Source organism: Oncorhynchus mykiss, chromosome 4 (genome assembly GCF_057628025.1).
Source record: "Oncorhynchus mykiss isolate SJ-2025 chromosome 4, ASM5762802v1, whole genome shotgun sequence".
NCBI classification, from domain to species: domain Eukaryota; kingdom Metazoa; phylum Chordata; class Actinopteri; order Salmoniformes; family Salmonidae; genus Oncorhynchus; species Oncorhynchus mykiss.
The window spans coordinates 95,804,827-95,929,951 of NC_143025.1; the positions used below are offsets into that span (position 1 = coordinate 95,804,827).

Below are 125,125 nucleotides of genomic sequence, written 5' to 3' on the forward strand. Positions count from 1 at the left end.
TGGATCCCCATTAGTTCCTGCCAAGGCAGCAGCTACTCTTCCTGGGGTTTATTATGGATCCCCATTAGTTCCTGCCAAGTCAGCAGCTACTCTTCCTGGGGTTTATTATAGATCCCCATTAGTTCCTGCCAAGGCAGCAGCTACTCTTCCTGGGGTTTATTATGGATCCCCATTAGTTCTTGCCAAGGCAGCAGCTACTCTTCCTGGGGTTTATTATAGATCCCCATTAGTTCCTGCCAAGGCAGCAGCTACTCTTCCTGGGGTTTATTATGGATCCCCATTAGTTCCTGCCAAGGCAGCAGCTATTCTTCCTGGGGTTTATTATGGATCCCCATTAGTTCCTGCCAAGGCAGCAGCTACTCTTCCTGGGGTTTATTATGGATCCCCATTAGTTCTTGCCAAGGCAGCAGCTACTCTTCCTGGGGTTTATTATGGATCCCCATTAGTTCCTGCCAAGGCAGCAGTTACTCTTCCTGGGGTTTATTATGGATTCCCATTAGTTCCTGCCAAGGCAGCAGCTACTCTTCCTGGGGTTTATTATGGATCCCCATTAGTTCCTGTCAAGGCAGCAGCTACTCTTCCTGGGGTTTATTATGGATCCCCATTAGTTCCTGCCAAGGCAGCAGCTACTCTTCCTGGGGTGTATTATGGATCCCCATTAGTTCCTGCCAAGGCAGCAGCTACTCTTCCTGGGGTTTATTATGGATCCCCATTAGTTCCTGTCAATGCAGCAGCTACTCTTCCTGGGGTTTATTATGGATCCCCATTAGTTCCTGCCAAGGCAGCAGCTACTCTTCCTGGGGTTTATTATGGATCCCCATTAGTTCCTGCCAAGGCAGCAGCTACTCTTCCTGGGGTTTATTATGGATCCCCATTAGTTCCTGTCAATGCAGCAGCTACTCTTCCTGGGGTTTATTATGGATCCCCATTAGTTCCTGCCAAGGCAGCAGCTACTCTTCCTGGGGTTTATTATGGATCCCCATTAGTTCCTGCCAAGGCAGCAGCTACTCTTCCTGGGGTTTATTATGGATCCCCATTAGTTCCTCCCAAGGCAGCAGCTACTCTTCCTGGGGTTTATTATGGATCCCCATTAGTTCCTGCCAAGGCAGCAGCTACTCTTCCTGGGGTTTATTATGGATCCCCATTAGTTCCTGCCAAGGCAGCAGCTACTCTTCCTGGGGTTTATTATTGATCCCCATTAGTTCTTGCCAAGGCAGCAGCTACTCTTCCTGGGGTTTATTATGGATCCCCATTAGTTCCTGCCAAGGCAGCAGTTACTCTTACTGGGGTTTATTATGGATTCCCATTAGTTCCTGTCAAGGCAGCAGCTACTCTTCCTGGGATTTATTATGGATCCCCATTAGTTCCTGCCAAGGCAGCAGCTTCTCTTCCTGTGGTTTATTATGGATCCCCATTAGTTCCTGCCAAGGCAGCAGCTACTCTTCCTGGGGTTTATTATGGATCCCCATTAGTTCCTGCCAAGGCAGCAGCTACTCCTCCTGGGGTTTATTATGGATCCCCATTAGTTCCTGCCAAGGCAGCAGCTACTCCTCCTGGGGTTTATTATGGATCCCCATTAGTTCCTGGGTTATATTATGGATCCCCATTAGTTCCTGCCAAGTCAGCAGCTACTCCTCCTGGGGTTTATTATGGATCCCCATTAGTTCCTGCCAAGTCAGCAGCTACTCCTCCTGGGGTTTATTATGGATCCCCATTAGTTCCTTCCCAGGAAGCAGCTACTCTTCCTGGGGTTTATTATGGATCTCCATTAGTTCCTGCCAAGTCAGCAGCTACTCCTCCTGGGGTTTATTATGGATCCCCATTAGTGCCTGCCAAGGCAGCAGCTACTATTCCTGGGGTTTATTATGGATCCCCATTAGTTCCTGCCAAGGCAGCAGCTACTCTTCCTGGGGTTTATTATGGATCCCCATTAGTTCCTGCCAAGGCAGCAGCTACTCTTCCTGGGGTTTATTATGGATCCCCATTAGTTCCTGTCAAGGCAGCAGCTACTCTTCCTGGGGTTTATTATGGATCCCCATTAGTTCCTGCCAAGGCAGCAGCTACTCCTCCTGGGGTTTATTATGGATCCCCATTAGTTCCTGCCAAGGCAGCAGCTACTCTTCCTGGGGTGTATTATGGATCCCCATTAGTTCCTGCCAAGGCAGCAGCTACTCTTCCTGGGGTTTATTATGGATCCCCATTAGTTCCTGTCAATGCAGCAGCTACTCTTCCTGGGGTTTATTATGGATCCCCATTAGTTCCTGCCAAGGCAGCAGCTACTCTTCCTGGAGTTTATTATGGATCCCCATTAGTTCCTGCCAAGGCAGCAGCTACTCTTCCTGGGGTTTATTATGGATCCCCATTAGTTCCTCCCAAGGCAGCAGCTACTCTTCCTGGGGTTTATTATGGATCCCCATTAGTTCCTGCCAAGGCAGCAGCTACTCTTCCTGGGGTTTATTATGGATCCCCATTAGTTCCTGCCAAGGCAGCAGCTACTCTTCCTGGGGTTTATTATGGATCTCCATTAGTTCCTGCCAAGGCAGCAGCTACTCTTCCTGGGGTTTATTATAGATCCCCATTAGTTCCTGCCAAGGCAGCAGCTACTCTTCCTGGGGTTTATTATGGATCTCCATTAGTTCCTGCCAAGGCAGCAGCTACTCTTCCTGGGGTTTATTATGGATCTCCATTAGTTCCTGCCAAGGCAGCAGCTACTCTTCCTGGGGTTTATTATAGATCCCCATTAGTTCCTGCCAAGGCAGCAGCTACTCCTCCTGGGTTTATTATGGATCCCCATTAGTTCCTGCCAAGGCAGCAGCTACTCTTCCTGGGGTTTATTATGGATCCCCATTAGTTCCTGCCAAGGCAGCAGCTACTCTTCCTGGGGTTTATTATTGATCCCCATTAGTTCTTGCCAAGGCAGCAGCTACTCTTCCTGGGGTTTATTATGGATCCCCATTAGTTCCTGCCAAGGCAGCAGTTACTCTTCCTGGGGTTTATTATGGATTCCCATTAGTTCCTGTCAAGGCAGCAGCTACTCTTCCTGGGATTTATTATGGATCCCCATTAGTTCCTGCCAAGGCAGCAGCTACTCTTCCTGTGGTTTATTATGGATCCCCATTAGTTCCTGCCAAGGCAGCAGCTACTCTTCCTGGGGTTTATTATGGATCCCCATTAGTTCCTTCCAAGGCAGCAGCTACTCTTCCTGGGGTTTATTATGGATCCCCATTAATTCCTGCCAAGGCAGCAGCTACTCTTCCTGGGGTTTATTATGGATCCCCATTAGTTCCTGCCAAGGCAGCAGCTACTCTTCCTGTGGTTTATTATGGATCCCCATTAGTTCCTGCCAAGGCAGCAGCTACTCTTCCTGGGGTTTATTATGGATCCCCATTAGTTCCTCCCAAGGCAGCAGCTACTCTTCCTGGGGTTTATTATGGATCCCCATTAGTTCCTGCCAAGGCAGCAGCTACTCTTCCTGGGGTTTATTATAGATCCCCATTAGTTCCTGCCAAGGCAGCAGCTACTCTTCCTGGGGTTTATTATGGATCTCCATTAGTTCCTGCCAAGGCAGCAGCTACTCTTCCTGGGGTTTATTATGGATCTCCATTAGTTCCTGCCAAGGCAGCAGCTACTCTTCCTGGGGTTTATTATGGATCCCCATTAGTTCCTGCCAAGGCAGCAGCTACTCCTCCTGGGTTTATTATGGATCCCCATTAGTTCCTGCCAAGGCAGCAGCTACTCTTCCTGGGGTTTATTATGGATCCCCATTAGTTCCTGCCAAGGCAGCAGCTACTCTTCCTGGGGTTTATTATTGATCCCCATTAGTTCTTGCCAAGGCAGCAGCTACTCTTCCTGGGGTTTATTATGGATCCCCATTAGTTCCTGTCAAGGCAGCAGCTACTCTTCCTGGGGTTTATTATTGATCCCCATTAGTTCCTGCCAAGGCAGCAGCTTCTCTTCCTGGGGTTTATTATGGATCCCCATTAGTTCCTACCAAGGCAGCAGCTACTCTTCCTGGGGTTTATTATGGATCCCCATTAGTTCCTGCCAAGGCAGCAGCTACTCTTCCTGGGGTTTATTATGGATCCCCATTAGTTCCTGCCAAGGCAGCAGCTACTCTTACTGGGGTTTATTATGGATCCCCATTAGTTCTGGCCAAGGCAGCAGCTACTCTTCCAGGGGTTCATTATGGATCCCCATTAGTTCCTGCCAAAGCAGCAGCTACTCTTCCTGGGGTTTATTATTGTTCCCCATTAGTTCCTGCCAAGGCAGCAGCTTCTCTTCCTGGGGTTTATTATGGATCCCCATTAGTTCCTGCCAAGGCAGCAGCTACTCTTCCTGGGGTTTATTATGGATCCCCATTAGTTCCTGCCAAGGCAGCAGCTACTCTTCCTGGGGTTTATTATGGATCCCCATTAGTTCCTGCCAAGGCAGCAGCTACTCCTCCTGGGGTTTATTATGGATCCCCATTAGTTCCTGCCAAGGCAGCAGCTACTCCTCCTGGGGTTTATTATGGATCCCCATTAGTTCCTGGGTTATATTATGGATCCCCATTAGTTCCTGCCAAGTCAGCAGCTACTCCTCCTGGGGTTTATTATGGATCCCCATTAGTTCCTGCCAAGGCAGCAGCTACTCTTCCTGGGGTTTATTATGGATCTCCATTAGTTCCTGCCAAGTCAGCAGCTACTCCTCCTGGGGTTTATTATGGATCCCCATTAGTTCCTTCCCAGGAAGCAGCTACTATTCCTGGGGTTTATTATGGATCCCCATTAGTTCCTTCCCAGGAAGCAGCTACTCTTCCTGGGGTTTATTATTGATCTCCATTAGTTCCTGCCAAGGCAGCAGTTATATGCAATATAAAAAATTACTTGACATTACATTAACACTTTCCCGAATACATTTGTGTTCCCTCAGGCCACTACTCCACTATCACACATTTACAATACAACATCCATGTGTACGTGCCTGTTTGTGTTGCTTCACAGTCCCTGCTGTTCCATAAGGTGTATTTTTGTCTTTCATCAGTTACCTGATGTAGAATAGAGTTCCATGTTGTCATGGCTCTATGTAGTACTGTGCACCTCCCATAGTCTGTTCTGGACTTGGGGACTGTGAAGAGACCTCTGGTGGCATGTCTTGTGGAGTATGCATGGGTGTCCAAGCTGTGTGCCAGTAGTTTAGACAGACAGCTCAGTGCATTCAACATGTCAACACTTCTCATAAATAAAAGTAGTGATGAAGTCATTCTCTCCTCCATTTTGAGACAGGAGAGATTGATATGCATATTATTAATATTAGATCTGTGTACATCAAAGGGCCAGCCGTGCTGCCCTGTACTGCCTTGTTGATAGTGTTAAGAAGGTAGAAACTAGGACCTGCCTTGTTGATAGTGTTGTTAAGAAGGTAGAAACTAGGACCTGCCTTGTTGATAGTGTTAAGAAGGTAGAAACTAGGGCCTCTAGGACCTGCCTTGTTGATAGTGTTGTTAAGAAGGTAGAAACTAGGGCCTCTAGGACCTGCCTTGTTGATAGTGTTAAGAAGGTAGAAACTAGGGCCTTTAGGACTGCCTTGTTGACGGACAAGACTAGTGAGGTGTGGCTAGAAGCAATGAGTGTATTTCATATTTAAAGGGCAGTGGCCATGCTGACAGCGTTCCCCAACCCCTCTGTTTAAAGGGCAGTGGCCATGCTGACAGCGTTCCCCAACCTCTCTGTTTAAAGGGCCATGCTGACAGCGTTCCCCAACCCCTCTGTTTAAAGGGCCATGCTGACAGCGTTCCCCAACCCCTCTGTTTAAAGGGCAGTGGCCATGCTGACAGTGTTCCCCAACCTCTCTGTTTAAAGGGCCATGCTGACAGCGTTCCCCAACCTCTCTGTTTAAAGGGCCATGCTGACAGTGTTCCCCAACCCCTCTGTTTAAAGGGCCATGCTGACAGCATTCCCCAACCCCTCTGTTTAAAGGGCCATGCTGACAGCGTTCCCCAACCTCTCTGTTTAAAGGGCCATGCTGACAGCGTTCCCCAACCTCTCTGTTTAAAGGGCCATGCTGACAGCGTTCCCCAACCCCTCTGTTTAAAGGGCAGTGGCCATGCTGACAGCGTTCCCCAACCTCTGTTTAAAGGGCCATGCTGACAGCGTTCCCCAACCCCTCTGTTTAAAGGGCAGTGGCCATGCTGACAGCGTTCCCCAACCCCTCTGTTTAAAGGGCAGTGGCCATGCTGACAGCGTTCCCCAACCCCTCTGTTTAAAGGGCCATGCTGACAGCGTTCCCCAACCCCTCTGTTTAAAGGGCAGTGGCCATGCTGACAGCGTTCCCCAACCCCTCTGTTTAAAGGGCCATGCTGACAGCGTTCCCCAACCTCTCTGTTTAAAGGGCCATGCTGACAGTGTTCCCCAACCCCTCTGTTTAAAGGGCCATGCTGACAGCGTTCCCCAACCCCTCTGTTTAAAGGGCAGTGGCCATGCTGACAGCGTTCCCCAACCTCTCTGTTTAAAGGGCAGTGGCCATGCTGACAGCGTTCCCCAACCTCTCTGTTTAAAGGGCCATGCTGACAGCGTTCCCCAACCTCTCTGTTTAAAGGGCCATGCTGACAGCGTTCCCCAACCTCTCTGTTTAAAGGGCCATGCTGACAGCGTTCCCCATCCCCTCTGTTTAAAGGGCCATGCTGACAGCGTTCCCCATCCCCTCTGTTTAAAGGGCAGTGGCCATGCTGACAGCGTTCCCCAACCTCTCTGTTTAAAGGGCCATGCTGACAGCGTTCCCCAACCTCTCTGTTTAAAGGGCCATGCTGACAGCGTTCCCCAACCCCTCTGTTTAAAGGGCCATGCTGACAGTGTTTCCCAACCCCTCTGTTTAAAGGGCCATGCTGACAGCGTTCCCCATCCCCTCTGTTTAAAGGGCCATGCTGACAGCGTTCCCCATCCCCTCTGTTTAAAGGGCCATGCTGACAGCGTTCCCCAACCCCTCTGTTTAAAGGGCCATGCTGACAGCGTTCCCCAACCCCTCTGTTTAAAGGGCAGTGGCCATGCTGACAGCGTTCCCCAACCTCTCTGTTTAAAGGGCCATGCTGACAGCGTTCCCCAACCCCTCTGTTTAAAGGGCCATGCTGACAGCGTTCCCCAACCCCTCTGTTTAAAGGGCAGTGGCCATGCTGACAGTGTTCCCCAACCCCTCTGTTTAAAGGGCCATGCTGACAGTGTTCCCCAACCCCTCTGTTTAAAGGGCCATGCTGACAGCGTTCCCCAACCTCTCTGTTTAAAGGGCCATGCTGACAGTGTTCCCCAACCCCTCTGTTTAAAGGGCCATGCTGACAGCGTTCCCCAACCCCTCTGTTTAAAGGGCCATGCTGACAGCGTTCCCCAACCCCTCTGTTTAAAGGGCAGTGGCCATGCTGACAGCGTTCCCCAACCCCTCTGTTTAAAGGGCCATGCTGACAGCGTTCCCCATCCCCTCTGTTTAAAGGGCCATGTTGACAGCGTTCCCCAACCCCTCTGTTTAAAGGGCCATGCTGACAGCGTTCCCCAACCCCTCTGTTTAAAGGGCCATGCTGACAGCGTTCCCCAACCCCTCTGTTTAAAGGGCCATGCTGACAGCGTTCCCCAACCCCTCTGTTTAAAGGGCCATGCTGACAGCGTTCCCCAACCCCTCTGTTTAAAGGGCCATGCTGACAGCGTTCCCCAACCCCTCTGTTTAAAGGGCCATGCTGACAGCGTTCCCCAACCTCTCTGTTTAAAGGGCCATGCTGACAGCGTTCCCCAACCCCTCTGTTTAAAGGGCAGTGGCCATGCTGACAGCGTTCCCCAACCTCTCTGTTTAAAGGGCCATGCTGACAGTGTTCCCCAACCCCTCTGTTTAAAGGGCCATGCTGACAGCGTTCCCCAACCCCTCTGTTTAAAGGGCAGTGGCCATGCTGACAGCGTTCCCCATCCCCTCTGTTTAAAGGGCCATGCTGACAGCGTTCCCCATCCCCTCTGTTTAAAGGGCCATGCTGACAGCGTTCCCCATTCCCTCTGTTTAAAGGGCCATGCTGACAGCGTTCCCCAACCCCTCTGTTTAAAGGGCAGTGGCCATGCTGACAGCGTTCCCCAACCCCTCTGTTTAAAGGGCAGTGGCCATGCTGACAGCGTTCCCCAACCTCTCTGTTTAAAGGGCAGTGGCCATGCTGACAGCGTTCCCCAACCTCTCTGTTTAAAGGGCCATGCTGACAGCGTTCCCCAACCTCTCTGTTTAAAGGGCCATGCTGACAGCGTTCCCCAACCCCTCTGTTTAAAGGGCCATGCTGACAGCGTTCCCCAACCCCTCTGTTTAAAGGGCAGTGGCCATGCTGACAGTGTTCCCCAACCTCTCTGTTTAAAGGGCCATGCTGACAGCGTTCCCCAACCTCTCTGTTTAAAGGGCCATGCTGACAGTGTTCCCCAACCCCTCTGTTTAAAGGGCCATGCTGACAGTGTTCCCCAACCCCTCTGTTTAAAGGGCCATGCTGACAGCGTTCCCCAACCTCTCTGTTTAAAGGGCCATGCTGACAGTGTTCCCCAACCCCTCTGTTTAAAGGGCCATGCTGACAGCGTTCCCCAACCCCTCTGTTTAAAGGGCCATGCTGACAGCGTTCCCCAACCCCTCTGTTTAAAGGGCAGTGGCCATGCTGACAGCGTTCCCCAACCCCTCTGTTTAAAGGGCCATGCTGACAGCGTTCCCCATCCCCTCTGTTTAAAGGGCCATGTTGACAGCGTTCCCATCCCCTCTGTTTAAAGGGCCATGCTGACAGCGTTCCCCAACCCCTCTGTTTAAAGGGCAGTGGCCATGCTGACAGCGTTCCCCAACCCCTCTGTTTAAAGGGCAGTGGCCATGCTGACAGCGTTCCCCAACCTCTCTGTTTAAAGGGCAGTGGCCATGCTGACAGCGTTCCCCAACCTCTCTGTTTAAAGGGCCATGCTGACAGCGTTCCCCAACCTCTCTGTTTAAAGGGCCATGCTGACAGCGTTCCCCAACCCCTCTGTTTAAAGGGCCATGCTGACAGCGTTCCCCAACCCCTCTGTTTAAAGGGCCATGCTGACAGCGTTCCCCAACCTCTCTGTTTAAAGGGCCATGCTGACAGTGTTCCCCAACCCCTCTGTTTAAAGGGCCATGCTGACAGTGTTCCCCAACCCCTCTGTTTAAAGGGCCATGCTGACAGCGTTCCCCAACCTCTCTGTTTAAAGGGCCATGCTGACAGTGTTCCCCAACCCCTCTGTTTAAAGGGCCATGCTGACAGCGTTCCCCAACCCCTCTGTTTAAAGGGCCATGCTGACAGCGTTCCCCAACCCCTCTGTTTAAAGGGCAGTGGCCATGCTGACAGCGTTCCCCAACCCCTCTGTTTAAAGGGCCATGCTGACAGCGTTCCCCATCCCCTCTGTTTAAAGGGCCATGTTGACAGCGTTCCCCAACCCCTCTGTTTAAAGGGCCATGCTGACAGCGTTCCCCAACCCCTCTGTTTAAAGGGCCATGCTGACAGCGTTCCCCAACCCCTCTGTTTAAAGGGCCATGCTGACAGCGTTCCCCAACCCCTCTGTTTAAAGGGCCATGCTGACAGCGTTCCCCAACCCCTCTGTTTAAAGGGCCATGCTGACAGCGTTCCCCAACCCCTCTGTTTAAAGGGCCATGCTGACAGCGTTCCCCAACCTCTCTGTTTAAAGGGCCATGCTGACAGCGTTCCCCAACCCCTCTGTTTAAAGGGCAGTGGCCATGCTGATAGCGTTCCCCAACCTCTCTGTTTAAAGGGCCATGCTGACAGTGTTCCCCAACCCCTCTGTTTAAAGGGCCATGCTGACAGCGTTCCCCAACCCCTCTGTTTAAAGGGCAGTGGCCATGCTGACAGCGTTCCCCATCCCCTCTGTTTAAAGGGCCATGCTGACAGCGTTCCCCATCCCCTCTGTTTAAAGGGCCATGCTGACAGCGTTCCCCATCCCCTCTGTTTAAAGGGCCATGCTGACAGCGTTCCCCAACCCCTCTGTTTAAAGGGCAGTGGCCATGCTGACAGCGTTCCCCAACCCCTCTGTTTAAAGGGCAGTGGCCATGCTGACAGCGTTCCCCAACCTCTCTGTTTAAAGGGCAGTGGCCATGCTGACAGCGTTCCCCAACCCCTCTGTTTAAAGGGCCATGCTGACAGCGTTCCCCAACCCCTCTGTTTAAAGGGCAGTGGCCATGCTGACAGCGTTCCCCAACCCCTCTGTTTAAAGGGCCATGCTGACAGCGTTCCCCAACCCCTCTGTTTAAAGGGCCATGCTGACAGCGTTCCCCAACCTCTCTGTTTAAAGGGCCATGCTGACAGCGTTCCCCAACCTCTCTGTTTAAAGGGCCATGCTGACAGCGTTCCCCAACCTCTCTGTTTAAAGGGCCATGCTGACAGCGTTCCCCAACCCCTCTGTTTAAAGGGCCATGCTGACAGCGTTCCCCAACCTCTCTGTTTAAAGGGCCATGCTGACAGCGTTCCCCAACCTCTCTGTTTAAAGGGCCATGCTGACAGCGTTCCCCAACCTCTCTGTTTAAAGGGCCATGCTGACAGCGTTCCCCATCCTCTCTGTTTAAAGGGCAGAGGTTATACTGTGAATGTGGTGTCCGATTGAGCCAACACAGGGTTATACTGTGAATGTGGTGTCCGATTGAGCCAACACAGGGTTATACTGTGAATGTGGTGTCTGATTGAGCCAACACAGGGTTATACTGTGAATGTGGTGTCCGATTGAGCCAACACAGGGTTATACTGTGAATGTGGTGTCTGATTGAGCCAACACAGGGTTATACTGTGAATGTGGTTTCCGCGAACGCAAGTACATTGTCTTTAAATTTCAATCACGCTATAAGTGATACGGACTGAATCAATGCCTAGGCCTGTGTGTGTCAGACGTAAGGTGTGTGTGTGTGCACTCCTACAGTAAGAGTCGACCAGTCGTGTTCCTTCTGGTTTTGAACCCACTGTTTATTCAGCCTCTGTAATAAAACTCTAACGATGCATGTCAGTCACAGGTCTGCCATGACAACCCTGATAGCTATTTAAGCCCCGCCTCTAACAAGAAGAAACTCAATCATAAACAGCTGCTAAAAAAAACACTTCAAATAAATTAATATTCACCCATTAGTATATACAGTGGAGTAGTGTTGCTCATATACATTTTATTCAACTTTCTCAGGGTAATAGATTCACGCTAACCTGTTAGCCACTCCAAGCTAACATTAAATAACTCATTCAAAACAAAAATGGAAATTGAGGTTAAAACCTGCAGAATGTATGGTTCTATCTGAATGTCCTGGGATGTTGCTCCCTACTGAACAGAAGCAGTTCTCTGCTTCCTACTGGCCTCAGCTAATCACACTGCATTGTTGGCTTCTTGATCATTCTGATTGTTTTTGCTGAGTCCTAATGGACTCGGATGGTTCTGGTCAACTGGTCCATATTGTTAATGCAGGGACTGATATGTCATATGCAACAAGCTCTGTCTCACTGCAGAACTAATCGTTTATCCAAATGTCAAATTTCAGTGTTTCTGACACTGCTGTGGTGTCCCATTGCGCCAAACGTCAACATGTTTAAATGAAGGGTTACACTTAGTTAGTTAACCACCCCTGTCCTCAAGGTAAAACCAAGTCTACTGGATGGTAATAGCGCTCACTGTTGCCCCAGTGGCCGGTTCTGAAGGCATTTCCCAACATCCAATTCCGCAACGATCTCCCTGGTCATATGTACATGGTAGGTACTGAACTGGACCAGTGAGTCTGTGGAGGGAGTTTCGTCTCCCCTCATCCGAGACAATCATGACAGAATTTTATGGGTTCAGAGATTAGTGAGTTTGTGTTACCTGCCTCGATCTGTAGAGGGAGCTATAGATTCTTGCTCTGTGCTACCCTGTTAACTAATTTACATTAGCCATTAGCCTAGCATCCTGCTAACACCAACCATACCGATTCAGTGTACAGCGTTAGCCTGACATGTCTGGGGGGTTGGAGGGGAGTAGGGAGTAGGAGGGAGAGAGGAGGGGGTAGGAGGGGGACAGGAGGAAGAGGGAAGAGGTTGAGAGTAATAAAATAGAGGTAGGATCTTGAAGCGCTGATCCGGGGAGAGAGCGGAGGAATGTTCCACGTGGCGCCGCCTCATCCGCTGCCTCCACAAAGTGATATAACGCCTCCTAAAACAGAGGTCAGACAGAGGTCAGGGGATAGCTGGGGATGTAGAAGTGTGACTGGTGTGTGTAGTTATTCATTCTATTCACCTTTATTTATCAGGTAAGTTGGCTGAGAAGGTCAACCTCGCCCTGGGGAAGAGTTACAGGTAGAGGAGAGGGGGAGAGGAGATTTGGAAAGTGAGCCATGGTTAGGGCTGTTACGGTGACAGTATTACCAACACACCGGTGGACAGTCAAATTCCACAAGATCATTTAGTCACAGTAATTAGGCTCCTCCAAGCTCTGCTGGTCATTAATAGTCTACCAAACTTGCTACGTGCCTGGTACTCAGCACTCTATTGTCCATCTAATCACACACTTCATGAGCTCATGTTGTACAACATTTCTATATGCAATTGTGTGAGAGAACCAAGTGATGGCCTCTATTAAAAAGAGGAGGATCCCATCAGCTTTCTATAGGCTAGGCCTACTATATTTATTAGTAGGCCTAGTATTAATATTAAGCATATTGCTTATCTTTACAACAGGAGTATAGCCTACCTGGCTGGCAGGAAAATGAACCAGGGGAAAAGTGTCCTCCATTTACGTGTATAGATGACATTATGTATTTTTTCCCTGTTTCGATACAGGTGCATGATAATGCTCCATTCTAAATCAAAACTAATATCACATTATTTAGTATATGTAAAGACTAGATTAAATCAAGAATATTTACACACGCATATATATATATACACTTACTTAATTAGTGGTTTTGGCTTCCAGTCACACAAAATCGAGCACATCTACATGCAATCTCCACAGACAAACATTGACAGTAGAATGGCCTTACTGAAGAGCTCAGTGACTTTCAATGTGGCACCTAAATTAGGATGCCACCTTTGCAACAAGTCAGTTTGTCAAATGTCTGCCCTGCTTTAGCTGCCCTTGTCAACTGTAAGTCATGTTATTGTGAAGTGGAAACGTCTAGGAGCAACAACGGCTCAGCCACGAAGTGGTAAGCCACACAAATTCACAGAACGTGACTGCTGAGTGTTGAAGCGCGTAGCTATTCAAAATCATCTGTTCTCGGTTGCAACACTCACTACCAAGTTCCAAACTGCCTCTGGAAGCAACGTCAGCACAAGAACTGTTCGTCGGGAGCTCCGTGAAATGCCACGGCTGGAGTGGTGTACAGCTCATCGCCATTGGACTCTGGAGCAGTGGAAATGCTTTCTCTGGAGTTATAATCACGCTTCACCACCTGGCAGTCCAATGGACGAATCTGGGTTTGGCGGATGCCAGGAGAAAGCTACCTGCCCCAATGGAGAGTGCCAACTAAAGTTTGGTGGAGGAGGAATAATTGTCTGGGGCTGTTTTTCATGGTTCGGGCTAGGCCCCTCAGTGAAGGGACATCGTAATGCTACAGCATACAATGACAGACTATTCTGTGCTTCCAACAGTTTGGGGAAGGCCCTTTCCTGTTTCAGCATGACAATGCCCCTGTGCACTAAGCGAGGTCCAACAGAAATTGTTTGTTGAAATCGGTGTGGAAGATTGACTGGCTTGGCTTGCACAGAGCTCTGTCCTCAACCCCACTGAACACCTTTGGGTTGAATTAGAATGCCAACTGCGAGCCAGGCCTAATCGCCCAACATCAGTGCTCATTTTAGTAATTTAGCAGATGCTCTTAACCCTCTTCTTCCCACCTTCTGGATAAGTGCCTTACTCGACCTCACTAATGCTTGTGGCTGGATGAAAGCAAGTCCCAGCAGCAATTTTTATTTTTTTATTTTTTGTTTTTTATTTTACCTTTATTTAACCAGGCAAGTCAGTTAAGAACAAATTCTTATTTTCAATGACGGCCTGGGAACAGTGGGTTAACTGCCTGTTCAGGGGCAGAACGACAGATTTGTACCTTGTCAGCTCGGGGGTTTGAACTCACAACCTTCCGGTTACTAGTCCAACGCTCTAACCACTAGGCTACCCTGCCGCCCCAATGTTCCAACATCTAGTGGAAAGCCTTCCCAGAAGAGTGGAGGCTGTTGTAGCAGCAATGTTCCAACATCTAGTGGAAAGCCTTCCCAGAAGAGTGGAGGCTGTTATAGCAGAAATGTTCCTACATCTAGTGGAAAGTCTTCCCAGAAGAGTGGAGGCTGTTATAGCAGCAATGTTCCAACATCTAGTGGAAAGCCTTCCCAGAAGAGTGGAGGCTGTTATAGCAGCAATGTTCCAACATCTAGTGGAAAGCCTTCCCAGAAGAGTGGAGGCTGTTATAGCAGCAATGTTCCTACATCTAGTGGAAAGCCTTCCCAGAAGAGTGGAGGCTGTTATAGCAGCAATGTTCCAACATCTAGTGGAAAGCCTTCCCAGGAGAGTGGAGGCTGTTATAGCAGCAATGTTCCAACATCTAGTGGAAAGCCTTCCCAGGAGAGTGGAGGCTGTTATAGCAGCAATGTTCCAACATCTAGTGGAAAGCCTTCCCAGAAGAGTGGAGGCTGTTATAGCAGCAATGTTCCAACATCTAGTGGAAAGCCTTCCCAGAAGAGTGGAGGCTGTTATAGCAGCAATGTTCCAACATCTAGTGGAAAGCCTTCCCAGAAGAGTGGAGGCTGTTATAGCAGCAATGTTCCAACATCTAGTGGAAAGCCTTCCCAGAAGAGTGGAGGCTGTTATAGCAGCAATGTTCCAACATCTAGTGGAAAGCCTTCCCAGAAGAGTGGAGGCTGTTATAGCAGCAATGTTCCTACAACTAAATCAGTCGCACACCTCATGTAGCCTGGCCTATTTGTTTTAGTAAGGTTGGTATCACAACTAATGTGGCCAAATAACCTCAGAACCTACCTGGCATACTTGAGTTAAGTTTGGGGAAGATAATTTTCCCCATTAAAAATGACCCTTTGCCACACCCTGGGCTTAGTATTTTGTGTTTTTATTATTTTGGTCAGGCCAGGGTGTAACATGGGTTTATTATGTGGTGTGTTTTGTCTTGGGGTTTTCGTAGGTATTGGGATTGTGGGGTTTTCTAGGAAAGTCTATGGCTGTCTGGAGTGGTTCTCAATCAGAGGCAGGTGTTTATCGTTGTCTCTGATTGGGAACCATATTTAGGCAGCCATATTCTGAGTGTTTCGTGGGTGATTGTTCCTGTCTCTGTTTGTTTGCACCAGATAGGCTGTCTAGGTTTTCACGTTATGTTTATTGTTTTGCATTGTTCGTGTTTATTATTTTATTAAACATGTATCAAAATAACCACGCTACATTTTGGTCCTCCTCTTTCACCACAATAAAGCATTACATGCATGATCGCATTTGCGCTCACTTTTGAGAGTGGTGTTTTTCCTGCTTATTTATTGCATTTTGGTATATTCGCGCTTATCGCCTACTGCCATGTGTGCATTGCTGCTCGTATATGAAGAAATTGTGAAGGTGTAGACTATATTACATGGATTTATTGTGATGGTGTAGGTAGACTATATTACATGGATTTATTGTGATGGTGTTGGTAGACTATATTACATGGATTTATTGTGATGGTGTAGGTAGGCTATATTACATGGATTTATTGTGATGGTGTAGACTATATTACATGGATTTATTGTGATGGTGTAGACTATTACATGGATTTATTGTGATGGTGTAGGGAGACTATATTACATGGATTTATTGTGATGGTGTAGACTATATTACATGGATTTATTGTGATGGTGTAGACTATATTACATGGATTTATTGTGATGGTGTAGGTAGACTATATTACATGGATTTATTGTGATGGTGTAGGTAGACTATATTACATGGATTTATTGTGATGGTGTAGGTAGACTATATTACATGGATTTATTGTGATGGTGTAGGTAGACTATATTACATGGATTTATTGTGATGGTGTAGGTAGACTATATTACATGGATTTATTGTGATGGTGTTGGTAGACTATATTACATGGATTTATTGTGATGGTGTAGGTAGACTATATTACATGGATTTATTGTGATGGTGTAGGTAGACTATTACATGGATTTATTGTGATGGTGTAGGGAGACTATATTACATGGATTTATTGTGATGGTGTAGGTAGACTATATTACATGGATTTATTGTGATGGTGTAGGTAGGCTATATTACATGGATTTATTGTGATGGTGTAGGTAGACTATATAACATGGATTTATTGTGATGGTGTAGGTAGACTATATTACATGGATTTATTGTGATGGTGTAGACTATATTACATGGATTTATTGTGAAGGTGTAGGTAGACTATATTACATGGATTTATTGTGATGGTGTAGGTAGACTATATTACATGGATTTATTGTGATGGTGTAGACTATTACATGGATTTATTGTGATGGTGTAGGGAGACTATATTACATGGATTTATTGTTATGGTGTAGGTAGACTATTACATGGATTTATTGTGATGGTGTAGACTATTACATGGATTTATTGTTATGGTGTAGGTAGACTATTACATGGATTTATTGTGATGGTGTAGACTATTACATGGATTTATTGTGATGGTGTAGGTAGGCTATATTACATGGATTTATTGTGATGGTGTAGGTAGACTATTACATGGATTTATTGTGATGGTGTAGGTAGACTATATTACATGGATTTATTGTGATGGTGTAGGTAGACTATATTACATGGATTTATTGTGATGGTGTAGGGAGACTATATTACATGGATTTATTGTGATGGTGTAGGTAGACTATATTACATGGATTTATTGTGATGGTGTAGGTAGACTATATTACATGGATTTATTGTGATGGTGTAGGTAGGCTATATTACATGGATTTATTGTGATGGTGTTGGTAGGCTATATTACATGGATTTATTGTGATGGTGTAGGTAGACTATATTACATGGATTTATTGTGATGGTGTAGGTAGGCTATATTACATGGATTTATTGTGATGGTGTTGGTAGACTATATTACATGGATTTATTGTGATGGTGTAGGTAGACTATATTATATGGATTTATTGTGATGGTGTAGGGAGACTATATTACATGGATTTATTGTGATGGTGTAGGTAGACTATATTACATGGATTTATTGTGATGGTGTAGGTAGGCTATATTACATGGATTTATTGTGATGGTGTTGGTAGACTATATTACATGGATTTATTGTGATGGTGTAGGTAGGCTATATTACATGGATTTATTGTGATGGTGTAGACTATATTACATGGATTTATTGTGATGGTGTAGACTATTACATGGATTTATTGTGATGGTGTAGGGAGACTATATTACATGGATTTATTGTTATGGTGTAGGTAGACTATTACATGGATTTATTGTGATGGTGTAGACTATTACATGGATTTATTGTTATGGTGTAGGTAGACTATTACATGGATTTATTGTGATGGTGTAGACTATTACATGGATTTATTGTGATGGTGTAGGTAGGCTATATTACATGGATTTATTGTGATGGTGTAGGTAGACTATTACATGGATTTATTGTGATGGTGTAGGTAGACTATATTACATGGATTTATTGTGATGGTGTAGGTAGACTATATTACATGGATTTATTGTGATGGTGTAGGGAGACTATATTACATGGATTTATTGTGATGGTGTAGGTAGACTATATTACATGGATTTATTGTGATGGTGTAGGTAGACTATATTACATGGATTTATTGTGATGGTGTAGGTAGACTATATTACATGGATTTATTGTGATGGTGTAGGTAGACTATTACATGGATTTATTGTGATGGTGTAGGGAGACTATATTACATGGATTTATTGTGATGGTGTAGGTAGACTATATTACATGGATTTATTGTGATGGTGTAGGTAGGCTATATTACATGGATTTATTGTGATGGTGTAGGTAGACTATATAACATGGATTTATTGTGATGGTGTAGGTAGACTATATTACATGGATTTATTGTGATGGTGTAGACTATATTACATGGATTTATTGTGAAGGTGTAGGTAGACTATATTACATGGATTTATTGTGATGGTGTAGGTAGACTATATTACATGGATTTATTGTGATGGTGTAGACTATTACATGGATTTATTGTGATGGTGTAGGGAGACTATATTACATGGATTTATTGTTATGGTGTAGGTAGACTATTACATGGATTTATTGTGATGGTGTAGACTATTACATGGATTTATTGTTATGGTGTAGGTAGACTATTACATGGATTTATTGTGATGGTGTAGACTATTACATGGATTTATTGTGATGGTGTAGGTAGGCTATATTACATGGATTTATTGTGATGGTGTAGGTAGACTATTACATGGATTTATTGTGATGGTGTAGGTAGACTATATTACATGGATTTATTGTGATGGTGTAGGTAGACTATATTACATGGATTTATTGTGATGGTGTAGGGAGACTATATTACATGGATTTATTGTGATGGTGTAGGTAGACTATATTACATGGATTTATTGTGATGGTGTAGGTAGACTATATTACATGGATTTATTGTGATGGTGTAGGTAGGCTATATTACATGGATTTATTGTGATGGTGTTGGTAGGCTATATTACATGGATTTATTGTGATGGTGTAGGTAGACTATATTACATGGATTTATTGTGATGGTGTAGGTAGGCTATATTACATGGATTTATTGTGATGGTGTTGGTAGACTATATTACATGGATTTATTGTGATGGTGTAGGTAGACTATATTATATGGATTTATTGTGATGGTGTAGGGAGACTATATTACATGGATTTATTGTGATGGTGTAGGTAGACTATATTACATGGATTTATTGTGATGGTGTAGGTAGGCTATATTACATGGATTTATTGTGATGGTGTTGGTAGACTATATTACATGGATTTATTGTGATGGTGTAGGTAGGCTATATTACATGGATTTATTGTGATGGTGTAGACTATATTACATGGATTTATTGTGATGTGTAGGTAGACTATATTACATGGATTTATTGTGATGGTGTAGGTAGACTATATTACATGGATTTATTGTGATGGTGTAGGTAGACTATATTACATGGATTTATTGTGATGTGTAGGTAGACTATATTACATGGATTTATTGTGATGGTGTAGGTAGACTATATTACATGGATTTATTGTGATGGTGTTGGTAGACTATATTACATGGATTTATTGTGATGGTGTAGGTAGACTATATTATATGGATTTATTGTGATGGTGTAGGGAGACTATATTACATGGATTTATTGTGATGGTGTAGACTATATTACATGGATTTATTGTGATGGTGTAGGTAGACTATATTACATTAATTTATTGTGATGGTGTAGGTAGGCTATATTACATGGATGTATTGTGATGGTGTAGGTAGACTATATTACATGGATGTATTGTGATGGTGTAGGTAGGCTATATTACATGGATTTATTGTGATGGTGTAGGTAGACTATATTACATGGATTTATTGTGATGGTGTAGGTAGACTATATTACATGGATGTATTGTGATGGTGTAGGTAGACTATATTACATGGATTTATTGTGATGGTGTAGGTAGACTATATTACATGGATTTATTGTGATGGTGTAGACTATATTACATGGATTTATTGTGATGGTGTAGGTAGGCTATATTACATGGATTTATTGTGATGGTGTAGGTAGACTATATTACATGGATTTATTGTGATGGTGTAGGTAGACTATATTACATGGATGTATTGTGATGGTGTAGGTAGACTATATTACATGGATTTATTGTGATGGTGTAGGTAGACTATATTACATGGATTTATTGTGATGGTGTAGGTAGACTATATTACATGGATTTGTTGTGATGGTGTAGACTATATTACATGGATTTATTGTGATGGTGTAGGTAGACTATATTACATGGAATTATTGTGATGGTGTAGGTAGACTATATTACATGGATTTATTGTGATGGTGTAGGTAGACTATATTACATGGATTTATTGTGATGGTGTAGACTATATTACATGGATTTATTGTGATGGTGTAGACTATATTACATGGATTTATTGTGATGGTGTTGGTAGACTATATTACATGGATTTATTGTGATGTTGTAGGTAGACTATATTACATGGATTTATTGTGATGGTGTAGACTATATTACATGGATTTATTGTGATGGTGTAGGTAGACTATATTACATGGATTTATTGTGATGGTGTTGGTAGACTATATTACATGGATTTATTGTGATGGTGTAGGTAGACTATATTACATGGATTTATTGTGATGGTGTAGGTAGACTATATTACATGGATTTATTGTGATGGTGTAGACTATATTACATGGATTTATTGTGATGGTGTAGACTATATTACATGGATTTATTGTGATGGTGTAGACTATATAACATGGATTTATTGTGATGGTGTAGGTAGACTATATTACATGGATTTATTGTGATGGTGTAGGTAGACTATATTACATGGATTTATTGTGATGGTGTAGGTAGACTATATTACATGGATTTATTGTGATGGTGTAGACTATATAACATGGATTTATTGTGATGGTGTAGGTAGACTATATTACATGGATTTATTGTGTTGGTGTAGACTATATTACATGGATTTATTGTGATGGTGTAGGTGTAGACTATATTACATGGATTTATTGTGACGGTGTAGGTAGACTATATTACATGGATTTGTGATGGTGTAGGTAGACTATATTACATGGATTTATTGTGACGGTGTAGGTAGACTATATTACATGGATTTATTGTGATGGTGTAGGTAGACTATATTACATGGATTTATTGTGATGGTGTAGGTAGACTATATTACATGGATTTATTGTGATGGTGTAGGTAGACTATATTACATGGATTTATTAGACTTTTTAAAGTGTAGATGTTCCAACGGTCTGCATCAGTGTCTTGTAGGATATGTGGAAGCCAGGAAATGCTGAATGTGTTAATGGTCAATTACCATGAAGACGCCAGTTACTTGCTTGACAATCACCGGTTGACCAAATGTCATGACCACCACAGCCATGGTTGTAATGGTTTGGGGTGGGAGTTTAGCCATAGCCCCAGGGTTAAGACCTAGTCAATGCCCTGGGATGTCTGGTGACTACGGGAAGTCTCAGCTGAAGGACAGCTGGTACCGAGCTGGTAACCTAGCAAGCATCATACACTTAAAGGGGAAGTATACTATTTTGCAACTTGATGTTCAATGGTTCCTAATATACTGATCTTCCCCTTTAATAACAAACAATCACTATTAAAGTTAATAAATTATGATTAATTCTCCTTCTATTGATTAGAAGATTAATAATAGTTGTGTGATGGAACAGGACAGACTGCAATCACAGGTACACTGCCCTCTACTGGCCCTCCAATGCCACTACCACCAGCATATAGTCTGTATGCGTCTGTCCTACCTCAGTAGCGTACAGTATATCCATGATCTTGGAGAGTGTTGGGCTGGTGTTGGTCTCATTCTCCTGACAGATCAGCTCGATATCTCTCAGCTTACTGAAGTAGAAATCTCTCTCCTTCTCAAGACCATCCACTGTCAGTTTCAGGTCCAACATCTATACACACACACACATATGATGAGAAAAAGGGAGAGGCAGGTAGGTGGAGGGAGAGGCAGGTAGGTGGAGGGAGAGGCAGGTAGGTGGAGGGAGGGGCAGGTAGGTGGAGGGAGAGGCAGGTAGGCGGAGAGAGGGGTAGGAGAGGTGGAGAGAGGGGTAGGAGGGGTAGGAGAGGTGGAGAGAGGGGTAGGAAGGGTAGGAGAGGTGGAGAGAGGGGTAGGAGAGGTGGAGAGGGAGTTAGGTGGAGAGAGAGGTAGGTGGAGAGGGGTAGGAGAGGTAGGTAGGTGGAGGGAGAGGCAGGTAGGTAGGTGGAGGGAGAGGCAGGTAGGTAGGTGGAGGGAGAGGCAGGTAGGTGGAGAGAGGGGTAGGAGAGGTAGGTAGGTGGAGAGAGGGATAGGAGAGGTAGGGAGGGGTGGGGGAGGGGTAGGAGGTAGGTAGGTGGAGAGAGGGGTAGGAGGTTTGGAGAGAGGGGTAGGAGGTTTGGAGAGAGGGGTAGGAGGTTTGGAGAGGGGGGTAGGAGGTTTGGAGAGGGGTAGGAGGTTTGGAGAGAGGGGTAGGAGGGTTTGGAGAGAGGGGTAGGAGGTTTGGAGAGAGGGGTAGGAGGTTTGGAGAGAGGGGTAGGAGGTTTGGAGAGAGGGGTAGGAGGTTTGGAGAGAGGGGTAGGAGGTTTGGAGAGAGGGGTAGGAGGTTTGGAGAGAGGGGTAGGAGGTTTGGAGAGAGGGGTAGGAGGTTTGGAGAGAGGGGTAGGAGGTTTGGAGAGAGGGGTAGGAGGTTTGGAGAGAGGGGTAGGAGGTTTGGAGAGCGGGGTAGGAGGGTTGGAGAGAGGGGTAGGAGGGTTGGAGAGAGGGGTAGGAGGGTTGGAGAGAGGGGTAGGAGGGTTGGAGAGAGGGGTAGGAGGGTTGGAGAGAGGGGTAGGAGGGTTGGAGAGAGGGGTAGGAGGTCGGTAGGTGGAGATTGGGGTAAGAGAGGGGTAGGAGGTAGGTAGGTAGAGTAAATATCACAGTTACATAAATATTCAGACCCTTTACTCAGCAATTTGTTGAAGCACCTTCGACAGCGATTACAGAATCGAGTCTTCTTGGGTATGATGCTACAAGTTTGGCACATCTGTATTTGGGGAGTTTCTCCCATTCTTCTCTGCAAATCCTCTCAAACTGTCATGTTGGATGGGGAACTTTGCTGCACAGCTATTTTCAGGTCTCTCCAGAGAGGTTCGATTGGGTTCAACTCCGGGTCTGTGCCTTTCCAAATCATGTCCAATCAATTGAATTTACCTCAGGTGGACTCCAACAAAGTTGTAGAAACCTCTCAAGGATGATCAATGGGAAACAGGATGCACCTGAGATCAATTTCAAGTCTCATAGTAAAGGGTCTGAATATTTATGTAAATAAGGTATTTCTGTTTTGTATTTTTAATACATTTTCTAAAAAACAGTTTTCGCTTTGCCATTATGGAGTATTGTGTGTAGATTGAGGATTTTTTTTATTTTTAAAATACATTTTAGAATAAGGATGTAACAAAACACTTTCCCGAAGGCACTGTATATCAAACATTTAGAAATAAAAATATATAGAGAATAAATTAGGTACTTCTTTGATAAGAATTCTTATTTTCATGTTTGTATTTCAGTATTACACTGTGTGTGTGTGTGTGTGTGTGTGTGTACCTGCTGGTTCAGTTCTAGTATCTCAGCGTCTGACGCTCTGGTGGGCTTCGCCCTGCGGATGGGGGCGGACTGTATCGGCCTCGGGGAGGCGTGGAATGTCTTGGTCGCCGTGGGAGACGTCCTCTGGGGGCCTGGACACACAACCAATCTTAATTGGTTAATGATTTATACCGTAGAGGGAGAAAACCAAGTCAAAGCACATGAACACAGGCAGGATGGATCACTTTTACATGGGGTAGAGGAAGAGGAGGGTCATTTGGGTTTGTGGAAATGAGATGACCTGGTGAGGAGCAGTTTGAGGAGCGGTGAGGACATGATGATGTAGGAAAGGAGGTGTGTACCTGGGTTGGGTGAGGACATGATGATGTAGCAGAGGAGGTGTGTACCTGGGTTGGGTGAGGACATGATGATGTAGCAGAGGAGGTGTGTACCTGGGTTGGGTGAGGACATGATGATGTAGCAGAGGAGGTGTGTACCTGGGTTGGGTGAGGACATGATGATGTAGCAGAGGAGGTGTGTACCTGGGTTGGGTGAGGACATGATGATGTAGCAGAGGAGGTGTGTACCTGGGTTGGGTGAGGACATGATGATGTAGCAGAGGAGGTGTGTACCTGGGTTGGGTGAGGACATGATGATGTAGCAGAGGAGGTGTATACCTGGGTTGGGTGAGGACATGATGATGTAGCAGAGGAGGTGTGTACCTGGGTTGGGTGAGGACATGATGATGTAGCAGAGGAGGTGTGTACCTGGGTTGGGTGAGGACATGATGATGTAGCAGAGGAGGTGTGTACCTGGGTTGGGTGAGGACATGATGATGTAGCAGAGGAGGTGTATACCTGGGTTAGGTGAGGACATGATGATGTAGCAGAGGAGGTGTGTACCTGGGTTGGGTGAGGACATGATGATGTAGCAGAGGAGGTGTGTACCTGGGCTGGTTGAGGGGATGATGATGTAGCAGAGGAGGTGATATGATAAGAGGGTGTGTTTGTACCTGGGTTGGGTGAGGGGGCGCCCTCCTGCCCCTGGCGTGTGGCCACAGGGTCATACTCCTTCCCATCGTAGTTGGCATCAAAAAACTTCTTAAACCACTGGATGAACTCAAAGTTATCCTGAAACCTCCCCTTCACCAGCCTCTCTACTGGGATGATCTGAGACAGAGAGATACTTTATTAACCCTTCACCATGCTCTCTACTGGAATGATCTGAGACAGAGAGATATTAGACCCAATCAAATCATAAGAAAACAAAAAGATAATTACTTGACACATTGGAAAGAATTAACAAAAAAACCGAGCAAACTAGAATGCTATTTGGCCCTACACAGAGAGTACACAGCGGCAGAATACCTGACCCAAAATTAAGGAAAGCTTTGACTATGTACAGACTCAGTGAGCATAGCCTTGCTATTGAGAAAGCCATGTCTGCCTACGGCGGCCTATGTGCTCACTGCCCACAAAATGAGGTGGAAACTGAGCTGCACTTCCTAACCTCCTGCCCAATGTATGACCATATTAGAGAGACATATTTCCCTCAGATTACACAGATCCACAAAGAATTCGAAAACAAATCCAATTTTGATAAACTCCCATATCTACTGGGTGAAATTCCACAGTGTGCCATTACAGCAGCAAGATTTGTGACCTGTTGCCACAGGAAAAGGGCAACCAGTGAAGAACACACACCATTGTAAATACAACCCATATTTATGCTTATTTATTTTATCTTGTGTCCTTTAACCATTTGTACATTGTTAAAACACTATATATATATATATATATATATGACATTTGTAATGTCTTTATTGTTTTGAAACTTCTGTATGTGTAATGTTTACTGTTAACTTTTATTGTTTATTTCACTTTATATATTCACTTTATATATTATCTACCTCACTTGCTTTGGCAATGTTAACACATGTTTCACATGCCAATAAAGCCCTTGAATTGAATTGAGATACTTTATTAACCGCTGCACAGATATTTCCAGGTCTCTCCAGAGATGTTCGATCAAGTTTAAGTCCGGACATTCAGAGACTTGTCCCGAAGCCACTCCTGTGTTGTTTTGGCTGTGTGCTTAGGGTCGTTGTCCTGTTGGAAGGTGAACCTTCACCTCCAGTCTGAGATCCTGAGCGCTCTGGAGCAGGTTTTCATCAAGGATCTCTGTACTATGCTCTGCCAGTCCCTGCCGCTGAACAACATCCCCACAGCATGATGCTGCCACCACCATGCTTCACTAGTCTCCCAGTCCCTGAACAACATCCCCACAGCATGATGCTGCCACCACCATGCTTCACTAGTCTCCCAGTCCCTGCCGCTGAACAACATCCCCACAGCATGATGCTGCCACCACCATGCTTCACTAGTCTCCCAGTCCCTGAACAACATCCATACAGCATGATGCTGCCACCACCATGCTTCACTAGTCTCCCAGTCCCTGCCGCTGAACAACATCCATACAGCATGATGATGCCACCACCATGCTTCACTAGTCTCCCAGTCCCTGAACAACATCCCCACAGCATGATGCTGCCACCACCATGCTTCACTAGTCTCCCAGACCCTGCCGCTGAACAACATCCCCACAGCATGATGCTGCCACCACCATGCTTCACTAGTCTCCCAGACCCTGCCGCTGAACAACATCCATAGAGCATGATGCTGCTTCACCGTAGGGATGGTGCCAGGTTTCCTCCAGACATGACGCTTGGCATTCAGGCCAAAGAGTTCAATCTTGTTTCTGAGAGTCGTTTAGGTGCCTTTAGGCAAACTCCAAGCGGGCTGTCTTGTGCCTTTTCCTGAGGAGTGGATTCCGTCTGGCCACTCTACCTTAAAGGCCTGATTGGTGGAGTGCTGCAGAGATGGTTGTCCTTCTGGAAGGTTCTCCCATCTCCACAGAGGAACTTTAGGACTCTGTCAGTGTCCATCGGGTTCTTGGTCAGGGAGGTCCCCAAGCCCTTCTCCCCCGATTGCTCAGTGTGGCCGGGCGGCCAGCTCTATGAAGAGTCTTGGTGGTTCCAAACTTCTTCCATTTAAGAATGATGGAGGCCACTGTGTTCTTGGGGACCTTCAACGCTGCAGAAATGTTTCAGTACCATTCCCCAGATCTGTGCCTCAATCCTGTCTCGGAGCTCTACAGACAATTCCTTCGACATCAAGGCTTGATTTTTGCTCTGACATGCACTGTCAACTGTGAGACCTAATATTGACAGGTGTGTGCCTTTCCAAATCATGTCCAATCAATTGATTGTAGAAACATCTCAAGGATGATCAATGGAAACAGGATGCACCTGAGCTCAATTTCGAGTCTCATAGGAAAGGGTCTGAATACTTACATAAATAAGGTATTTTTCTTTTTATTTTTTGCAAACATTTCTCAAAAACGTGTTTTTGCTTTGTCATTCTGGGGTATTGTGTAGATTGAGGAGAAAAAAATATTTTATCCATTTTAGAAAAAGGTTGTAACGTAACAAAATGTGGAAAATGGAAAGGGGTCTGAAAACATTCCAAACTGTACATTGTGTTTTGGCTACACGGATACAGTCTGGCCACGATTCAAACTGTTTAAGCCCCTCCCTCTCCCTCCACCGTATGGCCGCACCAATCAGCATCCTCTGATAATCTGTGGGGGTAGTTGAGTTGATGACGACAACGAGAAGCGCCTATACTTGGCGCTGAAGTTGAAAATCATAACAACAATTGCTGCTGGACTTCCTGACGGGCCGCCCACCGGTGGTAAGGGTAGGTAACAACACATCCGCCCGCCACTGATCCTCAACACGGGGAACCTCGGGTGCGTGCTCAGTCCCCTCTTGTACACTCTGTTCACTCATGACTGCAAGGCCAGGCACGACTCCAACACCATCATTAAGTTTGCCGATGACACGACAGTGATCAACGACAAGACAGCATATAGGGAGGAGGTCAGAGACCTGGCCGTGTGGTGCCAGAACAAGAACCTCTCCCTCAACGTGATCAAGACAAAGGAGATGATTGACTACAGATTTTATTTTACATACTAACATAGTCCCTATTCATTTGAGCTGGAATACACTGAAGAGGAGTTGAGACAATCAGAGATGATTGTGGACTACAGGAAAAAGAGGACAGAACACGCCCCCATTCTCATCGACGGGGCTGCAGCGGAGCAGGTTGAGAGCTTCAAGTTCCTTGGTGTCCACATCACCAACAAACTAACATGGTCCAAGCACAGCAAGACAGTCATGAAGAGGGCATGACAAAACCTATTCCCCCTCAGGAGACTGAAAAGATTTGGCATGGGTTTTCAGATCCTCACAAGGTTCTACAGCTGCACCATCAAGAGCATCCTGACGGGTTCCATCACTGCCTGGTATGGCAACTGCTCAGTCTCCATCTGCAAGGCACTACAGAGGGTAGCGCGTACGGCCCAGTACATCACTGGGGCCAAGCTTCCTGCCATCCAGGACCTCTATACCAGGCAGTGTCAGAGGAAGGCCCTAAAAATTGTCAGTCTCCAGCCACCCCAGTAATAGACTGTTCTCTCTACTACTGCACGGCAAGCAGTGCCGGAGTGCCTAGACTTGGTCCAAGAGGCTTCTTAACAGCTTCTACCCCCCAAGCCATAAGACTCCTGAACACCTAAACAAATGGCTACCTAGACTATTTGCATTGCTAGTGGTGATGGCTGGGGTAGAATGGAGGAGGACAGACTAGCTGTAATGGCTGGGGTAGAATGGAGGAGGACAGACTAGTGGTGATGGCTGGGGTAGATTGGAGGAGGACAGACTAGTGGTAATGGCTGGGGTAGAATGGAGGAGGACAGACTAGTGGTAATGGCTGGGGTAGAATGGAGGAGGACAGACTAGTGGTAATGGCTGGGTAGAATGGAGGAGGACAGACTAGTGGTGATTGGCTGGGTAGAATGGAGGAGGACAGACTAGTGGTAATGGCTGGGTAGAATGGAGGAGGACAGACTGGTGGTAATGGCTGGGATAGAATGGAAGAGGACAGACTAGTGGTAATGGCTGGGATAAAATGGTATCAAACACGAGTTCCATTCTATTAACTCCTATCCAGACATTATTATGAGCTGTCGTCCCCTCAGTAGCACCCTGGGGGGGGGTTGTTAGTGTACCTTGTCTACACCCATTCTCTTGAAGGAAGCCTGTAGGACCTTGAAGTTTTTGATGAACTCATGTTCCAGCATTGCTGAGAACTTCACCTTCTTCAGCAGGACACAGCCAGGGAACAACATGTCCATGAACTGACAATACGCTGCACCTACACACACAGCATTTACAAGTTAGCATATCAATTATTAGGACTAGGTTGTGATTAATTTATACAGTTGTATCAACATGAGGCATTTATAAGTTAGCATATATTGTTAATGAATATATGAATTTAAATGTATGTGCGTGTTACCTGAACACAGTTGTTCTACCTTGGTGTAGGTGAGCCGTAGAGAGTCGTTGACCCAGGACAGCATCTCATGACGACTCAGGTTCTCCAGAGCCGAAGAGATGGAGAATACATTCACCGCCATCAACCTGCAACACACACGTTTTACATTATATAATTACAACGTATACGCCTCTAGTCAGTCTATAGAGAGGTAGATCAGTGACACCTCTAGTCAGTCTATAGAGAGGTAGATCAGTGATACCTCTAGTCAGTCTATAGAGAGGTAGATCAGTGATACCTCTAGTCAGTCTATAGAGAGGTAGATCAGTGACGCCTCTAGTCAGTCTATAGAGAGGTAGATCAGTGACACCTCTAGTCAGTCTATAGAGAGGTAGATCAGTGACACCTCTAGTCAGTCTATAGAGAGGTAGATCAGTGACGCCTCTAGTCAGTCTATAGAGAGGTAGATCAGTGACACCTCTAGTCAGTCTATAGAGAGGTAGATCAGTGACACCTCTAGTCAGTCTATAGAGAGGTAGATCAGTGACACCTCTAGTCAGTCTATAGAGAGGTAGATCAGTGATACCTCTAGTCAGTCTATAGAGAGGTAGATCAGTGATACCTCTAGTCAGTCTATAGAGAGGTAGATCAGTGACACCTCTAGTCAGTCTATAGAGAGGTAGATCAGTGACACCTCTAGTCAGTCTATAGAGAGGTAGATCAGTGACGCCTCTAGTCAGTCTATAGAGAGGTAGATCAGTGACGCCTCTAGTCAGTCTATAGAGAGGTAGATCAGTGACACCTCTAGTCAGTCTATAGAGAGGTAGATCAGTGATACCTCTAGTCAGTCTATAGAGAGGTAGATCAGTGATACCTCTAGTCAGTCTATAGAGAGGTAGATCAGTGACGCCTCTAGTCAGTCTATAGAGAGGTAGATCAGTGACACCTCTAGTCAGTCTATAGAGAGGTAGATCAGTGACGCCTCTAGTCAGTCTATAGAGAGGTAGATCAGTGACACCTCTAGTCAGTCTATAGAGAGGTAGATCAGTGACACCTCTAGTCAGTCTATAGAGAGGTAGATCAGTGACGCCTCTAGTCAGTCTATAGAGAGGTAGATCAGTGACGCCTCTAGTCAGTCTATAGAGAGGTAGATCAGTGACGCCTCTAGTCAGTCTATAGAGAGGTAGATCAGTGATACCTCTAGTCAGTCTATAGAGAGGTAGATCAGTGACGCCTCTAGTCAGTCTATAGAGAGGTAGATCAGTGACGCCTCTAGTCAGTCTATAGAGAGGTAGATCAGTGATACCTCTAGTCAGTCTATAGAGAGGTAGATCAGTGACGCCTCTAGTCAGTCTATAGAGAGGTAGATCAGTGATACCTCTAGTCAGTCTATAGAGAGGTAGATCAGTGACGCCTCTAGTCAGTCTATAGAGAGGTAGATCAGTGACGCCTCTAGTCAGTCTATAGAGAGGTAGATCAGTGATACCTCTAGTCAGTCTATAGAGAGGTAGATCAGTGACACCTCTAGTCAGTCTATAGAGAGGTAGATCAGTGACACCTCTAGTCAGTCTATAGAGAGGTAGATCAGTGATACCTCTAGTCAGAATGTTAGGACTGCACTTCTCAGTCTAAATAAGTGACCCAGCTAAATGCCTTCTATGCTTCGAGGCAAGCAAAAATGAACCATGCATTAGAGCACCAGCTGTTACGGACAACTGTGTGATCAGTAGCCAATGTGAGTAAACCCTTTAAACAGGTTAACATTCACAAGGCCACAGGGCCAGATGGATTACCAGGACGCATATTCATGCGCTGACCAGCTGGCAAGTGTCTTCACTGACATTTTCAATCTCTCTTGGACCCAGTCTGTAATACCTACATGTTTCAAGCATTCCAGCATTTTTTTTTTTACACCTTTATTTAACTAGGCAAGTCAGTTAAGAACACATTCTTTTTTCAATGACTGCCTAGAAATGTTGGGTTAACTGCCTCTTTCAGGGGCAGAGAGACAGATTTTCACCTTGTCAGCTCGGGGGATCCAATCTTGCAACCTTACAGTTAACTAGTCCAACGCAATAACGAACTGCCTCTCTCTCGTTACACTTCACAAGGAGACTGCCTGTTACGCAAATGCAGTAAACCAAGGTAAGTTGCTAGCTAGCATTAAACTTATCTTATAAAAAACAATCAATCATAATCACTAGTTAACTACACATGGTTGATGATATTATCTAGCGTGTCCTGTGTTACATATAATCTGACTGAGCGGTGGTAGGCACCAGCAGGCGCGTAAACATTCATTCAAACAGCACTTTCGTGCGTTTTGCCAGCAGCTCTTTGTTGTGCGTCAAGCATTGCGCTGTTTGACTTCAAGCCTATCAACTCCCGAGATGAGGCTGGTGTAACCGAAGTGAAATGGCTGGCTAGTTAGCGCGCGCTAATAGCGTTTCAAACTTCACTCGCTCTGAGCCTTGGGGTGGTTGTTTCCCTTGCTCTGCATGGGTAACGCTGCTTCGATGTGGTGGCTGTGGTCATTGTGTTGCTGGTTCGAGCCCAGGGAGGAGCGAGGAGAGGGACGGAAGCTATACTGTTACACTGGCAATACTAAAGTACCTATAAGAACATCCAATAGTCAAAGGTTAATATAATACAAATGATATAGAGGGAAATAGTCCTATAATAACTACAACCTAAAACTTCTTACCTTGGAATATTGAAGACTCATGTTAAAAGGAACCACCAGCTTTCATTAGTTCTTAGCAAGGAACTTAAATGATAGCTTTCTTACATAGCACATATTGCACTTTTACGTTCTTCTCCAACACTTTGTTTTTGCATTATTTAAACCAAATTGAACATGTTTCATTATCTACTTGAGGATAAATTGATTTTATTGATGTATTATATTAAGTTAAAATAAGTGTTCATTCAGCACTGTTGTAATTGTCATTATTACAAATTTAAAAAAAAAAATTGTCTGATTTAATCGGTATCAGCTTTTTTGATCCTCCAATAATCGGTATCGGCGTTGAAAAATCATAATCGGTCGACCTCTATCGCTCACATCTGTAGCCATGAAATGCTTTGAAAGGCTGGTCAAGGTTCACATCAACACCATCATCCCAGACACCCTGGACCCACTCCAATACAAAACCGTCCCAACAGATCCACAGATGACACAACCTCTATTGCACTGCACACTGCCCTCTCCCACCTGGACAAAAGGAACAGCTACATGAGAATGATGTTTTTCTGACTACAGCTCAGCGTTCAACACCTTAGTGCCCTGAAAGCTCATCACTAAGCTAAGGACCCAGGGACTGAACACCTCCCTGCGACTGGATCCTGGACTTCCTGACGGGAGCTCCTAAGGGGTGCATGCTTGGTCCCCTCCTGTACTCCCTGTTCACCCATGATTGTGTGGCCACAACCACATGTCTCAAAGCCACTCCTGTGTTGTCTTGGCTGTGTGCTTAGGGTCATTGTCCTGTTGGAAGGTGAACCTTCACCCCAGTCTGTGGTAATGAGTGCTCTGGAGGTTTTCATCAAGGATCTCTCTTCACTTTGCTCTGTTCATCTTTCCCTCATTCCTGACTAGTCTCCCAGTCCCTGTTGATAAAAAACATCCCACAGCATGGTGGCAGACTTCCTCCAGATGTGACACTTGGCATTCAGGCCAAAGAGTTCAATCTTGGTTTCATCAGACCAGAGAATCTTGTTTCTCATGGTCAGAGTCCTTTAGGTGCCAGTTTACCATAAAGGCCTGATTGGTGGAGTGCTGCAGAGATGGTTGTCCTTCTGGAAGGTTCTCCCATCTCCAGAGGAACTCTGGAGCTCTGTCAGAGTGACCATCGGTTCTTGGTCACCACCCTGACCAAGGCCCTTCTCCCCCGATTGATCAGTATGGCTGGGCGGCAAGCTCTAGGAAGAGTTGAATTCACTGTACACAAAATACCCCATAATGACGAAGTGCAAACAGATTTTTTGAAATTTTTGCTAATTTCTGAGAAATTCTAAACAGAAATACTTTATTTACTTATTCAAGTATTCAGCCTGTTTGCTATGAGGCTCGAAATTGAGCTCAGCTGCATCCTGTTTCCATTGATCATCCTTATGATGTTTCTACAACTTGGTTGGAGTCCACTTGTGGTAAATTCAATTGATGGGATTTGTCTATATAAGGTCCCACAGTTGACAGTACATGTCAGAGCAAAAACCAAGCCATGAGGTCGAAGGAATTGTCCCTAGAGCTCAGAGACAGGATTGTGTCGAGGCACAGATCTGGGGAAGGGTGCCAATAACATTTCTGCTGCATTGAAGTTCCCCAAGAACACAGTGGCCTCCATCATTCTTAAAAACCAAGACTCTTCCTAGAGATACCTGCCCGGCCAAACTGAGCAATCGGGGGAGAAGGGTCTGATCCATTTTAAAACAAGGTTGTAATGTAACAAAATGTCAAAAATGTCAAATGGTCTGAAAACTTTCTGAATGAACAGCATCTATTCTATCACTCCGGTATCCCTGTCCCCTAACCCCTATACATATCTACCTCCATCACTCCAGTATCCCTGTCCCCTTCGCCCTATACATATCTACCTCCATCACTCCAGTATCCCTGTACATGTTAATATGGTACTGACCCTGTATATAGTCCCCTTACCCCTATACATATCTACCTCCATCACTCCAGTATCCCTGTCTCCTTCCCCCTATACATATCTACCTCCATCACTCCAGTATCCCTGTCCCCTTCGCCCTATACATATCTACCTCCATCACTCCAGTATCCCTGTCCCCTTCCCCCTATACATATCTACCTCCATCACTCCAGTATCCCTGTCCCCTTCCCCCTATACATATCTACCTCCATCACTCCGGTATCCCTGTACATGTTAATATGGTACTGACCCTGTATATAGTCCCCTTCCCCCTATACAAATCTACCTCCATCACTCCAGTATCCCTGTCTCCTTCCCCCTATACATATCTACCTCCATCACTCCAGTATCCCTGTACATGTTAATATGGTACTGACCCTGTATATAGTCCCCTTCCCCCTATACATACAGTATCTTCCTCCATCACTCCAGTATCACTGTCCCCTATACATATCTACCTCCATCACTCCAGTATCCCTGTCCCCTTCGTCCTATACATATCTACCTCCATCACTCCAGTATCCCTGTCTCCTTCCCCCTAGACATATCTACCTCCATCACTCCAGTATCCCTGTCACCTTACCCCTAGACATATCTACCTCCATCACTCCAGTATCCCTGTCTCCTTCCCCCTATACATATCGACCTCCATCACTCCAGTATCCCTGTCTCCTTCCCCCTATACATATCTACCTCCATCACTCCAGTATCCCTGTCCCCTATACATATCTACCTCCATCACTCCAGTATCCCTGTCTCCTTCCCCCTATACATATCTACCTCCATCACTCCAGTATCCCTGTCCCCTAACCCCTATACATATCTACCTCCATCACTACAGTATCCCTGTCTCCTTCCCCCTATACATATCTACCTCCATCACTCCAGTATCCCTGTCTCCTTCCCCCTATACATATCTACCTCCATCACTCCAGTATCCCTGTCTCCTTCCCCCTATACGTATCTACCTCCATCACTCCAGTATCCCTGTCTCCTTCCCCCTATACATATGTACCTCCATCACTCCAGTATCCCTGTCTCCTTCCCCCTATACATATCTACCTCCATCACTCCAGTATCCCTGTCCCCTTCCCCCTATACATATCTACCTCCATCACTCAATTATCCCTGTCCCTTTACCCCTATACATATCTACCTCCATCACTCCAGTATCCCTGTCCCCTTCCCCCTATACATATCTACCTCCATCACTCCAGTATCCCTGTCCCCTTCCCCCTATACATATCTACCTCCATCACTCAATTATCCCTGTCCCTTTACCCCTATACATATCTACCTCCATCACTCCAGTATCCCTGTCCCCTTCCCCCTATACATATCTACCTCCATCACTCCAGTATCCCTGTCCCCTTACCCCTATACATATCTACCTCCATCACTCCAGTATCCCTGTCCCCTTCCCCCTATACATATCTACCTCCATCACTCCAGTATCCCTGTACATGTTAATATGGTACTGACCCTGTATATAGTCTCCTTACTTAGTGTTCTTATCTACCTTGTTTTTTCTGGTATTACATTGTTAGTGATAACTGCATTGTTGGGGCCGCAATATATGGATACATATATATAGCTGCCCCAAAAAATCTAATTTGATCAGGATAAATTAATAATTTGTTTGAAACATTATTTTTTATGTTAACATAATCAATGACCACATTTAAATGCAAACTCCAGTTTGCATTTTCAAGTTGGCAGTTCTTGTTCAATGGCCTTCCAGAGAACAATGCCATATTTAGAAAGAACATTGTTTAAAGAATAAATCAAAGTTCACATTTGTATTTGACCTACATTTTTTTTTTTTTTTTTTACCTTTATTTAACTAGGCAAGTCAGTTAAGAACACATTCTTATTTTCAATGACGGCCTAGGAACAGTGGGTTAACTGCCTGTTCAGGGACAGATTTGTACCTTGTCAGCTCGGGGGTTTGAATTTGCAACCTTCCAGTCACTAGTCCAATGCGCTAACCACTAGGCTACCCTGCCGCCCGATCATGAGACAAAAATATGAAAATGTAATGTGCAATTTTTTTTATTTTTTATTAATCTACCAAGTATAAAATTGAAATCCTTATTGGCTAAAACAATATGTATTTTTTAAAAACATTTTATTTCCTCATTATCATGCAGCAGGTAGCCTAGTGGTTAGAGCGTCGAATCCCCGAGTTGACAAGGTAAAAATCTGTCGTTCTGCCCCTGAACAAGGCAGTTAACCCACCGTTCCTAGGTAGTCATTGTGAATAAGAATGTGTTCTTAACTGACTTTCCTGGTTAAATAAATACAAATATGAAATCCTCGATCACTGTGGGTCAATCAATCACTGTGGGAGGGATTATCAGGGAATGGGTTGGGAAGTTTGAGACACAGAGTTGGTAGGGTTTCAAACCTTTCAATCAATCACTGTGGGAGGGATTATCAGGGAATGGGTTGGGAAGTTTGAGACACAGAGTTGGTAGGGTTTCAAACCTGTCAATCAATCACTGTGGGAGGGATTATCAGGGAATGGGTCGGGAAGTTTTTGAGACACAGTTGGTAGGGTTTCAAACCTGTCAATCAATCACTGTGGGAGGGATTATCAGGGAATGGGTTGGGAAGTTTGTGAGACTCACAGAGTTGGTAGGGTTTCAAACCTGTCAATTAATTATTGGGGGATGGATTTTCAGGGATTAGTGATCTAGTCATTAAAAAATGTATATAATTTATTGTGGCAAAACAAATATCCATTCCCCCTGTTAAGAAACAGTGTAGAGTTGCAGGATATTTTTTTATACTAACATTTCAGGCGCCCATGGTGATATGTGTGTGTCACTGATAAACGCCTCCCGATCAGAAGCCCCTAGGCCGGATAATGTGTTGGCATTGTTGTTGACGGGGGAAAGTTGACTACTTGATAATAACATCGTAACGTCTAAATCAGTAAAGGACTTGTTCATCATACAAGGACAACAGTCAAACAATATCTAGTTACAACGAAAACAATGTGACTACCTAGTAGTCAGTGGCTGTTTTAGCACAAATGTGAGTTGCTGCGTAGGGCTTGATTTAAGCTGCTAAAGACTTGCTGCAGAGCCAATGAATGAGCTGAGCTAACTGAACCAACTGAGCTAAGCTACCTGAGCTAACTGAACTAGCCTACAGTACGTAGATGCAAGCCTAGTGATACGTTAGCTATACATAACGGTCGGTCTAGCCCGGTCTGGCCAGCCGGTCCAGCACAATTCAACTATACTGTTTTCATCCAACCCCGTCTGGAGGCCTCCAGAAATATCCCTCTCTCTCTCTCACACACACTCTCTCACACACATACACTATGAGCCGCTCCGAATGGGACTCGAATGTGATGGCATTCGGGAATGTCTCTACCTGACTAGCTAACTATAAAAACTAAACTAACGTTAGTAGTCAAAGTCCGCTTTTAAATAGTATACATCGTAGTGGTAATAGTTAGTGACAGTCACTCACGCTCTAGTTTTGAAGAATCGTGCTGTTCTGAGCCTGTCCGGTCGATACTACTGCGTTGCTACAGCTTGTTCGTAGCGACGAGCTGCTGCCCCAACCACAGCTCAGCCGTACGCCCAGCGCGTCCCACAGCGGCAGGTTTTCACCTGCGTCATAACGCAACTGCATCACCTCGGATCCCCGGGACGCCATGATGGATCTACATCACCTGGCTCGTCTGAGGTTTGGCTGCCTGTCGACATACGGATAATATCTGTCACTTTACTTTCGCCCTTTCAAATAGAACATAGTGACACATTTTTTGTTGTTGTAATGGGTTTTATTCTGCAGAATACATTAATATCAAAATTATAGTTTGAAAAATGTTTTCAGGCTATATAGTGATTGTTTAAATTTACCATGTTTAAAAACGGAGTAAAACAAAGCTTATATTTTGGGTTCTGATGGGGTACAACAGTTGAAGTAGTTACATTCTTCAAGAATCAATGGTTGCATATCAATTTATAAGTAAACACATTATATAGAAAAAGCAGATTTCCCCTTTAAAGGTTAAACAATGTGGAATCATTAGTGTATAAGTAGTTTATCTTTATTTAACTAGGCAAGTCCGTTAGGAACAAATTCTTATTTACAATGACGGCCTAGGAACAGTGGGTTAACTGCCTTGTTCAGGGGTGGAACGACAGATTTTCAGCTTGGGGATTCGATCTAGCAACCTTTGTTACTTGCCCAGCGCTCTAACTACTAGGCTACCTGCCGCCCCAGTAGGAGAGGGTAAAGGTTAAATGATGTGTTATCATTAGTTTATAAGAAGTCAAAGTGAGAAATGAATGATGTGGAATCCGTAGTGTATAAGTAACAGAGGTGAGCGGTTAAATTATGTTAAATCATTAGTGAATGTGATACAGCTGTGTAGCTCAATCTACCTGCTTCACCTGGTCAACCTAGCCCTGCCCCTCTTTTCCTATTGGCAACAGAGGAGGGATCCCTGACCTGTGACCTCTGTTTTCCAGCGTGTCCTCTGCTTGGATGCACAGATTTCTCTCAATGGAGATGCTGGAAAACCTGTTGTACAAAACAATCTTCAATTATCTTACAATAGTTCAGTCCTTGGGGTCTCAGGCCGCTTTGACTCCAACTCTGTGAGCAATTGTGAAAACTTCTCTACCTGGTCAGGAGACACATTCTGCTCTTCCTTGTAGCCTTGGAAACTGTAGCTGTGATGGCCAATACTGGACCTGGTAGGAGCCACCCCAGCTCACCATCCATTCCACACCACTTCAATACAGGAACTGGACCTGGTAGCTGCATTTGCTAGCTAAGTGAAATTGAAAAATACAACAAAATATACCTAGCTCTCTCTCTCGATATTAATTTGTTCAAAACTGTTCAACTGTTGTCTCTCTCTGAGTCAACTACTTACCATATTTTATGCACTGCAATGTAGCTTTCTGTAGTTTTATGCTTTCAGTACTAGATTAATTCTCTGAAGCATTGATTGGGTGAACACAACGTCAGTTCTTCTTATTTGTGTGACTTAACTGTTGTTGGCGTCCAATATGCTGCGTTAACTCCACCAACTGAACTATAGTATGAATCCATTACACTTTGTGATACAAAATGGAAAAAGGGAAACGGGAAAATTGGAATAAAAAATATTTTTAAATACCCTACTAACTAACCCTACACTCATTAAAATCCACCACCTCATTACCCTACACTCATTACCCTACTAACTAATCCTACACTCATTACCCTACTAACTAACCCTACACTCATTAAAACCCACCACCTCATTACCCTACTAACTAACCCTACACTCATTAAAACCCACCACCTCATTACCCTACTAACTAACCCTACACTCATTAAAACCCACCACCTCATTACCCTACTAACTAACCCTACACTCATTAAAACCCACCACCTCATTACCCTACTAACTAACCCTACACTCATTAAAACCCACCACCTCATTACCCTACTAACTAACCCTACACTCATTAAAACCCACCACCTCATTACCCAACTAACTAACCCTACACTCATTAAAACCCACCACCTCATTACCCTACTAACTAACTAACCCTACACTCATTAAAACCCACCACCTCATTACCCTACTAACTAACCCTACACTCATTAAAACCCACCACCTCATTACCCAACTAACTAACCCTACACTCATTACCCTACTAACTAACCCTACACTCATTAAAACCCACCACCTCATTATCCTACTAACTAACTAACCCTACACTCATTAAAACCCACCACCTCATTACCCTACTAACTAACCCTACACTCATTAAAACCCACCACCTCATTACCCAACTAACTAACCCTACACTCATTACCCTACTAACTAACCCTACACTCATTAAAACCCACCACCTCATTATCCTACTAACTAACTAACCCTACACTCATTAAAACCCACCACCTCATTACCCTACTAACTAACCCTACACTCATTAAAACCCACCACCTCATTACCCAACTAACTAACCCTACACTCATTAAAACCCACCACCTCATTACCCTATTAACTAACCCTACACTCATTACCCTACTAACTAACCCTACACTCATTAAGACCCACCACCTCATTACCCTACTAACTAATCCTACACTCATTAAAACCCACCACCTCATTACCCAACTAACTAACCCTACACTCATTAAAACCCACCACCTCATTACCCTACTAACTAACCCTACACTCATTAAAACCCACCACCTCATTACCCTACTAACTAACCCTACACTCATTAAAACCCACCACCTCATTACCCAACTAACTAACCCTACACTCATTAAAACCCACCACCTCATTACCCTATTAACTAACTAACCCTACACTCATTAAAACCCACCACCTCATTACCCTACTAACTAACTAATCCTACACTCATTAAAACCCACCACCTCATTACCCAACTAACTAACTCTACACTCATTAAAACCCACCACCTCATTACCCTACTAACTAACCCTACACTCATTAAAACCCACCACCTCATTACCCTACTAACTAACCCTACACTCATTAAAACCCACCACCTCATTACCCAACTAACTAACTACACTCATTAAAACTTATTCGGGATCGGTGTCCCTTCCGGTTGAGCTAACATAGGCTAATGCGATCCAAGGACATAGACATATCTGATATTGGCAGAAAACTTAAATTCTTGTTAACCTCTGGTACAAGTGTGACGCTAGCGTCCCACCTCGACAACAGCCAGTGAAATTGCAGGGCGCCAAATTCAAAACAACAGAAATCCCATAATTAATTAAAATTCCTCAAACAAGTATTATACACCATTTTAAAGATTAACTTCTTGTAAATCCAACCTCAGTGTCCGATTTCAAAAAGGCTTTACGGAGAAAGCACACCAAATGATTGTTAGGTCAGCGCCTTGTCACAGAAAACAATACAGCCATTTTACAGCCAAGGAGAGGGCTCACAAAAGTCAGAAATAGCATTAAAATGAATCACTTACCTTTGATCTTCATCTGGTGGCACTCCCAGGTCTCCATGTTAGACAAATGTTCGATAATGTCCCTCTTTATGTCCAGAAATCCAAAGGCACAATGCGCGCTCTCAACATCAAGACGGAAAGTCAAAAAAGCACAATAAAAGTTAGTTTGACATGTTTCTACTATGTTTAAAATCAATCCTCAGGTTGTTTTTGTCATAAATAATATTTCAACCAGACAAAAGCTTTGTCAATAGAAAAGGAGAAACAAGAACGGCGCAGGACTCATGGCTGGAAATTTCCACTGGCCTCTCATTTAAAGTGCTGTATCTCCCTCATTTGTCAGAGTAAAAGCCTGAAACGATGCCTAAAGACTGGCCACATGTAGAGGAAGCCATAGATATCGTGAACTGTGTCCTAAGTCTTTGTATGGTGGATAGGCTTTCAATGGAAAAACAGTACTTCTTGGTTGGATTTCACCTGCCATATGAGTTCTGTTATACTCACAGACATTATTTTAACAGTTGTGGAAACTGTTAAAATAGCTTAACTGTTAGCTTCTGGGTATAAGTAGCAGGCAGTTTAATTTGGGCATGCTTTTCATCCAAAATTAGTGAAGTTAATCTAACTGCACTGTCCAATTTACAGTAGCAATTACAGTGAAATAATACCATGATATTGTTTGAGGAGAGTGCGCAATTTTGAACATGAAAAGTTATTAATGAACAAATTAGACACATTTGGGCAGTCTTGATACATTTTCAACAGAAATACAATGGTTCATTGGATCAGTCTAAAACTTTGCCCATACACTGCTGCCATCTAGTGGCCAAAATCTAAATTGCACCTGGTCTAGAATAATACATTGTGGCCTTTCTCTTGCATTTCAAAGATGGTACAAAAAAATACAGTAGAACGGTTATTATCTTTTACCAGATCTATTGTGTTATATTCTCATACATTCCTTTCACATTTCCACAAACTTCAAAGTGTTTCCTTTCAAATGGTACCAAGAATATGAATTTCCTTGCTTCAAGGCCCGAGCTACAAGCAGTTAGATTTGGGTATGTCATTTTAGGTGAAAATTGAAAAATATTCTTAAGAGGTAAAACCCACCACCTCATTACCCTACCAACTAAACCTACACTCATTAAAACCAACCACCTTATTTCACTCCTTTAACCCTATCTGATCCTACCCCAGGCCAATGACCTGAGAGGACAGACCTTAGTACACTAGAGAGGACAGACCTTAATCCACTAGAGAGGACAGACCTTAGTCCACTAGAGGACAGACCTTAGTCCACTAGAGAGGACAGACCTTAGTCCACTAGAGAGGACAGAACGTAGTCCACTACTTTAACCCTATCTGATACTTCCTCAGGCCAACGACCTGAAAGGACGGGACACTACCACTCAACACACCTCTTCTGAAGTCAAATCTACTACCCCCAAGTACTTCTCTGCAGCTGCCACCACAACATCTATTTTCTGTGACCTACGTTCCATCTCTGCACAGAGATGCAGTCGGTACAGTTGATAACCATTGATATTAATGCTAAGAAGCCAACCTTACTGAAGCATGCAGTACCAGTCAAAAGTTTGGACACACCTACTCATTCAAGGGCTTTTCTACATTGTAGAATAATATTATTGACCGTATTATTGGCCAACGTGCAATCATTGGAAAACAAACTGGAGATCTACGATTTAGACTATCCTACCAATGGGACATTAAAAACAGTAATATTTAATGTTGCACCAAGACATGGCTGAACAACAACATGGATAATATAGAGCTGGCTGGCTTCTCCGTGCATCGGTAGGACAGAGCAGCCACGTCTGGTAAGATGAGGGGCAGGGGTGTGTGTCTATTTGTCAATAACTGCTGGTGTGCGATGTCTAATATTAAAGAAGTCTCGAGGTATTGCTCGCCTGAGGTAGAATACCTTATGATAAGCTGTAGACCACACAATCTACCAAGAGAGTTCTTATTATTCGTAGCCATCTATTTACCACCACAAACCGATCCTGGCACTAAGACCACACTCAACGAGCTGTATAAGGCCATAAGCAAACAAGAAAATGCTCAGAAGCGGTGCTCCTAGTGGCCGGGGACTTTAATGCAGGCAAACTGAAATCCGTTGTACCTCATTACAAAGGGGTTTCCCTTTGAGGTCCGTAATATTTTTCAAGCCCCAACCGACGAGCAGAAGAGCCGGTGTAGTAGGATTGAAACGCTTTGCCTGTTTGATGGCTCATCTGAGGGCATAGCAGGATTTCTAATAAGTGCTCAGTGTCCCACTCCTTGAAAGCCGCAGATCTAGCCTTTAGCTCAGTGCGGATGTTGCCTGTAATCCATGGCTTCTGGTTGGGAAGTATACGTAGGGTCACTGTGGGGACGACATCGTTGATGCACTTATTGATAAAGCCGGTGATTGAGGTGGTGTACTCCTCAATGTCATTGGATGAATCCCGGAACATTCCAGTCTGTGCCAGCAAAACACTCCTGTAGTATAGCATCCACTTCATCTGACCTCTTCTGTGTTGAGGAAGTCACTGGTACTTCCTGCTTTAATTTTTGCTCGTAAGCAGGAATCAGGAGGATATAATTATGGTCAGATTTTCCAAATGGAGGTCGAGGGAGAGCTTTGTATGCGTCTCTGTGTGTGGAGTAAAGGTGGTCCAGATTTATTTTCTCTCTGCTGCACATTTAACATGCTGATAGAAATTTGGTAAAATTAATTTAAGTTTCCCTGTATTAAAGTCCCCGGCTACTAGGAGCGCCGCCTCTGGGTGAGCCTTTTCTTGTTTGCTTATGGCGGAATACAGCTCATTCAATGCTGTCTTAGTGCCTCTGACTGTGGTGGTATGTAAACAGCTACAAAGAATATAGATAAACTCTTTAAGTAGGTTGTGTGGTCTACAGTTTATCATGAGATACTCTACCTCAGGTGTGTCATCTGATGAAGATCATCATATGTTAGTGGTTAATTTTATCTAGATTTCTGCTTTTTGTGAATCCTCTCTTTGGCTGGAAAAATGGCTGTGTTATTCTGTGAATAGGCACTCACCTAACATAATCCTTTGGTTTGCTTTCATCGTAAAGCCTTTTTGAAATCGGACACTGTGGCTGGATTTACAACAAGTTTATCTTTAAAATGGTGTAAAATACATGTATGTTTGAGGAATTTTAATTATGGGATTTCTATTGTTTTGAATTTGGCGCCCTGCAGTTTCACTGGCTGTTGAAGAGGTGGGACGCTTCTGTCTCACGTACCCTAGAAAGGTTAAAGGGAAAAATGACTCTGCCAGTCCGTGGTGAGTAATCTGCCAGTCCGTGGTGAGTAATCGCAGTCCTGATGTCCAGAAGTTATTTTCGGACATAAGAGACGGTAGCGGCAACATTACGTACAAAATAAGTTACAAACAACGCAGATAAACACATTTTAAAAAACAATCGGTTTGCACGTAAAACGTCTGCCTTTTTCTCCAAGCCATCTTATTAAATGTCCCTCCTACATACATACTGCTGCTACATGCCCATAAACGTGACACCTATAACACTACAGTGTATTTGGCACAAAAAAAGCATAACTCATATATTCTTACATGACTTTGTCAGGTAATGAAACAAAGCTCAAAAGAACAGACTGTCACCTCTGTTTCACCACGCTCCCCACCGGATCTGCACCGCAGAGCTCCTCACAACACCTTCCATTCCACCTCCAGAACTCAAACTGCCATCACTCTGTTTGAACTTGACACCAATCTTCCTCGACATTTCTCTCCCTTGTTATTGCTAGACTCAAACCCATCCTCTGCCTCAGTCTTTTCAACCTCCTCTTTCTTTCTCTCCAATCCTCCTCCCTTAACCAATTACCTGACTCCTTCTGAAAATGTTAAACTTTTCCAAGCCAAAATCTATTTTTAGCCTCCTGGAGACACATGCTAAGCCCTGTACTCCCTTCACTTCAAACTCGAGCCATCCAACATGTCAGTTCATGCTGTGAGAGCTCTTGATAGGTTGGAGGACGTCCTTTGCAAGTTGTCATAATTATTGTGTAAGTCTATGGAAGGGGGTGAGAACCTTGAGCTTCCTAGGTTTTGTATTGTAGTCAATGTACCCAGAGGAGGATGGAAGCTAGCTGTCCTCCGGCTACACCATGGTGCTAGCCAAGAAGGTGCTGTTGAAGCAACTGTAGATCTTCATGGTAAAACAGTGTGATTTAATAAATTATTTGGTGACAAGAATATATTTAGTATAGCTTATTTAGTACAGTTTTATCTAAAAAGAAATACAGTACTTGTATACATTTTTTATATATATATATATGAAATTCACTGAGGAGGATGGTCCTCCCCCTCCTCTGAGGAGCCTCCAATGACATACACATATGCCAATAAAAACACATGCCATGCCCCCCACCCCACATAGCTGCAACCATATCCACCCCACTTGTCCCTCTCTCCCCACATTGCCGTACCTCCACCCCCCCCCCCCCCCCCTCTCACCCGATCTCTCAGTTTTAGTCAACTTAGCTGAAAAGATGCTCAGAACACATTGTAGTTCCACATCAATAACTCACCACTGAACCATGTTGTGGACCTCATCAACATCCATTCCACATCAATAACTTACCACTGAACCATGTTGTGGACCTCATCAACATCCATTCCACATCAATAACTCACCACTGAACCATGTTGTGGACCTCATCAACATCCATTCCACATCAATAACTTACCACTGAACCATGTTGTGGACCTCATCAACATCCATTCCACATCAATAACTTACCACTGAACCATGTTCCAATGTGATGCTCGCGGAACAATGATGTTTGAAGTAGGCATCAGCATTTCTCTGAGTTCCTCCATCTCACTTTGATCCGGTGTGCGGCAGCGATTCCTTGAGAGTTCAGAACACGAACCTGATCTTTGATTATTGAAATCAGAGGAGAAACTACTAGTACCATCGATAATCTTGTTTCTTTAGTTCAGTGTTCATAGCCTGTAGGTAGACAGGCCAAAACATCTTGTTTCTTTAGTTCAGTGTTCATAGCCTGTAGATAGACAGGCCAAAACATCTCGTTTCTTTAGTTCAGTGTTCATAGCCTGTAGGTAGACAGGCCAAAACGTCTTGTTTCTTTAGTTCAGTGTTCATAGCCTGTAGGTAGACAGGCCATTTATGTCTCGTTTCTTTAGTTCAGTGTTCATAGCCTGTAGGGAGGGAAGGAGATGTGTAGAAGTAGGAAGGGAAAGGGAGAGATATGGAAGGGAGAAGGAGAGATATGGAAGGGAGAAGGAGAGATATGGAGAGGGAGATATATGGAAGGGAGAGGGAGATATGTGGAGAGGGAGATATGTGGAGAGGGAGAGCCTGTAGGGAGGAAGGGAGGGAAGGAGATGTGTAGAAGTAGGAAGGGGGAGGGAGAGATATGGAAGGGAGAGATGGAAAGGAGATAGGGAGAGAGAAAAATATGGAAGGGAGAGGGAGAGATATGGAGAAGGAGAGAGAGAAATATGGAAGGGAGAGAGAGATATGGAAGGGATAGGTAGTGAAGTAGGCTGCTCTTCACTGGGCGGCAGTGGGCGTGGCTGTAGAATGGGTTGTCAGGGAAACGGTGGAGGTGGAGGAAGTGATGGCTCGCGGGGTCTGACACCTGGAACAGGAAGAAGATATGACATCACACAGGGATATGACATCACACAAGGACATGTTAAGAGACACGTGATCTGGCGGAGGTATGTGTGTCTCACCAGGATCGTGACATGCGGACACGTGCAGCTCGCTCCCTGTGGGGAACGTTGTCTGTTGGGTAGGGGCTATAATTAGGCCCCACCTCCGATGGCCTGTGGTCCAATGAGACAGTGGTGGGATGAGTCATGTCCAGCTCCAGGAACATGATGTTCTCAGCCTACACACACACACACACATAGAGGAGGAAACAAAGCTTTTTTTTTAAGATTTGGGTTACATAACTACAGAGCATATTCACTCTCCCTATCACACACACACTTACCCGGTATCTGGAGTGAGCTCCCATCACTAAGGAGACCCGTGCGTACTGGCTGATTGGTCGTTTGTATCCGACTGCAGAAGCCGGCCTCTTCTTCATCTGGCTGAACTGACTGAGAGAGGGAGAGAGACAGAGAGAAAATAATTTGAAATACTTTATTTAATTCCACATATCACATTAAAGTCTAGAAAGAGTTCACAAATACAAGTCACAAATACAAGGACAGATACAGATACAGAAAGCACCTTGTTCTCCATACAGCTAGACTGACCATACCAGCTGAAACAGAGCAGTACCTTCTCCTCCATACAGCTAGACTGACCATACCAGCTGAAACAGAGCAGTACCTTCTCCTCCATACAGCTAGACTGACCATACCAGCTGAAACAGAGCAGTACCTTCTCCTCCATACAGCTAGACTGACCATACCAGCTGAAACAGAGCAGTACCTTCTCCTCCATACAGCTAGACTGACCATACCAGCTGAAACAGAGCAGTACCTTCTCCTCCATACAGCTAGACTGACCATACCAGCTGAAACAGAGCAATACCTTCTCCTCCATACAGCTAGACTGACCATACCAGCTGAAACAGAGCAGTACCTTCTCCATACAGCTAGACTGACCATACCAGCTGAAACAGAGCAGTACCTTCTCCATACAGCTAGACTGACCATACCAGCTGAAACAGAGCAGTACCTCCTCCTCCATACAGCTAGACTGACCATACCAGCTGAAACAGAGCAGTACCTTCTCCTCCATATAGCTAGACTGACCATACCAGCTGAAACAGAGCAGTACCTCCTCCTCCATACAGCTAGACTGACCATACCAGCTGAAACAGAGCAGTACCTTCTCCTCCATACAGCTAGACTGACCATACCAGCTGAAACAGAGCAGTACCTCCTCCTCCATACAGCTAGACTGACCATACCAGCTGAAACAGAGCAGTACCTTCTCCTCCATACAGCTAGACTGACCATACCAGCTGAAACAGAGCAGTACCTTCTCCATACAGCTAGACTGACCATACCAGCTGAAACAGAGCAGTACCTTCTCCATACAGCTAGACTGACCATACCAGCTGAAACAGAGCAGTACCTTCTCCATACAGCTAGACTGACCATACCAGCTGAAACAGAGCAGTACCTTCTCCTCCATACAGCTAGACTGACCATACCAGCTGAAACAGAGCAGTACCTTCTCCTCCATACAGCTAGACTGACCATACCAGCTGAAACAGAGCAGTACCTTCTCCATACAGCTAGACTGACCATACCAGCTGAAACAGAGCAGTACCTTCTCCTCCATACAGCTAGACTGACCATACCAGCTGAAACAGAGCAGTACCTTCCCCATACAGCTAGACTGACCATACCAGCTGAAACAGAGCAGTACCTTCTTCTCCATACAGCTAGACTGACCATACCAGCTGAAACAGAGCAGTACCTTCTCCATACAGCTAGACTGACCATACCAGCTGAAACAGAGCAGTACCTTCTCCATACAGCTAGACTGACCATACCAGCTGAAACAGAGCAGTACCTTCTCCATACAGCTAGACTGACCATACCAGCTGAAACAGAGCAGTACCTTCTCCTCCATACAGCTAGACTGACCATACCAGCTGAAACAGAGCAGTACCTTCTCCATACAGCTAGACTGACCATACCAGCTGAAACAGAGCAGTACCTTCTCCTCCATACAGCTAGACTGACCATAACATCTGAAACAGAGCAGTACCTTCTCCTCCATACAGCTAGACTGACCATACCAGCTGAAACAGAGCAGTACCTTCTCCATACAGCTAGACTGACCATACCAGCTGAAACAGAGACAGTACCTTCTCCTTCATACAGCTAGACTGACCATACCAGCTGAAACAGAGCAGTACCTTCTCCTCCATACAGCTAGACTGGCCATAACATCTGAAACAGAGCAGTACCTTCTCCTCCATACAGCTAGACTGACCATACCAGCTGAAACAGAGCAGCACCTTCTCCATACAGCTAGACTGACCATACCAGCTGAAACAGAGCAGTACCTTCTCCTCCATACAGCTAGACTGACCATACCAGCTGAAACAGAGCAGTACCTCCTCCTCCATACAGCTAGACTGGCCATAACATCTGAAACAGAGCAGTACCTTCTCCTCCATACAGCTAGACTGACCATACCAGCTGAAACAGAGCAATACCTTCTCCTCCATACAGCTAGACTGACCATACCAGCTGAAACAGAGCAGTACCTTCTCCTCCATACAGCTAGACTGACCATACCAGCTGAAACAGAGCAGTACCTTCCCCATACAGCTAGACTGACCATACCAGCTGAAACAGAGCAGTACCTTCTCCTCCATACAGCTAGACTGACCATACCAGCTGAAACAGAGCAGTACCTTCTCTATACAGCTAGACTGACCATACCAGCTGAAACAGAGCAGTACCTTCTCCATACAGCTAGACTGACCATACCAGCTGAAACAGAGCAGTACCTTCTCCATACAGCTAGACTGACCATACCAGCTGAAACAGAGCAGTACCTTCTCCATACAGCTAGACTGACCATACCAGCTGAAACAGAGCAGTACCTTCTCCATACAGCTAGACTGACCATACCAGCTGAAACAGAGCAGTACCTCCTCCTCCATACAGCTAGACTGACCATACCAGCTGAAACAGAGCAGGACCTTCTCCATACAGCTAGACTGACCATACCAGCTGAAACAGAGCAGTACCTTCTCCATACAGCTAGACTGACCATACCAGCTGAAACAGAGCAGTACCTTCTCCTCCATACAGCTAGACTGACCATACCAGCTGAAACAGAGCAGTACCTTCTCCTCCATACAGCTAGACTGACCATACCAGCTGAAACAGAGCAGTACCTTCTCCTCCATACAGCTAGACTGACCATACCAGCTGAAACAGAGCAGTACCTTCTCCATACAGCTAGACTGACCATACCAGCTGAAACAGAGCAGTACCTTCTCCTCCATACAGCTAGACTGACCATACCAGCTGAAACAGAGCAGTACCTCCTCCTCCATACAGCTAGACTGACCATACCAGCTGAAACAGAGCAGTACCTTCTCCATACAGCTAGACTGACCATACCAGCTGAAACAGAGCAGTACCTTCCCCATACAGCTAGACTGACCATACCAGCTGAAACAGAGCAGTACCTTCTCCTCCATACAGCTAGACTGACCATACCAGCTGAAACAGAGCAGTACCTTCCCCATACAGCTAGACTGACCATAACAGCTGAAACAGAGCAGTACCTTCTCCTCCATACAGCTAGACTGACCATACCAGCTGAAACAGAGCAGTACCTTCTTCTCCATACAGCTAGACTGACCATACCAGCTGAAACAGAGCAGTACCTTCCCCATACAGCTAGACTGACCATAACAGCTGAAACAGAGCAGTACCTTCTCCTCCATACAGCTAGACTGACCATACCAGCTGAAACAGAGCAGTACCTTCCCCATACAGCTAGACTGACCATACCAGCTGAAACAGAGCAGTACCTTCTCCTCCATACAGCTAGACTGACCATACCAGCTGAAACAGAGCAGTACCTTCTCCTCCATACAGCTAGACTGACCATACCAGCTGAAACAGAGCAGTACCTTCTCCAAACAGCTAGACTGACCATACCAGCTGAAACAGAGCAGTACCTTCTCCTCCATACAGCTAGACTGACCATACCAGCTGAAACAGAGCAGTACCTTCTCCAAACAGCTAGACTGACCATACCAGCTGAAACAGAGCAGTACCTTCTCCATACAGCTAGACTGACCATACCAGCTGAAACAGAGCAGTACCTTCTCCTCCATACAGCTAGACTGACCATACCAGCTGAAACAGAGCAGTACCTTCCCCATACAGCTAGACTGACCATACCAGCTGAAACAGAGCAGTACCTCCTCCTCCATACAGCTAGACTGACCATACCAGCTGAAACAGAGCAGTACCTTCCCCATACAGCTAGACTGACCATACCAGCTGAAACAGAGCAGTACCTTCTCCTCCATACAGCTAGACTGACCATACCAGCTGAAACAGAGCAGTACCTTCCCCATACAGCTAGACTGACCATACCAGCTGAAACAGAGCAGTACCTTCTCCATACAGCTAGACTGACCATACCAGCTGAAACAGAGCAGTACCTTCTCCTCCATACAGCTAGAATGACAATAACAATTGAAACAGAGCAGTACCTTCTCCATACAGCTAGACTGACCATAACATCTGAAACAGAGCAGTGCCTTCTCTATACAGCTAGACTGACCATACCAGCTGAAACAGAGCAGTACCTTCTCCTCCATACAGCTAGACTGACCATACCAGCTGAAACAGAGCAGTACCTTCTTCTCCATACAGCTAGACTGACCATACCAGCTGAAACAGAGCAGTACCTTCTCCATACAGCTAGACTGACCATACCAGCTGAAACAGAGCAGTACCTTCTCCATACAGCTAGACTGACCATAACAGCTGAAACAGAGCAGTACCTTCTCCATACAGCTAGACTGACCATACCAGCTGAAACAGAGCAGTACCTTATCCATACAGCTAGACTGACCATAACAGCTGAAACAGAGCAGTACCTTCTCCATACAGCTAGACTGACCATACCAGCTGAAACAGAGCAGTACCTCCTCCTCCATACAGCTAGACTGACCATACCAGCTGAAACAGAGCAGTACCTTCTCCTCCATACAGCTAGACTGACCATACCAGCTGAAACAGAGCAGTACCTTCTTCTCCATACAGCTAGACTGACCATACCAGCTGAAACAGAGCAGTACCTTCTCCATACAGCTAGACTGACCATACCAGCTGAAACAGAGCAGTACCTTCTCCATACAGCTAGACTGACCATAACAGCTGAAACAGAGCAGTACCTTCTCCATACAGCTAGACTGACCATACCAGCTGAAACAGAGCAGTACCTTCTCCATACAGCTAGACTGACCATAACAGCTGAAACAGAGCAGTACCTTCTCCATACAGCTAGACTGACCATAACAGCTGAAACAGAGCAGTACCTTCTCCATACAGCTAGACTGACCATACCAGCTGAAACAGAGCAGTACCTTCTCCTCCATACAGCTAGACTGACCATACCAGCTGAAACAGAGCAGTACCTTCTCCATACAGCTAGACTGACCATAACAGCTGAAACAGAGCAGTACCTTCTCCTCCATACAGCTAGACTGACCATACCAGCTGAAACAGAGCAGTACCTTCTCCATACAGCTAGACTGACTATACCAGCTGAAACAGAGCAGTACCTTCTCCATACAGCTAGACTGACCATACCAGCTGAAACAGAGCAGTACCTTCTCCTCCATACAGCTAGACTGACCATACCAGCTGAAACAGAGCAGTACCTTCTCCTCCATACAGCTAGACTGACCATACCAGCTGAAACAGAGCAGTACCTTCTCCATACAGCTAGACTGACCATACCAGCTGAAACAGAGCAGTACCTTCTCCTCCATACAGCTAGACTGACCATACCAGCTGAAACAGAGCAGTACCTTCTCCTCCATACAGCTAGACTGACCATACCAGCTGAAACAGAGCAGTACCTTCTCCATACAGCTAGACTGACCATAACAGCTGAAACAGAGCAGTACCTTCTCCAAACAGCTAGACTGACCATACCAGCTGAAACAGAGCAGTACCTTCTCCTCCATACAGCTAGACTGACCATACCAGCTGAAACAGAGCAGTACCTTCTCCAAACAGCTAGACTGACCATACCAGCTGAAACAGAGCAGTACCTTCTCCATACAGCTAGACTGACCATACCAGCTGAAACAGAGCAGTACCTTCTCTATACAGCTAGACTGACCATAACAGCTGAAACAGAGCAGTACCTTCTCCTCCATACAGCTAGACTGACCATACCAGCTGAAACAGAGCAGTATCTTCTCCAAACAGCTAGACTGACCATACCAGCTGAAACAGAGCAGTACCTTCTCCTCCATACAGCTAGACTGACCATACCAGCTGAAACAGAGCAGTACCTTCTCCTCCATACAGCTAGACTGACCATACCAGCTGAAACAGAGCAGTACCTTCTCCTCCATACAGCTAGACTGACCATAACAGCTGAAACAGAGCAGTACCTTCTCCTCCATACAGCTAGACTGACCATAACAGCTGAAACAGAGCAGTACCTTCCCCATACAGCTAGACTGACCATACCAGCTGAAACAGAGCAGTACCTTCTCCATACAGCTAGACTGACCAGAACAGCTGAAACAGAGCAGTACCTTCTCCTCCATACAGCTAGACTGACCATACCAGCTGAAACAGAGCAGTACCTTCTCCTCCATACAGCTAGACTGACCATACCAGCTGAAACAGAGCAGTACCTCCTCCTCCATACAGCTAGACTGACCATACCAGCTGAAACAGAGCAGTACCTTCTCCTCCATACAGCTAGACTGACCATACCAGCTGAAACAGAGCAGTATCTTCTCCAAACAGCTAGACTGACCATACCAGCTGAAACAGAGCAGTACCTTCTCCTCCATACAGCTAGACTGACCATACCAGCTGAAACAGAGCAGTACCTTCTCCTCCATACAGCTAGACTGACCATACCAGCTGAAACAGAGCAGTACCTTCTCCTCCATACAGCTAGACTGACCATACCAGCTGAAACAGAGCAGTACCTCCTCCATACAGCTAGACTGACCATACCAGCTGAAACAGAGCAGTACCTTCTCCATACAGCTAGACTGACCATACCAGCTGAAACAGAGCAGTACCTTCTCCATACAGCTAGACTGACCATAACAGCTGAAACAGAGCAGTACCTTCTCCATACAGCTAGACTGACCATAACAGCTGAAACAGAGCAGTACCTTCTCCTCCATACAGCTAGACTGACCATACCAGCTGAAACAGAGCAGTACCTTCTCCTCCATACAGCTAGACTGACCATACCAGCTGAAACAGAGCAGTACCTTCTCCATACAGCTAGACTGACCATAACAGCTGAAACAGAGCAGTACCTTCTCCATACAGCTAGACTGACCATAACAGCTGAAACAGAGCAGTACCTTCTCCACACAGCTAGAGTGACCAGATACTACAGATACTACAGATACAGATACTACAGGTACAGACACTACAGGTACAGACACTACAGGTACAGATACTACAGGTACAGACACTACAGGTACAGACACTACAGGTACAGACACTACAGGTACAGACACTACAGGTACAGACTCTACAGGTACAGACTCTACAGGTACAGACACTACAGATATAGATACTACAGATACAGATACAGATACAGACACTACAGATATAGATACTACAGACACAACAGATACAGATACAGACACTACAGATACAGACACTACAGATACAGATACAGACACTACAGATAAAGACTCTACAGGTACAGACTCTACAGGTACAGACACTACAGGTACAGACACTACAGATACAGACACTACAGATACAGACACTACAGGTACAGACACTACAGGTACAGACACTACAGGTACAGACACTACAGGTACAGACTCTACAGGTACAGACTCTACAGATACAGACACTACAGATATAGATACTACAGATACAGACACTACAGATATAGATACTGCAGACACAACAGATACAGATACAGACACTACAGATACAGACACTACAGATACAGACTCTACAGGTACAGACTCTACAGGTACAGACACTACAGGTACAGACACTACAGATACAGACACTACAGATACAGACACTACAGATACAGACACTACAGATACAGACACTACAGATACAGATACTACAGATACAGATACTACAGATACAGATACAGACACTACAGATACAGATACTTCAGATGCAGACACTACAGATACAGACACTACAGATACAGATACAGACACTACAGATACAGACACTACAGATACAGATACAGACACTACAGATACAGATACAGACACTACAGATACAGACACTACAGATACAGATACTACAGATACAGACACTACAGATACAGACACAGATACAGATAGATACTACAGATACAGACACTACAGACACTACAGATACAGATACTAAATATACAGACACTACAGATACAGATAAAGATACTAAAGATACAGACACTACAGATACAGACACTACAGATAAAGATACTAAAGATACAGACACTACAGATACAGACACTACAGATACAGACACTACAGATACAGACACTACAGATACAGACACTACAGATACAGACACTACAGATACACACACATATACAGATACTACAGATACAGATACTACAGATACAGACACTACAGACACTACAGATACAGATATTAAATATACAGACACTACAGATACAGACACTACAGATAAAGATACTAAAGATACAGACACTACAGACACTACAGATACAGACACTAGAGATACAGATACAGACACTACAGATACAGACACTACAGATACAGATACTAGAGATATAGATACAGACACCACAGATACTACAGGTACAGATACAGATACTAAAGATACAGACACTACAGACACTACAGATACAGACACTACAGATACAGATACAGACAGTGCAGATACAGACAGTACAGATACAGACACTACAGGTACAGATACAGACACTACAGATATAGATACTACAGACACAACAGATACAGACACAGACACTACAGACACTACAAATACAGATACAGACACTACAGATAAAGAAACAGACAGTACAGATAGACTCTACAGGTACAGACACTACAGATACAGACACTACAGATACAGACAGTACAGATAAATACACTACAGACACTACAGATACAGACACTACAGATACAGATACTAAAGATACAGACACTACAGATACTACAGATACAGACACTACAGATACAGATACAGACACTACAGATACAGACACTACATATACAGATACAGACACTACAGATACAGACACAGACACTACAGATACAGACACAGACACTACAGATACATATACAGACACTACAGATACAGATACAGACACTACAGATACAGACACTACAGATACAGATACTAAAGATACAGACACTACAGATACAGACACTACAGATAGAGACACTACAGATACTACAGATACTAAAGATACAGACACTACAGATATAGACACTACAGATACTACAGATACTAAAGATAGACACTACAGATACAGACACTACAGATACAGATACAGACACTACAGATACAGATACAGACACTACAGATACAGATACAGACACTACAGATACAGACACTACAGATACAGACACTACAGATACAGACACTACAGATACAGACACTACAGATACAGACACTACAGATACAGACACTACAGATACAGATACAGACACTACAGATAGACACTACAGATAGATACTACAGATACAGATACTAAAGATACAGACACTACAGATACAGACACTACAGATACTAAAGATACAGACACTACAGATACAGATACAGACACTACAGATACAGACACTACAGATACAGATACTAAAGATACAGATACAGACACACACCCACCCTGACCTCTCTGCAGGGACGAGGGGTGTGAACTTCCACTGGTCCTCCTCAGGGTCAAAGGTCAGTCTGTTCATGATCTTATTCTTCTCCTCCGGAGGAATGAAGTTCTCTATGATCAGATACCTACACACACACACACATTAATACACATACACACACACATTAATACACACACACACACATTAATACACACACACACACACACACACATTAATACACACACACACATTAATACACACACACACACACACACATTAATACACACACACACACACATTAATACACACACACACACACACACACACACACACACACACACACACATTAATACACACACACACACATTAATACACACACACATTAATACACACACACACACACACACACACACACACACACATTAATATACACACACACACACTAATATACACACACATACATTAATATACACACACATTAATACACACACACACACACACACACACATTAATACACACACACACACACACACACACACTAATACACACACACACACACATTAATACACACACACATGAATATACACACATACACAAGCACACACACGCACGCACACACATTAATACACACACACACACACACATATTAATACACACACACACGAAAGATAATATAATATACTGAATATGTGGCTCAATTGCTGACTGTACTCACATCGTGTGTGTGTGTGTGTGTGTGTGTATTAATGCGTATGTGTGTGTGTGTGTGTGTGTGTGTGTGTGTGTATATTAATGTGTGTGTGTGTGTGTGTGTGTGTGTTGTACTTACTTGAACTTGAGTTCTCTGGTGAGTTGGTTCTGCGTCTGCTCCAGCTCCTGTCGACTCCTGACATGCTCATCATTAACATCCTGGATCTCAGCCTTCACACACTGTAGCTTAGCATAGAGCTACAACCAGTAGAACAGACACACTGCAGCTTAGCATAGAGCTACAACCAGTAGAACAGACACACTGCAGCTTAACATAGAGCTACAACCAGTAGAACAGACATACTGCAGCTTACCATAGAGCTACAACCAGTAGAACAGTCATACTGCAGCTTAGCATAGAGCTACAACACAGTAGAACAGACACACTGCAGCTTAGCATAGAGCTACAACACAGTAGATCTCTGTCCATTCCCCCAGCAGTCTCCCACCCTCTCATTGGTCCAGTAGAGAGGTCGTAGGTCATCATGCGGTGTCGGAACACGGGCCAGGTTAGCGTAAGGGTTCATGGATTAATGTTTATTTCAAGTTCAGTAGTCATGTGACCTGCAGTCAGGATGTGTGATGTCATATCTTGGATGTGAGTACCTTTAACCAGCATGCTAACAGCTAACTGATGTTATCCCACAGATATGGATAGAGTCCTTTAGCGGCCAAAAGCCAGTTTTAGCATGGGCAGCACCATTGAGGACTTTCACCATTTTGAAGTAGTCAACTGGGTGGAACTTTCTATGGGTTAAGGAAGTATCACATGAATCCGTCATGGTATGATGATGATCAGTGGTCTAAGGCACTGCATTGCAGTGTGGCCTGGGGTTTGATCCAAGGCTGTGTCACAACCGGTCGTGACCGGGAGTCCCATAGGGTGGCACACAATTGGCCCAGTGTTGTCCGGGTTTGGCCGGCGGGGCTTTACTTGGCTATTCTAAGGTATCTTAGTCACTTAATAATGTTAACATATCTTGCATTACTCATCTCATATGTATATACTGTATTTTATACTATTCTACTGTATCTTAGTCCGTTCCGCTCTGACATCGCTCGTCTATACGTACAGTTGAAGTCGGAAGTTTACATACAACAAACAATTCCCTGTCTTAGATCAGTTAGGATCACCACTTTATTTTAAGAATGTGAAATGTCAGAATAATAGTAGAGATAATGATTTATTTAAGCTTTTATTTATTTCATCACATTCCCAGTGGGTCAGAAGTATTTGGTAGCATTGCCTTTAAATTGTTTAACTTGGGTCAAACGTGTCAGGTAGCCTTCCACAAGCTTCCCACAATAAGTTGGTTGAATTTTGGCCCATTCCTCCTGACAGAGCTGGTGTAACTGAGTCAGGTTTGTAGGCCTCACACACGCTTTTTCAGTTCTGCCCACAAATGTTCTATAGGATTGAGGTCAGGGCTTTGTGATGGCCACTCCAATACCTTGACTTTGTTGTCCTTAAGCCATTTTGCCACAACTTTGGAAGTATGCTTGGGGTCATTGTCCATTTGGAAGACCCATTTGCGACCAAGCTTTAACTTCCTGACTGATGTCTTGAGATGTTGCTTCAATATATCCACATAATTTTCCTGCTCATGATGCCATCTATTTTTTGAAGTGCACCAGTCCCTCCTGCAGCAAAGCACCCCCACAACATGATGCTGTTACCCCCGAGCTTCACTATTGGGATGGTGTTCTTCGGCTTGCAAGCCTCCCCCTTTTCCCTCCAAACATAACGATCATCATTATGGCCAAACAGTTCAATTTTTGTTTAATCAGACCAGAGGACATTTCTTCAAAAAGTACAATCTTTGTCCCATGTGCAGTTGCAAACCGTAGTCTGGCTTTTTTATGGCGGTTTTGGAGCAGTGGCTTCTTCCTTGCTGAGCGGCCTTTCAGATTATGTCGATACAGGACTCGTTTTACTGAGGATATAGATACTTTTGTACCGGTTTCCTCCAGCATCTTCACAAGGTCCTTTGCTGTTGTTCTGGGATTGATTTGCACTTTTCGCACCAAAGTACGTTCATCTCTAGGAGACAGAACGCGTCTCCATCCTGAGCGGTATGACGGTGCGTGGTCCCATGGTGTTTATACAATTATTTTTCTGAGATCTTGGCTGATTTCTGTTGATTTTCCCATGATGTCAAGCAAAGAGGCACTAAGTTTGAAGGTAGGCCTTTAAAAACATCCACAGGTACACTTCCAATTGACTCAAATGATGTCAATTAGCCTATTCGAAGCTTCTAAAGCAATGACATAATTTTCTAGAATTTTCCAAGCTGTTTAAAGGCACAGATAACTTAGTGTATGTAAACTTCTGACCCACTGGAATTGTGATACAGTGAATTATAAGTGAAATAATCTGTCTGTAAACAAATGTTTGGAAAAATTACTTGTGTCATGTACAAAGTAGATGTCCTAACCCGACTTGCCAAAACTATAGTATATTGTTAACAAGAAATGTATGGAGTGGTTGAAAAACAACATGAGTGTATGTAAACTTCCAACTTCCAACTTCAACTGTATGTAGTCTTAATTCATTCCTACTTAGATTTGGGTGTATTGGGTATATGTTTTGTAATTTGTTAGATATTACTGTGCTGTCGGAGCTATAAGTACTTCGCTACACCCTCAAAAACACCTGCTAATCACGTAAGTGACCAATAACATTTGATGTGATTAGTGACGTGCACATGGGTGCGTGTGACATGTGTGTATATCACTTTCCTTTGCTTTTATTGAGACACTTCAACAACTATACAGTTAATGAGAAACAATACCTTTGTGTGTCTCACCTTCGTGTGTGTGTTTTACCTTTTTTAGTTTCTTGGTCTTGGCCTCCACTTCCTGTTGCAGGGAGGAGAATGTTTCTTTGAGTTCTAGAGTCTCTTCATCCTGAACCATCACCTGCTGCTCAATCTCCCTCTCTCTACGACTCTACAATACAAACACAACTTTATTAACACTACAATACAAACACAACTTTATTAACACTACAATACAAACACAACTTTATTTAGATGTCATTCTCTCTAGAACTGTAGACCATAAACATAATATGTAATAACATGTCTGTAAAGAGAATTGCAGTGGTACCGAACCCTGCGTGATGCCTCCACACAGCAGTGGTACCAGCACTAAACCCTGGGTGACACATGTAGGTATTACAGACTCTGTCAGGGAGAGGTTGAAAATGTCAGTGAAGACATTTGCCAGTTGGTCTGTGCATGCTCTGAGTGCACGTCCTGGTAATCTATCTGGCCTTGTGAATGTTGACCTGTTTAAAGGTCTTGCTCACATTGGCTATGGAGAGCGTGATCACACAGTCGTCCGGAACAGCTGGTGCACTCATGCATGTTTCAGTGTTGCTGTAACGGCTTTCTTCTATCTCCTCCTCGGACGAGGAGGTGTAGCAAGGATCGGACCAAAATGCAGCGTGGTTATTGCAATCCATGTTTATTTAATAATAAAGAAACACGAACTTTACAAAAACAATAAACATAATGTGAAAACCGAAACAGCCTAAACTGGTGCAAACTAACACAGAGGACACTAAGGACAATCACCCACGAAACACCCAAAGAATATGGCTGCCTAAATATGGTTCCCAATCAGAGACAACGATAAACACCTGCCTCTGATTGAGAACCACTTCAGACAGCCATAGACTTCACTAGAACACCCCACTAAGCTACAAACCCAACACACCACATACAAAAACCCATGCCACACCCTGGCCTGACCAAATAAATGAAAATAAACACAAAATACTTCGACCAGGGCATGACAGTTGCTTGCCTCGAAGCGAAGGCATTTAGCTCATCTGGTAGGCTCGTATCACGGTGCAGTTCGCGTCTGGGTTTCCCTTCATAGTCTGTAATAGTTTTCAAGCCCTGCCACATCCGACGAGCGTCAGAGCTAGTGTAGTAGGATTCAATCTTAGTCCTGTATTGACACATTGCATGTTTGATGGTTCATCTGAGGGCATAGCGGGATTTTTTATAAGCGTCTGGATTAGTGTCCCGCTGTTTGAAAGCGGCAGCTCTAGCCTTTAGCTCGGTGTGGATGTTGTCTGTAATTCATGGCTTCTGGTTGGGAAATGTACGTGGGGTCACAGTGGGGACGTCGTCGTCGATGCACTAAGTGATTAAGCTAATGACTGAGGTGCTGTACCCCCTCAATGCCATTGGATGAATCCCAGAACATATTCCAGTCTGTGATAGCAAAACAGTCCTGTAGCTTAGCATCCGCTTCATCTGACCACTTCTGTATTGATTATTATTGATATTAGCGAGTCACTGGTACTTTCTGCTTTAGTTTTTGAATTATATTTGCCAAATGGAGGGCAAGAGAGCTTTGTATGACTCTCTGTGTGGAGTAAAGGTGGTCTAGAGTTTATTTCCTCTGGTTGCACATGACATGCTGGTAGAAATGAGGTCAAACGGATTTAAGTTTGCCTGCATTAAAGTCCCCGGCCACTAGGAGTGCCGCCTCTGGATGAAACCTGCTGCTGGCAGGAACTAATGGGGATCCATAATAAACCCCAGGAAGAGTAGCTGCTGCCTTGGCAGGAACTAATGGGGATCCATAATAAACCCCAGGAAGAGTAGCTGCTGCCTTGGCAGGAACTAATGGGGATCCATAATGAACCCCAGGAAGAATAGCTGCTGCCTTGGCAGGAACTAATGGGGATCCATAATAAACCCCAGGAAGAGTAGCTGCTGCCTTGACAGGAACTAATGGGGACCCATAATAAACCACAGGAAGAGTAGCTGCTGCCTTGGCAGGAACTAATGGGGATCAATAATAAACCCCAGGAAGAGTAGCTGCTGCCTTGGCAGGACCTCTAGGGGATCCATAATAAACCCCAGGAAGAGTAGCTGCTGCCTTGGCAGAAACTAATGGGGATCCATAATGAACCCCTGGAAGAGTAGCTGCTGCCTTAGCAGGAACTAATGGGATCCATAATAAACCCCAGGAAGAGTAGCTGCTGCCTTGGCAGGAACTAATGGGGATCCATAATAAACCCCAGGAAGAGTAGCTGCTGCCTTGGCAGGAACTGATGGGGATCCATAATAAACCCCAGGAAGAGTAGCTGCTGCCTTGACAGGAACTAATGGGGATCCTTAATAAACCACAGGAAGAGTAGCTGCTGCCTTAGCAGGAACTAATGGGGATCCATAATAAACCCCAGGAAGAGTAGCTGCTGCCTTGGTAAGAACTAATGGTGATCCATAATGAACCCCTGGAAGAGTAGCTGCTGCCTTTGCAGGAACTAATGGGGATCCATAATAAACCCCAGGAAGAGTAGCTGCTGCCTTGACAGGAACTAATGGGGATCCATAATAAATCCCAGGAAGAGTAGCTGCTGCCTTGGCAGGAACTCTAGGTGCTCCATAATAAACCCCAGGAAGAGTAGCTGCTGCCGTGACAGGAACTAATGGGGATCCATAATAAACCCCAGGAAGAGTAGCTGCTGCCTTGGCAGGAACTAATGGGGATCCATAATAAACCCCAGGAAGAGTAGCTGCTGCCTTGGCAGGAACTAAAGGGGATCCAAAATGAACCCCAGGAAGTGTAGCTGCTGCCTTGGCAGGAACTAATCGGGACCCATAATAAACCCCAGGAAGAGTAGATGCTGCCTTGGCAGGAACTAATGGGGATCCATAATAAACCCCAGGAAGAGTAGCTGCTGCCTTGGCAGGAACTAATGGGGATCTATAATAAACCCCAGGAAGAGTAGCTGCTGCCTTGGCAGAAACTAATGAGGATCCATAATAAACCCCAGGAAGAGTAGCTGCTGCCTTGGCAGGAACTAATGGGGATCCATAATAAACCCCAGGAAGAGTAGCTGCTGCCTTGGCAGGAACTAATGGGGATCCATAATAAACCCCAGGAAGAGTAGCTGCTGCCTTGGCAGGAACTAATGGGGATCTATAATAAACCCCAGGAAGAGTAGCTGCTGCCTTGGCAGAAACTAATGGGGATCCATAATAAACCCCAGGAAGAGTAGCTGCTGCCTTGGCAGGAACTAATGGGGATCCATAATGAGCCCCTGGAAGAGTAGCTGCTGCCTTGGCAGGAACTAATAGGGATCCATAATAAACCACAGGGAGAGTAGCTGCTGCCTTGACAGGAACTAATGGGGATCCATAATAAACCCCAGGAAGAGTAGCTGCTGCCTTGGCAGGAACTAATGGGGATCCATAATAAACCCCAGGAAGAGTAGCTGCTGCCTTGGCAGGAACTAATGGGGATCCATAATAAACCCCAGGAAGAGTAGCTGCTGCCTTGGCAGGAACTAATGGGGATCTATAATAAACCCCAGGAAGAGTAGCTGCTGCCTTGGCAGAAACTAATGGGGATCCATAATAAACCCCAGGAAGAGTAGCTGCTGCCTTGGCAGGAACTAATGGGGATCCATAATGAGCCCCTGGAAGAGTAGCTGCTGCCTTGGCAGGAACTAATAGGGATCCATAATAAACCACAGGGAGAGTAGCTGCTGCCTTGGCAGGAACTAATGGGGATCCATAATGAACCCCTGGAAGAGTAGCTGCTGCCTTGCCAGGAACTAATAGGGATCCATAATAAACCACAGGAAGAGTAGCTGCTGCCTGGGCAGAAACTAATGGGGATCCATAATAAACCCCAGGAAGAGTAGCTGCTGCCTTGGCAGGAACTAATGGGGATCCATAATAAACCCCAGGAAGAGTAGCTGCTGCCTTGGCAGGAACTAATGGGGATCCATAATAAACCCCAGGAAGAGAAGCTGCTGCCTTGGCAGGAACTAATGGGGACCCATAATAAATCCCAGGAAGAGTAGCTGCTGCCTTGGCAGGAACTAATGGGGATCCATAATAAACCCCAGGAAGAGTAGCTGCTGCCTTGGCAGGAACTAATGGGGATCCATAATAAACCCCAGGAAGAGAAGCTGCTGCCTTGGCAGGAACTAATGGGGATCCATAAAAAAACCCAGGAAGATAAGCTGCTGCCTTGGCAGGAACTTATGGGGATCCATAATAAACCCAAGGAAGAGAAGCTGCTGCCTTGGCAGGAACTAATGGGGATCCATAATAAACCCCAGGAAGCGTAGCTAATTAATACTAATTGGTCTATACAAATAGACAAAGAAGATAAGGGTGACAAACCAGAAGAATAAAAAAAACAACTACACAAATTGTCCTTTAAGGCAATTATTTGTGGTTGTGTGTGTGTGTGTATATTAATGTGTGTATATTAATGTGTGTGTATGTGTGTATATTAATGTGTGTGTATGTGTGTGTGTGTGTGTGTGTGTGTATATATTAATGTGTGTGTGTCTGTACCTGCTCAGCGATCTCTTGTCTGCGTATCTCCAGGGTCTTCTGCTGTTCGTTGGTGTGATCCATGATGTTCTTCCCTCCAACCAGCAGCTTGCTCTCCATCGCCTAGCAACCACAACACACACACACACACACCATCAGCTTCCGACACACACACACACACACACACACACACACACACACACACACACACACACACACACACACACAGATACTGTACCGAGCAGTTGTTATGAAACGCTCTTTGTTTTGTGTTGCAATTTATATGTGTGTGTGTGTGTGTGTTCCAGTTTCCTTAGTTCATTCCTGAGAGTGAGAGGAGAAAAGAGAGAGGGAGGGAAAAGAGAGAGGGAGGGAACGTGAGAGAGAGGGAGGGAACGTGAGAGAGAGGGAGGGAACGTGAGAGAGAGGGTGGGAACGTGAGAGAGAGGGTGGGAACGTGAGAGAGAGGGAGGGAATGTGAGAGAGAGGGAGGGAATGTGAGAGAGAGGGAGGGAATGTGAGAGAGAGGGAGGGAAAGTGAGAGAGGGAGGGAACGTGAGAGAGAGGGAGGGAAAGCAAGAGATGGATGGAAAGAGAGGGATGTAAAAGAGAGAAATGGAGGGAAAAGAGAGAGGGAGGGAAAGAGAGCTAGAGGGTAAAGAGGGGAGGAAAAGAGAGAGGGAGGTAAAAGAGAGGGAGGGAGGGAAAGAGAGAGGGAGGAGATGAGAGAAGGAGGGAAAGAGAGAGGGAGGAGAAGAGAGAGGGAGGGGGTTAAGGGTTATACCTATCCAGACAGGTTAAGGGTTAAGGGTTATACCTACCCAGACTGGTTAAGGGTTATACCTATCCAGACAGGTTAAGGGTTATACCTATCCAGGCAGGTTAAGGGTTATACCTATCCAGACAGGTTAAGGGTTATACCTATCCAGACAGGTTAAGGGTTATACCTATCCAGACAGGTTAAGGGTTAAGGGTTATACCTATCCAGACAGGTTAAGGGTTAAGGGTTATACCTATCCAGACAGGTTAAGGGATATACCTAGCCATACAGCTTAAGGGTTATACCTATCCAGGCAGGTTAAGGGTTATACCTATCCATACAGCTTAAGGGTTATACCTATCCAGACAGGTTGAGGGTTATATCTATCCAGACAGGTTAAGGGTTATACCTATCCAGACAGGTTAAGGGTTATACCTATCCAGACTGTTACGGTGCGTGAATGAGGACCCAAAAGCGAATTAACTTAAACAGAGCTTCTTTAATTACCAAACATAGGTAGGCTCAGACGGACCGGCAGATTCCGACAGGACAAGACAAGGTTACAGCAAACATGACGACAGTCTGGTTCAGGCATGAAACACAACAAACAAGAATCCGACAAGGACAGGAACAAAAACAGAGAGAGATATAGGGGACTAATCAGAGGGAAAAAGGGAACAGGTGGGAAAAGGGGTGACGAGGTGGTTAGGAGGAGACAAGGCACAGCTGGGGGAAAGAGGGGGAGAAAAGGTAACCTAACAACGACCAGCAGAGGGAGACAGGGTGAAGGGAAAGGACAGAGACAAGACACAACATGACAGTACATGACAGTACCCCCCCACTCACCGAGCGCCTCCTGGCGCACTCGAGGAGGAAACCTGGCGGCAACGGAGGAAATCCTCGATCAGCGCACGGTCCAGCACGTCCCGAGAGGGAACCCAACTCCTCTCCTCAGGACCGTACCCCTCCCAATCTACGAGGTACTGGTGACCACGGCCCGAGGACGCATGTCCAAAATTCTACGGACCCTGTAGATGGGTGCGCCCTCGACAAGGATGGGGGGGGGGGGGGGAAGACGAGCGGGGGCGCGAAGGACGGGCTTGATGCAGGAGACATGGAAGACCGGGTGGACGCGACGAAGGTATCGCGGAAGAAGAAGTCGAACTGCGACAGGATTAAAGACCCGAGAAATACGGAACGGACCAATGAACCGCGGGGTCAACTTGCGAGAAGCCGTCTTAAGGGGAAGGTTCTGAGTGGAGAGCCAAACTCTCTGACCGCGACAATATCTAGGACTCTTAGTTCTACGCTTATTAGCAGCCCTCACAGTCTGCGTCCTATAACGGCAAAGTGCAGACCTGACACTCTTCCAGGTGCGCTCGCAACGTTGGACAAAAGCCTGAGCGGAGGGGACGCTGGACTCGGCGAACTGAGATGAGAACAGCGGAGGCTGGTACCCGAGGCTACTCTGAAAAGGAGATAGCCCGGTCGCAGACGAAGGAAGCGAGTTGTGGGCGTATTCTGCCCAGGGGAGCTGTTCTGACCAAGACGCAGGGTTACGAAAAGAAAGACTGCGTAAGATGCGACCAATAGTCTGATTGGCCCGTTCTGCTTGACCGTTAGACTGGGGGTGAAAGCCGGAAGAGAGACTGACGGAAGCCCCAATCAAACGGCAAAACTCCCTCCAAAATTGAGACGTGAATTGCGGACCTCTGTCCGAAACGACGTCTGACGGAAGGCCATGAATTCTGAAAACATTCTCGATGATGATTTGTGCCGTCTCTTTAGCAGAAGGAAGCTTAGCAAGGGGAATGAAATGAGCCGCCTTAGAGAACCTATCGACAACCGTAAGAATAACAGTCTTCCCCTCTGACGAAGGCAGTCCGGTGACAAAATCTAAGGCGATGTGAGACCACGGTCGAGAGGGAATAGGAAGCGGCCTGAGACGGCCGGCAGGAGGAGAGTTACCGGACTTAGTCTGCGCGCAGACCGAACAAGCAGCCACGAAACGACGCGTGTCATGCTCCCGGGTGGGCCACCAAAAACGCTGGCGAATGGAAGCAAGCGTACCCCGAACGCCAGGGTGGCCGGCTAACTTGGCAGAGTGAGCCCACTGAAGAACGGCCAGACGAGTAGGAACGGGAACGAAAAGAAGGTTCCTAGGACAAGCGCGCGGCGACGGAGTGTGAGTGAGCGCTTGTTTTACCTGCCTCTCAATTCCCCAGACAGTCAACCCGACAACACGCCCCTCAGGGAGAATCCCCTCGGGGTCAGTGGAGGCTACTGAAGAACTGAAGAGACGAGACAAAGCATCAGGCTTGGTGTTCTTAGAGCCCGGACGATAAGAAATCACGAACTCGAAACGAGCGAAAAACAGCGCCCAACGCGCCTGACGCGCATTAAGTCGTTTGGCAGAACGGAAGTACTCAAGGTTCCTATGGTCAGTCCAAACGACAAAAGGAACGGTCGCCCCCTCCAACCACTGTCGCCATTCGCCTAGGGCTAACCGGATGGCGAGCAGTTCGCGGTTACCCACATCATAGTTACGTTCCGACGGCGACAGGCGATGAGAAAAATACGCGCATGGGTGGACCTTGTCGTCAGAGAGGGAGCGCTGAGAAAGAATGGCTCCCACGCCCACCTCTGACGCGTCAACCTCGACAACGAACTGTCTAGAGACGTCAGGTGTAACAAGGATAGGAGCGGATGTAAAACGATTCTTGAGGAGATCAAAAGCTCCCTGGGCGGAAACGGACCACTTAAAGCACGTCTTGACAGAAGTAAGGGCTGTGAGAGGAGCTGCCACCTGACCGAAATTACGGATGAAACGACGATAGAAGTTCGCGAAGCCGAGAAAGCGCTGCAGCTCGACGCGTGACTTAGGGACGGGCCAATCAATGACAGCTTGGACCTTAGCGGGATCCATCTTAATGCCTTCAGCGGAAATAACAGAACCGAGAAATGTGACGGAGGAGGCATGAAAAGTGCACTTCTCAGCCTTCACAAAAAGACAATTCTCTAAAAGGCGCTGGAGGACACGTCGAACGTGCTGAACATGAATCTGGAGTGACGGTGAAAAAATCAGGATATCGTCAAGGTAAACGAAAACAAAGATGTTCAGCATGTCTCTCAGGACATCATTGACTAATGCCTGAAAGACAGCTGGAGCGTTAGCGAGGCCGAAAGGAAGAACCCGGTATTCAAAGTGCCCTAACGGAGTGTTAAACGCCGTCTTCCACTCGTCCCCCTCCCTGATGCGCACGAGATGGTAAGCGTTACGAAGGTCCAACTTAGTGAAAAACCTGGCTCCCTGCAGGATCTCGAAGGCTGAAGACATAAGAGGAAGCGGATAACGATTCTTCACTGTTATGTCATTCAGCCCTCGATAATCTATGCAGGGGCGCAGAGACCCGTCCTTCTTCTTGACAAAAAAAAACCCCGCTCCGGCGGGAGAGGAGGAGGGGACTATGGTACCGGCGTCAAGAGCTACAGACAAATAATCTTCGAGAGCCTTACGTTCGGGAGCCGACAGAGAGTATAGTCTACCCCGGGGGGGGGGGTGGTTCCCGGAAGGAGATCAATACTACAATCATACGACCGGTGTGGAGGAAGAGAGGTGGCCCTGGACCGACTGAACACCGTGCGCAGATCGTGATATTCCTCCGGCACCCCTGTCAAATCACCAGGCTCCTCCTGTGAAGAAGAGACAGAGGAAACAGGAGGGATAGCAGACATTAAACATTTCACATGACAAGAGACGTTCCAGGAGAGGATAGAATTACTAGACCAATTAATGGAAGGATTATGACAAACTAGCCAGGGATGGCCCAAAACAACAGGTGTAAAAGGTGAACGAAAAATTAAAAAAGAAATGGTTTCACTATGATTACCAGAAACAGTGAGGGTTAAAGGTAGCGTCTCACGCTGAATCCTGGGGAGAGGACTACCATCCAGGGCGAACAAGGCCGTGGGCTCCTTTAACTGTCTGAGAGGAATGTCATGTTCCCGAGCCCAGGTCTCGTCCATAAAACAGCCCTCCGCCCCAGAGTCTATTAAGGCACTGCAGGAAGCTGACGAACCGGTCCAGCGTAGATGGACCGACAAGGTAGTGCAGGATCTTGAAGGAGAGACAGGAGTAGTAGCGCTCACCAGTAGCCCTCCGCTTACTGACGAGCTCTGGCCTTTTACTGGACATGAAGTGACAAAATGACCAGCGGAACCGCAATAGAGACAGAGGCGGTTGGTGATTCTCCGTTCCCTCTCCTTAGTCGAGATGCGGATACCTCCCAGCTGCATGGGCTCAGCACCCGAGCCGGCAGAGGAAGATGGTAGTGATGCGGAGAGGGGGGCGACGGAGAGCGCGAGCTCCTTTCCACGAGCTCGGTGACGAAGATCAACCCGTCGCTCAATGCGAATAGCGAGTTCAATCAAGGAATCCACGCTGGAAGGAACCTCCCGGGAGAGAATCTCATCCTTTACCTCTGCGCGGAGACCCTCCAGAAGACGAGCGAGCAAGGCCGGCTCGTTCCAGCCACTGGAGACAGCAAGAGTGCGAAACTCAATAGAGTAGTCTGTTATGGATCGATTGCCTTGACATAGGGAAGACAGGGCCCTGGAAGCCTCCTCCCCAAAAACAGATTGATCAAAAACCCGTATCATCTCCTCCTTAAAGTCCTGATACTGGTTAGTACACTCAGCCCTTGCCTCCCAGATTGCCGTGCCCCACTCACGAGCCCGTCCAATAAGGAGAGATATGACGTAGGCGACACGAGCAGTGCTCCTGGAGTAAGTGTTGGGCTGGAGAGAAAACACAATATCACACTGGGTGAGGAACGAGCGGCATTCAGTGGGCTCCCCAGAGTAACACGGCGGGTTATTGATTCTGGGCTCCGGAGATTCGAAAGCCCTGGAAGTGGCCGGTGGATCGAGGCGGAGATGGTGAACCTGTTCTGTGAGGTTGGAGACTTGGGTGGCCAGGGTCTCAACAGCATGTCGAGCAGCAGACACTTCCTGCTCGTGTCTGCCTAGCATCGCTCCCTGGATCCCGACGGCTGAGTGGAGAGGATCCGAAGTCGCTGGGTCCATTCTTGGTCGGATTCTTCTGTTACGGTGCGTGAATGAGGACCCAAAAGCGAATTAACTTAAACAGAGCTTCTTTAATTACCAAACATAGGTAGGCTCAGACGGACCGGCAGATTCCGACAGGACAAGACAAGGTTACAGCAAACATGACGACAGTCTGGTTCAGGCATGAAACACAACAAACAAGAATCCGACAAGGACAGGAACAAAAACAGAGAGAGATATAGGGGACTAATCAGAGGGAAAAAGGGAACAGGTGGGAAAAGGGGTGACGAGGTGGTTAGGAGGAGACAAGGCACAGCTGGGGGAAAGAGGGGGAGAAAAGGTAACCTAACAACGACCAGCAGAGGGAGACAGGGTGAAGGGAAAGGACAGAGACAAGACACAACATGACAGTACATGACACAGACAGGTTAAGGGTTATACCTATCCAGACAGGTTAAGGGTTATACCTATCCAGACAGGTTAAGGGTTATACCTATCCAGACAGGTTAAGGGTTATACCTATCCAGACAGGTTAAGGGTTATACCTATCCAGACAGGTTAAGGGTTATACCTATCCAGACAGGTTAAGGGTTATACCTATCCAGGCAGGTTAAGGGTTAAGGGTTATACCTATCCAGACAGGTTAAGGGTTAAGGGTTATACCTATCCAGACAGGTTAAGGGTTAAGGGTTATATGTCATGTTGTGTCTTGTTTCTGTCCTTTCCCTTCACCCTGTCTCCCTCTGCTGGTTGTTATTAGGTTACCTTTTCTCCCCCTCTTTCCCCCAGCTGTTCCTTGTCTCCTCCTAACTACCTCGTCACCCCTTTTCCCACCTGTTCCCTTTTTCCCTCTGATTAGTCCTCTATATCTCTCTCTGTTTTTGTTCCTGTCTTTGTCGGATTCTTGTTTGTGTTTTTCATGCCTGAACCAGACTATCGTCATGTTTGCTGCAACCTTGTCCTGTCCTGTCGGAATCTGCCGGTCCATCTGAGCCTACCTATGTTTTGTTATTAAAGAAGTTCTGTTTACGTTAATTCGCTTTTGGGTCCTCATTCACGCACCGTAACAGAAGAATCCGACCAAGAATGGACCCAGCGACTTCGGATCCTCTCCACTCAGCCGTCGAGATCCAGGGAGCGATGCTAGGCAGACACGAGCAGGAATTGTCTGCTGCTCGACATGCCGTTGAGACCCTGGCCACCCAAGTCTCCAACCTCACAGAACAGGTTCACCATCTCCGCCTCGATCCACCGGCCACTTCCAGGGCTTTCGAATCTCCGGAGCCCAGAATCAATAACCCGCCGTGTTACTCTGGGGAGCCCACTGAATGCCGCTCGTTCCTCACCCAGTGTGATATTGTGTTTTCTCTCCAGCCCAACACTTACTCCAGGAGCACTGCTCGTGTCGCCTACGTCATATCTCTCCTTACTGGACGGGCTCGTGAGTGGGGCACGGCAATCTGGGAGGCAAGGGCTGAGTGTACTAACCAGTATCAGGACTTTAAGGAGGAGATGATACGGGTTTTTGATCGATCTGTTTTTGGGGAGGAGGCTTCCAGGGCCCTGTCTTCCCTATGTCAAGGTAATCGATCCATAACAGACTACTCTATTGAGTTTCGCACTCTTGCTGCCTCCAGTGGCTGGAACGAGCCGGCTTTGCTCGCTCGTTTTCTGGAGGGTCTCCGCGCAGAGGTAAAGGATGAGATTCTCTCCCGGGAGGTTCCTTCCAGCGTGGATTCCTTGATTGAACTCGCTATTCGCATTGAGCGACGGGTTGATCTTCGTCACCGAGCTCGTGGAAAGGAGCTCGCGTTCTCCGTTGCCCCCTCTCCGCATCACTACCATCTTCCTCTGCCGGCTCGGGTGCTGAGCCTATGCAGCTGGGAGGTATCCGCATCTCGACTGAGGAGAGGGAACGGAGAATCACCAACCGCCTCTGTCTCTATTGCGGTTCTGCTGGTCATTTTGTCACTTCATGTCCAGTAAAAGCCAGAGCTCATCAGTAAGCGGAGGGCTACTGGTGAGCGCTACTACTCCTGTCTCTCCTTCAAGATCCTGCACTACCTTGTCGGTCCATCTACGCTGGACCGGTTCGTCAGCTTCCTGCAGTGCCTTAATAGACTCTGGGGCGGAGGGCTGTTTTATGGACGAGACCTGGGCTCGGGAACATGACATTCCTCTCAGACAGTTAAGGGAGTCCACGGCCTTGTTCGCCCTGGATGGTAGTCCTTTCCCCAGGATTCAGCGTGAGACGCTACCTTTAACCCTCACTGTTTCTGGTAATCATAGCGAAACCATTTCTTTTTTAATTTTTCGTTCACCTTTTACACCTGTTGTTTTGGGCCATCCCTGGCTAGTTTGTCATAATCCTTCCATTAATTGGTCTAGTAATTCTATCCTCTCCTGGAACGTCTCTTGTCATGTGAAATGTTTAATGTCTGCTATCCCTCCTGTTTCCTCTGTCTCTTCTTCACAGGAGGAGCCTGGTGATTTGACAGGGGTGCCGGAGGAATATCACGATCTGCGCACGGTGTTCAGTCGGTCCAGGGCCACCTCTCTTCCCCCACACCGGTCGTATGATTGTAGTATTGATCTCCTTCCGGGAACCACTCCCCCCCGGGGTAGACTATACTCTCTGTCGGCTCCCGAACGTAAGGCTCTCGAAGATTATTTGTCTGTAGCTCTTGCCGCCGGTACCATAGTCCCCTCCTCCTCTCCCGCCGGAGCGGGGTTTTTTTTTGTTAAGAAGAGGGACGGGTCCCTGCGCCCCTGCATAGATTATTGAGGGCTGAATGACATAACAGTGAAGAATCGTTATCCGCTTCCTCTTATGTCTTCAGCCTTCGAGATCCTGCAGGGAGCCAGGTTTTTCACTAAGTTGGACCTTCGTAACGCTTACCATCTCGTGCGCATCAAGGAGGGGGACGAGTGGAAGACGGCGTTTAACACTCCGTTAGGGCACTTTGAATACCGGGTTCTTCCTTTCGGCCTCGCTAACGCTCCAGCTGTCTTTCAGGCATTAGTCAATGATGTCCTGAGAGACATGCTGAACATCTTTGTTTTCGTTTACCTTGACGATATCCTGATTTTTTCACCGTCACTCCAGATTCATGTTCAGCACGTTCGACGTGTCCTCCAGCGCCTTTTAGAGAATTGTCATTTTGTGAAGGCTGAGAAGTGCTCTTTTCATGCCTCCTCCGTCACATTTCTCGGTTCTGTTATTTCCGCTGAAGGCATTAAGATGGATCCCGCTAAGGTCCAAGCTGTCATTGATTGGCCCGTCCCTAAGTCACGCGTCGAGCTGCAGCGCTTTCTCGGCTTCGCGAACTTCTATCATCGTTTCATCCGTAATTTCGGTCAGGTGGCAGCTCCTCTCACAGCCCTTACTTCTGTCAAGACGTGCTTTAAGTGGTCCGTTTCCGCCCAGGGAGCTTTTGATCTCCTCAAGAATCGTTTTACATCCGCACCTATCCTTGTTACACCTGACGTCACTAGACAGTTCGTTGTCGAGGTTGACGCGTCAGAGGTGGGCGTGGGAGCCATTCTTTCTCAGCGCTCCCTCTCTGACGACAAGGTCCACCCTTGCGCGTATTTTTCTCATCGCCTGTCGCCGTCGGAACGTAACTATGATGTGGGAAACCGCGAACTGCTCGCCATCCGCTTAGCCCTAGGCGAATGGCGACAGTGGTTGGAGGGGGCGACCGGTCCTTTTGTCGTTTGGACTGACCATAGGAACCTTGAGTACATCCGTTCTGCCAAACGACTTAATGCGCGTCAGGCGCGCTGGGCGCTGTTTTTCGCTCGTTTCGAGTTCGTGATTTCTTATCGTCCGGGCTCTAAGAACACCAAGCCTGATGCTTTATCTCGTCTCTTCAGTTCTTCAGTAGCCTCCACTGACCCCGAGGGGATTCTCCCTGAGGGGCGTGTTGTCGGGTTGACTGTCTGGGGAATTGAGAGGCAGGTAAAGCAAGCACTCACTCAAACTCCGTCGCCGCGCGCTTGTCCTAGGAACCTTCTTTTCGTTCCCGTTCCTACTCGTCTGGCCGTTCTTCAGTGGGCTCACTCTGCCAAGTTAGCCGGCCATCCTGGCGTTCGGGGTACGCTTGCTTCCATTCGCCAGCGTTTTTGGTGGCCCACCCGGGAGCATGACACGCGTCGCTTCGTGGCTGCTTGTTCGGTCTGCGCGCAGACTAAGTCCGGTAACTCCCCTCCTGCCGGCCGTCTCAGGCCGCTTCCCATTCCCTCTTGACCGTGGTCTCACATCGCCTTAGATTTTGTCACCGGACTGCCTTCGTCAGCGGGGAAGACTGTTATTCTTACGGTTGTCGACAGGTTCTCTAAGGCGGCTCATTTTATTCCCCTTGCTAAGCTTCCTTCTGCTAAAGAGACGGCACAAATCATCATCGAGAATGTTTTCAGAATTCATGGCCTTCCGTCAGACGTCGTTTCGGACAGAGGTCCGCAATTCACGTCTCAATTTTGGAGGGAGTTTTGCCGTTTGATTGGGGCTTCCGTCAGTCTCTCTTCCGGCTTTCACCCCCAGTCTAACGGTCAAGCAGAACGGGCCAATCAGACTATTGGTCGCATCTTACGCAGTCTTTCTTTTCGCAACCCTGCGTCTTGGTCAGAACAGCTCCCCTGGGCAGAATATGCCCACAACTCGCTTCCTTCGTCTGCGACCGGGCTATCTCCTTTTCAGAGTAGCCTCGGGTACCAGCCTCCGCTGTTCTCATCTCAGTTCGCCGAGTCCAGCGTCCCCTCCGCTCAGGCTTTTGTCCAACGTTGCGAGCGCACCTGGAAGAGGGTCAGGTCTGCACTTTGCCGTTATAGGGCGCAGACTGTGAGAGCTGCTAATAAGCGTAGAACTAAGAGTCCTAGATATTGTCGCGGTCAGAGAATTTGGCTCTCCACTCAGAACCTTCCCCTTAAGACTGCTTCTCGCAAGTTGACCCCGCGGTTCATTGGTCCGTTCCGTATTTCTCGGATCATTAATCCTGTCACAGTGCGACTTCTTCTTCCGCGATATCTTCGTCGCGTCCACCCGGTCTTCCATGTCTCCTGTGTCAAGCCCGTTCTTCGCGCCCCCGCTCGTCTTCCCCCCCCCCCATCCTTGTCGAGGGCGCACCCATCTACAGGGTCCGTAGGATTTTGGACATGCGTCCTTGGGGCCGTGGTCATCAGTACCTAGTAGATTGGGAGGGGTACGGTCCTGAGGAGAGGAGTTGGGTTCCCTCTCGGGACGTGCTGGACCGTGCGCTGATCGATGATTTCCTCCGTTGCCGCCAGGTTTCCTCCTCGAGTGCGCCAGGAGGCGCTCGGTGAGTGGGGGGGTACTGTCATGTATTGTCATGTTGTGTCTTGTTTCTGTCCTTTCCCTTCACCCTGTCTCCCTCTGCTGGTCGTTATTAGGTTACCTTTTCTCCCCCTCTTTCCCCCAGCTGTTCCTTGTCTCCTCCTAACTACCTCGTCACCCCTTTTCCCACCTGTTCCCTTTTTCCCTCTGATTAGTCCTCTATATCTCTCTCTGTTTTTGTTCCTGTCTTTGTCGGATTCTTGTTTGTGTTTTTCATGCCTGAACCAGACTATCGTCATGTTTGCTGCAACCTTGTCCTGTCCTGTCGGAATCTGCTGGTCCATCTGAGCCTACCTATGTTTTGTTATTAAAGAAGTTCTGTTTACGTTAATTCGCTTTTGGGTCCTCATTCACGCACCGTAACATTATACCTATCCAGACAGGTTAAGGGTTATACCTATCCAGACAGGTTAAGGGTTATACCCATCCAGACAGGTTAAGGGTTAAGGGTTATACCTATCCAGACAGGTTAAGGGTTATACCTACCCAGACAGGTTAAGGGTTAAAGGTTATACCTATCCAGACAGGTTAAGGGTTACACCTACCCAGACAGGTTAAGAGTTAAGGGTTATACCTATCCAGACAGGTTAACTAGCTAGTAGCCAGTTAGCCACTGCTCGCGGTCATCACCTTTAACTCGGACACCAGCCAGCCTCAGCTTGGTCAATACCTGCCAGTCTGCACAGCACGATATCAACCCAGAGCATATCAGACTGCTTTTCTCTACCACATCTCCGGATTCCTACTGCAAGCTCTGGACCATTACACCTTTCCAGAAATAAGTCTCTCACCATTGCCGCTTGTTAATGACACCCCTTCGCCCCCAGCTGTGCCCTGGACACCATATGTGAATTGATTGCTCCCCATCTATCTTCAGAGTTCGAACTGTTAGGTGACCTAAACTGGGATATGCTTAATAACACCCCGGCCATCCTACAATCTAAGCTTGATGCCCTCAATCTCACAAAAATTATCAAGGAATCTACCAGGTACAACCCTAAATCCATAAACATGGGCACCCTCATAGATGTCATCCTAGCCAACTTGCCCTCTAAATACACCTCTGCTGTCTTCAACCAGGATCTCAGCGATCAAAGGACCAAACCTCATCACTGTCAAATGCTCCCTTAAACACTCCAGGGAGCAGGCCTTTCTAATCGACCTGTCCGGGGTATCCTGGAAGGATATTGACCTCATCCCGTCGGTAGATGATGCCTGGTCTTTCTTTAAAAGTGCCTTCCTAACCATCTTAAATAAGCATGCCCCATTCAAAAAATGTAGAACTAGGAATTGATATAGTCCTTGGTTCACTCCAGGCCTAACTTGACCAGCACAAAAACATCCTGTGGAGTTCTGCATTAGCATCGAATAGTCCCCGCGATATGCAACTTTTCAGGAACCAATATAGTCAGGAACCAATATACACAGTCAGTTAGGAAAGCTAAGGCTAGCTTTTTCAAACATAAATTTGCATCCTGTAGCACTAATTCCTAAACGTTTTTGTTACGGTGAGTGAATGAGGACCCAAAAGCGAATCAACTTAAACAGAGTTCTTTAATGACGAACACACGTGGGCTCAGATGGACAGGTAGATTCCGACAGGACAGGACAAGGTTGCAGCACACACGATGATAGTCTGGTTCAGGCATGAGACACACAAACAAACAAGAATCCGACAAGGACAGGAGCAGAAACAGAGGGAGATATAGGGACCTAATCAGAGGGAAAAAGGGAACAGGTGGGGAACGGGGTGAATGGGTAGTTAGGAGGAGACAGGGAACAGCTGGGGGAAAGAAGGGGAGAAAAGGTAACCTGACACGACCAGCAGAGGGAGACAGGGTGAAGGGAAAGGACAGAGACAAGACAACATGACAGTACCCCCCCACTCACCGAGCGCCTCCTGGCGCACTCGAGGAGGAAACCTGGCGGCAACGGAGGAAATCCTCGATCAGCGCACGGTCCAGCACGTCCCGAGAGGGAACCCAACTCCTCTCCTCAGGACCGTACCCCTCCCAATCAACAAGGTACTGGTGACCACGGCCCCGAGGACGCATGTCCAAAATCCTGCGGACCCTGTAGATGGGTGCGCCCTCGACAAGGATGGGGGGGGGGGGGGGAAGACGAGCGGGGGCGCGAAGAACGGGCTTAACACAGGAGACATGGAAGACCGGGTGGACGCGACGAAGGTATCGCGGAAGAAGAAGTCGAACTGCGACAGGATTAATGACCCGAGAAATACGGAACGGACCAATGAACCGCGGGGTCAACTTGCGAGAAGCCGTCTTAAGGGGAAGGTTCTGAGTGGAGAGCCAAACTCTCTGACCGCGACAATATCTAGGGCTCTTCGTTCTACGCTTATTAGCAGCTCTCACAGTCTGCGCCCTATAACGGCAAAGTGCAGACCTGACCCTCTTCCAGGTGCGCTCGCAACGTTGGACAAAAGCCTGAGCGGAGGGGACGCTGGACTCGGCGAACTGAGATGAGAACAACGGAGGCTGGTACCCGAGGCTACTCTGAAAAGGAGATAGCCCGGTTGCAGACGAAGGAAGCGAGTTGTGGGCGTATTCTGCCCAGGGGAGCTGTTCTGACCAAGACGCAGGGTTGCGAAAAGAAAGACTGCGTAAGATGCGACCAATAGTCTGATTGGCCCGTTCTGCTTGACCGTTAGACTGGGGGTGAAAGCCGGAAGAGAGACTGACGGAAGCCCCAATCAAACGGCAAAACTCCCTCCAAAATTGAGACGTGAATTGCGGACCTCTGTCCGAAACGACGTCTGACGGAAGGCCATGAATTCTGAAAACATTCTCGATGATGATTTGTGCCGTCTCTTTAGCAGAAGGAAGCTTAGCAAGGGGAATGAAATGAGCCGCCTTAGAGAACCTATCGACAACCGTAAGAATAACAGTCTTCCCCGCTGACGAAGGCAGTCCGGTGACAAAATCTAAGGCGATGTGAGACCACGGTCGAGAGGGAATGGGAAGCGGCCTGAGACGGCCGGCAGGAGGGGAGTTACCGGACTTAGTCTGCGCGCAGACCGAACAAGCAGCCACGAAACGACGCGTGTCATGCTCCCGGGTGGGCCACCAAAAACGCTGGCGAATGGAAGCAAGCGTACCCCGAACGCCAGGGTGGCCGGCTAACTTGGCAGAGTGAGCCCACTGAAGAACGGCCAGACGAGTAGGAACGGGAACGAAAAGAAGGTTCCTAGGACAAGCGCGCGGCGACGGAGTGTGAGTGAGCGCTTGCTTTACCTGCCTCTCAATTCCCCAGACAGTCAATCCGACAACACGCCCCTCAGGGAGAATCCCCTCGGGGTCAGTGGAGGCTACTGAAGAACTGAAGAGACGAGATAAAGCATCAGGCTTGGTGTTCTTAGAGCCCGGACGATAAGAAATCACGAACTCGAAACGAGCGAAAAACAGCGCCCAACGCGCCTGACGCGCATTAAGTCGTTTGGCAGAACGGATGTACTCAAGGTTCCTATGGTCAGTCCAAACGACAAAAGGAACGGTCGCCCCCTCCAACCACTGTCGCCATTCGCCTAGGGCTAACCGGATGGCGAGCAGTTCGCGGTTTCCCACATCATAGTTACGTTCCGACGGGGACAGGCGATGAGAAAAATACGCGCATGGGTGGACCTTGTCGTCAGAGAGGGAGCGCTGAGAAAGAATGGCTCCCACGCCCACCTCTGACGCGTCAACCTCGACAACGAACTGTCTAGAGACGTCAGGTGTAACAAGGATAGGAGCGGATGTAAAACGATTCTTGAGGAGATCAAAAGCTCCCTGGGCGGAAACGGACCACTTAAAGCACGTCTTGACAGAAGTAAGGGCTGTGAGAGGAGCGGCCACCTGACCGAAATTACGGATGAAACGACGATAGAAGTTCGCGAAGCCGAGAAAGCGCTGCAGCTCGACGCGTGACTTAGGGACGGGCCAATCAATGACAGCTTGGACCTTAGCGGGATCCATCTTAATGCCTTCAGCGGAAATAACAGAACCGAGAAATGTGACGGAGGAGGCATGAAAAGTGCACTTCTCAGCCTTCACAAAAAGACAATTCTCTAAAAGGCGCTGGAGGACACGTCGAACGTGCTGAACATGAATCTGGAGTGACGGTGAAAAAATCAGGATATCGTCAAGGTAAACGAAAACAAAGATGTTCAGCATGTCTCTCAGGACATCATTGACTAATGCCTGAAAGACAGCTGGAGCGTTAGCGAGGCCGAAAGGAAGAACCCGGTATTCAAAGTGCCCTAACGGAGTGTTAAACGCCGTCTTCCACTCGTCCCCCTCCCTGATGCGCACGAGATGGTAAGCGTTACGAAGGTCCAACTTAGTGAAAAACCTGGCTCCCTGCAGGATCTCGAAGGCTGAAGACATAAGAGGAAGCGGATAACGATTCTTAACTGTTATGTCATTCAGCCCTCGATAATCTATGCAGGGGCGCAGAGACCCGTCCTTCTTCTTGACAAAAAAAAACCCCGCTCCGGCGGGAGAGGAGGAGGGGACTATGGTACCGGCGTCAAGAGCTACAGACAAATAATCCTCGAGAGCCTTACGTTCGGGAGCCGACAGAGAGTATAGTCTACCCCGGGGGGGAGTGGTTCCCGGAAGGAGATCAATACTACAATCATACGACCGGTGTGGAGGAAGAGAGGTGGCCCTGGACCGACTGAACACCGTGCGCAGATCGTGATATTCCTCCGGCACCCCTGTCAAATCACCAGGCTCCTCCTGTGAAGAAGAGACAGAGGAAACAGGAGGGATAGCAGACATTAAACATTTCACATGACAAGAGACGTTCCAGGAGAGGATAGAATTACTAGACCAATTAATGGAAGGATTATGACAAACTAGCCAGGGATGGCCCAAAACAACAGGTGTAAAAGGTGAACGAAAAATCAAAAAAGAAATGGTTTCGCTATGATTACCAGAAACAGTGAGGGTTAAAGGTAGCGTCTCACGCTGAATCCTGGGGAGAGGACTACCATCCAGGGCGAACAAGGCAGTGGACTCCCTTAACTGTCTGAGAGGAATGTCATGTTCCCGAGCCCAGGTCTCGTCCATAAAACAGCCCTCCGCCCCAGAGTCTATTAAGGCACTGCAGGAAGCTGACGAACCGGTCCAGCGTAGATGGACCGACAAGGTAGTGCAGGATCTTGAAGGAGAGACAGGAGTAGTAGCGCTCACCAGTAGCCCTCCGCTTACTGATGAGCTCTGGCTTTTACTGGACATGAAGTGACAAAATGACCAGCAGAACCGCAATAGAGACAGAGGCGGTTGGTGATTCTCCGTTCCCTCTCCTTAGTCGAGATGCGGATACCTCCCAGCTGCATAGGCTCAGCTCCCGAGCCGGCAGAGGAAGATGGTAGTGATGCGGAGAGGGGGGCAACGGAGAACGCGAGCTCCTTTCCACGAGCTCGGTGACGAAGATCAACCCGTCGCTCAATGCGAATAGCGAGTTCAATCAAGGAATCCACGCTGGAAGGAACCTCCCGGGAGAGAATCTCATCCTTTACCTCTGCGCGGAGACCCTCCAGAAGACGAGCGAGCAAAGCCGGCTCGTTCCAGCCACTGGAGGCAGCAAGAGTGCGAAACTCAATAGAGTAGTCTGTTATGGATCGATTGCCTTGACATAGGGAAGACAGGGCCCTGGAAGCCTCCTCCCCAAAAACAGATCGATCAAAAACCCGTATCATCTCCTCCTTAAAGTCCTGATACTGGTTAGTACACTCAGCCCTTGCCTCCCAGATTGCCGTGCCCCACTCACGAGCCCGTCCAATAAGGAGAGATATGACGTAGGCGACACGAGCAGTGCTCCTGGAGTAAGTGTTGGGCTGGAGAGAAAACACAATATCACACTGGGTGAGGAACGAGCGGCATTCAGTGGGCTCCCCAGAGTAACACGGCGGGTTATTGATTCTGGGCTCCGGGGATTCGAAAGCCCTGGAAGTGGCCGGTGGATCGAGGCGGAGATGGTGAACCTGTTCTGTGAGGTTGGAGACTTGGGTGGCCAGGGTCTCAACGGCATGTCGAGCAGCAGACAATTCCTGCTCGTGTCTGCCTAGCATCGCTCCCTGGATCTCGACGGCTGAGTAGAGAGGATCCGAAGTCGCTGGGTCCATTCTTGGTCGGATTCTTCTGTTACGGTGAGTGAATGAGGACCCAAAAGCGAATCAACTTAAACAGAGTTCTTTAATGACGAACACACGTGGGCTCAGATGGACAGGTAGATTCCGACAGGACAGGACAAGGTTGCAGCACACACGATGATAGTCTGGTTCAGGCATGAGACACACAAACAAACAAGAATCCGACAAGGACAGGAGCAGAAACAGAGGGAGATATAGGGACCTAATCAGAGGGAAAAAGGGAACAGGTGGGGAACGGGGTGAATGGGTAGTTAGGAGGAGACAGGGAACAGCTGGGGGAAAGAAGGGGAGAAAAGGTAACCTGACACGACCAGCAGAGGGAGACAGGGTGAAGGGAAAGGACAGAGACAAGACAACATGACAGTTTTGGGACACTGTCAAGTCCATGGAGAATAAGAGCACCTCCCAGCTGCCCACTGCACTCGGATACATAAATCTACGATAATCGATAATTTCAAAAAGCATCTTTCTACAGCTGGCCATGCTTTCCACCTGGCTACCCCTACCCCATCCAACAGCTCTGTACCCCCAACAGAAACTTGCCCATTCCCCCCCTCTTCTCCTTCACCCATATCCAGACAGTTGATGTTCTGAAAGAGTTGCAAAATCTGGACACCTACAAATCAGCCGGGCTAGACAATCTGGACCCTCTCTTTCTAAAATGATCTGCCGAAATTGTTGTAACCCCTATTACTAGCTTGTTCAACCTCTCTTTCGTATCGTCTGAGATCGTCAAAGATTGGAAAGCTGGCGCAATCATCCCCCTCTTCAAAAGGGGTGACACTCTAGCCCCAAACTGTTACAGACCTATATTTATCCTGCCCTGCCTTTCAGATTCCCGACCATTTCGAATCACACTTTACCTTATCCACTCTGCAATCTGGTTTCAGAGCTGGTCATAGGTGCACCTCAGCCACGCTCAAGGTCCTAAACGATATCATAACCGCCATCGATAAGAGACATTACTGTGCAGCCGTCTTCATCGACCTGGCCAAGGCTTTCGACTCTGTCAATCACCACATCCTTATCGGCAGACTCAATAGCCTTGGTTTCTCAAATGACTGCCTCGCCTTGTTCACCAACTACTTCTCAGATAGAGTTCAGTGTGTCAAATCGGAGGGCCTGTTGTCCAGACCTCTAGCAGTCTCTATGGGGGTGCCACAAGGTTCAATTCTCGGGCTGACTCTTTTCTCTGTATATATCAATGATGTCACTCTTGCTGCTAGTGATTCTCTGATCCACCTCTACGCAGACGACACCATTCTGTATACTTCCGGCCCTTCTTTGGACACTGTGTTAACAAAACTCCAAACGAGCTTCAATGCCATACAACACTCCTTCCGTGGCCTCCAAATGCTTTCAAAGGCTCGTAAAACTAAATGCATGCTCTTTAACCGATCGCTGCTCGCACCCGCCCGCCCGTTTAGCATCACTACTCTGGACGGTTCTGACTTAGAATATGTGGACAACTACAAATACCTAGGTGTCTGGATAGACTGTAAACTCTCCTTCCAGACTCACATTAACTGGGTTGCTTCTGATGGGGGTTCCGGTTCTGAAGTATAAAAATAGCAGATCCGTACCACATTGGGTGAGGCGGGATGCAGGAGAGTATATTCAGTCCATAGATGGAAATTGGGATTAAAATATATATGACATATATATGGGGAAAAAACGAGGAAAACAATTACTGACACGGGACACGCCATCTTGGATCTAATTAGGGTTAGGTTCAGAACAAAGACTGTGTAGTAATTAGGTTCAGAACAAACAGTGTAGTAATTGGGGTGTAGTGGGGAGTGTTGAAGTGACCTAATCTCCAGATCATCAGATTAACCACCAGCCTTAAATCTGACACACTGGGATTACGCTGACACAACACCGTGTGTGTGTGTGTGCGTGTGTGCGTGCGTGCGTGCGTGTGTGTGTACAGTACCTTGTACTTGGCAGTGAGCTGCTCGGTGGCGTCCCACTCCTTCTTCAGATCTCCCATCATCCTCTCCTTCTCTCCCAAAAGCCTCTGCTTCTCCTCAGCCAATAGTGATCCATCTTCTCTGATGGCCTCCTTCTCCTCTTCCAGCCTCCCCTCCTGCAGTGTCCTCTCCTTCTCCACCTCCTCTTCTCCCTCCTCATCCCCTTCTCCGTCCCAGCCCTCCTCCCCTTCCTCCTTCCTGTGTTTGCCCCTCCCTTCCCTGTGGCTGAGCTGTGCGCGGAGCCATGCGATCTCCTTCTGGAACTCTCTGAGCAGGGCGTCTTTAGGGTCTTCGTTAACTCTTGGCTGGTTCTGGATGTTTTTAGCTCTGTTAGCGTAGCGGAGCGTCGTGAGGGTCTCCTCGTAGTGTTGGGGGGCGGGGCCTAGTGTAGCCACCATCACCGTCTTGGCGTTGCCCCCCAGGGAGTCCTGTAATAACCGTGTCAATTTGGAGTCTCGGTACGGAATGTGGCCGCTACGCCCGTCTGCCAGGGCTGAGATCACGTTGCCTAGCGCCGACAGAGACAGGTTGATCTTGGCAGCTTCTTTCAGGCGTTCTCCGTGGACGCCCGTCTTGGCCTGCCGCTCGCTGCCCGCTAGGTCAACCAGGTTGAGCCGGCCAACCCTGATGTGCTGCCGTCCATCTGGCCCCGGCAGGGAACACTCCACCGTGATGAGGAACAGGGTGTGGGAACGGGAAGAGTGTTCGTTCATGTCTGTCGCTCCCACCGAGCGCACCTGGTTCCCTAAGTTCATCAGCTCCTGTATCTCCTTCACGCTCTTACACACGCACGACGTCAGGTCACGCACATACACCCCACTCTCCGGGCTCTCTCTCAGCTCCAGGGTGCGGTAGGTGTGAGTGTGCACGTTGGGGACATGAGGTGCGTGCATGTTGGGATCCAATAGATCCCTGATCTCCTCTCGGTAGATCTCCAGGTAAGAGGCTCTGACCAGGTACTGGCGGTCGGCGGAGGAGCGGGAGATCTGGGTGAAGACGTGTTCGAAGGCGTTGGGGATGACGCCCCGCCTCTCTGGCTCTAGCCACACCCCCTGCATGGTGTAGGTCTTCCCGGTACCCGTTTGTCCGTAGGCGAAGATGGTTCCGTTAAACCCGTCTAGGACGGAATCGATCAGCGGCCGCACCGTCTCATCATAAAGATCACGCTGTTTAGACGAGGGGTCGTACACAGAGTCGAACGTAAACGTCTTACGCGGCTCGCCGGGCGGACCGTGAGGGTTCCATAAGACCACCTGACCCAGACGCATGTCCATTTCTACGATCCCGCCCACTCCCCCCGGTGTCCGGGTAACACCAGCCGCTGCCGCCTCCTCTTTCCGGTTTAACGGGCGACAGCGGATTACTACCTTCACCGTCTCACTACTCTTCACCTTAGACATCAGGGCTATGAGTTATTATCTACTACTGTCAGGACTATGAGTTATTATCTACTACTGTCAGGACTATGAGTTATTATCTACTACTGTCAGGACTATGAGTTATTATCTACTACTGTCAGGACTATGAGTTATTATCTACTACTGTCAGGACTATGAGTTATTATCTATTACTGTCAGGACTATGAGTTATTATCTACTACTGTCAGGACTATGAGTTATTATCTATTACTGTCAGGACTATGAGTTATTATCTACTACTGTCAGGACTATGAGTTATTATCTACTACTGTCAGGACTATGAGTTATTATCTACTACTGTCAGGACTATGAGTTATTATCTACTACTGTCAGGACTATGAGTTATTATCTACTACTGTCAGGGCTATGAGTTATTATCTACTACTGTCAGGACTATGAGTTATTATCTACTACTGTCAGGACTATGAGTTATTATCTACTACTGTCAGGACTATGAGTTATTATCTACTACTGTCAGGACTATGAGTTATTATCTATTACTGTCAGGACTATGAGTTATTATCTATTACTGTCAGGACTATGAGTTATTATCTACTACTGTCAGGACTATGAGTTATTATCTACTACTGTCAGGACTATGAGTTATTATCTACTACTGTCAGGACTATGAGTTATTATCTACTACTGTCAGGACTATGAGTTATTATCTACTACTGTCAGGACTATGAGTTATTATCTACTACTGTCAGGACTATGAGTTATTATCTACTACTGTCAGGACTATGAGTTATTATCTATTACTGTCAGGACTATGAGTTATTATCTATTACTGTCAGGACTATGAGTTATTATCTATTACTGTCAGGACTATGAGTTATTATCTACTACTGTCAGGACTATGAGTTATTATCTACTACTGTCAGGACTATGAGTTATTATCTACTACTGTCAGGACTATGAGTTATTATCTATTACTGTCAGGACTATGAGTTATTATCTACTACTGTCAGGACTATGAGTTATTATCTACTACTGTCAGGACTATGAGTTATTATCTACTACTGTCAGGACTATGAGTTATTATCTACTACTGTCAGGACTATGAGTTATTATCTACTACTGTCAGGACTATGAGTTATTATCTACTACTGTCAGGACTATGAGTTATTATCTATTACTGTCAGGACTATGAGTTATTATCTACTACTGTCAGGACTATGAGTTATTATCTACTACTGTCAGGACTATGAGTTATTATCTACTACTGTCAGGACTATGAGTTATTATCTACTACTGTCAGGACTATGAGTTATTATCTATTACTGTCAGGACTATGAGTTATTATCTATTACTGTCAGGACTATGAGTTATTATCTACTACTGTCAGGACTATGAGTTATCTACTACTGTCAGGACTATGAGTTATTATCTACTACTGTCAGGACTATGAGTTATTATCTACTACTGTCAGGACTATGAGTTATTATCTACTACTGTCAGGACTATGAGTTATTATCTACTACTGTCAGGACTATGAGTTATTATCTACTACTGTCAGGACTATAAGTTATTATCTATTACTGTCAGGACTATGAGTTATTATCTATTACTGTCAGGACTATGAGTTATTATCTATTACTGTCAGGACTATGAGTTATTATCTACTACTGTCAGGACTATGAGTTATTATCTACTACTGTCAGGACTATGAGTTATTATCTACTACTGTCAGGACTATGAGTTATTATCTACTACTGTCAGGACTATGAGTTATTATCTACTACTGTCAGGACTATAAGTTATTATCTACTACTGTCAGGACTATGAGTTATTATCTATTACTGTCAGGACTATGAGTTATTATCTACTACTGTCAGGACTATGAGTTATTATCTACTACTGTCAGGACTATGAGTTATTATCTACTACTGTCAGGACTATGAGTTATTATCTACTACTGTCAGGACTATGAGTTATTATCTACTACTGTCAGGACTATGAGTTATTATCTACTACTGTCAGGACTATGAGTTATTATCTACTACTGTCAGGACTATGAGTTATTATCTATTACTGTCAGGACTATGAGTTATTATCTATTACTGTCAGGACTATGAGTTATTATCTACTACTGTCAGGACTATGAGTTATTATCTACTACTGTCAGGACTATGAGTTATTATCTATTACTGTCAGGACTATGAGTTATTATCTATTACTGTCAGGACTATGAGTTATTATCTATTACTGTCAGGACTATGAGTTATTATCTACTACTGTCAGGACTATGAGTTATTATCTATTACTGTCAGGACTATGAGTTATTATCTATTACTGTCAGGACTATGAGTTATTATCTATTACTGTCAGGGCTATGAGTTATTATCTACTACTGTCAGGACTATGAGTTATTATCTACTACTGTCAGGACTATGAGTTATTATCTACTACTGTCAGGACTATGAGTTATTATCTACTACTGTCAGGACTATGAGTTATTATCTATTACTGTCAGGACTATGAGTTATTATCTACTACTGTCAGGACTATGAGTTATTATCTACTACTGTCAGGACTATGAGTTATTATCTACTACTGTCAGGACTATGAGTTATTATCTACTACTGTCAGGACTATGAGTTATAATCTATTACTGTCAGGACTATGAGTTATTATCTATTACTGTCAGGACTATGAGTTATTATCTACTACTGTCAGGACTATGAGTTATTATCTATTACTGTCAGGACTATAAGTTATTATCTATTACTGTCAGGACTATGAGTTATTATCTACTACTGTCAGGACTATGAGTTATTATCTACTACTGTCAGGACTATGAGTTATTATCTACTACTGTCAGGACTATGAGTTATTATCTACTACTGTCAGGACTATGAGTTATTATCTACTACTGTCAGGACTATGAGTTATTATCTACTACTGTCAGGACTATGAGTTATTATCTATTACTGTCAGGACTATGAGTTCTTATCTATTACTATATTAATATCTACAATTATGTCATATATCTTTCTCCTTACTGGATTATGTTTCCTTTGTATTGATCAGGTATTGATCTGACCGGGATAACTGATCTGTTATTGTATCAGTGGGTAGCTATGTCTTCTGGTACTGCCTTCAACAGAATGGTGCCAACAAATTCACAGGCCTCGAGCAGTTACTATATTATTATCATATTATTACTAATTAACTGACTGGTTATTTCCGTAGTCCAACAGTAAAATGAAGTAATCCACCATTAGTCATGCTACAGTAATTCAGTCTAACCCTAACCCTATATGACTACAGTAATTCAGTCTAACCCTAACCCTGTATGACTACAGTAATTCAGTCTAACCCTAACCCTATATGACTACAGTAATTCAGTCTAACCCTAACCCTATATGACTACAGTAATTCAGTCTAACCCTAACCCTATATGACTACAGTAATTCAGTCTAACCCTAACCCTATATGACTACAGTAATTCAGTCTAACCCTAACCCTATATGACTACAGTAATTCAGTCTAACCCTAACCCTATATGACTACAGTAATTCAGTCTAACCCTAACCCTATATGACTACAGTAACGGGCAGGCTATAATGTTACAACAGGCCTTATTCAAGTCCTTCCTTGTTACAGACCTAGTGGGGTAAATTAACCTGTATACCAAAAAGGCCTAACCTTAATTTAGCCTGTTTACATTAGCCGGTTAATTAATCATATTAGTAATATTAATAATCATAACCTGTCGCTGGTCTCTCAGTTAAAACACATTTATTTATGTATTTTCTCAAATTCTCTGTCTGTTTTCAACTAGAATCTCTCTGGCATCCAGGCCTTCTCATATCGATTATTATATGATATTTCTTACTCTCATCCATCCGTGGGTTTCTCACCGGCAACAGTAATGATTTAATCGACAGAATGGATCGCGTTAACCGGTGGTATTAGCTCCGTAATCAGCATAGCTGACGCTCAGTACAGAGATAAATAGCCTAATCACGAGCTCTCACCGCGCCTGGGTGACGGTTCCGTTGCCGGTGCATTCTGTCAGTCGGTAGGGGGTTCAATCCGTAACAAAGCAAGCTCCGCCTTCACACGTCCCGGTAAATCAAAACACTCTTCAACGGTTTTACCATAATCCTTGATCCTCATGTCTGGAGATGCAGAGCGGAGATACTATGTGTGCTACTGAGAGCTAGCTCTGGGATGGACGAGAACACTCGCACACACACACACACACACACACACACACACACACACACACACATACCAACACACACACTAATTACCTCATTCAACCACACCCCACATCACTGCAGAAGGCAACAAGGGGACCATGGGAAATTGAGTTCTACACTATAATAGTCTGTTAACATTATTATCATAGATCCATGTTACACCCATTCATGTAAAGATCAATAATAAGACACATTCTTCTCCAATACCCTATTGTACAGTAGCTAAGCCCCACCCCTCTAATATACCCTATTGTACAATAGCTAAACCCCACCCCTCTAATATACCCTATTGTACAGTAGCTAAGCCCCACCCCTCTAATACCCTATTGTACAGTAGCTAAGCCCCACCCCTCTAATATACCCTATTGTACAGTAGCTAAGCCCCACCCCTCTAATATACCCTATTGTACAGTAGCTAAGCCCCACCCCTCTAATATACCCTATTGTACAGTAGCTAAGCCCCACCCCTCTAATATACCCTATTGTACAGTAGCTAAACCCCATCCCTCTAATATACCCTATTGTACAGTAGCTAAGCCCCACCAATACCCTATTGTACAGTAGCTAACCCCCACCCCTCTAATACCCTATTGTACAGTAGCTAAGCCCCACCCCTCTAATATACCCTATTGTACAGTAGCTAAGCCCCACCCCTCTAATACCCTATTGTACAGTAGCTAAGCCCCACCCCTCTAATACCCTATTGTACAGTAGCTAAACCCCACCCCTCTAATATACCCTATTGTACAGTAGCTAAACCCCACCCCTCTAATATACCCTATTGTACAGTAGCTAAGCCCCACCAATACCCTATTGTACAGTAGCTAAGCCCCACCCCTCTAATACCCTATTGTACAGTAGCTAAGCCCCACCCCTCTAATATACCCTATTGTACAGTAGCTAAGCCCCACCAATACCCTATTGTACAGTAGCTAAGCCCCACCCCTCTAATACCCTATTGTACAGTAGCTAAGCCCCACCCCTCTAATACCCTATTGTACAGTAGCTAAGCCCCACCCCTCTAATACCCTATTGTACAGTAGCTAAACCCCACCCCTCTAATATACCCTATTGTACAGTAGCTAAGCCCCACCAATACCCCATTGTACAGTAGCTAAACCCCACCCCTCTAATACCCTATTGTACAGTAGCTAAACCCCACCCCTCTAATATACCCTATTGTACAATAGCTAAACCCCACCCCTCTAATATACCCTATTGTACAGTAGCTAAGCCCCACCCCTCTAATACCCTATTGTACAGTAGCTAAACCCCACCCCTCTAATATACCCTATTGTACAGTAGCTAAGCCCCACCCCTCTAATACCCTATTGTACAGTAGCTAAACCCCACCCCTCTAATATACCCTATTGTACAGTAGCTAAGCCCCACCCCTCTAATACCCTATTGTACAGTAGCTAAGCCCCACCCCTCTAATATACCCTATTGTACAGTAGCTAAGCCCCACCCCTCTAATACCCTATTGTACAGTAGCTAAGCCCCACCCCTCTAATACCCTATTGTACAGTAGCTAAGCCCCACCCCTCTAATATACCCTATTGTACAGTAGCTAAGCCCCACCCCTCTAATATACCCTATTGTACAGTAGCTAAGCCCCACCCCTCTAATACCCTATTGTACAGTAGCTAAACCCCACCCCTCTAATATACCCTATTGTACAGTAGCTAAGCCCCACCCCTCTAATACCCTATTGTACAGTAGCTAAGCTCCACCCCTCCCACTCCTCCAAAGATCCAAAATAACTATACTCAACAAAAATATGAAGTCAACATGTAAAGTTTTGTTCCCATGTTTAATGAGCAGAAAATAAAGATCCCAGAAGTGTTTCATACACTCAAAAAGCTGATCTCTCTCAAATCTTGTGCAAAAATGTGTTTACAGCCAATATCTTTTTGGCTGCTTTGTTGTCTGAACGCTGTACTCAAATTATAGCATGGTTTGCTTTTTCCGTAAAGCTTTTTTGAAATCTGACACAGCGGTTGCATTAAGGAGAAGTATATCTCTAATTCCATGTATTACACTTGTATTTTCATCAACATTTATGATGAGTATTTCTGTGAATTGATGTGGCTCTCTGCACAATCACCGCCTGTTTTAGAACTACTGAACGTAACGCGCCAACGTAAAATTAGATTTTTTTATATAAATATGCACTTTATCGAACAAAACATACATGTATTGTGTAACATGAAGTCCTATGAGTGTCATCTGATCATCAAAAGGTTCATCAAGGTTCATCAAAGATTAGTGATTCATTTTATCTCTATTTGTGCTTTTTGTGACTCCTCTCTTTGGCTGGAATAATGGCTGTTTTTCTGTGAGTTGGTGGTGACCTAACATAATCGTTTGTGGTGCTTTTGCTGTAAAGCATGTTTTAAATCAGACACTGTGGCTGGATTAACGAGAATTGTATCTTAAAAATGGTGTAAAATACTTGTATGTTTGAGGAATTTTAATTATGAGATTTTTGTTGTTTTGAATTACGCACCCTGCACTTTCACTGGCTGTTGGCGAGGTGGGATGCTACCGTCCCACATATCCCGGAGAGGTTAACTAACCTCCAGACGAGCTTCAATGCCATACAACTCTCCTTCCGTGGCCTCCAACTGCTCTTAAATGCAAGTAAAACCTAGTGCATACTCTTCAACCAATCACTACCAGCACCTGCCCGCCCGTCCAGCATCACAACTCTGGACGGGGTCTGACTTAAAATATGTGGACAACTAGAAATACCTTGGTGTCTGGTTAGACTGTAAAATCTCCTTCCAGACTCACATTAAGCATCTCCAATCCAAAATTAAATCTAGAATCGGCTTCCTATTTCACAACAAAACCTCCCTCACTCATGCCAAACATACCCTCGTAAAACTGACCATCCTACCGATCCTCGACTTCGGCGATGTCATCTATAAAATAGCCTCCAACACTCTACTCAACGATTTGGATGCAGTCTATCACAGTGCCATCTGTTTTGTCACCAAAGCCCCATACATTACCCACCACTGCGACCTGTACACTGTCGTTGGCTGGCCCTCGCTTCATTCTCGTCGCCAAACCCACTGGCTCCAGGTCATCTACAAGTCTTTGCTAGGTAAAGCCCCGTCTTATCTCAGCTCACTGGTCACCATAGCAGCACCCACCCGTAGCACGTGCTCCAGCAGATATATTGCACTGGTCATCCCCAAAGCCAATTCCTCCTCTGGCCGCCTTTCCTTCCAGTTCTCTGCTGCCAATGACTGGAACAAACTGCAAAAATCAATGAAGCTGACCCATATCTCCATCACTAGCTTTAAGCACCAGCTGTCAGTGCAGCTCACAGATCACTGCACCTGTACATAGCCCATCTGTAAACAGCCCATCCAACTACCTCATCCCCATACTGTATTTATTTATTTATCTTGCTCCTTTGCACCCCAGTGCTTGCACATTAATCTTCTGTACATCTACCATTCCAGTGTCTAATTGCTATATTGTAATTACTTCGCCTATGTATTGCCTTACCTCCCTTATCTTACCTCATTTGCACACACTGTATATAGATTTATATTTTTTCTACTGTATTATTAACTGTATGTTTTGTTTATTCCATGTGTAACTCTGTGTTACTGTATGTGGCGAACTGCTGTGCTTTATCTTGGCCAGGTCGCAGTTGTAAATGAGAACTTGTTCTCAACTAGCCTACCTGGTTAAATAAAGGTGAAATATATATTTTTTTAAATGAATAGACAAGAACAGCTCAAGGACAGAACTACATAATAAAAACAAATGGAACGCATTGCCTACATATCAATAGATACACACAAAACATCTAGGTCAAAAGGGGAGAGGCGTGAGGTGTGGCTTTATCTGGTTTTTGAAACCAGGTTTGCTGTTCATTTGAGCAATATAAGATGGAAGGGTTTTCCATGCAATAATGGCTCTATATGATACTGTACGCTTTCTTGAAATTGTTCTGGATTTGATGGTTGTGAAAAGACCCCTGGTGGCATGTTTGGTGACAGTGTGTGTGTCAGAGCTGTGTGTAAGTTGACTGTGAAAACAATTTGGACATTTTCAACACATGAATGTTTCTTATAAAAGAAGAAGTGACGCAGTCAGTCTCTCCTCAACTCTGAGCCAAGAGAGACTGGCAGCATAGTATTTATATCAACCCTCTGATTACAATGAGAGCAAAACGTGTCGCTCTGTTCTGGGCTGCAGCTTAACTAGGTCTTTCTTTGCTGCACTTGACCTCTCAACAATAATCAAGATAAGACAAAAACTAAAGGAGTGTGGTGTCCAAAACGCAGATAGTCTCTTTATTATGACAGACCTCTCCCCATCTCTTTATTATGACAGACCTCTCCCCATCTCTTTATTATGACAGACCTCTCCCCATCTCTTTATTATGACAGACCTCTCCCCATCTCTTTATTATGACAGACCTCTCCCCATCTCTTTATTATGACAGACCTCTCCCCATCTCTTTATTATGACAGACCTCTCCCCATCTCTTTATTACAGACAGACCTCTCCCCATCTCTTTATTATGACAGACCTCTCCCCATCTCTTTATTATGACAGACCTCTCCCCATCTCTTTATTACAGACAGACCTCTCCCCATCTCTTTATTACAGACAGACCTCTCCCCATCTCTTTATTAGACAGACCTCTTCCCATCTCTTTATTAGACAGACCTCTCCCCATCTCTTTATTAGACAGACCTCTCCCCATCTCTTTATTACAGACAGACCTCTCCCCATCTCTTTATTATGACAGACCTCTCCCCATCTCTTTATTATGACAGACCTCTCCCCATCTCTTTATTATGACAGACCTCTCCCCATCTCTTTATTATGACAGACCTCTCCCCATCTCTTTATTATGACAGACCTCTCCCCATCTCTTTATTATGACAGACCTCTCCCCATCTCTATATTATGACAGACCTCTCCCCATCTCTTTATTATGGACAGACCTCTCCCCATCTCTTTATTATGACAGACCTCTCCCCATCTCTTTATTATGGACAGACCTCTCCCCATCTCTTTATTATGACAGACCTCTCACCATCTCTTTATTATGACAGACCTCTCCCCATCTCTTTATTATGACAGACCTCTCCCCATCTCTTTATTATGACAGACCTCTCCCCATCTCTTTATTATGACAGACCTCTCCCCATCTCTTTATTATGACAGACCTCTCCCCATCTCTTTATTATGACAGACCTCTCCCCATCTCTTTATTACAGACAGACCTCTCCCCATCTCTTTATTATGACAGACCTCTCCCCATCTCTTTATTATGATAGACCTCTCCCCATCTCTTTATTATGACAGACCTCTCCCCATCTCTTTATTATGGACAGACCTCTCCCCATCTCTTTATTATGACAGACCTCTCCCCATCTCTTTATTATGGACAGACCTCTCCCCATCTCTTTATTATGACAGACCTCTCCCCATCTCTTTATTATGACAGACCTCTCCCCATCTCTTTATTATGACAGACCTCTCCCCATCTCTTTATTACAGACAGACCTCTCCCCATCTCTTTATTATGACAGACCTCTCCCCATCTCTTTATTATGACAGACCTCTCCCCATCTCTTTATTACAGACAGACCTCTCCCCATCTCTTTATTATGACAGACCTCTCCCCATCTCTTTATTATGATAGACCTCTCCCCATCTCTTTATTATGACAGACCTCTCCCCATCTCTTTATTACAGACAGACCTCTCCCCATCTCTTTATTATGACAGACCTCTCCCCATCTCTTTATTATGACAGACCTCTCCCCATCTCTTTATTATGACAGACCTCTCTCCATCTCTTTATTACAGACAGACCTCTCCCCATCTCTTTATTATGGACAGACCTCTCCCCATCTCTTTATTATGGACAGACCTCTCCCCATCTCTTTATTATGACAGACCTCTCCCCATCTCTTTATTACAGACAGACCTCTCCCCATCTCTTTATTATGACAGACCTCTCCCCATCTCTTTATTATAGACAGACCTCTCCCCATCTCTTTATTATGACAGACCTCTCCCCATCTCTTTATTACAGACAGACCTCTCCCCATCTCTTTATTATGACAGACCTCTCCCCATCTCTTTATTATGATAGACCTCTCCCCATCTCTTTATTATGACAGACCTCTCCCCATCTCTTTATTACAGACAGACCTCTCCCCATCTCTTTATTATGACAGACCTCTCCCCATCTCTTTATAATAGACAGACCTCTCCCCATCTCTTTATTATGACAGACCTCTCCCCATCTCTTTATTACAGACAGACCTCTCCCCATCTCTTTATTACAGACAGACCTCTCCCCATCTCTTTATTATGACAGACCTCTCCCCATCTCTTTATTATGGACAGACCTCTCCCCATCTCTTTATTATGACAGACATCTCCCCATCTCTTTATGACAGACCTCTCCCCATCTCTTTATTATGACAGACCTCTCCCCATCTCTTTAATATGGACAGACCTCTCCCCATCTCTTTATTATGACAGACCTCTCCCCATCTCTTTATTATGGACAGACCTCTCCCCATCTCTTTATTATGACAGACCTCTCCCCATCTCTTTATTACAGACAGACCTCTCCCCATCTCTTTATTATGACAGACCTCTCCCCATCTCTTTATTATGACAGACCTCTCCCCATCTCTTTATTATGACAGACCTCTCCCCATCTCTTTATTATGACAGACCTCTCCCCATCTCTTTATTATGACAGACCTCTCCCCATCTCTTTATTATGACAGACCTCTCCCCATCTCTTTATTATGACAGACCTCTCCCCATCTCTTTATTACAGACAGACCTCACCCCATCTCTTTATTATGACAGACCTCTCCCCATCTCTTTATTATGACAGACCTCTCCCCATCTCTTTATTATGACAGACCTCTCCCCATCTCTTTATTATGACAGACCTCTCCCCATCTCTTTATTATGACAGACCTCTCCCCATCTCTTTATTATGACAGACCTCTCCCCATCTCTTTATTATGACAGACCTCTCCCCATCTCTTTATTATGACAGACCTCTCCCCATCTCTTTATTATGACAGACCTCTCCCCATCTCTTTATTATGACAGACCTCTCCCCATCTCTTTATTATGACAGACCTCTCCCCATCTCTTTATTATGACAGACCTCTCCCCATCTCTTCATTACAGACAGACCTCTCCCCATCTCTTTATTATGACAGACCTCTCCCCATCTCTTTATTATGACAGACCTCTCCCCATCTCTTTATTATGACAGACCTCTCCCCATCTCTTTATTATGACAGACCTCTCCCCATCTCTTTATTATGACAGACCTCTCCCCATCTCTTTATTATGACAGACCTCTCCCCATCTCTTTATTATGACAGACCTCTCCCCATCTCTTTATTATGACAGACCTCTCCCCATCTCTTTATTATGACAGACCTCTCCCCATCTCTTTATTAGACAGACCTCTCCCCATCTCTTTATTATGACAGACCTCTCCCCATCTCTTTATTATGACAGACCTCTCCCCATCTCTTTATTATGACAGACCTCTCCCCATCTCTTTATTATGACAGACCTCTCCCCATCTCTTTATTATGACAGACCTCTACCCATCTCTTTATTATGACAGACCTCTCCCCATCTCTTTATTATGACAGACCTCTCCCCATCTCTTTATTATGACAGACCTCTCCCAATCTCTTTATTATGACAGACCTCTCCCCATCTCTTTATTATGACAGACTTCTCCCCATCTCTTTATTATGACAGACCTCTCCACATCTCTTTATTATGACAGACCTCTCCACATCTCTTCATTACAGACAGACCTCTCCCCATCTCTTTATTATGACAGACCTCTCCCCATCTCTTTATTATGACAGACCTCTCCCCATCTCTTTATTATGACAGACCTCTCCCCATCTCTTTATTATGACAGACCTCTCCCCATCTCTTTATTATGACAGACCTCTCCACATCTCTTTATTATGACAGACCTCTCCACATCTCTTCATTACAGACAGACCTCTCCCCATCTCTTTATTATGACAGACCTCTCCCCATCTCTTTATTACAGACAGACCTCTCCCCATCTCTTTATTATGACAGACCTCTCCCCATCTCTTTATTATGACAGACCTCTCCCCATCTCTTTATTATGACAGACCTCTCCCCATCTCTTTATTATGACAGACCTCTCCCCATCTCTTTATTATGACAGACCTCTCCCCATCTCTTTATTACAGACAGACCTCTCCCCATCTCTTTATTACAGACAGACCTCTCCCCATCTCTTTATTATGACAGACCTCTCCCCATCTCTTTATTACAGACAGACCTCTCCCCATCTCTTTATTATGACAGACCTCTCCCCATCTCTTTATTACAGACAGACCTCTCCCCATCTCTTTATTATGACAGACCTCTCCCCATCTCGTTATTATGACAGACCTCTCCCCATCTCTTTATTATGACAGACCTCTCCCCATCTCTTTATTATGACAGACCTCTCCCCATCTCTTCATTACAGACAGACCTCTCCCCATCTCTTTATTATGACAGACCTCTCCCCATCTCTTTATTATGACAGACCTCTCCCCATCTCTTTATTATGACAGACCTCTCCCCATCTCTTTATTATGACAGACCTCTCCCCATCTCTTTATTATGACAGACCTCTCCCCATCTCTTTATTATGACAGACCTCTCCCCATCTCTTTATTATGACAGACCTCTCCCCATCTCTTTATTATGACAGACCTCTCCCCATCTCTTCATTACAGACAGACCTCTCCCCATCTCTTTATTATGACAGACCTCTCCCCATCTCTTTATTATGACAGACCTCTCCCCATCTCTTTATTATGACAGACCTCTCCCCATCTCTTCATTACAGACAGACCTCTCCCCATCTCTTTATTATGACAGACCTCTCCCCATCTCTTTATTATGACAGACCTCTCCCCATCTCTTTATTATGACAGACCTCTCCCCATCTCTTTATTATGACAGACCTCTCCCCATCTCTTTATTATGACAGACCTCTCCCCATCTCTTTATTATGACAGACCTCTCCCCATCTCTTTATTATGACAGACCTCTCCCCATCTCTTTATTATGACAGACCTCTCCCCATCTCTTTATTATGACAGACCTCTCCCCATCTCTTTATTATGACAGACCTCTCCCCATCTCTTTATTACAGACAGACCTCTCCCCATCTCTTTATTATGACAGACCTCTCCCCATCTCTTTATTATGACAGACCTCTCCCCATCTCTTTATTATGACAGACCTCTCTCCATCTCTTTATTACAGACAGACCTCTCCCCATCTCTTTATTATGACAGACCTCTCCCCATCTCTTTATTACAGACAGACCTCTCCCCATCTCTTTATTATGACAGACCTCTCCCCATCTCTTTATTATGACAGACCTCTCCCCATCTCTTTATTATGACAGACCTCTCCCCATCTCTTTATTATGACAGACCTCTCCCCATCTCTTTATTATGACAGACCTCTCCCCATCTCTTTATTACGACAGACCTCTCCCCATCTTTTTATTATGACAGACCTCTCCCCATCTCTTTATTATGACAGACCTCTCCCCATCTCTTCATTACAGACAGACCTCTCCCCATCTCTTTATTATGACAGACCTCTCCCCAACTCTTTATTATGACAGACCTCTCCCCATCTCTTTATTATGACAGACCTCTCCCCATCTCTTTATTACAGACAGACCTCTCCCCATCTCTTCATTACAGACAGACCTCTCCCCATCTCTTTATTATGACAGACCTCTCCCCATCTCTTTATTACAGACAGACCTCTCCCCATCTCTTTATTATGACAGACCTCTCCCCATCTCTTTATTATGACAGACCTCTCCCCATCTCTTTATTATGACAGACCTCTCCCCATCTCTTTATTATGACAGACCTCTCCCCATCTTTTTATTATGACAGACCTCTCCCCATCTCTTTATTATGACAGACCTCTCCCCATCTCTTCATTACAGACAGACCTCTCCCCATCTCTTTATTATGACAGACCTCTCCCCATCTCTTTATTATGACAGACCTCTCCCCATCTCTTTATTATTACAGACCTCTCCCCATCTCTTTATTATGACAGACCTCTCCCCATCTCTTTATTATGACAGACCTCTCCCCATCTCTTTATTATGACAGACCTCTCCCCATCTCGTTATTATGACAGACCTCTCCCCATCTCTTTATTATGACAGACCTCTCCCCATCTCTTTATTATAGACAGACCTCTCCCCATCTCTTTATTATAGACAGACCTCTCCCCATCTCTTTATTATGACAGACCTCTCCCCATCTTTTACAACCATTGAATCTACAGTCTAAGGTAACACCAAGTAATTTAGTCTCCTCAACTTGTTCAACAGAAAACACCATTCCAGATTCAGAACATAGGGTATGATTTGTATCAAATGCAATGCTCTTAGTTTTAGAGATGTTCAGGACGTTGTTCAGGACCAGTTTATTACTGGCCACCCTTTCTGAAGCTGACTGCAAGTCATTGTTAAGGGTTTCAATGACTTCATTAGTGCATGTGTCTGCAACTACAGCTATCGTTCAAAAGTATGGGGTCACTTAGAAATGTCCTTTTTTGTCCATTAAAATAACATCAAATTCATCAGAAATACAGTGTAGACATTGTTAATGTTGTCAATGACTATTGTAGCTGGAAACGGCAGATTTTTATGGAATATTTCAGCAACCATCACTCCTGTGTTCCAATGGCACGTTGTGTTAGCTAATCCAAGTTTATAATTTTAAAATGCTAATTGATCATTAGAAAACCCTTTTGCAATTATGTTAGCACAGCTGAAAACGGTTGTGCTGATTAAAGAAACAATAAAACTGGCCTTCTTTAGACTAGTTGAGTATCTGGAGCATCAGCATTTGTGGGTTCGATTACAGGCTCAAAATGGCCAGAAACAAAGGACTTTCTTCTGAAACTCGTCAGTCTATTCTTGTTTTGAGAAACGGTGGCTATTCCATGCAAGAAGTAGCCAAGAAACTGAAGATCTTGCACAACGCTGTGCACTACTCCCTTCACAGAACAGTGCAAACTGGCTCTAACCAGAATAGAAAGAGGAGTGGGAGGCCCCGGTGCACAACTGAGCAAGAGGACAAGTATATTAGAGTGTCTAGTTTGAGAAGGCCAGCATCCCGGAGTCGCTTCTTCACTGTTGACGTTGAGACTGATGTTTTGCGGGTACTATTTAATGAAGCTGACAGTTGAGGACTTATGAGGTTTCTGTTTCTCAAACTAGACAGTTATACGTCTGCAACTTTTGGACACCATCGGAATTACAACCAGAGTGATGATTTGAGACCTTTCCTTTGCAACGATGGTGGCAGAAAAAAAACAGTTGGTTTTGTCTTTGTATTTTTTTCTACCAGATCTATTGTGTTATATTCTCCTACATTGAATTCACATTTCCACAAACTTCAGTGTTTCCTTTTAAATGGTACCAAGAATAAGCATATCTTTGCTTCAGGGCCTGAGCTAAAGGCAGTTAGATTTGGATATGTCATTTTAGATGAAAATTGAAGAAAAAAAAGGGCTGTCCCTGGCCAATCTTCGGTAAAGCCCAGCTCTGTGGAGTGTACGGCTTAAAGTGGTCCTATGGACAGATACTCCAATCTTCGGTAAAGCCCAGCTCTGTGGAGTGTACGGCTTAAAGTGGTCCTATGGACAGATACTCCAATCTTCGGTAAAGCCCTGCTCTGTGGAGTGTACGGCTTAAAGTGGTCCTATGGACAGATACTTCAATCTTCGCTGTGGAGCTTTGCAGCTTCTTCAGGGTTATCTTTGGTCTCTTTGTTGCCTCTCTGATTAAATGCCCTCCTTGCCTGGTCCGTGAGTTTTGGTGCATGGCCCTCTCTTGGCAGGTTTGTTGTTGGTTTGTTGTTGTGCCATATTCTTTCAATTCTTTTTATAATGTATTTAATGGTGCTCCGTGGGATGTTCAAAGTTTCTGATCTTTTTTATAACCTAACCCTGATCTGTACTTCTCCACAGCTTTGTCCCTGACTTGCTTGGAGAGCTCCTTGGTCTTCATGGTGCCGCTTGCTTGGTGCTGCCCCTTGCTTAGTGGTGTTGCAGACTCTGTGGCCTTTCAGAACAGGTGTATATATACTGAGATCATGTGGCAGATCATGTGACACTTAAATGTTTGCAATCTAACTAATTATGTGACTTCTGAAGGTAATTGGTTGCACCAGTTCTTATTTAGGGGCTTCATAGCTCAGGGGGTGAATACACACTCACCACTTTTCTCTTTTTTATTTTTTATTTATTTTTTCAAACAAGTTATTTTTTTCATTTCACTTCACCAGTTTGGACTATTTTGTGTCCATTACATGAAATCCAAATAAAAATCTATTTAAATATCAGGATGTAATTCAACAAAATAGGAAAAATGCCAAGGGGGATGAATACTTTTGCAAGGCACTGTAAGTTTGCCCACTTTGTCAATGAAGTAATCATTCAAATAGTTGTCAACATCAAATGGTTGTGTGATAAATAAGCCATCTGATTCAATGAAAGACGGAGTTGAATGTCTTTCTGCCCATAAATTCATTTAAAATACGCCAAAGTGTTTCTCCATCATTCTTAATATCATTGATCTTGGCTTCATAATACAGTTTCTTCTTCTTCTTGAGTTTAGTCACATCATTGTTCAGTTCGCAGTAAGTCAGCCAGTCAGATGTGCAGTAAGTCAGCCAGTCAGATGTGCAGTAAGTCAGCCAGTCAGATGTGCAGTAAGTCAGCCAGTCAGATGTGCAGTAAGTCAGCCAGTCAGATGTGCAGTAAGTCAGCCAGTCAGATGTGCAGTAAGTCAGCCAGACAGATGTGCTGTAAGTCAGCCAGTCAGATGTGCAGTAAGTCAGCCAGTCAGATGTGCAGTAAGTCAGCCAGTCAGATGTGCAGTAAGTCAGCCAGACAGATGTGCAGTAAGTCAGCCAGTCAGATGTGCAGTAAGTCAGCCAGTCAGATGTGCAGTAAGTCAGCCAGTCAGATGTGCAGTAAGTTAGCCAGTCAGATGTGCAGTAAGTCAGCCAGTCAGATGTGAAGTAAGTCAGCCAGTCAGATGTGCAGTAAGTCAGCCAGTCAGATGTGCAGTAAGTCAGCCAGTCAGATGTGCAGCCAGTCAGATGTGCAGTAAGTCAGCCAGTCAGATGTGCAGTAAGTCAGCCAGTCAGATGTGCAGTAAGTCAGCCAGTCAGATGTGCAGCCGGACTTACTAGCCACTCCGTTTGCCCCATCTCTTTCAACCAGACAGTTTTTACATTCCTCATCAATCCATGGAGCATTAACAGTTCAACAGTCAATTTCTTAATAACAGGTGCATGTTTATCAATAATTGGAAGAAGCAATTTCATAAATTCATCAAGTGCAGCGTCTGGATGCTCCTCATTAATCACATCAGACCAACAAATATTTTTAACATCATCCACATAAGAGTCACAGCTAAATGTTTTGTATGATCTCTTCCATGATTAAGATGGCGCTGGAGGGGAGGACTGCCATCTTATCTGCTCTTAACCAAACATGCTATTTTGTTTGTTTTTTTTCACATTGTTTGTAACTTGTTTTGTACATAATGTTGCTGCTACTGCTGCTCCTTAATTATTTGTTATTCTTATCTCTTACTTTAAAAGACAGCAACTGCATTGTTGTTAAGGGCTTGTAAGTAAGCATTTCACTGTAAGGTTGTGATCGGCGCATGTGACAAAAACAATTCGATTTTATTTTATACTATTTTAGGCCAAGCTTTTGGAACTTTGTCTTTCCTGGATATAGCCACTATATTGTGATCACTGCATCAAATGGGTACTGAACAAAGTTCTCCAGTATTAGAAAAAATGTGATTGTAAACACCCTGGTAGGTTGATTAATAATCTGAACCAGATTACAGGCACTGGTAACAGTGAGAAGCTTCCTCTAGAGCAGACAGTTTAATGAATACTAGTCAATATTCAGGTTCCCAAGAAAGTAGACCTTTCTGTTTAGATTGCATACACTATCACGTATTTCACACATATTATGTAGATACTGACTGTTTGCACTTGGTGGCCTATAGCAACACAAAAAAGAATAGGCAGGTGAACCTGCAACCACGACACTTCAATAACACTTGACATAAGATATTCTCTAAGCATCACAGGGATATGGCTCTGAATATATACAACACCTCCCCTATAAACATTACAGGTGATATGGCTCTGAATATATACAACACCTCCCCTATAAACATTACAGGGATATGGCTCTGACTATATACAGCAACACCTCCCCTATAAACATTACAGGGATATGGCTCTGACTATATACAGCATCACCTCCCCTATAAACATTACAGGGATATGACTCTGAATATACACAACACCTCCCCTATAAACATTACAGGGATATGGCTCTGACTATATACAACACCTCCCCTATAAACATTACAGGTGATATGGCTCTGACTATATACAGCAACACCTCCCCTATAAACGTTACAGGGATATGACTCTGACTATATACAGCAACACCTCCCCTATAAACATTACAGGGATATGGCTCTGAATATATACAACACCTCCCCTATAAACATTACAGGGATATGACTCTGAATATATACAACAACACCTCCCTATAAACATTACAGGGATATGGCTCTGACTATATACAACACCTCCCCTATAAACATTACAGGGATATGGCTCTGACTATATACAGCAACACCTCCCCTATAAACATTACAGGAATATGACTGAATATATACAGTAACACCTCCCCTATAAACATTACAGGGATATGGCTCTGAATATACAGCAACACCTCCCCTATAAACATTACAGGGATATGACTGAATATATACAGTAACACCTCCCCTATAAACATTACATGGATATGGCTCTGAATATATACAGCACCTCCCCTATAAACATTACAGGGATATGACTCTGACTATGTACAGCAACACCTCTCCTATAAACATTACAGGGATATGACTCTGACGATATACAGCAACACCTCCCCTATAAACATTACAGGGATATGGCTCTGACTATATACAGCAACACCTCCCCTATAAACATTACAGGGATATTGACTCTGACTATATACAGCAACACCTCCCTATAAACATTACAGGGATATGGCTCTGAATATATACAACACCTCCCCTATAAACATTACAGGGATATGACTCCGACTATATACATCAACACCTCTCCTATAAACATTACAGGGATATGACTCCGACTATATACATCAACACCTCTCCTATAAACATTACAGGGATATGGCTCTGACTATATACAGCAACACCTCCCCTATAAACATTACAGGGATATGACTCTGACTATATACAGCAACACATCTCCTATAAACATTACAGGGATATGACTCTGACTATATACAGCAACACCTCCCCTATAAACATTACAGGGATATGACTCTGACTATATACAGCAACACCTCCCCTATAAACATTACAGGGATATGACTCTGACTATATACAGCAACACCTCTCCTATAAACATTACAGGGATATGACTCTGACTATATACAGCAACACCTCCCCTATAAACATTACAGGGATATGACTCAGACTATATACAGCAACACCTCCCCTATAAACATTACAGGGATATGGCTTTGAATATACAGCAACACCTCCCCTATAAACATTACAGGGATATGACTCTGAATATATACAACACCTCCCCTATAAACATTACAGGGATATGACTGAATATATACAGTAACACCTCCCCCATAAACATTACAGAGATATGGCTCTGAATATACAGCAACACCTCCCCTATAAACATTACAGGGATATGGCTCTGACTATATACAGCAACACCTCCCCTATAAACATTACAGGGATATGACTGACTATATACAGCAACACCTCCCCTATAAACATTACAGGGATATGACTGTGAATATATACAGCAACACCTCCCCTATAAACATTACAGGGATATGACTCTGAATATATACAACACCTCCCCTATAAACATTACAGGGATATGGCTCTGAATATATACAACACCTCCCCTATAAACATTACAGGGATATGGCTCTGAATATATACAACACCTCCCCTATAAACATTACAGGGATATGGCTCTGAATATATACAGCACCTCCCCTATAAACATTACAGGGACATGGCTCTGAATATATACAACACCTCCCCTATAAACATTACAGGGATATGGCTCTGAATATATACAACACCTCCCCTATAAACATTACAGGGATATGACTCTGAATATATACACCACCTCCCCTATAAACATTACAGGGATATGACTCTGACTATATACAGCAACACCTCCCCTATAAACATTACAGGGATATGGCTCTGAATATATACAACACCTCCCCTATAAACATTACAGGGATATGGCTCTGAATATATACAGCACCTCCCCTATAAACATTACAGGGACATGGCTCTGAATATATACAACACCTCCCCTATAAACATTACAGGGATATGACTCTGAATATATACACCACCTCCCCTATAAACATTACAGGGATATGGCTCTGAATATATACAACACCTCCCCTATAAACATTACAGGGATATGACTCTGACTATATACAGCAACACCTCCCCTATAAACATTACAGGGATATGGCTCTGAATATATACAACACCTCCCCTATAAACATTACAGGGATATGACTCTGAATATATACACCACCTCCCCTATAAACATTACAGGGATATGGCTCTGAATATACAGCAACACCTCCTCCATAAGCATTCCTGTCTCTTCTATAGATGTTATATCCTTGTATTTCTACTGCTGTATTATCAAATTAATTATCTAAGTGAGTCTCAGAAATGGCTAATATATGAATGTTATCTGATGTTAGGAAGTTATTGAATTCTTGAACCTTATTTCTAAGGCTTCATATATTAATATGGGTTATTTTCAGCCCTTTCCTGGGTAGCTTGTCAGAGATAAACATAATTCTGAAAAGAGCGAACAAAGCAAAAGTAAAATAAACAAAAAACGTGCAACAGTCCATCAATCAGTTGGTGTGTGCTGCGGGTTTAAAGGTACGAACCCATTGGCTCTTTCATCCCTTCCAGGCTTCTGGGAGGGGGGGGACAATGAACCTGTCCTAGGGAGGGTGGACAATGAGCCTGTCATAGTGGATGTAAGCAATGTCCCCACGCGCTCTGGCTGCTTTCATGGCTGGGATCAGTTCTTTCCTCTTCTTGCACACAGCTTCAGGATAGTCCTCGTTGAGGAAGATATAAATCGAATCAAATCTAATTTTATTTGTCACATACACATGGTTAGCAGATGTTAATGCGAGTGTAGCGAAATGCTTGTGCTTCTAGTTCCGACAGTGCAGTAATAAGCAACGAGTAATCTAACTGAACAATTCCAAAACTACTACCTTATACACACAAGTGTAAAGAAATTAAGAATATGTACATAAAGATATATGAATGGGTGACGGTAATGAACGGCATAGGCAAGATGCAGTAGATGGTATCGAGTACAGTATATACATATGAGATGAGTAATGTAGGGTATGTAAACATTATATTAAGTGGCATTGTTTAAAGTGGCTAGTAATACATTTTTACATCAAAGTGGCTGGAGTTGAGTCAGTATGTTGGCCGCAGCCACTCAATGTTAGTGGTGGCTGTTTAACAGTCTGATAGCCTTGAGATAGAAACTGTTTTTCAGTCTCTCGGTCCCAGCTTTGATGCACCTGTACTGACCTCGCCTTCTGGATGATAGCGGGGTGAACAGGCAGTGGCTCGGGTGGTTGTTGTCCTTGATGATCTTTATGGCCTTCCTGTAACATCAGGTGGTGTAGGTGTCCTGGAGGGCAGGTAGTTTGCCCCCGGTGATGCGTTGTGCAGACCTCACTACCCTCTGGAGAGCCTTACGGTTGTGGGCGGAGCAGTTGCCGTACCAGGCGGTGATACAGCCCGACAGGATGCTCTCAATTGTGCATCTGTAAAGGTTTGTGAGTACTTTTGGTGACAAGCCGAATTTCTTCAGCCTCCTGAGGTTGAAGAGGCGCTGCTGCGCCTTCTTCACCACGCTGTCTGTGTGGGTGGACCAGTTCTGTTGTCCGTGATGTGTACGCCGAGGAACTTAAAACTTACTACCCTCTCTTCTACTGTCCCGTCGATGTGGATAGGGGGGTGCTCCCTCTTTTGTTTCCTGAAGTCCACAATCATCTCCTTTGTTTTGTTGAAGTTGAGTGTGAGGTTATTTTCCTGACACCACACTCCAAGGGCCCTCACCTCCTCCCTGTAGGCCATCTCGTCGTTGTTGGTAATCAAGCCTACCACTGTTGTGCCGTCTGCAAACTTGATGATTGAGTTGGAGGCGTGCATGGCCACGCAGTGGGTGAACAAGGAGTACAGGAGAGGGCTCAGAACGCACCCTTGTGGAGCCCCAGTGTTGAGGATCAGCGGGGTGGAGATGTTGTTACCTACCCTCACCACCTGGGGGCGGCCCGTCAGGAAGTCCAGTACCCATGTTGCACAGGGCGGGGTCGAGACCCAGGGTCTCAAGCTTGATGACGGGTACTATGGTGTTAAATGCTGAGCTGTAGTCGATGAACAGCATTCTTACATAGGTATTCCTCTTGTCCAGATGGGATAGGGCAGTGTGCATTGTGATTGCGTCGCCTGTGGACGTATTGGGGTGGTAAGCAAATTGTAGTGAGTCTAAGGTGTCAGGTAGGGTAGAGGTGATATGGTTCTTGACTAGTCTCTCAAAGCACTTCATGATGACGGAAGTGAGTGCTATGGGGCGGTAGTCGTTTAGCTCAGTTACCTTAGCTTTCTTGGGAACAGGAACAATGGTGTCCCTCTTGAAGAATGTGGGAACAGCAGACTGAGATAAGGATTGATTGAATATGTCCGTGAACATACCAGCCAGCTGGTCTGCGCATGCTCTGAGGACGCGGCTAGGGATGCCGTCTGGTCCTGCAGCCTTGCGAGGGTGAACACGTTTAAATGTTTTACTCACGTCGGCTGCAGTGAAGGAGAGTCTGCATGTTTTGTTAGCGGGCCGTGTCAGTGGCACTGTATTGTCCTCAATGCAAGCAAAGAAGTTGTTTAGTCTGTCTGGGAGCAAGACATCCTGGTCCGTGACAGGGCTGGTTTTCTTTTTGTAATCCGTGATTGACTGTAGACCCTGCAACATACCTCTTGTGTCTGAGCCATTGAATTGCGACTCTACTTTGTCTCTATACTGACGGCTTAGATTGTTTGATTGCCTTGCGGAGGGAATAGCTACACTGTTTGTAATCGGTTATGTTTCCGGTCACCTTGCCCGGGTTTAAAGCAGTGGTTCTCGCTTTCAGTTTCGCGCGAATGCTACCATCAATCCACGTTCCTCTCAAGTTCTTGTCTCTTTCCAGAACAGCTACTTTGTCCTTGAACCTCAGGAACTTGACCACTATTGGCCTGGGCCTGTCACCTGGGCCGGGGATGGGTTTTCCAATCCTGTGGGCGCGCTCCACCTCAATTTTCCTGTGGCCATCTTTATTTGCTTGAGGTCATTTCCCTCAATTTGTCCTCAGACTCCTTCTAGGACTCATGTGGAGATTTTGCAATTCCATCCACAACCACATTGTTCTGTCTTGATTGTCCCTCAACACTTTTTTTTCTTCTCTGTCATTGTTATCATGGATTCACATAGAAAACCGATGTCCTCTCTCAATGACTCACAGATCGAGCTGACCCTGGGAGAACTGCAAACTCTTCTTCAGATCTGGTACTTCCCTTGTCAGGTCCTCCATTCTTTTATTAGTTGAATCCACCAGTACTTAGACACAAGAGTTGAAGCTATTTTCTTGTTGTCGTGTCAACTGCTTATAGGTCTTTTTTTGTTTGTTTAAAAGATCCTTCACCTGTGATAGAGAGACACCACAGTCCTCAACCGGCTTTGGTCTTTGCCATGGTAGCAACGTAGGCTACGCTGTTACTCCTCACATTTCCAGACAGGGCAGGTCACAGAGAAGATTGAAACAGCAACAAACAGCAGGGATCTAGACCGTCACAAGCCTGGGACAATCTGCGGTCCCAGCCACAAAGGCTTACTGTAACAAAGACGCTGTGAGTCGAGAAGCAGGTGCAGGTGAAATGATTAAGAAAACAACAAACATGGAACGAGACAACATAACAGTAGTGTCTTTGCATAAACACAGGATCAATACTGACTGGGAAGGAACCTAAGGGAGTGCTAGATATAGGGAATGCCTCATGATGACGTGCAGGTGTGCGGAATGATTGATGCCATGTGTTGCGTAATGACGCGTGGCTCTTGCCGCAGGACGATGCTGACCAGAGGGATGACCCTGAGGACGAGGAACGGGCCGGTCTGGGTGGTGAAGGTGGAAATCACAGATGATGTTGATATCCAGAATATCCTCCATTGGAACCCAACACCACTCCTCTGGGCCATACCCCTCCCAGTCAACCAGGTACTGGAGCCGACCCCCACAACAACGGGAGTCCAGTAGGGATCTGACAGCATAGGCCGGACTCCCCTCGATGTCCTATTGGGGTGGAGGGGTGTCGTGGGGGACAGCATCAGCTAGGGGACCAGGAACCACTGGCCTGAGAAGGGAGACATGAAAAGAAGGTGAAATAAGGTAGTCACTGGGAAGATGTAACCTACACGTCAACTCGGTGATCCTTCCGAGAACCTTGAACAGATTCTTGCATGGCAGGTGGAGTGGGAGGTTCCTGGTAAAAAGCCAGATGCGATCCCATGGGTGGAACACAGGGGTCGCACTGCGGTGGTGGTCTGCCGGCTCCTTTTGAAGGTGGACGGTGCGCTGGAGACTGACGTGAGCTCAACACTTCTTCAGCGCGCCGGAACCACTCATCAACTGCAGGAGCTTCAGTCTGACCTGGGGTTCATGAGGCCAGGGCTGTCTGAAAACCCAGAACACACTGGAAGGGGGTCAGCCCAGTGGAGGAGTGACGTAACAAGTTCTGGGCGTACTCTGCCCATGGAAGGAATTGAGCCCACTCTCCCTGCCGGTCCTGACAGTGACTCCTCAGGAACCTCCCCAGCTCCTGGTTCATCCTCTCCCCCTGCCCGTTGGACTGAGGCCGGTACCCGAAAGTGAGGCTGAACGTGACCCTGAGCTTCTCCATAAATACTCTCCATACTCGTGATGTGAATTGTGGGCCACAGTCGGAGACGATGTCCTCTGGAAGGCCATAATGCCGGATGACCAACTGGAATAGTGTCTCAACTAAAGTAAAAATATGTTTGATGTCTTCTGTAATGATGCCGAATGATAATTATTTTCCTGACACTGGTCATAGACCCATACAAGATTACTTTGAATATAGCCAAAGAGAGCGTGATAAGATCATTGTATCGGAGTCCCTTTTCGACATGCCGGGAGGTAATTCTGACCTCGCGAAATAACTGTTACATTTATCTAAGAGCCAGACGAGAATGCATCTACATATAGTCACTCTTAGTGATTATGTCCGTCAAGACATTATTCCACGGGGACTGAGGTGGCAAAAAGAACCATCATTGGGACAGAGCACAGATGATTACTGTGAACGCTGGTGTGCCATCCTGAACAAATGCTCTACTGATTTAATGACATTAATTGTTGTCCAGTTGAAAAAGGATTTATTGAAATGGTTAACACGATTAAAGACAAACGCACAGCTCTACAAACAGTTGTTAATGATGATGGCATATTCAATGAACTGATGAAAACTAACCAAGCGCTCCAGGACAAGTTGCCTACAGAAATAAAGGAACTTAAAATCAAGAAAGACAAAAAAGACAAGGCCGAGGACAAAGTCTACTTCTGGAGAAACCCTGACAAAAGAGGTCCTGCTCCTCCTCCCCATGACAGACGCAGAAGGGATGGCACTTACTTCTATTCCCCACTTCTGACCAACGCTCTACAACCAGCGCCTCATCCGCTTCCAGTGGCAGTTTTTTATCCAATGAGAGATTGGGCCGACTGAAGGGCGGAGGTGGCCGCGGGCGCTCGCACCGACGAGATGCCACACCCGACGGGGTAAGAAGAAACTACTACCAGAGGCAGAGGAGACCGTTCACACGGTCCCAGTGTTTTTAATTTATCAAGCAAGATATTGAGCCCTGCCCATGTCTCCTTGCTTTGTAAAGGACACCAGCAGTCTGGTCTCAGAACAGCTCCCCTCCTTTGTAAAGGACACCAGCAGTATGGTCTCAGAACAGCTCCCCTCCCAAAGGACACCAGCAGTCTGGTCTCAGAACAGCTCCTCTCCTAAAGGACACCAGCAGTCTGGTCTCAGAACAGCTCCCCTCCTAAAGGACACCAGCAGTATGGTCTAAGAACAGCTCCCCTCGTTTGTAAAGGACACCAGCAGTATGGTCTAAGAACAGCTCCCCTCCTTTGTAAAGGACACCAGCAGTCTGGTTTCAGAACAGCTCCCCTCCTAAAGGACACCAGCAGTATGGTCTCAGAACAGCGCCCCTCCTAAAGGACACCAGCAGTATGGTCTCAGACCAGCTTCCCTCCTTTGTAAAGGACACCAGCAGTATGGTCTCAGAACAGCTCCCCTCCTTTGTAAAGGACACCAGCAGTCTGGTCTCAGAACAGCTCCCCTCCTAAAGGACACCAGCAGTATGGTCTCAGAACAGCTCCCCTCCTTTGTAAAGGACACCAGCAGTCTGGTCTCAGAACAGCTCCCCTCCTTTGTAAAGGACACCAGCAGTATGGTCTCAGAACCGCTCCCCTCCTTTGTAAAGGACACCAGCAGTCTGGTCTCAGAACAGCTCCCCTCCTAAAGGACACCAGCAGTATGGTCTCAGAACAGCTCCCCTCCTCTGTAAAGGACACCAGCAGTCTGGTCTCAGAACAGCTCCCCTCCTTTGTAAAGGACACCAGCAGTCTGGTCTCAGAACAGCTCCCCTCCTTTGTAAAGGACACCAGCAGTATGGTCTCAGAACCGCTCCCCTCCTTTGTAAAGGACACCAGCAGTATGGTCTCAGAACAGCTCCCCTCCTAAAGGACACGAGCAGTATGGTCTCAGAACAGCTCCCCTCCTAAAGGACACCAGCAGTATGGTCTCAGAACAGCTCCCCTCCTAAAGGACACCAGCAGTCTGGTCTCAGAACAGCTCCCCTCCTTTGTAAAGGACACCAGCAGTATGATCTCTATTATTTAATCTCTTGATACTTTGTTAGCTCCGTTTGATGTTGAGTCGTTATACACTAATATTCCACACGAGGGCGGTATTGAAGCTATGGAACATTTTCTTCTGCAACGTGACCCTAATGAACTACCTTCCAGTGCATTCATTATAACATTGGTAGAAATAGTACTCAAAAACAACTACTTCATGTTTCTAAATTATTTCTTTATTCAGACGAAGGGTACTACTATGGGATCCCCCGTGGCTCCTAACTTTTCTCATTTGTATGTGGGTTACATGGAGAAACAGTCTATTTTCAATCCTCTCCAAAAACGTTTTCTTGCCTCACATCATTATTTGGAAACGGTATATTGATGATATTTGTGTTCTGTGGAGGGGTGATCCAAAACAGCTCCAGGCGTTCCATGCTTTTCTTAACTCCTGTTCTGAGCATCTGACATTTACTATGCAGTCTGACACACGTCAAATCAGCCTCTTTGATCTTCTGATCTTGTGTGAAGATAATGTTCTACACACTGATCTTTACAGGAAACCTACTGATCGTAACAGTTTGTTGAGGGCTGATAGTTGTCACCCACTTCCCTTGAAAAACAGTTTGCCCTACAGCCAATTCTGTCGAATCAAAAGAATTTGGAAAAAACAATCAGATTTCGACAGCAATATGGCTGAGACTCAATGAAAATTCAAGGAGAGGGGGTACAAAAATGGTCAAATTAATACTGCCATTGAGAAAATTCTAAACCAAATGAGACATGACCTTTTTCAAGGTCAGTCTCGCAAAAATAAGCATTCTTGCGTTCTAACTGCCCGCTATTCAAAGTGCTCTGAACAAATTAAGAGAATCTTTCACAAGCATTGGCACATTCTAAGATCTGATGACAGTATCGGTAATATGTTTTCGGGCCCTCCCTTGGTCGTTTTCTCGCTGGGCAGAAACCTCAGAGATCAACTTGTAAACTCTGATTTTCCACCCCAAGATATTCCTGAACAACGTCTATTTGCACCCTACTGGATGGAAATTACAAATGCAATGGCTGTGCTCAATGCAATGGCACTTATAAATGTAGATCCTTCAAACACCCACAAACAGGGAAACAGATCCCAATCAAAGGCGTTATTACGTGCTCCACTAAGGCAGTTATTTATCTTATAACTTGTCCTTGTGGTAAACTTTGACTTGATTTGAATGATGTGGGTAAAACAAAGTGCGAATGAAAAGTACGTATCTCAGAGGATCGTAGCACCATTAGGTGCAAAAACTGGACTTACCCAGTTGAGGCTCACTTTTTGGAAGAAAACCACTCGATTTCGTCTCTACGTTATATTGGCATCGAACATGTCACCCTCTCTAGGAGACGGGGTGACCTCGAGAATTTATTGTTAAAACGAGAGGCTGACCTGGATCTTTAATTTAAAGACCCTTGCTCCCTTCGGTCTCAACATAGACTTTGATCTGAGGCCATTCTTGTGATTGTTGTGTTTTTGCTATTGTAAATGTTTGTGGGCTTATGGAGCCAAATTATATACGCTATCCATTTATGTATTTTGTATGCTAATTTAATATGATAATTAACCAATGATATCAGGCCACACCCGGCCATGATTACAGACACCTGTGTGTCTTTTAACACTATATAGAAGAGTCACCCCGCAGTGTTTGTCATTATACCCTGATGAAGACAGCTTGTCTGTGATTAACCAATGATATCAGGCCATGTGATTAACCAATGATATCAGGCCATGTGATTAACCAATGATATCAGGCCACACCCGGCCACGATTACAGACACCTGTGAGTCTTTTGACACAATATAAATTAGTCACCCCGCAGTGTTTGTCATTATACCCTGATGAAGACAGCTTGTCTGTTAAAACGTTGGACATAAATATTTTGAGCACCTAGAGTGTGCTGCTCTCCTTTATTTTTTAAGTGTTCCACTCTGCTAGCCAGCACCTCTCCTAAATAGGTGTTTGACTCTGCTAGCCAGCACCTCTCCTAAATAGGTGTTCCACTCCGCTAGCCAGCAACCTCTCCTAAATAGGTGTTTCACTCCGCTAGCCAGCACCTCTCCTAAATAGGTGTTCCACTCCGCTAGCCAGCACCTCTCCTAAATAGGTGTTCCACTCCGCTAGCCAGCACCTCTCCTAAATAGGTGTTCCACTCCGCTAGCCAGCACCTCTCCTAAATAGGTGTTCCACTCCGCTAGCCAGCAACCTCTCCTAAATAGGTGTTTCACTCCGCTAGCCAGCACCTCTCCTAAATAGGTGTTCCACTCCGCTAGCCAGCACCTCTCCTAAATAGGTGTTCCACTCTGCTAGCCAGCACCTCTCCTAAATAGGTGTGCGTTTCCTTCGCTTCTAGATGATGTCTTCTGTGCCCATATGAATAACCCCTATGATGTAACTGCAATGATGAGATAGATGTTCTTCTTCTCTGTTTTGGTTTTACTATTTCACTGCCATACTGTGTTTAACTGTGTTCGATCTTGTCTAGCCATCTTGTCTCGCCATCCACAATGAAAATAAGTCCCAGACTTTATTGTGTGTTATCCTCCATGATTTCATTAATGTGCATGTATGGCTTTTTCAAGTTGTATGTGTGCTTGTTTTTTTAAATGGTCAAATTAATAAACTAAACTAAATCAAGGACCTGGAGAGCAGTAGGGAGACCAGAAAGAGGTATTAAACGACATGGTGTTGAAACCATTCAGACGAGGGGAGATCAGTAACAAAGTCAATGGATAGATAAGACCAGGGACGCTGAGGCACAGGAAGGGGAGGATAGATAAGACCAGGGACGCTGAGGCACAGGAAGGGGATGATAGATAAGACCAGGGACACTGAGGCACGGGAAGGGGAGGATAGATAAGACCAGGGACACTGAGGCACAGGAAGGGGATGATAGATAAGACCAGGGACGCTGAGGCACAGGAAGGGGAGGATAGATAAGACCAGGGACACTGAGGCACAGGAAGGGGAGGATAGATAAGACCAGGGACGCTGAGGCACAGGAAGGGGAGGATAGATGAAACCAGGGACACTGAGGCACAGGAAGGGGAGGATAGATGAAACCAGGGACACTGAGGCACAGGAAAGAGAGAATAGATGAAACCAGGGACACTGAGGCACAGGAAAGAGAGGATAGATAAGACCAGGGACACTGAGGCACAGGAAGGGGAGGATAGATGAAACCAGGGACACTGAGGCACAGGAAGGGGAGGATAGATGAAACCAGGGACACTGAGGCACAGGAAGGGGAGGATAGATAAGACCAGGGACACTGAGGCACGGGAAGGGGAGGATAAGTAAGACCAGGGACACTGAGGCACGGGAAGGGGAGGATAGATAAGACCAGGGACACTGAGGCACAGGAAGGGGATGATAGATAAGACCAGGGACACTGAGGCACGGGAAGGGGAGGATAGATAAGACCAGGGACACTGAGGCACAGGAAGGGGATGATAGATAAGACCAGGGACACTGAGGCACAGGAAGGGGATGATAGATAAGACCAGGGACACTGAGGCACAGGAAGGGGAGAATAGATAAGACCAGGGACACTGAGGCACAGGAAGGGGATGATAGATAAGACCAGGGACACTGAGGCACGGGAAGGGGAGGATAGATAAGACCAGGGACACTGAGGCACAGGAAGGGGATGATAGATAAGACCAGGGACACTGAGGCACAGGAAGGGGATGATAGATAAGACCAGGGACACTGAGGCACAGGAAGGGGATGATAGATAAGACCAGGGACACTGAGGCACAGGAAGGGGATGATAGATAAGACCAGGGACACTGAGGCACAGGAAGGGGAGAATAGATAAGACCAGGGACACTGAGGCACAGGAAGGGGATGATAGATAAGACCAGGGACACTGAGGCACGGGAAGGGGAGGATAGATAAGACCAGGGACACTGAGGCACAGGAAGGGGATGATAGATAAGACCAGGGACACTGAGGCACAGGAAGGGGATGATAGATAAGACCAGGGACACTGAGGCACGGGAAGGGGAGGATAAGTAAGACCAGGGACACTGAGGCACAGGAAGGGGATGATAGATAAGACCAGGGACACTGAGGCACGGGAAGGGGAGGATAGATAAGACCAGGGACACTGAGGCACAGGAAGGGGATGATAGATAAGACCAGGGACACTGAGGCACAGGAAGGGGAGGATAGATAAGACCAGGGACACTGAGGCACGGGAAGGGGAGGATAAGTAAGACCAGGGACACTGAGGCACGGGAAGGGGAGGATAGATAAGACCAGGGACACTGAGGCACAGGAAGGGGATGATAGATAAGACCAGGGACACTGAGGCACGGGAAGGGGAGGATAGATAAGACCAGGGACACTGAGGCACAGGAAGGGGATGATAGATAAGACCAGGGACACTGAGGCACAGGAAGGGGATGATAGATAAGACCAGGGACACTGAGGCACAGGAAGGGGAGAATAGATAAGACCAGGGACACTGAGGCACAGGAAGGGGATGATAGATAAGACCAGGGACACTGAGGCACGGGAAGGGGAGGATAGATAAGACCAGGGACACTGAGGCACAGGAAGGGGATGATAGATAAGACCAGGGACACTGAGGCACAGGAAGGGGATGATAGATAAGACCAGGGACACTGAGGCACGGGAAGGGGAGGATAAGTAAGACCAGGGACACTGAGGCACGGGAAGGGGAGGATAGATAAGACCAGGGACACTGAGGCACAGGAAGGGGATGATAGATAAGACCAGGGACACTGAGGCACGGGAAGGGGAGGATAGATAAGACCAGGGACACTGAGGCACAGGAAGGGGATGATAGATAAGACCAGGGACACTGAGGCACAGGAAGGGGAGGATAGATAAGACCAGGGACACTGAGGCACGGGAAGGGGAGGATAGATAAGACCAGGGACGCTGAGGCACAGGAAGGGGAAGGAGTTTCCCTGCTTGAGCTTGGTGAATTGGTTTGGGCACATACGGAACAGGTGTTGACGTAGCAAGTGACATCCTGTGCCAGGGTGGGCCACCAGTATTTCTCAGAGATGGATTGGGTAGTGCAAGAAATACCTGATGTCCAGCGATGAGAGCTGTGTGCCCAGGTCAGTAACTGGTCCCTTATCCCTGCGGGAACGTAGATACGCTCGGGAGGACATTTAGTGGGTGTGGGCTCCCTCTCCAGAGTCTGGTGATTGTCCACATCTACGTCCCACAGGGGCACACTACACAGCTGTGGAGTGGATGACTGTAGACCTACACAGCTGTGGAGTGGAGGACTGTAGACCTACACAGCTGTGGAGTGGATGACTGTAGACCTACACAGCTGTGGAGTGGAGGACTGTAGACCTACACAGCTGTGGAGTGGAGGACTGTAGACCTACACAGATGTGGAGTGGATGACTGTAGACCTACACAGCCGTGGTGTGGATGACTGTAGACCTACACCGCTGTGGAGTGGAGGACTGTAGACCTACACAGCTGTGGAGTGGATGACTGTAGACCTACACAGATGTGGAGTGGATGACTGTAGACCTACACAGCCGTGGTGTGGATGACTGTAGACCTACACCGCTGTGGAGTGGAGGACTGTAGACCTACACAGCTGTGGAGTGGATGACTGTAGACCTACACAGCTGTGGAGTGGATGACTGTAGACCTACACAGCTGTGGAGTGGATGACTGTAGACCTACACAGCTGTGGAGTTGAGGACTGTAGACCTACACAGCTGTGGAGTGGAGGACTGTAGACCTACACAGATGTGGAGTGGATGACTGTAGACCTACACAGCTGTGGAGTGGAGGACTGTAGACCTACACAGCTGTGGAGTGGATGACTGTAGACCTACACAGCTGTGGAGTGGATGACTGTAGACCTACACAGCTGTGGAGTGGATTACTTTTCTATCAAACCCACATCCAAACCAATTTCAGGCTGTATAGGCTGAAGGATCTAAGCCTAAATGATTATATGTAGAACAAACTATATCAGGCTATTATAATGGGTTAGACCTGAGTTATAGACAGTCTACCAAAATATGTCTAACACACAGCACTCCTGAAATCACCACATAAAAATCCTCTAATCTCAAAGATGTGGTCAACAGAAACAAAACAAACAGATGAAAACCTCCAAATATTCTCCATCCCATTACAGTGTTGTCATAGCAGCAATACTAACCTACACCTACCTACACATCACAATGTTTGGAAATGACACGGGAATGCAGATGGGAGACTCCATCCTTCCCTAGTCTACTCAGATTTGATTTTGAATTTAGCCTAAATCAATGTATAGAAAAAAAACTGTTAAATAGTCTATTGAAATGTTGCTCAGTAAAATAATAGACATACAGAATATTAGGTTCCAGAGAAAAGTGAACTATTTGCTGCTCTCAGTCCGGCACGTGATGATCGTCACATAAAAAATCCTCCTACTCAAATATTTGGTCAACAGAAATAAGGAAAACATATTTGAAAACCTCATAATGTTCTCCATCTAACTATAGGGCCAGGGATATGAAAATACTCATCTGTAGACCACAAATAAACTATTTTAGATACAACTGAAAATGCACTTTAAAGTTCACTGACAGGCAAGTAAACCTTTTCATTCCAAGATGGCGAAGCTGTCAGACGTCCTTGTCTCTGTCTTGTTGTGTCCCATGTATATATATTTTTAAATATTTTTCTTCGCATTCTTTTTAATATTTTTCCTAAACCTCAACTTCAAAATACTCTCCTGCAACCCGCCTCACCCAATGTGGTGTGGATCTGTTTTTTTTCTTCCTAAAGTATTTCTATTTACCTCCGAACTGGAATCCCTCAACTGAAGCTAGTCAGCTAACTAGCTACCTGCTATCAGTCAGCTAACCACTGCTAGCGGTCATCAGCTAACCTTTAGCTCGGAAAGCTCTCGCCAGTTCGTACAACGTGTTTCAAACCAGAGCATACCGGACCTATTTTTATCTCCATATCCCCGGATTCCTACCGCAAAACTCTGAACCTTTTCATCTGGATCATCGCAGCTAGCTAACCGCAACCCAGGTTGACCACTCCTGGCTAACATTTCCATCCCGGTGCAAGCACCAACTAGCCTGGGGCTGGCCCATGCTAGATCCATCTCCCGGTTAGGGCTCCTGGGCTACTGCTGAAGTCCACTCCTCGGCTACAATATCCGGACCCCTTCTATTGCCTGTATGGGGCACGGAACCCCGCCGATCCTTCACGACTGAAGGCCCATTCTGCTTACCGTGGCCTGCTAGCTATCTGTAGCATATTGGACTGTTAGCTGATCCACCGGCCAGTTTCTTGGACCACAATACCCATTTTGCCAATTGGACTTGGACCCCTCTGCTACTTGGAACCCTACTTATTCCATGACTGGTCTATCAACGTCACCGCACGAGGAGGCAAAAACAGACTTACCCCCATCGCGACGTCCCCCAAAGGCTAACTTGCTAGCCCCGGCCTGCTAACTGACTGAATCGCCGACTGATCACTTGGCTACGCATGCCTCTCCCTAATATCAATATGCCTCTTCCATTACTGTTCTGGTTAGTAATTGTCTTATTTCACTGTAGAGCCTCTAGCCCTGCTCAATATGCCTTAACCAACCATGTTGTTCCACCTCCCACATATGCGATGACATCACCTGGTTTAAACGTCTCTAGAGACTATATCTCTTTCATCATTACTCAATGACTAGGTTTACCTCCAATGTACTCTCTTCCTACCTTACCGTTGTCTGTACATTATGCCTTGACTCTATGCTATCGTTCTCAGAAACCTGCTCCTTTTACTCTCTGTTCCGAACGTGCTAGACGGCCAGTTCTTATAGGATTTAGCCGTACCCTTATCCTACTTCTCCTCTGTTCCTCTGGTGTAGAGGTGGATAATCCAGGTCCTGAAGTGCCTAGCTCCACTCCTACTCCCCAGGTGCTTTCATTTGTTGACTTCTGTAACCGTAAAAGCCTTGGTTTCATGCATGTTAACATTAGAAGCCTACTCCCTTAGTTTGTTTTACTCACTGCTTTAGCACACTCTGCTAACCCGGATGTCTTAGCCGTGTCTGAATCCTGGCTTAGGAAAACCATCAAAAACCCTGAAATCTCCAACCCTAACTATAACATTTTCCACCAAGATAGAACTGCTAAAGGGGGCGGTGTTGCAATCTACTGCAGAGATGGTCTGCAGAGTTCTGTCATGCTATCCAGGTCTGTGCCCAAAAAGTTCAAGATTCTGCTTTTAAAAATCCACCTTTCCAGAAACAAGTCTCTCACCGTTGCAGCTTGCTATAGACCACCCTCTGAACCCATATGTGAATTGATTGCCCCCCATCTATCTTCTGAGCTCATGCTGCTAGTTGATCTAAACTGGGACATGCTTAACACCCCGGCCATCCTACAATCTAAGCTTGATGCCCTCAATCTCACACAAATTATCAATTAACCGACCCGGTAGAACGCAAAATCCGTAAACATGGGCACCCTCATAGATGTCATCCTAACTAACTCGCCCTCCAAATACACCTCTGCTGTTTTCAACCAAGATCTCAGTGATCACTGCCTCATTGCCTACATCCGTAATGGGTCTGCGGTCAAACCACCACCCCTCATTACTGTCAAATGCTCCCTAAAACACTTCTGCGAACAGGCCTTTCTAATTGACCTGGCCGGGGTATCCTGGAATGACATTGACCTCACCCTGTCCGTAGAGGATGCCTGGTTATTCTTTAAAAGTGCCTTCTTCACCATCTTAAATAAGCATGCTCCATTCAAAAAAATGTAGAACTAGGAATAGATACAGCACTTGGTTCACTCCAGACCTGACTGCCCTTGACCAGCACAAAAACGTCCTGTGGCGTTCTGCATTAGCATCGAATAGCCCCCGTGATATGCACATTTCTAGGGAAGTTAGGAACCAATATCCACAGGCAGTTAGGAAAGCTAAGGCTAGCTTTTTCAAACAGAAATGTGCATCCTGTAGTACAAACTCAAAAAAGATCTGGGATACTGAGTCCATGGAGAATAAGAGCACCTCCTCCCAGCTGCCCACTGCACTGAGGCTAGGAAACACTGTCATTACCAATAAATCCACAATAATTGAGAATTTCAACAAGCATTTTTCTACGGCTGGCCATGCTTTCCACCTGGCTACCCCTACCCCTGTCAACAGCCCTGCGCTCCCCACAGCAACTCGCCCAAACCTCCCACACTTCTCCTTCACCCAAATCCAGATAGCTGATGTTCTGAAAAAGCTGCAAAATCTGGACCCTTACAGATCAGCAGGGCTAGACAATCTGTACCCTCTCTTTCTAGAATTATCTGCCGAAATGATTGCAACCCCTATTACTAGCCTGTTCAACCTCTCTTTCGTATCGTCTTAGATTCCCATAGATTGGAAAGCTGCCGGGGTCATCCCCCTCTTCAAAGGGGGAGACACTCTAGACCCAAACTACTACAGACCTATATCTATTCTACCCTGCCTTTCTAAGGTCTTTGAAAGCCAAGTTAACAAACAGATTACCAACCATTTTGAATCTCACCGTACCTTCTCCACTCTGCAATCTGGTTTCCAAGCTGGTCATAGGTGCACCTCAGCCACGCTCAAGGTCCTAAACGATATCATAACCGCCATCGATAAGAGACATTACTGTGCAGCCGTATTCATCGACCTGGCTAAGGCTTTCGACTCTGTCAATCACAACATTCTTATTGGCAGACTCAACAGCCTTGGTTTCTCAAATGACTGACTTGCTTGGTTCACCAACTACTTCTCTGATAGAGTTCAGTATGTCAAATCGGAGGGCCAGTTGTCCGGACCTCTGGAAGTCTCTATGGGGGTGCCACAGGGTTCAATTATTGGGCCGACTCTCTTCTCAGAATACATCAATGATGTCGCTGTTGCTGCTTGTGATTCTTTGATCCACCTCTACGCAGACAACACCATTCTGTACACATCTGACCCTTCGTTGTACGCTGTAACTCAAATCAAATCAAATCAAATGTATTTATATAGCCCTTCGTACATCAGCTTATATCTCAAAGTGCTGTACAGAAACCCAGCCTAAAACCCCAAACAGCAGGTGTAACTAACCTCCAGATGAGCTTCATTGCTGTACAACTCTCCTTCCGTGGCCTCCAACTGCTCTTAAATGCAAGTAAAACTAAATACATGCTCTTTAACTGATCGCTGCCCGCACCTGTCCGCCCGTTCAGCATCACTACTCTGGCCATTTATGACTTAGAATATGTGGACAACTACAAATACCTTGTATGTTTGTTTATTCCATGTGTAACTCTGTGTTGTTGTTAGACTGTAAACTCTCCTTCCAGACTCACATTAAACATCTCCAATCCAAATTTAAATCTAGAATTGGCTTCCTATTTCACAACAAAGCATCCTTCACTCATGCTGCCAAACATACCCTCGTAAAACTGACCATCCCACCGATCTTTGACTTCGGTGATGTCATTTACAAAATAGCAGTCTGTCACAGTGCCATCCGTTTTGTCTCCAAAGCCCCATACACTACCCACCACTGCGACCTGTATGATCTCGTTGGCTGGCCGTCGCTTCATACTCGTCACCAAACCCACTGGCTCCAGGTCATCTACAAGTCTCTGCTAGGTAAAGCCATGCCTTATCTCAGCTCACTGGTCACCATATCTGCACCCACCCATAGCACGCGCTCCAGCAGGTATATTTCACTGGTCACCCCCAAAGCCAACTCTTCCTTTGGCCGCCTTTCCTTCCAGTTCTCTGCTGCCAATGACTGGAACGAACTGCAAAAATCTCTGAAGCTGGAGACTCATATCTCCCCTCACTAGCTTTAAGCACCAGCTGTCAGTGCAGCTCACAGATCACTGCACCTATACATTTACATCTGTAAATAGCCCATCCAATCTTCCTCATCCCCATACTGTATTTATTTATTTATCTTGCTCCTTTGCACCCCAGTATCTCAACTTGCACATTAATCTTCTGCACACCTACCATTCCAGTGTTTAATTGCTATATTGTACTTCTCCACCATGGCCTATTTATTGCCTTTACCTCCCTTATCCTACCTCATTTGCACATGCTGTATATAGATTTTTCTACTGTATTATTGTATGTTTGTTTTACGCCATGTGTAACTCTGTGTTGTTGTATGTGTCAAACTGCTTTGCTTTATCTTGGCCAGGTTGCAGTTGTAAATGAGAACTTGTTCTCAACTGGCCTACCTGGTTAAATAAAGGTGTTCTCAACTAGCCTACCTGGTTAAATAAAGGTGTTCTCAACTAGCCTACCTGGTTAAATGTGCTGCACAGCAATAAAGCTGCATTTTTAATCATTTGGATCCATTCGGGTAGGATATAGACCCGACCCAATTTTGGATCTAATTCTCTTTCAAATCGGACAAGTTTTGGGTTGGATCTCGTCCACCTCGTATCCGTATCGGATATTGATCAAAATAAAATAAAAACTGGACCCTGTCGGGATCAGGTAGGAATTTCAAAGGCAGAGCCATTGAGTGCTTCTACCATCTGAATGTAGTCAACTGGGTGGGACTTCCAACTTCTTTTTCTGATCCCTCCTGTTGACCCTGTTGGAGTCATGTCCAACCCAGACATCAGGATCAGCCAATTGTGACTACTTCAAAATGGAGACTGCCTCACTGGCACTGCCCATTCTGTCACAGATACAAAGATGATTCCTCTATATGTCTCTATGGATGGGATACAAGTTCAGGACATGTTGTTGTGGGATGTCCTGTTTTTACTGTGAGTGTGTGTGTGTGTTTTTGTGTGTTGCGTTTGTACTTGGCTGAATGGCCACAGAGCATACCCTGCATGCCAGTGTAACAGATGTATATGTACTCTCTATGCGTTGTGTTTTCTCTAAATAAATCACTTCGGCCAGTGGTCCCAGTTGAGCATCATTTATTTCTGTTGTTAAATGGGAAACAGCACGTTAGTTGTGCAGGGCTGAACGGTATTGATGGCTGTCGATGGCAAAATCTGTAGCATGAAGACAACTGTGTTAGCAGTGGCTTATGTGACCATTACATCTGTGTATGCTAGCTAACACACTTATTTACAGCAATCATATGCCAAAGCACATCCCAGAAAGCCCCTCAATCCCTAAAAGGTACCATATACCCACACATGTATAAATCAGTAACGTACAGCAAACTTGTACACATTGTAAAATAGAAAATAGAAAACAGTATTCAGAACGTGACCTACCCCTTGCATCACATTTTCATACTGGGAAGACCTGATGTTCGCTATCTCCCCCTATCTGCAAGCGGGGCCAATCACACGCCTTATTGTCATCAGAGTTGAACTAACCAATAAGAATGCTTGAACATTAAATACACATTTCTTTAGAGGCAAGTGGAAACATAACCAACCCTGTTACACCAGGAGAAGTGTAAGAGTGTGTCGGAGCAAGACTGACAGACATGTTTCTCTCTCTGATTAGTGACTGATTGATTAATTGACCAAATTATTGATTGATTGCTCAATGAACAGTCTTGTACACAGGGCAGGACAGGGACAGGACCTATTATCTACACACACGGTTGGTCAGTAAACGGCTGACTTTAATCCTATACTTCCTGTTGTCAGACTGATGAGTTGTGCATGTTTGGACAAAACCAGAAAGACACTTCTGTTTTTTTTTTTAACAGGACACCCCAGAAAAGATGGAAATGACAAATATCCCTGTTATGTTTGATGTGTTATTATTGGACTGAATAATAAAAGGCTGTGCCCTGTGGAAAGTACTGAAACTGTACTATGGTAGCAGAATTTAAAGTTACGGAAAATGACTGTGCCATTTACAGGATAATTTATGACATCACAGCTTGACTAGCAGATGGGATGTCAAACCTCTGGCACAACCTCAACCTCAATGTCTGGCCAGCCACCAAACAGCCAACACACCCTGCCCAGAGAGGAAGAGGCAAAGCGAGAGGTT

At 45.6% G+C, this 125,125-nt stretch overlaps 2 protein-coding genes across 18 annotated transcripts; both read right to left on the reverse strand.

Annotated features, from left to right (window-relative positions):
• Positions 1 to 10,926: 10,926 nt before the first annotated feature.
• mapre3b (microtubule-associated protein, RP/EB family, member 3b) lies at positions 10,927 to 46,016 on the reverse strand. 16 transcript variants are annotated; one of them, XM_090233375.1, is made up of 12 exons: positions 45,152 to 45,275; positions 40,376 to 40,475; positions 38,038 to 38,187; positions 37,796 to 37,934; positions 36,873 to 37,101; positions 28,753 to 28,877; positions 28,463 to 28,608; positions 24,342 to 24,498; positions 23,351 to 23,481; positions 21,528 to 21,680; positions 12,240 to 12,281; positions 10,927 to 12,155 (listed from the first exon to the last, which is right to left on the reverse strand). In XM_090233375.1, exons 6-11 carry the CDS (start codon positions 28,871 to 28,873, stop codon positions 12,249 to 12,251), a joined length of 741 nt encoding a protein of 246 aa, XP_090089501.1. In that variant the 5' UTR covers positions 28,874 to 28,877; positions 36,873 to 37,101; positions 37,796 to 37,934; positions 38,038 to 38,187; positions 40,376 to 40,475; positions 45,152 to 45,275; the 3' UTR covers positions 10,927 to 12,155; positions 12,240 to 12,248. The 16 variants fall into 16 exon arrangements, with proteins under 16 accessions (XP_090089501.1, XP_090089494.1, XP_090089503.1 ...); XM_090233368.1 differs by lacking the exon at positions 12,240 to 12,281; XM_090233377.1 differs by lacking the exon at positions 40,376 to 40,475 and having other exon boundaries at positions 28,772 to 28,877; positions 45,152 to 45,226.
• Positions 45,878 to 86,828, reverse strand: LOC110521126 (kinesin-like protein KIF3B). 2 transcript variants are annotated; one of them, XM_090233365.1, is made up of 8 exons: positions 83,235 to 86,828; positions 63,986 to 64,087; positions 59,475 to 59,597; positions 56,728 to 56,846; positions 55,927 to 56,043; positions 46,377 to 46,485; positions 46,114 to 46,271; positions 45,878 to 46,016 (listed from the first exon to the last, which is right to left on the reverse strand). In XM_090233365.1, the coding sequence occupies exons 1-8, from the start codon at positions 84,669 to 84,671 to the stop codon at positions 45,929 to 45,931; spliced, it is 2,253 nt and encodes a 750-aa protein (XP_090089491.1). In that variant the 5' UTR covers positions 84,672 to 86,828; the 3' UTR covers positions 45,878 to 45,928. The 2 variants fall into 2 exon arrangements, with proteins under 2 accessions (XP_090089491.1, XP_090089490.1); XM_090233364.1 differs by having other exon boundaries at positions 55,921 to 56,043.
• Positions 86,829 to 125,125: the final 38,297 nt, after the last annotated feature.

Coding starts and splice junctions, on each gene's coding strand:
- mapre3b (XM_090233366.1), bottom strand. CDS start 24,250: ATGTCCTCACCCAACCCAGGTACACACCTCCTCTGCTACATCATCATG. Junction 23,482..23,691: donor CATGTCCTCACCCAACCCAG/GTACACACCTCC, acceptor TTGTGTGTCCAG/GCCCCCAGAGGACGTCTCCC. Junction 12,156..21,527: donor ATATACTGTACGCTACTGAG/GTAGGACAGACG, acceptor CCTCTGTTTTAG/GAGGCGTTATATCACTTTGT.
- LOC110521126 (XM_090233364.1), bottom strand. CDS start 84,671: ATGTCTAAGGTGAAGAGTAGTGAGACGGTGAAGGTAGTAATCCGCTGT. Junction 59,598..63,985: donor GACAAGAGATCGCTGAGCAG/GTACAGACACAC, acceptor TTTGTATTGTAG/AGTCGTAGAGAGAGGGAGAT. Junction 46,486..55,920: donor GTCCCTGCAGAGAGGTCAGG/GTGGGTGTGTGT, acceptor TCCCTCTCTCAG/TCAGTTCAGCCAGATGAAGA.